Source organism: Gavia stellata, chromosome 9 (assembly GCF_030936135.1).
Source record: "Gavia stellata isolate bGavSte3 chromosome 9, bGavSte3.hap2, whole genome shotgun sequence".
NCBI lineage: Eukaryota > Metazoa > Chordata > Aves > Gaviiformes > Gaviidae > Gavia > Gavia stellata.
The window spans coordinates 3,679,151-3,808,726 of NC_082602.1; the positions used below are offsets into that span (position 1 = coordinate 3,679,151).

The window sequence follows — 129,576 nt, forward strand, 5'->3', positions numbered from 1 at the left end:
AGGCCCAGCTCCCCGCTCGTGAGGGAAGCGAGGTGACGCTTTGCACTGAGACAACGCCAACCTGGGCTCGCAAGCCTGGCGGGGTCCCAGGTATGGCAGCAGGGCCTTTATTTTAAATAGGCTGAGGCAAACACAAAGGAGGGGGACGGCAGGCCAGGACGATGCCTGCAGCCGCACCTCCACCGCCTCAGGCCTGAGGCGCCGGCCATCTTGTGAGGCGGGGGGAACGGCGGGCCTGCCGGCACTGCGCATGCGCCGCGGCGCCTCTTGCCCACACTCCCGTGGAGGGGGAGCAGCAGCCTCGGTAGCGCCAGGGCGCCTGCGCGGCGCACCCCGCCCCTACGCATACGCGGCTCCGCCCCAGGCTCCGCCCCTCCCCGCCCTCTGGCGCCGTGGCCCCTCCCCGGCTTCCGTAGCGAGCTGCTTCCCGGTGAGTGAGGCCCCCGGCGCCCCCCTCTCCCCCCGCGCCCGTTCAGCCGAGCGCCCTTCTCCTCCCGGGCCGCCCCCCTCCCGCTCCCGGGGCGCTCCGGCCCCTCCGAACCTCACCTGGGGGCACGGACGGCTTGGCGCAGGCGGCGCGCGTGATCGCGCTCGCGGTGCATGCTGGGGCGGGCGGGAGCGCGCGGCGCGCGGCCTCTTCCTACTTCCGGCGGCGGTGGGGGGGGGCGGTAACCGTTGGCAACGGCTGCGGCGGCCGTTACCCGCGGGGCCTGAGGCGAGCGGCGGCGGCCTCCGGTGGGGGGGACGTGCGAGGCCGAGGGACGGGAGGGAAATCCGGCTGCCCCGGGGCCTTCCTCAGGGCTTTAAACCTCGCGGCCTGTTAAAGCGTAGGGGCCTGTTCCCGCCGCCTGCCCGCAGCGCCCTGCGGGTTTGCTCGGTGGTGAGGCCCAGCAGGCCTGTTGTGCCTTGGCTGCCGCTCACCCCGCCTCGGCCGCAGGAGCCTGGCCTAATCCTGCACCCGGGCTGCGGCCCCAGCTGCTTTGTATCTCTCTGACACGCACACCGTGGCAGCATCGCTCTTCCTGCGCGCGTGTAGAGCCAAGACCCTTGTCAGGCTTTGCGAGCGTGATGGGCCACAGCTGCACCTGCGTTTTTAAAAGTCCTGTACCAAGAAATTGTGACAGCAGCTCTGCTATTGAAAAAGGAAAAAGCAAGCCTGAGTGGAAACAAAAAAAGCCCTCAACAACAGTGTGTTTTTTCATGGCGTATTCTGTCCTCCTCTGTGCGCAGTTCACATCTACGCTTCTTTCCTTGAACTATAGAAACGCATTCTTAATCAAATGTAAGTTCAGGTGGTTACAGTCATTTCAGAAGGTGGGACTTTAATTGAGGGGAAAAACATTAACTTTCTGAACCTGATGTCACTCCATATAATAAATCCAGTTTAGGATAAATTCATTTTCAAAGGCAAGCTCTTCATTTTTTCCTGTCAGGTTTTGTTGTAGTGGACAGGTAAACCTTCTGACAAAGGCGAATTTTTTGGTGGAGACTTGGTTTTCTGAGTAACATAAATTTCTGTTTTAAAAACACTAAGGCAAACTGAGACATGCAATATTAACTATTTCAGTGAACGTAGAACTTGTAAGTACTGAAGGTGTGAAGTCTCTGACAGGTGACTGCCAGTTCTTTGGATCGCCCTGTTACTTTTACACCATAAAATGTTCTCCACCGCGAAACGTTTTAACTGCACCCTGCGTTTCTAATATCATTTGGAATAATGCAGGGTAGCATAAGACTTTTACCCGTATGCCTCAAACTTACCAGGGTGCTCTGAGGTGGAGGGCAGGAGGTGTAACCACTTACACCAGCCAGCATTAACCCCTCTGAGCACTTTTTTTCCCTTCCACAGCCACCTCCAGAGCAGATCCAGGGAACTGGGTTTGCTTTTGAAAAGCACCTTAGGCCTTTGAGAAACTAGTGGAGGATGACAGGTGTTTTGAGAGACGTCAGTGTTGTAGGGGCTTCCTTGCAAGAGGCTGAGGTCTCTTTGGTCTGCAGCTATGGAAAATAACGAGGTGAAACTGTTCAGAATCCTGAACGGTGTTAAAATGGCACATTGACTGAGGCCGCAGTGAGTTTTAGCTAAAACCTGTGAGTTTCAGGGAGAGCGGTGATCAGTTGCTGACCTTTTATGCAGGAGCATAAAACCTGATGTCTTTGTTTTTGTATTAGGAGGAGGAGCAGGATGGACGTTCTGCGGCCCACCCTGATCAGGATCGGGGGGCGCGTATACAGGAAGAATTTCATTCAAGAGCAGGCCTACCAGCACGAGGAGGAGGAGGATTTCTGTGCAGGTAAAGGGTGCTGTGCGAGCGGTGACTGTGGTGCTATCAGGACGTGCTACAAGTGAAAACATCGACGCTGGGGACCTAGGGAGCTCTTGGTGTTCTCTCTGATGTCTTTATGTGCTCAAGGACCTGCCTGTGCGGTGGAGTGAGGTATCCAAGAGGGAGAGCAATGCTTTGCGTTGGTCCCTGATGATCCCGCTGACCAAAGAGTGGACATAATCCCAGTTACCTGATGTGGGTTTGGGTGACTGTGCTGCTGACTGTCAGTTTGCTTGCTGGCCGTGAAAGATCTCCAGTAAAAGGGGAAAACAAATTAGCTCTGTAGATGTGTTTTCCCCAGGTTCCTGAAGTGCCTTTGTTTTCAGTAGTGTGATTATTTGCAGATACGGCAGGAGTGGAAGCTTCTCGCTAAAGATCCTCTGTCCTTGCGATGTTTGCCCCTTGAAGAATTGGCGTCTTAAAATGTGGCTTTTGAAAGGTGTTACCTATTTCGGGGACAAAATTCTTTCTGTTCTGATGTATTTTACTTTATCTTTCTGCCTGTATGTTTGTTGTAGTCCTGCGTGAGTTGTGGGCACAGAAAAGCTCAGCTGTTATTTCTCAAATTGAAAGGGTTGTGACTGTTGTGTCCTGTTTCTCTCTCCACCCAGCCTTTCAGTGGATTGAACAAAGCTTTAATAAGCTGTTTGCCATCCAAATTTGTCCCTGTATGTGTTGGGGAGGAGATAGAAACCATGGCCTCTTTCTGGAAGTCACGTTCGGTCCTAAGAGGCACCAATGTGAATGGCCCATGGATGAAAGGTGCATCTCTTCCTCCGTGCTGAGGGTGTGAGAATTTCTCTGTGGTCCAAAACACTGTACCTGAACCCTTGCACCAAACCTATCCTCACCTTTTATTTATATTCTTCTTAAATTCCTGCTCGGGTCTCTGAATGGGCTGGTGGCTTCCACCCTGCCAGGAGAAAAGACCATTCGCACTGCGTAGTTGCACAGCTTCCAGCTGAGCGGAAACCTGGGCTGTAACTACTGCCTTCGTACACCTCCCAGCCTGGTGGATTTAGAAGCAGCCATTATGTTTTCCAGAGCTGTTAGTAAGGTGAAATAAAAAGCAGTTAGCTGCAACGGAGAGGAATCTGTTTCTTCCTTTATTTAACCTTAACGGCTGTGAGACTATAGTCCTACATTAAGCGCTGCCAAACTTTACAGAGGTTGTACAAGGTCTGTTGTTTTTTTCTGGAAGGCCCCGGTGACTGTGCAGATGAACCCTGTGATGCCTTTGTGGTGGAAGAGACTGAGAAAGGCTTCCAGTGCAGAGTGGAGGTTCCCAGCCCATTATACAAGTGAGCCTATGTGTTTCTGGTTTATTTGAGTTGCTGCTGGGAAGCGGTTGAGCGCAGAATATTTTTTTTGAGGTCAGGGTAAGCGCCGGATCTCCGAAATGTATTCCATTTTGTGGATGTGGATTTTAGCTTTTGGGAAGGGAAAATTGGCAATGCCTTTTTAGTGCAGTTGTGCCACGCTTGACTCCTAGCCTTCCCTGTGACAGAGACAGCAGGTGGTGCTTTCTTCCTGGCAGGAGGGTTTTTGAGCATCACTTCCCTTGAACATAAAAGCGTCAGGGAGGGTGGAAAAAGGGGAGGAAGAACTGGGGCGAGCAGCCTGGCAGGGGGAGTTTGAGAAAGCTTTGAGAGAAAGCACACACGGCTGGAATTGACTATTGACTCAAATCTGGTGTTTACTGAGAAGCCTGTAGTGTTCAAAGCTTTATCTAGTTATTTTTGACAGTTTTATTGCTTGAATAGTTTTACTGAAATGTAGAGAAGGAAAGGTGTTCTGTTGTGTGTTTTGGATGCTGGCAAATGACTATCTTGAGCAAAGCAAAAAGCAGAAGAGGTGCCCTTGGTTCTTTATCAGCTGGGCTAATGGGAAAAAAAGATAAACCAACTGATGAATAAGCTGTGGCAGGATGTGCTGGGCAGAGCTGTCATGGACCGAATGACTTATTTTAGCTTAAGCCAGTTGTGAGCCACGGCTCAACATCATCCCGTGGTCCTAGGCTGGGGAGTAGCCTCTGTGCTTGGACCAAGTCCTGCGCGCAGAGCTGAATGCATGCATCCCTCTAGCACAGAGATACCGAATCTGGGGGGACGCAGCTGTCTCTGGCGTGGTTAATCTGCTGGCTGGACACACTTGATGGAGAGTGGCCCAGTGACGCTGTGTGAGTGACTCTCTCGTACTTTTATGCCTCCAGGTACATCATTGGGAAGAAAGGGGAAACCAAGAAGAGGCTAGAAACAGAGACTCGAACCTCCATCAGCATTCCCAAGCCTGGAGTGGAAGGAGAAATTGGTGAGCTTTAACATGCATAAAATGGGTGTTCTTGCATTGGCTCTTGCACAGACATGATTTGAGCGGGGAGGTGGCATAAGAGGTGTTTTTCCTTTTAATTCCTGCTTTTGACATGGCACTGACTCACTTTATGGCCTTTGAAAAATCACTTCACTTTTCTCCTGAGTTTATTTAACCTGTCTACAAATCCTTACAAAGCAGTATAATGGGGTTTTTTTGGGGAAAAAAAGAATCTATTTTTAGTCTATGGATAGTCTCACTGAAGTCACTTCTAGGCCTTAAATGACTGGCTTGAGGACTTTGGGCCTGAATGTGTTGGGGTGGTTTTTTGGTTTTGTTGGTTTTTTTTTAGAAAATTAATACCATTTCCATTAATGAGGAGCTGTAACATACATCCAGAAAAAACTGCTACGTTGTATATTTATGCATGAAATAAACTTCAACATCTGCTTTAATATGAGAAGTGTTTTAATGACGTTGCTGCCTTTCTGGTGTTGTCACTTGATCCTGATAGTGAGAGCAGGCTTTCTTGTACCATATGTTCCTTCTCATCACTTACAGTGACTTAAAAAGAAAGGAGGCATTGCTCCTAAGGGCTGGCCTGTGTGGGTTTCTGCCTGAGTGGATATCCAGTGGGCCCCTTACGCACGTTCCGGTGATAATTGGCACAGTGACAGAGCTGTGAGGAGTAAGTGACAGGGGAATCCAGCTGTCATACTGCACAGGAACGTGGCAGTACTTCTCAAGAAGTGGGTCTTGACTTCTTCCTGAGAACCGTGAAGGGCTATGAGGAAGGTTGAGAGGTGTTGAAAACATGTAATAATAGGAAGCCAAGGAAATTTTGCTCCTTGCAGTTCTTTCCTTTCAAGCTCAAGTGTTCTCTGTTTGGTGCCTTGAAGTGCATGCACAAACGATATAGGCCATCTTGATCTTTGATAGATTTTCTTTTCTTTTTCACTTTGACTGCCTTTATGAAAACTTGAAGTAATGCTCTAGAAATCTGAAGAGCCACTGAAGTGATAGACTCTTAGTTACTGTTTTTTAGGCACTCAGAGCTGACTTTCTTGAGAGCAGAGGGATACTTTTGATAGCATCAACCTGTCTTTACAGAGGAAAGCACAGCCGTGTCAGGCATTTTAAGTCAAGCGGGGAGTCTGGTGAGATTTCTTTGTGCACGGTTGGGGGTTTTAATTCCTATCGCTTCTTCAGTGAGCCCGAGGCTAACAGTGGAGAGGTGCTGTTGTGCAGGTTTTTCTAATTCCCTCCTGGCGTTTCCTGGATGAAATATTCTTACCTTCACAACATCTTCCAATATTGATATTTTAATGTGCATGGATAAATATCGTGTAAAATCATGATCCATTCAATTACTCTTTATTTTGCATGGGCATGGGTGTCAGTAGTCTCACTGTAGCTTCACAGAAACCAGACAGGTATTGCTTCGTTTCCTTGTAGTGATTACAGGGCAGCATCGCAGCGGTGTCATCTCTGCCCGAACGCGGATCGATGTTCTCCTGGACAGCTTCCGTAAGAAGCAGCCCTTCACACACTTCCTGTCCTTCGCTCTCAACCAGCCTGCCATCCAGGAGAAGTTCCTGCAGTTCAAGGAGGAAGTGTTGGAGAAATGCTCAAAGGTAAGGATTCACCTGAGAATTAAAATCAAGTGGAAGCCCTTCAGCAGAGTGCCATTTCACTTACTGAGATAGCTTTTTGGTGCTTACCTTGAAGGCCTTATTCTACTCTATTTCCTAGGAATGTATTTTTAACAGGCCTTTTACTTAAGTTGGCAGATCTGCTGTGAATTTGTTGAGTGCCGTTGTGAAATCTTCTGGAAAGTGGAATGACTTACTTAGTAAATTGTTAGTAAAATATTTTGTTCTCCTTAGAGATTTTCCTAGGTGGGAGGATATCTAAGATTCAGAAAAGGGTTGGGGTTCTTTTTTGGTGGGGTTTTTTGTTTTTAATAGGAAAGCCACTAAATAACGTAGTGGACCTTTCTACATTTTATATAATTTCTACAAAACCGTGAAACCAGGTAGGAATTCACAAGTTTGCTGCTGCTTCTATGTCACTTTTCTTTTGGTTACTGACAGTGAAGGAAGATGGGTGTCATTACTGGAGCTGAGTGAGAAGTGACTTGGTAGCACATGCTATCCTGCAAATCTAATCACTTCCCTTCTTCCCCGTGAGACTCTGTGCTGTCAGTCCCTCCTCCTTGCCTTCAGATCTTACACTGAGAGCAGCAGGAAATAGGCATAGGGAAATGAGGAAGAGAATGAGGTGAAAGCTGTGTATTCCCTGGTTTATTTTAGCATGCTTCTAGTTTGACTGAAGTGGTACGTCAGTGCACAGCGTCAGGCTGAGGGAAGGGAATGGTATTATTAAATTGCCATGTCCTCTGTGTGCTGGGAGGACATCTCTAGACAAGAGAGAAGAGTTCCTCTTTGTGGCCTCTGCAGGTTAGATTGCATACACGCAGCAGGTTTTTGTGGGCTGATACTATTACCTTCATGTCCATCGCTTCTGCTTGTGCTTTTCAAAGGGGAAAATATAATCTTGCAGATAGCACAACTGAAGAAGTTTAGCTTCCTATGTCTTCGTGCTGTGGGTGTGAATTATCTCCTATCTGGGGAGACAGGAGTTCTTGCTTAAGTTTTCGTGGTCACTTGCATGTCAATTGTCTCATCTCTAAGAGCAGAACTGAGCTGGCTTTGCAGTCTTGTCTTTCCTGGCAGTTCTGATTTAAGTCCCTCTTCTTCACCCAGCTGCCTATTTCAGTGACATCTTAGGAGTTTTCTATAACTCAGGTTTCCACCTCATGTTAAGTACAACTGAAACTGGCCAATAGATTCAGGGATTAGCAACCAGTACAATGCCATGCGCGCCCTTTCCTCGGGCTAGGAAGAGATCACTGTCTATCCCCATTAGCCAGCAGCAGCTACCTTTATTAAAGCTTACTTTCAGGGAAAGCCCTGAAGACAGGGGAATGGAAACAGCCTGAGAAAGTGTTAGCTGGACAGAGAGTGTTGGACCTCAGGCTGGTGTCAGTGGTGGCCTGACTCTGTTGGTTTCTAGTTCCAGTCCTTGTGGGGGGAAGTTGCAGTTACTGTAACTGTTTACTGTACTGTAAAGTTACTGTAACACCAAAGTTACAGGGAGAGAAGCAGCTCTTCGGGGGGCTGGTAACTTCGGCACGGGGCTCTGGTAGTGGCTGTTCAAGCTGTTGGCCCTGGAATGAGACCACTGCTTTCAGTCTGGTGTTTCTTTTGCCCTTTATCCCTTTCTAACTGGGCTTATGGCTGTTACAGTCCTTTCACTTGATCTCCCTCAACCTGTCAGTCCTTTCAGACATGGCTGGCCCTGCTCTGCTGGAACTCTTGGCATCCTGGACTCCGTTTATCTGATCCTCCTCCTCCTCCCTCTAGCTCTCTGCCAGCAGGTCCTGTGGATCTCTCTTGTCCCTCCCTGTGGACAGCAAACCCAGATCTGCCTGCTGCGCCGGGCAGTAACCTCAGTGTCATCCTGAACGTCTTGCTGAGTTCTGGCTTCCAGGCTGTCTCGGTGTCAGGCAAATCCTTTCAGTGTCACATCTCTATGATGCGGTCTCTTTTATTCATCTTTGCAGCTAATGCTGTCGTCCATGCTCTCATCCTGTGTTTTTATTCCTGCAACACTCTGGCTTCACACAGGACTCGCTTTTTTCCTTGTAGATCACTCATTTTCCTGCCTGCTGCTTTGATTGCATCTCTGCAGCCCTCCATTGGCCCAGCCTCTGCTGGTGATCTTACTTGCTCTCCAGACCCCTCCTGATCTGTCTCGGTCACATTTTTTGTCTCTTGCTCACTCGTAAGTATCAGTTTGCATCCCTGGGTAGGCAAGGCGGTCTGCCATCCACTTAGAAACATTTTCAAAAATGTATCTTGGGGCATTCCCTGGTGTTATCAGTCACATTCAGGAGCTGCCTGGGAACGTCTGCAAACCTTTGCGAGCTCCTTGTCCTAGAAAGCTGCAGGAGCCTGGGCTTGGTCAGAAGAGTGCTGAGACCACTGCTGCCTGGGCTAGTCATGTTAATTTTTCCTCCTCTTGCCTGACTTTCTGTTTCTCCCGCAGTGTTTTTGTTCTGTGTCTGGACAGCACTGAGTCCTGTAAGGCTCTGCTTCATGGTTAGGGATCCTGCAGCATGGGCGTGCACGTGCAAACACATTTCAGCCTAACAGCTCCTTCTGGCTTTTGGTAACCACGGACTTGAACTGTACTCAGAACCAGCACCCAGGCATGAATCCTCCTAATACCAGTAACAGCAATATCTCTGAGAAAGCGTGGCACTCAAGACACAGTGTGCCTATTGCTGCTGCTGAGTCATCAAGGTGCTTTTGGGAATCGGTGGCAGTCGAAGCTGCCCTACAGCAGGACACGTCTACATGGGTGCAGGCAGAAGGTCTGGGGCTGTAGATCCTGCTCTCTGCACTGCGTGGGCACAAGGTGCCCTGGCCTGGGAGCTGCAGCGTCGTGTTAGCACTGCTTTGTGCCTTGTGCCTCTCAGGAGGGCCTGAAACGTTCCTGGTACTGCTTACATCAGCTCCAGAGTTTCCATTTTTGGTTTGAAATGTGGAATTCGGTCAGTGGCAGGTATTTGGGGGTTTGCATATATTAGCCTAGGAATATACAGTGCTTTATTTTTCCGCCCTTCCTTCTCTTGGTATTAGCAAAAGGGTTTCTAGATATATTGCTGCCTATTAGTTCAAGGAGTATATTGCAGCCCCGTATGTCTCTCAATCACTCCGCCAGCCAGTAATGCCACTCTAATACCACTTTATCTCACAGCAGGGTCTGCTAGAAAGCACATCAGTAATGAAAAACAGTAATTCAAAACGGTGCCTCACAGGGCAATAAGAGAGCTTATAGATTTGTCCAAAGCAACAGGATTTCTCAAGATACTTGGAGAAATCTGAATAGGTTTCAGTGACAGAAGCGGTGCGCTTCTCTTCCTGTTGCAATTTGCTGGTGTGAAACATTGCAGAATTAGGTAAACTCCAGTCTTTGAATGAAGCTCGGTAATAACGGTAAGGAAGGGACAGGACCAGGTGTGCGTGTGTGAGGATTTCTTCTGGCCATTGAGCATTTGTGAGTGACTCTATTTCTCTCTGAAGCAGTTACCATGACAACCATTCATTTATATTTTATAGCATAGGGTTATGTTCGTGGGTATATGCTTTCTAACTTTTTTTTTTTCATCTTTAAGACCTTTTTTAAGATGAACCTTGTGTTGAGATACGGAATACTTCAGGTGTCATTCATGCTATTGTATGGTCAGAGCAGCCAGACAGTGAAGCAGGGCCGAGAGGAGACTCTTTTGAGGCTAATTTAATATAAATGTGGGGAGGTGGCTCACCTGGACAGACTCACAACTGATGTGGTGCAGTGGGAGGTCCGGATGACCTTGGAAGTCTCCTCGCACAGTCGTGTAGGTGTCAGAGTGAGGAGGACTGAAACATCTTGTCTGAGTATGCAGGTGGAAAAGGGAAGAGACTTTGCAGTAGTATTGCTGTGAAAAATCACAGTTGGGTCTTTCAGAGCTGTGCAAATGCAGCATTTGCAGTCTTAACAGGCTGCAGATGCAGCACGGAAAAGAAATACGATTGCTGTAATATATGGCAACCTGTAAATATCAAACATTGCTAATGAGATATTATATATCAGAATGGAAGGGACAGAAAATGGGCGGGGTTTTTCAGCCTGCAGCTCTTCAGTCAGTTCTGAGGAAATGCTGTTTTTCTGGCTCACTCCTTTGTTTGTGGATCAGGGTGGGAGAGGGCATATAGCTGGCATGCAGTATCCTGCTATTAAGAAAAAAAACCAAAACCATGAAGCTGTCTGCAAATACTGGAAGCTCTTAAGACAGTAGAGAGGACACAGCCGGGGAGGAAGAGCTAAGGAGTTTGATCCTTTGCCTTGTCACATAGAAGGCCTGCAGTGTGTTGTGGTCTATGGTTTCCCTACTACAGGGTCTTAGATTTGGAGGAGCAATGTGCTTGGGCTTTCCAAAGAGAGGTGAAGACTCCAGATAAAACCCCTTCTGTGTTCCTTCTAAAGGAGGAGAGCAAAGGTAGAAGTCTAAGTAGCAGGAGGGAGGAAAAAGATGAATTTTTAAGGCTGAGTGGAAATGAGTTGTTTTTTTGACCGTGACAAGGCAGTGTCAGGGAGAGGCATAAACTAAAATGGACAGTCATCACATACGGATGGTGTGTAAAGGCGGTATTCTCCCTGCCTCTCAGTACACCCTTAGAGAACCCAAGTGTGAACAGTAAATTTTTAGAGAGACCATAGAGTCTGGTTTATTTGTTTGTATCTGCCAGTGCGTTCCTGTAAATATGCTGCTTTCAGATTCCCCTGTAGAATATGGGGATTCTCTGCTGCGACACCTTGCCTCCCCTAATCTGGTGCTCTGCTGTCATTAGGGCTGGAAGCCACCGCTTGCCACAGGCCACTGTGACTTGTGCTAGGAGGAGTGCCCACCTTCCACTGCACGGGGAGGAAACTGGTGAAAGAGGATCTTGTGGCCGAGAGACACTCGGAGAACATGGCTTAGATCCCAGTGGATCCCTCTGCCCATCTCCCATGCTGAATCTCAGCCCTGCTATTATGGTTGTAGCTTACCTTGGGAGGGTTCCTTAGGTATTTGGAAGATGTCCATAAAGCCCCAGAATCGTTGACAGGATCACGTCTCTTGGCCTCATTCTCCCTGGATGAGAATGTGATTTTTCCTTAGCAGTAGTTATGAACACGTATTTCTAGGCTCTGCATTGCTGTTGTCTGGCCATGCTGGTCAGGTTGCAGAGGGCTCATACCACTGGACAGGGAGGCTTCCTGTGAGGCGACACAGCAGTTGCTGATAGCATGTCATAATCTGGGATTAGAATAAGTGGGTTCAAGCTTTTTTGCATCTCGGCGAGCAGCATCCAGCCATGAAGGGCTGCTGAGACGCCCGCAGAAACGTTGCCTTTCCAGGGAGAGCTACCTCTGACGTAGCATCTATTTTATGTGTGGGAGAAGTGGAATCTGCTGGCCTGTGAAAGAGTAGGGGTGTGAGCAGGGTTTTTAGGAGCTGTCTGAAATACTAGGGAGTAAAGCAGGAAGATTATCTAGGTCTTGGCCTGCTCACTGCTAATCTCCCCAGCAGCGGTAGCGTTGCTTGTGGAGGTGACGTGCCATCACTTTGTCAGCCATCAGCCCACACTCAGGTGTTGCAAAGCTCAGGGGAAAAACGCTGCTTTTGGGGTAGGTTGATGTTTAACAGTACAAATTTTGCTGGGGCAGAAAAGGAGGGTAGGGCTTTCACTTTCTGACCTGTGAACTACTTTCTCGGCACTGTATATCATCTCTGCGCACTGTGGGAGTGACATCGGCTGGTTGTCCATGGCAAGGATAAATCGAACTTTCTCCCGGTTGCTGTTACCCGAGCTATTGTTTTGTGATGGGCCAAATATCCTCTGGCTACGGTTACCATTGGAGAAAAAAGGCTGACAGAGAGAAATCATGTCCTGTCATGCATGTTAACAGCAGTATGAATTAAGGGAAGCCGAAGGGCTTTTACCGCAGAGAGGGGAGGAAGGTGGGGAGAAGTGAGATGGAGCCGTCCCTCTTTCCTCTGCTCCTGATGTGCCTGACGAAGTTAGTCTGTGCTTGTTTCAGGCTGCTGCACAGTGCTGAGGTTTGCAGCCTTCTTTGCCACTACTAGCATGGTACGATTTGGGGTTTCAGTCAGCAATAAAGTAATTAGCAGCGGTGGAAGGTATGTACATGCTCTCTCTCTTCCAGGGACCACTACGCTTTGCCAGCCTGCAGCTGCTGGAGCAAGCCCCCAGCCTGTGTTGCAGGCTGGCTCATCTCTAGTCCAGCCCATAAGCACCGCTGTAAAGAAGAGTATGGATGTTGTCGTTAGACATGAAAAATGCTGAGTGAGATGTGGGGCATTAAACTGTGACGGGCTGAGATACTGCAGTGTTTAAACATCTGAAAGGTTTTATTTCAAACTCTGAAGCGCAGCTAGAAACTTCAAAGCTGTCATTCTCAGTCAGTGGACTTTTTTCAGACAGAGAAAGACTTCAGTGGCCTGGCAAGTGGTGTTGGCTTCTTCTGGAGTTAAAAGTAGAGGTTATTTAATGCACTGATGGGAAATGGCCACTAAGGGGAAATAATTGTTTTAATATGGGTGTGTTAACCATCCTCGAGGTATTTTTATAAATATCCTAGAACAAAAGAGGATGTTTTTTAAAGCTGGCTCTAACCACTGCTCCACCTGGGAACAGTTCTTCCCCAGCAACAACACGTAACTCTTCTTATAAAGGGAATTTAAACTTAATTCATCTCGGCAAACTACAGGGCACATGGGAACAAGAAAAATATAATTATCAGAGCTGGTATTAGCTGTGCTTGTGTTGTGAGGTGCAACCTGTGTTTAGACAGGATTTAGAGACCATTTAGAGCTTCTCGCTACAGCTGGTTCCAGCTTTATTGTACAAAAAATGGACTTAACTCAAGTTTTAAATCTGTGCTGACTTGTGTTGTGTTTGTTGCTGATGGCAGCTGCTGCTTCGACAGCTGTGGAAGCCCCCTCTCGAAACCCTGTACGAGTGAGTGCTGCTGTTCCTGGGTCCTCAGTTAGAGCCTGTCGTAACAAGCTTCCAGGCTGCCGTTCAGCAGTTCCGACGAAAAGGCAGGCAGGGAGCGTGCGTGTGGTGGGGGGCTGCACCTCGCCTGCCAGGCTGAGCTCGCTTCCTTACAAAGCCTGTGAAATTTTGTTACTCGTTTCAACTTCAAGTCACTACCAACCCGACCAGTGATGCAGAGATAGAAGGTTTGATGCCAGTGGCTTGGTACCTGTTCTCTGTAGTATTTATCCCTCTCATGGAGGGGTGCGTGTGTGTGTATGAGATAATACACCTATATGTGATTGATTGACTGATTTGTAGGATCACGGGGTCAGCAGCAGCCTGTTCCAGAACCCTGCAAAGCTTCACCTGACTCTTGGGACGCTGGTACTTCTGAACGAGCAAGAGATCCAGAAGGCGTGTGACCTCCTACAGCGATGCAAAGAGGACTTTGTGGAGTAAGTGATAAAAAAGGGATGTCATCACCAAGGGCATGAGTGGGGGAAAAGCAGCAAGCTGTCTTTGACAAGGGACAGCAAAGAGAAAAGCAGTTCAATAGTCTGTCTTAACTCTTAAGGTTTAGAAAAAGGCTGAAACGTTTCAAATGGGAGCAGTAGAAATCACCAAGCAGTCACAAAGAGTCTAACAGCATCTCGCAGCTCAGCTCAAACCTTCAGCATTCCCTGAAAACCTGCTCTAGTCATTTCTTTTTCTCACATGCGTCCCCATTGTTTTTCTGTGAGCAATTTCTGCTGTTGTCCCCTGCCTGCTGCAGAGGGAGGGACGAGCTCCATTACCTTCACGTGTTGCCTGCAGTGGGCTCTGGCACGCTGCTTCCCTCCTGCCTCAGAACAGATGCTGAGGTGTCCTTGACATGCATTTCTTGATGCAGGGAGCTGTGTGCAGGGAAGCCAGCGCGAGCCGTGTGAGTAATCAGTCTGAAACGTTCAGTGCTGCTCCAGGACTGGGGCTTTCTTGCTGCCTGTTAACACTGAGCTGCAGATGTTAGGGCTTTAACTGTAAATGTGGTTGAATGACACTGTAATTAGCTTATCTGTGTTCGGCTTAGAAATTGGAGACGGCCTGAGGGATTGGTTTACTTATTTATTTCTGCAAAGCCTTTGCACATAGAGCATGGTTCCTTGATCTTTATTTCTTTCTTTCTTTATTTATTTATTGCAAATTAGAAACCCTCTGCCAGCTACTATCTGTGGGAATTAATGCATGGCCAAAATTCATACCCCTGCCTTTAAAATGACAGCTCCAGTTGTTCAGCTGTTGAACAGAAATGCACGTGCATTTCCAGGGGAAGGCTCTGCCCGCAGTATTTGGAAAGTGCCAGCTTCCTCGCAAGTGGATTGAACTGAGGCAGAGAAAATCTTTACCCTCCATTTCCTTTAGTGGAGAGGGAATCAACACTGGAATGTAACCTTTAGGTTATTTCCCCTGACATACCCAAATAAATACACTTTGAAAATTAAGTTAGGCTCCCTTCCACCCACATAAACCTTCATTAGCGTTCATTTACTTTCTAAATGCAGGCAGTGCCATATGAAGGTAGATGTGCCCTTTTTGACCCTTTTTAGACTACGTGGCCTTAAGCGCTCTTGGTGAGATGTGCGCGACAGTGCCCTTGTGCTGTTTTCCTCCCAGTAAACATACTGGAAGGGGAACTCACGCTCTCCTCATTCCACCTGGGAAGCTTTGCCGAGAATCTCAAAGGCGGTCTCTAGGGCAGGCTGAACAGAAGTGAGCAAGGTTAGAGCAAAGTCACACTCACATTGTTAACTCGTGTTTATTACTTCTGCCTGCCCAGACACTCCCTGTACTTTCCACGAGACCTTGGCGTTAAATGAGACAACGGCACTTACTCACAGAGAGCTTTCGCTGCGGCGCCCTGCCTCCCTGTGATGTTCTGGTGGTAAAGGCAAGGAGGCGGCGTGTTTGGAAGCAGATACACTTCACAGTGTGTTTGCAGGTGTGGGAGTGCATATTAGATCCTGCACACATTTTCAGTTTCGCCTTCCTGCAAGAGTAGCTGGAGCTGATTTTAAAACAGTTCTATTTACTTCCAGCATTTGTAAGTGGATGTTGAAATGTACTTAAAACTGCATTCTGTATTGAGTACCTTTCCCAGAGAAAATCAACGAGCTGGAGGCTTCGTGTCACGATCGCTCTCTTCACAGGGAAGGCAGGAGCTTCTCTGGAATGAGAAGTTGTACCATTTTATTGCTGATGGGCTTTCTGAAATGTAAATGGAGATCTCTGCGTTGAGATGGCCTCTGAACACTGACAAGTTGACTTAATGTGTGTCTAAAATACTGAATGTATGAGTTTAAATGTTTTTACGGTATTTCTTGAGGTGACGAGACAATAGTAGCTGTAGCCTTTTGAGCTTTAGAAATTAGGGAGCCTTTTTTGTGTTTGGGTTTTTTCAGTGCAAACAACCTGAAAGATACGAGAAAGAGAACTCTTCCTCAGTGAGTGCACCGCCCCATACGGTCTATATATGGACACTTAAGTCCTGCTTAACCTCAAATTTGTGTTTAACTATAGCAAAAAATGTATTTTATATCATTCCCTTAGTAAAACCAAATATTTAGTGTGTGCATGTGGAGTACTATGCATTGTATTTCAAAAGCAGGTGTGATGTTTTGCTTTTTAACGTAAGGGATTTCTTGCATTTTAGCCAAATTGCTGGAGGCAAACCCCTGACCGTGGAGGTGGCAGGAGTGGAGTACATGAACGATGACCCTGCCATGACGGACGTCCTTTATGCCAAAGTCCATATGAAGGACGGCTCGGACAGGTGAGTTGCCCATGCTCCTTTCTTTCATTCCTCCTCGATGTGCCGCGGCAGCAGCAGTGGCGTGCCAGAGAAACCCTCTGCTGTCTGAGGCAGTCCTTGGGATAGTAGTCAGGAAGATGAAGTCATTCTTGCTTCCTAAACCGGTTAAGGCAGTGATGTGTTTGCTCTTTAAATCAGTCACTGGTGGTGTGGCTGAAAGATGTCATTTGTTTCTGTAGCAGTCTGTCAGATTGAATAATGGTGTCGTGGCTCGTGCGGTGATAAGATGGCCAAGGAGATACTCCTGAGATGACTTAGAAGGCAGGACAACTTGGCCTCTGCTGTCTAGTTCCCAACCTTCGATCTAGATTAATCTGGACAGCTTGGCATATTCTGCAGCACTTAATTATTCTTACAACCCAGTTACACCAGAAGGTCCTCAGAAAAGCATGACTTGGTTACAGAGTTGGTTTTTGTGTCTGTAAGCAGCCTGGAACAGGCGCTGGGTGTGAAATGTCTTCTGAGCTGCTGGTGTGAAATCTCGAAGCTTGGTTGGTGTCAGTGCGTGAGTTTATGCTGTTCACCACTGTGGCTGATGGCTTTAGCTCTACAAATGGTGCTGCCCGGGATGTGGCAGTGTCTGGACCACCTTCCTCCATCTCGTTTTTGACAAGTATATCACCAGTGACAGCACTGTCTTTTCTCTTAGTGCTTCCGGGAGACTGGGAAAATGTAAGAGCTGTTGTACTCAGTGCTGCCAGTTGTGAGATGGGTGTGGATGGGGGTAGGGGAGTATCCAAAAGAGCTTTAGGCTTCTCTCCCTGAGCCTTAGCCTTCTCTTTTTCTGGTGCTGCCCTTTTGCATCTGTTCCCATTGCTAGAGGACAGCAGGAGCTAGCAGGGGAGCACGGAGCAGTGCAGCTGGAGGAGGGAGGCTGTCAGCAGGGACTGGCTTAGGGAAGAAGGGACATGTTCTGGCATCTCCTTTTCCCGAGGGCTAAGGAGACAAGAGCGGGGCCCTGCTTAAAACCACACTTTGGAGGCTGTGTTGAAGTAGGAGATCGGAAGTGGGATAAAGAAATGGGTGAGAAAATGAAAATGTAAGAATTGCTGGGAGGCAGTAGGAATTGAAATCTCTTCCTCTTCTCTGCTCTTCCACTTTGAAGTCTGTCCTACCCCGAAAGAGGTGAGATAAAACAAATGGGGCGGGTGGAGAACCAGGACAAGCTAGGTATCAGTCAGGAGACAGAAGAGAAGAGCAGGGAGAAACAAGGCAGAAGCACTCAGAAAGATGAGACGGAGGCAAACACTGGATGACCCAAATGCCCTTTGGTGGGTTTATTGTAGAAAGCGTCCGAAGTGTCAGCTCTGAGAGCTGAGGTATGCGCCTCTTTTCTCCTGAGTCACTGAGCTCTGGATCATCTCCGAGGTGCAGTGCTTGAGACCCTGCTTGCATCTGAAAATAAGTCTGCGACCTGAAGTGCTGGTAGAGAAATCCTGTAGAGCGTAAGTAGGGCCTAAAGTGAGGCAGTGATGTCTGCCTCCGTCTGGAGACAGCTTGAATTGTTGGTACTAGCACTGTACTCTGCTTCGTATGTCAGCCGTATCCGTTTTGCTGAGAACCCACTTAGGCATAACGCTAGCAGAAAATGCTGATGTGCATTAGGGGTGGCAGAGTGGATTTTGGCAGGAGAGAGAAATGAGGTCTTCAAATCCACCTTGCCTTCAAACGGAAGACAAGCCCCACCCACTCCCCCAAGAAAGGGCTGATGTCTCCTCTGTCCTTCAGAGAGGTCTATTAGCTGACGTTTTGACCAAACCCAGATCTTGTGCTTTGCATGGCACCTGGAGGCTGCCAGACTTCTCTTCCGCAACACCTTTTTTGCTTTTTGCATAGCAGCATGCTCAGTGAGGGCCAAGCGATTTTAAGTTTTTGTCCTTGGCCCGGGCCAGTCCTGCACGCACATGCAAATTAATCCGTCTGGCATTTCTTCCCTAATACAGTTCCTTAATGGTTAGCAAGCATCCAGAAAATATTTAGCTTTGCAGAGGGGAAAGAAGATATTTTTGTGTTGATGGAGAGCAGTGAAAGCTTCTTTTGCTTCCTTTGAGATTCCAGCAGACACAAGTGTTGGACAAACAGTGATTTTAAAGAGGGGACGAACGGTGATCCCTCCAGAAAACTCTGCTTCATTTTCTGGTCTGCTAGACAGATCATTACTGAGCAGCTCCACATACATCTTGCCTGCTAAAACTTGCTGTGCTTTTCTCAGGGAAATGGGGAAAGCAGGTAGAAAGCAGAGTTTCTCAGCTGCAAGGCCAGTACTAGAGGAGACAAGGCCAGTACTAGAGGAGAGCAGCAGCCATGTGGTTTGCTGTGCTGGATCAGACTGCTGCAGCCCACGTTTAAGAGAGGTGTGTGCCTTCCTGTCTCATGCAAGATGTCTTGCTAGCCCTGTGTAGTTCCTGGCATGGCTGAGGGGTGGAGTTCCTTCCTGATCTTTGAATGATCTTGATCAGCTTAAGCTATAAAGCAGGAGATTTGATTTACCCTGACTTAGCTTGCATAACTGTAGACAGAATTAGGGGTTGGCAAGCCCTTCTGCACATATAATGGCTCAGACTGAGAGAGGGATCATGCTCTGATGCCTCCCACATGGCAAATAATTTCCATTGTAATTCATTCTAATTTGTTTTATTTCCTTGATTAACTTTATAACGTAATAAAGCACCATGTTCACTTGAGCTATTCTCCGTTAATTTGTTTTAGTATTGTCTGTAATGATATTCATTTAATCTTTGTCATTGCTAATTTTAAAAATCACTGATGTAAAGCCAAAAAGTGGTAGAAAACCATGACAATTGGTAGTTTGAGAGTCTTGAAATCATCACATGGGGGCTGGCAGCCCGTGAGGGGCAGTACAAAACCAGCGGTGGGGTAGGAGCTGGCATCTGGAGCGTGGCAGCCCCGGGCTCTGGGGCTCAGAGAGGCCACGCTCTGCCTCTCCCGCTGCAGCTGAGATGCCAAAGTGGTGGGACTTGGTGGAGCAGAAAGCTGTCTAATCCCTTGGATGCGGTGAGAGAAACTCAAATTCTTCTGCACAGAGTAATATACTCTTGCCTTGTTCTCAGGGGTGGGAAGCTCTTGTTCTAGCATATCCTTGCTGCTTTTGGTAAGGCTCAGGCACTGCAGAAATTTTGTGGGGGACAGCAGCAGCCTGGAAGTTCCTTCAGCTCTTTAGATGTAAGGATTCGTGAGTGTGCTGCTCTGATCACCTGCCAGCTCCTGCTGCCTATCCTAGGACAGGTCTGCCCGTAGATCCCGGCAGCCACAGCCGCTTCATCCCTGACTGAGGCCAGACAAGAAGGTGGCAGTAAGTCCTTTGATTCTGCTTGCTCAGTAGCTCCAAAGCTGGAGCAGTCACCAGGGTGGGCTGTCTGGGTTTGTGCCTTCCGTCACCATGTCCTGGGCTCTCCCAGAAGTTAAGCCCAATGACTGGGTTGCTTATTTGGGACAGAGAGAGTCTGAGATCTGGCCCACTGCACTGTGCAGGTCGCAGTCCGTGAACCTCTGTTCCAGTAGTCAAGGTGCCTAAGCCTCCCAGGAGGTCTGCAGATTTTAGCATTTGTGAGGAGAGTCACATTGTGTTTCCTGGCAGTAGAAAGACGCACCCTTTGAGTCCCAATAACATCTGTCACTGTGAACAAGCTCTCTGCTATGCTAAATCTGCCCTTCTTCGTGGAATCTTTGCAGCAGAAGTGATCACCAAGGAAGCTTTGCGAAACAGCCAGAACTTTTTGCATTAGAACTGAATCCTGATGGCTCCGTTGGCTTTCCATCAGAGACTAGCTCCCTTTCCCTGTGTGCGTGCAGAGACTTCATTTCACACATGCTGCCCTCCCTGGCTGAAAAGTGAAACGCTGATGATGCAGGGGTTTCTCCTTGGTTTACACTGCTCTGTTCTTTCTCTTTTTGCCTTCCCAGATTGCAGGTGATCGCTGATCAACTGGTGGAGCGGTTTGTGGCCTCTGGCCTGATGCTTAAAGAGTGGGATAGGGTGAAACTGCATGCTACAGTCATGAACACTCTCTTCAGGAAAGATCCAAGTGGTGTGTATCCCTCATCCTTACTGATAAATGCATTTAAAGTAGTACCTCTGAACGGGAAATGCTCTTTTGGCTTTTATGTTTCTTTTTTTAAATTTTGTGATTTTTCTTAACCTCAAAAATACCTACAAGGTTGTGGGGGGATGTCACTAAATAAAACCCAGAAGAAAATGAAAAAGCAATCAGCAGAGCTGGAGAAGGCAGGCATTCTTTGAGCACTTTCTGGATCTTTTCTAAGATTGTTTGTCCTAGCTTCAGAAACAGTATCGCCCAGTACCTCCCTTAAGATCTGGGCCAGAGAGGCATGCGTTCAAGTACCGTGTGAGGTCTTGGGCTCTCTGCTCCCCAACATTAAATTGAAATTTGGTAACAACTTGATGTGCTGTGCTGACCTTCAAACAAGAAGAAAACGTGATCCTCTTTGGTCAAGTCAAGGATTGCCCGTTGGTTTAGGAATGTGATTCCAGTGTCATTCTCGTTAAATCAGATTCAGACGGCTACAAGGCTGAATATGAGCTATTATTGAGTGTATAGTGTCTGCTGTCTTTGCCAAAAAGATTGTCTGCTCTAGCAGTCTGTAGCATCGTTCTTATCGCATTACTTTATAAAGCAGCCTCAGTTGCATTGCGTTTAGGGAGGGGCAGTATATTACAGCCTTGTTCTCCGTGTGCAAACATGCATATGCTCTGGCACTGGTGTGTAGTTTGCAAGCCTTAACAGCGTTGCACTAAAGCTTTTTGTAGCTTTCTCTGGCGCAGTGGCCTCTGTGCAATGCCGACAGGTTATGTCGAGTATTCTCCAGTTACTGCCTCCGTGAGTCTCTGTATGGACAGCGATAACAGCAGATGGTTTGTGTTACGGTTTTCTGGGCACCCAGTGGCAGACTTTGGGGATGACTGCTACTCAAGTCAGATAAGCATACTCAGGCGGCAGAAACATGGAAAAGACGGGGCTTAGGTCTCTCAAATTGAGCCTTGAAAATTGGTGAAAATGTGAGCCCAAAGTGCTGATGTGGCTTTCTGCTAGGGGGAGCACATGGGCAGCTGTGTCTGGCGTTAGGAGTCTATATTCTGAACAACCCCATGAGGCATGTGAGGCATTCAGACACAATGGTGAGAGCTTTACACAGATAGCCATAGAAGTCGCTTTATATTCAACACAGGATTTGAATAGCCTGCTAGGTGTGAGTGGGACTTCATAGCTAATGCTGGAGATGAAAAAGAAATACTGAATATATTCACTGAGTGAGGCAGAGGTCCTGTGGAAGGGACAGATCATGTACTTGGGGATTATATAAAAATGCAGCCATGCTCTGGGGAAATGGATCTAAGATGTAGGCATTTGGCAGTTGCTGTAGGCCTAGGTTGCTATTCTTAATGTCTGTGTGCGTGGCTGTGTGCCCACCCTGCAGAAGTATACACACCACATGTACGTGCTTCCTGGAGCAGGCAGCAGAGGTTTGTATGGGTGCTGTCCGGATCACGCCTGGCATTGTGCTCACGTGCTCAGTCCGGTATTTGGTGCTGTTCCAGGCAATGCAATTGCTCGCAGCGCTGACTTTCACCCTGGCAAGATGTGGGATTAAAATCAGCCAGAGAGAAGCAGGTGTGTTGCACTGAGCCATCAGCCCTACAGAATCACCCAAGCAGTAGCTATGATTTAGGGTCTTTCCTCCACGTAATGTAGGTGATCCTGATACAGGCACCAATTCCTGTCTATTAAGCCTTGTTCTCTTTAAAACCAAAGTGGAAGTGTTCTTGCACTAAGAACTGGGCAAAGATGGTTTACTAGCTGGCAGCTGACTTTGGGGAGGGAAGAGAGTGGGGGGTGAAGTACAGCACACACAGTTCTCCCATCTGAAGCTCATTCTGGTGGTGGCTTTTCTCTTTACAGCTGAAGAGCGAAACAATACAATGACTGGTAAATCATCTTTCAAGGAACGGGAGTCGTTTAATGGCCGAAATATCCTCAAGGTCAGTATGAAACAGTTAGGGAAATCAAGCCAGCTGTGGATATTGTATAGCCAAAAGAGGCTGAAACACCTCTTCAAGACTGCTTTTGTCTTAGGCTTATGGGATCCCCCGAGGGGGGAAATCGGTTTAGAAAATAAACAATCCGGATCACTCATAATTGGGAGCATTACAGTATTTAACAGAAGCGTTCTTAAAGCTGGTGAGGCTCGGATCAGGAGTATGTAGCACGAATGCTAAGTGGGTGTTCGTGTTGTCGTTTACTTTGCTCCTGTTTTACCCTGGAGACTCAGGCTCGTGTCGATTCTCAGCCCACCAGAAAGGAGTACTTTGTTGCTCTTGTTCTACTTACTCATATATATTTATGAAACTGAACCCGACTGCCGTTTCGCTTACTCTTTTCTTCTTTTTTTTAATCCCTGCTATTGATTTGCATGGTTTTGCTCCAGAAAAATAGCAGATAGTGGTAGGGAGTCCCACAAGCCAGGATCTGAGGGGCTTTGGCAGTGATCAGAGGGTAGGAAGCAAGATCCCCCAGACCGTGGAGGTGGCTGAGGCTCAAAGGGGAGCATCCTGCAGCCTCCCAGGCTTTGCCAGCCAGGGTTGAGACTGCAGGCAGCCTCTGCTGCTCATCCAGATGGCAATGTCAGTCTGATGCTGCGGTGCTTGGTCCCTGCAAGTGTCCAGAGAGAAAAGACAAGCACAGAGAAATAGAAATGGAAAACAACACTGGGTTGTAAGCAAATTTGCAATCCTCATTGTGCGAGGGGATTTGTTGCAGGCAGCTATGATAAGAGGGAGACGGGACAATGCATGAATACATTTGGGAACTGATAGAAGATATTCTGGCAACAAAGAGACATGAGAGAGAATGCGGGCTGGGTGGGAGTTGGACAGCCCAGAAGGATTTCAGGGCACCAGAGGAGGGAAAGGGTGCGTTTTATTTGTGTTTACAGTTTTACTGTGTAATGTATTAGGCACTGGATGCGTGGGGATCTGAAGGTAGGCAGTGGAACTGATTAATCTCCTCTGCGCAGAGGACAAACAAAGGGACAAAATTAGGTTAAGCTCTCATTGTCCTCAAACGGTCTGTGCAAGCGGTGTCATGACTCAGCATCGCCACATGTTGAGTGTTCAGTGTGAGACTGCATTATTGCAAAGTGAAGCAGGAAAGCCACAGATGTGGTACCTTTCTTAATGTGATCTGCGAGTTTTGGTTAGCTGCCGGTGTGTGAGAGCTGTCTCCAGAAAGGCAAGGCGGTGTATGTCGGGAGCCCTGAGTGCCTGGAGGGACTCGGCTTTCAAGGCATACACCCACGTTTCTCTTGCATCTGTTAAACTTGTCCTCAGACTTTAGAGAGATGTAAAATCAAACCGTCGGTCTTCCTTAATGCTCCTCATCCAAAAACATTGACGATTGGGAAGGCATTAACGATGCTCCCTCTACTGGTCACACCATTTGTGGACCGCACTGCGGGGACTGAGGATCTGTGGGTCTGGTGGTGTGCGGCACTTAGAAATGCAACTGCCCTACCTCAGGTGGCTACTTCTTATTCTTGCTGCTCTCTGAAATATGAGCCGATGCATTTTTAAAGCTCCTAATTGATTTTGTACCCATGTAGCCAAAAGACCTGCTGGCTGTTTGGACTGTTGATAATTACTTCAAAGCATGTCTTGCCGCAAGAAATGTCATCCTTCTCCCCCACCTCCACTACATTTCCTAACCTGGTCGCTTCGTATTTCCCTTTGGTCTCCCACGTGCCTGCAGCAGAACGCCCGTTGGCATTAATTAATTACATGAGTCATAAATAGCTCCAGGCTTCTTACCAGAGGAGCCCAGCCTCAGCCAGCCACTGATGCATTCTAGCATGACCTTGCAAGGATGCACCAGTTTCCTCCCAGCCCCCTTTTATATACATTATTTATCTTCTGCTCAAGGAGGCTGCCCTCTCGCAAAGTGGCTTCATTAACTTTTGCAATAGGATCTAAACGACAGGCTGTTAATGAATATGGCTGCAGTTAGGCAGGCTGGCTTGCGGGCGTCATCCCCTTGTAGGTAGAGTGATGTGCTGTGCGCGTGTTTCCAAGCGGTGGGACTCTGCGATAGCTGTGTTGGGTGGCAGCGTTCCCACTTGGAAAGCTGACAAATCGTGGCTCCTGGTAGGAGGGCACGAAGTCGGAAAACTCAGGTTTTGTTGCTCTCATTCCCATTGTGCAGCTACGACCGGCGCTGCTGGGCCAAAGGCTTTGCCTAGCGGAGGGCAGGACCTGAGCTGTGAGAGCACAGAGCACGATGGAGACGCCTTGGTTCTTCTGTTCCAGTCTGAGGCTCCCCCCTGGTCAGAGCTGGGGTGTGTGTGTGCAGATGCGCTGGCAGCACATGTTTGCTGATAGCATGCCTGCGTTACCCCAGGCTCCAGCTGGTATTTTGCTTTCAGCAGAACTAATCGGAATTTTATTTAATAATCCTTTGTTCTACCCGTTCTGCAGAGTTAAACATACACTCCTATTTGTGCTAATAAACGGTTGTGCAGGCCGCTACCTTCCCACACTGCTCAGAAAATAGATCCTGTAGGATGAGTTGCGTTTGGGAGTTTAAATTACTTCTGTCTTGAAGAATATCCATGAAGAAGGCTCCCTGGCCTAGCTGGTTCTGAAAGCCCAAGGGAGTGTGTGACCCAAGAGCTGAGTGATTTGTGTCTTGCACAAAAGCGCTAGATGCTTTAGCATCGTGCTTATCTAGTCTAGTCCCAAGAAGCTGAGGATGCTTTATGAACAGCTTCATATGGAGCAATATGTATTTCTTCTAGGGTGGCTAGTGGCTGGCTGATCGACTCCTTTGAACATCTGAGTCACGTACCAAAGTCTTGCTCCAGTCGGGAACAAAGTGGATCATCTCTTGGAGAGCGGCAGCTCCTTCCCTGTGAGAGAAGGGTTGGGCTGGGCGGGCGGCCGGGCCTCGGGGAGAGGCTGGTTTGGCAGCCCCTCTGCCTTGCCTCCTCCTGCGTCTCCAGTGGTGGCTGTGTGCCCTGCGTTGCAGCTGGCCAAGCGGCACAGCCCTGGCACAGAGGTGGCTGGGGCAGCTGCCTGCATCTCTGGAGACGAGGCTTGGCTGCCTCCAGGCTTTTATTTGTTTCGCTTAGTGAAAAAACTAAGGCTGTAGTGAATAAATAAAAATGCAAAGAAATGCAAAGGTACTTCCTGGCCAAAATTTTCTAAAGTAATTTTTAAAGGAAAGGAAGGCTTCCAGTAGGAAGAAACCCACCTGGACTCTGACTGGATTAAAATGGAATGATTTTTGACTTGAGGTCTGAGGAGTAAAAGAGTGAGTGTCCTTTGCCACATTCAAACAAGAGGGAAGCAAATTTTCAGTAGAGAAAAAAAGGAACCCCGCCGCTTAGCACAGATCTGTGCATTAACAGCTTACAAGATTAAACACTGAGGGAACGGCTACTGAGGTACAACAGCGAAAAGCTGCACATCTTACGTCTTGGGGCATTAGGGGAGATTCTAAGCTGGGATGCAAGAGTGGGAACTGGATCAGTTGAGGCAGTGACACATGCCACCATGCCCTGGTCCAGCAGCGGGAGCAGAGCGGCCAGGCCACAGGACTACTCTCGGAAGGCTTCTAAGTTGGACAAGGCATAATTCGATGAGGCTCCTTCTCTTTCGAAGCCTGCATACAGGGTATTAAATTATGGGACCATATCTGCTTTCAGTTGAAGCAGGGGAAAAGTGCGTGTACTGACTGATATATCAGGGCTACTGGAGAGCCGATCATAGCAAACAAATCTGGTAGTGTTCTCTGTTACCATTTTTATCTTGCTGGGTGGGAATAGTGCAGTGGCTGTGGTGTGCAGTAGTTCAGTTTTAGACATTTGATGCAGTGCCATGTAGAGAGATACAATGAAAAAGAAAAATCTTGTCCTGGATAAACCCCCCAACCCCTCAAAATACCCCAAACCCACCAAGCGCTAAAGAGATCAATATCTGCCCCTGTGTAGAGCCACCGGTACCAACTCTGCTTGCAGATGAGGAGTGCTTCTCGTGTTTTGCAGCCATCAGTACCCAGGCCTTTTCTGTGTAACTTTTGTTAGTGAATTTAAGGATACAGAGTCTTTTCCCGGTGTGTTTTTAAGCTGAACTGAAATCAAAGGGCCAAAGAACCTGCGTTAGGTGAGATCAAGACTGCCTGGTGTTCGGAAAGCATAAGAACATCTTGTTATCCTCAGTAAGGTGATGAAGGTATATATCTGAAGTAGGACTGGCAACTGGAACAAGTACCTTAATGGAGGTGGCTGCTTGGAAAGTTTAGAGTTAAAAATACCCAACAAAAATCCACTGGGGTGAGAACAAACTGAATAAGAGATTGTGGTGCAACATCACTGTATCAGAAATAAGCCAGTGCTTGCCTCGCCTCGGTGTTGCAGAAGAATCAAAAGCAGAAATGAAAGGCTGTAATGCCGCTTTGCAGAGGAGAGGATTTTTGCCTTCAGTTCTGATCCTGCCATTATCGAGGGATACTGAAATGATCGAGGGTGCTCAGCAGTGTGCAATTAGAGCAACAGTGGGATGAGAAGATGTGACAGTTGAGCAGATGAGACTGGAGATCAACGTTTGTATGATCTTGGGAAAAAGGGAGATTAAACTGGGGTTGCCATGAAAATGCTTCCCTGCGAATGATATTCTTCAGGAAAAAAAAAGGCTTATTCACATTATTTGCATTTGGTGAAATGTGAATCTGAAGTGGCATTTGAAAAATCAGACTAGACAATAGAGGGAAAATATCTTTGTTGGAGTGTTTGGGCCTTGGAGCAGAGCGATGAGGCGGCGTTGGAGGTATGGAGAGAAGGCTGAGACGCCGCACTGAGGAGAACGCAGTGCAGGAAGTGCAGAAGGTTTGTGCTAACTTGCCCGCGTGTGACAGAGATCTCTTTGGTGACCTTACTATAGAGGAGAGAAACCTCTTCTTTCCAGAGGTGCTTAGTACCTCTCTGACTTAATTTTAGCAGGAACCGTGAGCGCTGGAGGAGGGAGGGTTTGCTGAGAGGGTTATAAAGTTTCTGAATCCCCTCGTCCCTTCAGGACAGGGCTGCCTGCAGTGTGCCATTGGAGAGCAAAGCGGTGTGCTGCTCTGTGCGCCCCGGCACTGCCGCAATCCCCTCCAGCCCAGCAGCTCAGCCATTTTGGAGGTGCTGTGGGTGCCTCTGCCTTTAGAGGTCACGCTGTGGGTGCCTCTGCCTCCCACCCAGTGGGCATCCCGCCTCCTCATTTCCCCGAGACTGCTGTTCTGCCACCAGCCAGCCGAGACAGCATCACCTCTTTGATCTTAAGAGGACAATTTTTCTCGGTGGAGCTGGCAGGGGTTGAATTACAGCGGTGCCTTAATAGAAGACAGGGACCCAGCACATTAAGTGCAAAAAAAAAAAAAGAGAAAGAACACATTAATTAGCAAAAGTAGGCAGATCATCCCAAAGGTGCCGTGACCCTTCTGCCAGATGATTTCCCGGGTCTGTCTGAATTAATTTACTGGCTCCATAGCTGGGCTCCTCCTCTTGGTCATTTGGTGAGTGTAGCGAGTAGGTCACATTGATGTGAGCTCCTTGTCCTAGTATTCCCGGATGCGTCTCAAGCCTCCTGGCATCTCTGCAGCAAAGCCAAAGCCCAGCTCTTAAAAACTGTTGCTGTCTTTGCTATAATAGGCAATGCTAGGAGCCACAGGGATGAGGCTTCTTTGGAGAAATGCAGTGCTTGATTATTAATTTCCTTAAATAAGTTGTACTGTAAATCCCTCATGTTTGAGGCATAGCAGGGTCTGGGAAGTTAGCGGAGCCTTTAATGTGCTGGAGGTTTTTATTCTTGTCTTAAAGATGTGCAAAAATCCGGTAACCTCCAAATGTCCCACTTGTATTTGTTTCTTAGTTTGCAGAATGCCTTTCACCATAGCAACTAGGGTTTGATTTCCTCAAGCGCATGAATTTTCATGGATTTGTGGCAGGGCGGAACGGACCCAAAACCCTGAGCTAAAGCAAAGGTTTTGCAGTACGGCAGTGGCAGGAGCACCACTAGATTTGGCTTGTGAAGAAGGGGGACCCTGGATGGAGAGGTTCTCAGCTGAACAAAGGCCTGCATCTGGCCCCAAATAGTTTTATTTGCCAGAAATCAGGCCTGACAGATTAATTTAGACTGTTGCCGAACATCACCCTCCCCACTGCTGCATCACCCTCTGGCAGCTGAGGTGGCTTTGCTCCAGTTTTATGAAGAGCTGAGGTTTCGCATGGCAGCAGTTAAAGGAGAAGGATTGGCTGCTCCCATGTTTGCAGAGCTCGGCTGGAAACCTCGTACCCTTCCCACCCGTGGAGGTCAGGAGGGTGTTACGGACGGTATGAAGCATGCTCCTCTTAGGTCTGCAGATGAAACCCAGCTGGGGAGAGGCAGGAGTATTGCACGTGTTAGTAGGAGGGAACAGAGCTCCAAATGATCTTGAGAAATCAGATGGAAACAAATGGGCTGCTGCGAACAAGGGCAGGTCCAGAAGGGAGTGGTGGCATTGGTGCAGGACGGAGAACTGCCTCGATACCAGCCGCATGGGGACTGGGGTTTGGGTTATGGGGGACTGCTCCGGAGCACAAGCCAGCCGAGTGCATCTGGGGAAATAAAAGAGGGAGGCAAATGTCTGTAAAGTAAACCTCTGACTACGCTTAGCACTCGGCCCCCAGCTGAAGTACTTGTCCAGTTTTGGGCACCATGGATGGGTGCAAAGAGCCCAGAAAGCAACAATAAAATAATTGGCGGGCTAGAAAATGTCTGTGAGCTGAGACTGAAAGACTTAGAGTTGTTTGGAGGCTAATAAAGGTAAGGAGGAGGACAACACACAGGAAAAACTCTTGAAGCATGTGAAAGCTTTTGCCAGTAGTGGATACTCTATCCTCCATGCTCTGATGGTGGAGCGAGAAATAATGGGCTTAAATTGCAGCAAGAGGTTCAAAGTAGGTGTTAGGAAGATCTTTGTAATGGGAAGGATAATGAAGCACTGCCCTAGAGGAGCAGGAGAAATGGGGGTCTCGGTTCTTTGGAGGGAGCAGAGATGTTAGTCCAGGATCTGCCAGCAATGAGCTCCTCCTGCCTTGGGGAAGGAGAGAATGGTGGACCTGATGACCTCTTTTGGTCATTTCTTCAGCCCGTCGCTTTATGATTACTGCGTGAAATATATGCAAAACACCCATGAGATGGCATTTGCGAACGTACCAAAAGCTTCTTGGCATTTATGTGGCATTTACTTTGGCTCAGTAAAATAAAAATACAAAAAAGAAACCTCCCATCTTGTATGCCTAGGATCTTTCTCCCCAAACTCCGTATGTGCTTCTTGCTCTTACATTGGTGGTACTTTTTCAGGTAGAGACGGTTCTGTTGTTATTGCTTTCCGAGGAACGGCACCGGTGATTTAATCAGAAGGGCTTTTCCTGTGTCATGAGGAGATACCCCTGACTTGCATCCCGTGCTGGGCTCGTGCTAACCCAAAGTGCTCGCTTGTTTGTAATTTCAGGTCTTAGTGGTTCATGCCAAAGCTTGAGGATATAAATGACTCGAGTAGTAGCAAGCAGAAAGCGAACGATAAAGTAGTTAGTGCTTTGCTTATGATACAGATCAGCTGCTCTCCCAAAAGATAGGCCGCTGGGACTTTTATGGCCAGATTTTCTCCCTCGTGAAGTCTGCGTGCTTTATTCTTCCTAAGGGAAATGAGGTGAAAGGGCCTCTGCTGCCACCTTTTAAAACCTGTCAGAGGTTGAAAGAAAACGAGAGGAGAAGGGCTGCTCCTCGCGTTATCCGGGTGGAAGGACTCGATGCTATATTGGTGATGGAGAGACACTCCAGGGCCAGCTGCACGTTTGCAGAACAAAACAAACGATCCGCATGCACCCGCCGAGCTTTGTGGCTGATGCTCGGAGGCCTTGGCGCAGGCAGCGTGCTCGTGGTGATGGCCCAGATGACAACCGCTTTCCCTCTCTGCCCTTCCTAGCCCTCGCTTCCACCCTTGCCATGCAACTCTGCATGATGTCTTAATCCTGTAGCACCTGTGCAGTAATGGAAGGTGTTGGATGCCCAGCCGGCGGTCCTTTAAAAAGCCGTGAAAAGGAAGCAGTTGCTAATTTGGAGAGGAGGTGGGGAATGCCGGGAAGAGCCGCCTCTCTGGATGAGCGCCTGTCTACCTGCTTTTCCTACGCTTCTCGTGCATTATTGCTGGCAAGCGTCCACACGCAATTAAACCTGTGACAGATAATCATTGGTGGAGTGGTGTCCAGAGTGAATAATACAGGAATCAGGTATTTCTTTTTTGGCACCAAACTGTTTCAGACAACATATTTTGAAAGTTGAAAATAGAAGGAAAAAAAATAATCTGTTAATGGTACAAACTCCCCAGGTCTTCACATGTTTACCCAGTTGTGTCTCATCTTCTGGGAGCCACCGGGGGATTTGGTTTGGGGTTTGTATGTCATAGTTTGGGGGAGTTTAGGTCGCAAATGGAAAGGGTTTTGGTGCATTTCTCAGGACCAGGAAGAAGGAGCTCTGCCAGCACGTACTGCAGCCTGGGAACTGGGGCAGCTTCTGCCTTTTCGTGCTGTGGAGGTAACAGCCTTCTGTAGACCATTGGGGTGGTCAAAAGGGAGGTGTTGGTAGCATAAATCAGCAAAGCCGAAATGGGGGGCAGGCAGGCTGGCCCTTGAGGTCCCCCTTTTACCAACAGCTTTCCACTGCTGAACTGTGTTGACGAGTCAGCCTGCCGAGGAGCAACAGAGGCGCAGCTCAGACCTGAGCGGCCCTGACAGGTCTGTGTGGGAGGTCGCAGGAGTGAGGCGCGTTAAGCAGATAGGTGGGATCCCAAGAGCAAGATTGGAGGCTGCGGTTCGTGCAGCAAAGGAGGTTAATCAGAAGAGCTCCGATGGATAGAGTTTGCTGGAGTTCAGTGGACTCTTCTTAGAGTCCATCAGTGTTTCTTGGTGTCACTTCCACATTTCTAAATTTTTTTTTTTTTTTTAATTTTTAATCCATCCATGTTTTTTGCCATCAGTAACTTTTCCTCTATCAATCCTTTTTGCTTAATCCTGGTATCAGCTCTGTAGCACAGCAGTTTGCTGAAGAGTCGGCACCTTCCCTGCTGTAGCTGGCATGGGTACCGCAGTTGTGCTTTAGCCAGATGATTTGGAAGAGCGATTGTTCTCTGCTCTTCTGCAGTGTTTTCTATCTCAAGCTGTGGATGCATTATACAAGGATTAATTCAAATGTATCATCCCTTATGAGATGGAAAAATAGCCTGATGTTTATTTGGGCAAGTCACAGCCCATGGTCTGATCCTGTCTGAGTCCCTCCCCTCCCTTGTAGTATAAGATAGTGCAAGAAGGGTTTGGGTTGTTGGGGTCATGCTCTGCTGCGAGTACCGCCGGGAATATCCAGGGGAGGGTGCGGAGAGTCTGAAAACAAACAGGTTTCACTGCTCCATGTTGAGGCACCTCTTCAGAAACGCCGCTTAATTTTTCTCCATGTTTGTCAGCGGGTGCCTGAGATTTTGTTTGCTTCTTCCCTTCCCCGAAGGGGGTAACAGCACCGTAGCATGCTGATTTCCCACAGAAAGCAACCTCCCGTCCCTCCCGGCTTTCCGAGTTGTTCCTTCATTCACCGCAGCTCCCGATCAGGACACGCCAGGGGTAGCGGCTGCCGCCGGGCGAGCTGGTGACAGTTGTCGCTGCGTGCAGAGCAGATGAAGCTGTAAAGCCTGCGGCTCCTCTGAAGCTTGAGTTTAATCTCCTGGTTTGAGCTCTCTCCACGCTGCTGTCTGCTGCTGGACCTTGATTCCTGGCGCGATCTTGCATCGCCACAGCGCTGGGTTGCCTGTCAAAAGCAATCCTCCTGCAGATGTTCTGCCATGGAGGCAGAGACGAGTGGCGCTCAGCCTGTTCGCATGCCTTCCTGGAAGGGATCTTTTGGTGGATAAACACCTTCAACCCAGGCAAAACAGAGGAGAAGGGATTGTTGGCGTCCTGTCCTTAGCGTGGTCTGCGCAGCAGGAATGACAGTGAGCTCATCTGCAACCGTAGGTTCCCGGAGCTGCGAGCCTCTTCCCGCGTCTCAGAAGTTCTGTGCTCATTCCAGACATGGAAAACGGGACCCCCCCTCAGCCCCTTGCTGAGGGCAGCCGGGTTTCTTAGGCTGATTGGTCACAGGCTAATGACATTACATGCCTCTGCTCGCCCGCAGCGCTGATTCACCCGGGACAGTTTTGTACTGTTAATCTATAATACCCCTACCCTAAGGCACTGCTTTCTGTGGCTGGAGTTCACAACAAAGCGAGCTCCCTGCAGACTGGGGGGGGTATGTCTGTGTGTGTGTGTATGCATTTTATCCTGTGATAATGCTGCTCTTTGGTGGTAGTTTTTAATTGCAAGGCATTGCAATGAATCATTGTTCCCTCGGCATTTCTGAGCACCGAGGTTCTCGGCAGAGCTGCTTGGATTTTTTATTAATTCAGGATGGGTCCTTTTTGGCTGACTACCGTAGACGACGTAAGGCTTTAAAAACTGATCAATAATCCTGATGGCAGCAGGAAAATCCAGGCCAGGTGGCATGAGTGCAAGCCAGAGATTACGTGAAGGAAGTTTTAAATACCTCTTACTCCCTTCCCTTGTCTGGACTTATTTTGTCCTCCTGCTGCCCAGTGCCTCTCCAGGCGAAGCCATTAATATTTCTCATGCTTGTTGAGCCTGTGACAGGTGATTTAAAAGCACCAGTTTGTGTTGGCATCTCCGCTTTTCATAACCGGAGCTGAAATGCATCGCTGCTGTCCTTACGTGGATTAGCGCCGTGATTTATTACTGTTGTTTCCAGGTTTGAACACAAAGGTGCTGTCTCATTCTGGGAGGGTTGTCTGCGGGGAGCGAGCCCCCAAGGATGGCTGCTTGACAAATACCCGCGCTCGGGAGCACAACATCATTTAGACACACGTTTTAACTGCTTCATCGAGAAATCGTCCTCCTTTGCATTTGTTTCTACAGTGCTTCGGTAACACCTACTTTACAGGCTTAGGCAAAAGGGGGGGAAAAATGCGGAAAAGAGGCATCCTGGTTTTCATCTGTTGCTTTGCCTTTGATAAGGAAGTTGTTGTGGTTTGGGGGCTGAAGTTTGTACTAGCATTTTTGGCTCAGGTTTGCAAGGAGCGAGCGGTTTGATGTGTGATTCTTTCTCTCCCAAAACAAGTCTTCAGCCTCTGTCTTCCTTCAGAAAATGACTGTTGGACCCCAAGGGAGCCCTGCTGTGTAATTTGAGGGTAATAGAGGGGAACGGACCTTGGAGGAAGAAGGGTTTCCAACATCTGAAAGGAATTGTCTTAAATGAGAGAAATTGGGGTGTTAGAAATGACAGGCGTGCTGCTGCCTTTTCCTGGCTCAGAATAAGTGACTTTGGGGGACAACTGGAGGAAAGCTTGCTTTCTGGGAGCTACCGCAGGGCTGGTAGCCTTTCGTCTTACCTGTGCGGTTGTGTCCTTGGACCCGGCCCTCCAGAAGAGAGAGGGAGGAGGAGGAGCGCTTGCACACGTGGGCCTATGGTAATTTGCAGGCTGACATGTGAAATATGGGTTATCCAAGGACCAGTACGCTCCCTCTCTCGGGGGCTCGTGGTTTTCGGGGAAGGTGGCACGGCTGCAGTCCCTGCCATCCCCTGCAGATCCTGGGATGCTGCTCCCGGGAGGATGCTGTGCCACGCTCTAGGCATCCGCATCCTCCCTGTGGGAGATGCCGTGTCCTTCTAGGCATCTTCGCTGAGCGGTTTCTGAGCCTTTGGCTGTGGTCTGAAAGGCAGAGCACATCTCTGGCACGTTTGCTTAGAGGTGCTGGGTCTGGGGTTAAAAGTTAACAATGCTCTTTCCTTATTCGGTTCTAATTTAATTTGGGAAGGCAGCAGAGAGACAGAGGGCACGTAGTCTGGTAAGTGCTATTCCCTTGATGGGAGTTAGTAGCTTGCACAGTGTGCATGGTGTTTGACTTCATAAGCTGACCTTTACCTCTACCAGGTTCATTTTCATTTATAATTCTTAAAAAAAAAAAAAAAAAAAAAAAAATCCCAACCCCCAATCTCTTATTTATTCTTCAGGCAACGAGGATGTAAATCCTTCAGCGTGTTTGGATTTATAGAATTACTGCGCTTTTGCTGAGCCTCACGTCCCACTCCAATCAAATGACACGGCTTTCGGGAACCGTGGGGGTGATTGCGTTTTTCCTCCCCCCACCTCCCTCCTAGCTGCTCCTGATCCACACCTCCTCGTGCTCCCTGCAGCCTTTTTGGGGAAAGGTGGGCCCTTGGCACCCGTGAGAAGGGACAGGAGGGGGACTAGGCAAGTCTTAGGGTTATCAGCATTTGCGCATGAAGCATAACAACCTCCAGGTATCTTCTTTCCTGGCCCAGAATAAAAAAAGCTAAAATGCATTTATAGGAGGCATTTCATCAGCTGTGCGACAGGCCTCCTCCGAAACCAGAGCGTTTCCGTGGTGGCTGGGGAGAGGGGGGAGATATAAATATCTTTCTTGGCTCTGCTTGGCTTCTCCTCAAGATAAATAGAAGTGAAAGTCAAAAGTAAGAGGCTTGGCCTTCTGAAATCTCTTCCCAAGTCCCCGGGGACGTGAGCGCAGGATGCTTTTGTGACAGGAAGCCAGCTCCCGGGGTTTCGGGGGTCTCAGAGGATGGTGTTTGAGGGGACTCCCTCCCCACAGCCCGAGGCAGATCTCGGCCGTACGGTGGCTCGGCTGTGATCCCCACGCCTGGCATCCGGTGGCTTCTGTCGTGGGAAGCCTCAGGGAGCAAAGAAGCATCAGTGAGAAGCCGGCTTGAAATGAGAGCAGAAAAAAATGTCTGTGGTTGTCCTCTAAATCTTGTAGCATGTTTACTCTCAGAAAGTACAGCTACATTACCAAAAATCAATAGTTCTAGCAGCGTTTTCCCTGGGAAACACACACATGCTCAGACACACGAGAGGTGGTAGGTCTTAAAAAAGCCAAGGGAATACAAAGTGCTTTGGTACAAGGGTTTTGCTTCACTTTTAGCAGTGTACAAATGGAAGGCCCTTGACCTGGGCAGTGTCTTCTGGGACTTTCTGATTGTCTTTCTGGTCCGATGTGCCTGAGGCTGTGCGAGGCAAGAGAAGCTGGGGGGAGGGTTTGTCTCATTAACTAATTTTTGCTTTGAAGTACATGTGTTTTGTAAGAAAAACAGGTTATGGTGTGCAGAGATAATATAAACAAATATTTAAAAGACTCTTCCTTCGGCTGTTTTGTGTAAAGGTTTGACTTCCAGGGCTGCTGGTGGGACCGGCACATCCCAGCGTTTTGTTTGTTTTCTTCATGTTTGCAAAGACTTCATTCTACAGAAATAAATGCATCTCCTCCCCCTTCTCTTTTAAAAAAATCCTTTTCAAATCCTAGTATCTCCTTGCTTACCAGCGCACCTACTGCTAGGAATGGAGAGAAATGATTTCCATTTTTCCTGGGTGGAGAGTGCTCTGTGGAGGAAAGGGGTGTCAATATGAATGACCATTTTGACGGAGATGGGTGTTGCGGTTTGGGGTGAGTGGGCACGCTGGCAGCAAGCACTGCAGCAGGCCCTGGAGAGCTGGCAATTGTCTTTCCTCCTCAGATCAGCCAAAACAAAAAGAGAAAGGAGACCAACCCCTTTTTACTACCATCTCTTATTAATGAGTCATTTTATCCTAAGTCCTCTAACATGAACTACGCAGGCTTTTGGGAACACAATTAATCTTTAATTGTATAAATCTTTAATTGTATAAAATGGAGTTTGTATGGCTGTAGTCATTTCTCTTCTCTCTTTCCCTCCTCCCCCTGTTTGAGACGCTCCCTTAGCACAACTTCTTTGGAAGCGCGGCACATGGAGCCGCACACACAGTGTCCCTTGCAGCCAGGCTGCTGCGGTGGGGCCTCTTGCTGGGACAGGGACCTACGTGACCCCCATGGCGGGGCGCCTGGCTCCTGCCGAGTACGCGCTCGGAAGAACTGGCAGCAAGTTGCGGCTTAATATGGGTCTGAGTGATTAGCAGCGAATTACTTCGGGCCCTGTACAAAGTAAATCCTTGTGCTGGGGTCTTAAGGGACAAGCGTCCCCCCAAAGGCAGGACGAGCTGCAGGGAGGTGCAGGTGAGCCAGAGGCTGCCCACCGCCTCTCCTAGGCAGGCACGTTGTGACTAAATGGCCTGGCGCAGAGAAACCCAGTTTTTCGCGGCGTTTGTGCTAACCCAGATGCTTTTTGCAGATGCAGCTTGAGTTGAGGATCGACTGGCTGTGCTGCCATGCAGGCAGGTCTGGGGAGGAGGAGGTGGACCCTGGCAGGTGGGCTGCAGGCAGCAAGAACTCTGCAGCATGTCTGACTGCAGCTGCAGCCGTTTCAAACCGAAGCGGGGGCTTAGCAATCGCTGAGAGCTGGCTCGGCACGCATAAATACCCCTTCTCTTCAGAGATGCCCTTCTGACTGTCGTGTGTTGATGGGGAACTGCTGGCCTCGGCCAAATCCTGAGTGGAGAGTTGTCTGAGTGAGCTGGCAGTCTGGAGCAGGGGCTGGGTTCATCACGGTGCCTGGCGTCTGGTCTGCTGCCCACGCACCTCCGTGGTGCTCCTGGGCCGAAGCCCTGCTCGCTCTGCCCTGGAGATGGGCAGGGAATCACTTTCCCTAAGGCAGTTTTCCTTTGTGGAGGAGTGACAGCGAAACCAGGAATTGTCCTGAAAGCAACCTAGCAGGTCCCCTTGCAAAAAGGGGTATTTGCAAAGTAGAACACCCTTGGGAGAACCAACAAAAGAGCAATCCTGCCCAAATCAGTGCCAGGCAGAGCCAAATGCCTTTTTGGAGGAGGAGACGTGCAGCCTTTCAGATGCTAACTAGGCATTTGGGGTTTTGATCATTCTCTGTATGGAGGAATTGATGCACCATTGGCTCTAGAAGGCCATGTTGTAATTAATGCATCGGCTTTGGCTTTCGCTGGCTGTTAGCGTTTGCGCCTTCTGTAATGGCAGGAAGGGGTGTGCGACTGTCTTGAGCCACTGCCTGCAGGGACAGATAGGAAATTCAATAGGAGGCAGATGGAATGGACATTTCGGAGATCTCCGCAGTGGGGAGATGTCACTGCTCAGGCCCTCAGTGACTCACAGTGCTCCCGTGAAGCGGAGTTTTGAAATTAGCATCTCCACTGAAGAGCTTTTCCTAAGACACGGCTGATGTTTCCAGGTAGAGCAATTTCCTGCATCTTAACGGAACAGGAGGAGCACTTTACGCTTGGACACGATGCCTTTCCAGCAATATTGCTGAACTTCCCTGTAAGAAATTCTGATGCCATTTTTTTGGTCTGCCTCATAGATTGGATTAATCAGCAGAGACACGCCCTCCGGGTCCCAGAGTTGGCTTGCTTTCATTGATTTGCACTCAAGTCTTTGCTGAACAAAGAAGGATTTGTTGAACAAAGCGGGGTCAGTGCTGGGATGAAGAGCCTTGCGCCTCTAGCCTACTAGTTTGAATTAGGACTGAGCCGTAACTGTAAGTCGTACGTCTTGTGGCCTCGATTGGTAAAAATGTCCTGGCCTCGATCCTGGCTCCGGCGGAGCCTGCGACCTCAAGGGCCACCCTGAGGTGGTGGCCTTTAGGGCGGTGAACAGTCTCCGCAAGCTCCCTAAATGAGACACAGTCAGAAAGCAAGGTGGGGAAGGTTTGAGCAACTGTGCTGTAGATAAAAAGAGGTGTTCGTTTCATAGCGTTTGCTTTAAAGGCTAAGTGCAGTCTCTAGGGGGAAAAATAATTTCAAGAATAGTTTCATTAAAGGCCAAACAAATCTATGAGTAGAGGCTTTTTGCAGGGCCGGCTCCTGCGAGAGATCTGCGGACCAGCGGCAGGCTGAATTTCTCTAGGTGCCCCTCAAATGGTTTTTCTCCTCTCTTTCAGCTCTTCGAGAACTTCTACTTCGGAGAGGTGCAGCTGGACTCAGTGCGTCTTTCCCAGAGGTTCTCCACAGACGCCTCTGGCTACTACGCGACGTCTGGGCAGCTGACCTTCTCCTGAAGCAGCAACGCAGCTGCCGCAGAGGGTCCGCTCGTTGGTGAAATGTGTTTTTACAGGACACGAATTTTGAACAGGAACCCGGTAACGGCAGGCGGGGATGCCTCGGGACTCCTCAAAAGCACATTGCAGCTGGGAACCACGGCATTTCCCGCAGCTTTTCCTACCCGTATTGCCTGTTCTCCCTTCCGGGGGGGACTGGAATCCTTCCACCTCTTTTCCCTATTGGTAACTGAAATGTCGCAGAGTTGCCTGTTTGATATCTGTTGCCTGTTTGTTTTCCAAGAAAACAACTAGAAAAACTGGTGCAGGTGGCTTCTGGGGAATCACCGATGTTTAAGAGTGGCTTTATTTCAGAAGAAGGAAGTTTGTTCTTAAAAAAAGTATTTAAAACCCAGGAGAGCTCCCCGGAGCATGATTTAATGATATTGAGGTCAGGCATTGCTTGGATCTCCAGCAGCGTGCCTGTGTGATGTATATCTCCAAATAAATTAATTCCCTTCAAAAGCAAAGTGTTTATCTCCTGTTGCATTGATAGTTTCTGTAATTAAACTTCCAGCTCACAACTATGTTAGTAAAAAAGCATTTATGGTAAGAGCTCTTTCCGGTGACCGTTCCGGAGCGTGTCAAAAAACATACGCCTTGTAGGTGGGTTCTCCGTTAAAAGAAGAGCAAAACTCTTTGATACCATTGTGAATCTTTCAGCGATCTGAAGACGACTGCTTTTTCTTGTAAATCTCCCTGTTCGTTAAGAATAGCAACACAGGCTTTCAGCTTGCCCGAGGATGAACGCTTTGAAAAATGGAAGACGCTGGTGTTCGGTTGTTTTGCAACAAACTGGCGGTGGCGGCAGCTGCTGCTGCCCGTTCCTAGTTGCTGCCGTGAATGTGGAATTGCGCTGTCATCGAGGCAGGGACAGGGTTGCTCCAGCAGCACCCGCTTGTACTGTTAATCGTTTTTAAGAGGTTTTCATCCCGTTTCCTCCCTCCTGAGGTGAGCTGGTTGTGTGGCCGTGCTCTGACTGCATGCGCAAACAGCGGTGGGAGGCGGTCAGGATTCGGGGTGGCTTTCCTTTTTTCCCTGAATGCGTTACCACTTGTATTTCCAAGACCAAATTGCCCATCTCTGCTTGCAAGCCCGCCTGCCAGGAAATCAAATCATCTGTGGTTTTGCCGGTTGCCCTTTACCCTGGAGTCTGCGCTTGTACCCAATCACAACCGTTGGGCTTTTTGTCTCTGCTTTTCCTTGCAGCCGAATGCCTTTGTGCTCGCCAAGCGGAGGAGGAAGGGCCGCCTTTGAAACCGTTTGCTCGGCAAGCAGAGCTCCGGCGCGCTCGCTAGCAGCCCCACGCAGGGAGGTGCTGAGAGCACTTAACACCGGTTGCGGTCATCTTTCCACCAGCCTGAAGAGGTACTTGGCAAATCTCATCAGCCGCCCAAAGAACAGACCTGGGAGCTGCTCGCACAGCCGCCAGCCGTGCCGCCTGCCGCAGGAAGGGGAGATGCACCTCGGAAAGCTTCTGTCTGCTGGGTTTTTAACAACTCTCACCAAGAAGCTGAGCGCTACGGGACATGGGGTGCTCTTTGCACTCTAGTTTTCCCTGATAGGGCATTGGTGGCATTTCTATTGCGCCTACTTTCCTCTGTCGTCGCCTAATACTGGCGATTCTGCGTTCTTCTTCTTCACTGAGGTGGACTTACAGTCTTCCCAACTCCCTAACGCAGGAATAGCTTTGACCTTGCAAACAGCATCTCGGCGTGGAGGCAAACATGGCATTTTTACAAAGAAGATCTGAGGATACTCCTCCACTTCCCGTTAATGTAGACACGATTTAATGACAATTATTTCTGTGACCGTTTGGAAGTTGGTTGAATTTCGGCGGTAAGCGGCTTATCCCGCTGCTCTAGCCTGGCACGGCTAAATTCGTTTCACACCTCCGTCCCTGGGCAGAATTAAGGGTTCTGGTCTGTTCCTCTCATGCACGGAGTCGTAGGTTAGGCTGTGATCCAGCAAACCGTTGTGCGTGTACTTAAATTTACGCCTGGCTTGATCCCCTTGTATAACGTTAAGCACGCGCGTGAGTGTGGTGGAGTGGCAGCTTCGCTTCACCGGTAGCGCTTTTGAAACGAAAACGCTTATTATGTAAATGAGAGGGGCAGAGTTGGGTGTTGTATCCCCTTACCCTTACACAAGGGAGCTAGTCACGGAAAGAAAACACACCTTCTGCTTTTCGGGGGGGTCAGGGCCAGAAGAAAATGTACCGCGATGGATTTACGAAGGGTTTTTTTTTCCCTTTTCTATCATTATTCATAAATATAATTAGAACAGTTTCGTATTGAGCACGATAAAACTGTATTGTGCATGGTCCTGCACCGATGAATTCAAGTCCCGTTAAACCAGGCAGTGTTACAGGTGTGCCAGATACAACCTAATACTTTAGAACTTGCCTAAAACTTGTTAAAACTGAAATCTGCGGCTCTGCTTCTTTCCCCCATCTAGGCTGCGTTGGAGGCTGGCCGCCCCGCTTGCAGATCCCCGCGTCCTTATTGCCCAGAGGAAGAAGAAAGTTGTTTTCTGCCGTCGTTTGGCTCGTCAGCAAGCCTCGCTGGAGCCCGGCTCGGGAGCGCGGCTCAATGTTAACCGTAAAGTTGAAAATAACACCGTTTTTTTTAAACGCGGCGCCTGGAAGCTGCATTTCCGATTGCGGCGGCCTCGCTTAGGGTCAGCATCGCTGCTTCAGGGACAGCGCGTGCACCTGTGGAAGGAAATGCAGCGCTGTGTTTTTCTCTCCATCCCGAGCGTCCTCGCGGGGAGAAGAAAAGCCGTGTGTGTGTGTGTGTGCTGGGAGCTCCCCGGCTGCAGCTGCGAAGGAGCAGCGGGGGCGCGGAGCCCCGCGCCCCCGCTGCTCCTTCGCAGCTGCAGCCGGGGTTGAGTTGTCACTGTCCTTCCTTGCCAACGGCTCTGTGCCCACCCTGCCCGCCTGCCTTCTCCCGGCCGAGAGGAGAGGAAAAACCCAAAAGCAGTGGATGAAAACCGCCTGCCCCGCTCTGCTCCTTGGCCTCCCTCGGGGCAGGGGTTGGGCATCTTCCCCGGAGCCCCAAAATGCTGTTTTGGGGTGGCCGAGGGATGGGGACCGCAGGGTGGGCGTCGCAGGGGGTAGTGGTTGGAGGGTGGGGGATGCAGGGTGGGGACATGGCAGGGACAGAGGATGGAGGATGGGGATAGGGATATGGGATAGGGATTTGGTGGGGATGGAGGGTGAGGGCTGCAGGGTGGGGACACGGCAGGGGTGGGGACACTGCAGGGACAGGGATTGTAGGATGGAGCACAGCAAGGGCAGGGGATGCAGGATCAGGGGACAGGGGACATGGGATGGAGAATGCAGGATGGGGACAGGGCAGGGACTGGGGATGCAGGATGGGGACAGGGTAGGGACTGGGGATGCAGGATGGGGACAGGGTAGGGACTGGGGATGTCGGATGGGGAATTCAGGATGGGGACAGGGCAGGGACAGGGGACATGGGATGGGGAATGCAGGATGGGGACAGGGGAGGGACCAGGGATGCAGGATGGGGACAGGGCAGGGACCGGGGATGCAGGATGGGGACAGAGCAGGGACAGGGGACATGGGATGGGGAATACAGGATGGGGACAGGGGAGGGACAGGGGACATGGGATGGGGAATACAGGATGGGGACAGGGGAGGGACCGGGGATGCAGGATGGGGACAGGGGAGGGACTGGGGATGTCGGATGGGGAATGCAGGATGGGGACAGGGCAGGGACCGGGGATTCAGGATGGGGACAGGGCAGGGACGGGGGATGCAGGATGGGGACAGGGCAGGGACAGGGGACATGGGATGGGGAATACAGGATGGGGACAGGGGAGGGACCGGGGATGCAGAATGGGGACAGGGGAGGGACTGGGGATGTTGGATGGGGAATTCAGGATGGGGACAGGGCAGGGACTGGGGATTCAGGATGGGGACAGGGCAGGGACCGGGAATTCAGGATGGGGACAGGGCAGGGGCCGGGGATGCAGGATGGGGACAGGGCAGGGGCTGGGGACATGGGATGGGGACATAGGGACTGGGAACGTGGGACGACGGAAGTGGGATGGGGATGCGGCGGGGATGGGGGGTGCGGGACGGGGACATGGTAGAGAGCAGGGATGCGGGATGAGGGGTGCAGGGTGGGGGTGTGGCAGGGACAGGGGGTGCGGGATGCGGGGTGAGGACGTGGTGGGGACCAGGGATGCGGGATGGGGACAGGGCAGGGACGGGGGATGCAGGATGGGGACAGGGGAGGGAGCGGTGCTGCGGCCGTGCCGTGCCGTGCCGTGCCGTGCCGTGCCGTGCCGTGCCGTGCCGTGCCGTGCCGGCGGCTCCCCCGCCCCGGTGCCGGCGCGCAGGTGCGGCGGGCGCGGCGGAGGCCCCGCCCCGGCCCTCCCGCCGGTGCCGCCCGGTGCCGCCCCGCGGCCGCACTCGCCGCCGGCGCCTCCCCGCGCGCACCGCACCGCACCGCACCGCTCCGCTCCCGCCGCGCCGCCCGCTCCCCCCGGCGCTGCGGCAGCATGCGGGGCTGCGGCGGGCGCCGCGCCCTGCTGGCCCTGCTGGCCCTGCTCCTGCCCGCCGCCGCCGCCGGGCCCGGGCCCGCCGCCGGCCCCGCCACCGGCCCCGGCCCCGCCGCGGCGGGGGAGAGCCCCGGCAATTTCATGGAGGACGAGCAGTGGCTCTCCTCCATCTCCCAGTACGGCGGCAGGATCAAGCACTGGAACCGCTTCCGAGACGTGAGTCCGCGCCGGCGGCGGGGGGGCACGGGGGGGGGTGGGGGCAGACGGGACGCGCCGCCGGGCACCGGGAGCCCCCTCCCCGCCCTCCCCGCCCCGCCGCTGCGGCTGCCGCAGCACGGCCCGGCCCCGGCCCCACCGCAGGCGGCCGGGGATGCTCGGCGCTGCCCGCATCCCGCTGCCCGCATCCCGCTGCCCGCATCCCGCATCCCGCCCGCCGCGGCCGTGGGCGGCTGCCGGTACCCGGGGGATGCTCCCCAACGCCCGGGCGCCCGGTGCCACCGTGCCCAGCGCCGGGGCTGGCGCGGCTGATGCCACGGCCAGGGCTTGACGCCGAAGCCAACCTCGCCGGGGCCCTGGGGGTGCTGTCCCCCGCGCCCCCTCCCCAGGCAGCACGCCGGGGCCCGGGCGGAGGCACGGGCAGGCCCTGCCCGCCCGTTGCGGGCGGCGGGGAGGGCTCCGCCGTGGCCTCGGCCCCTCGGGGACAGCCCCGCGCGGGTCGCGGCACGGGCGTCCTCCCGCACTCCCGCCCCCCCGGGCCCCGCGGGGTGCCGCAGCCGGGGCCGGCCCTGGCTCGGGGCGGGGGGGGGCCCCCGGGGACGGGGCGGGGGTGCGGGGCTGCCGGCGCGGTGAGCTGGCGCATTCGGCCGGGGACCCAAACCCCCCTCGCTTTTACGCAGCCCTTCCTAACAACGGCCCTCGGCAGCACCCGCTTCCAGCCCTTAATTTCACGGGGCGGTCGGGGCTTTTTTCCGGGGCTCCTTTCACACCCCTACCCCCCACCTTACCCCCGGCTCGTGTCCTCCGGGGTGGGTGCACGGCGCTGCACCCCCGGCCCGGCCTGGCCGGGGGGACCTGCGGCAGCCCAGCGGGGAGGGGGCACCCACCGAGCCGCCCCCCTGCCCGAGCCGGTCCCTCCGGTCTTTGTTCAAAGGCGCTCGGGTTCACCTTGGCAGCAAGGATGCGCCGCCGGGAGATGTGCCCCACCACAGGCAGGGCGGGGGGCACCGCTGCCCCCCCCAAATAAACCGGTTAGGGAGACAGAGGGTGGGCGAGGGTGCGAAGGACGGGGCAAACGCCTCCCCGGAGACCCCCGCCAGCACCGTACCCGGCTGGCCAACCCCACCGCCGGGCACCTGCGGCCTCGGCCGGCTGCGGATGCTCAAGGGGGAAGCACGTGTGAACGTGCCCCCGCCACTCTGGGCACCCCCCGGAGGGGTTCGGGGCCGGGAGCCCCCCATCCCTGGGTGCTGGCGGCACCCCGCTAGCAGCACACGAGGAGCCCGCCCGGCTGTGCCACCACCACCAGAGCTGCCAGGCCGGGGGGGCTGCGGCCCTGCCGGCGGTTCACGCGGATTAATAAGCAAATCCCGTGGATTTGTGGGGTTTTCGGCCCAGCGGCACTGGTGGGGGGAGCGTGACCCACCGTGCGGCAGGGAGGAGGCCGGTGGCCGTGCCGAAAGCCACACGCCGCAGGGAGCTGCCGGCCGCCGCAGTGTTACTAATCACGGCACGGGAACGCGGGCTATCGATTGCGGTGCGAACGTCGCCACGCCGGAGCGAGAGACATCCCCTCCGGAGCTGCCTCCCGTGACTCTGCTTCGAGCTGCCATCCAAAACCCTCCCCGGGGCGGCAGCGATGCTCCTGCCTTGTTCTCGCCAAACCCACCCCAGAGCATCCCACGGGGCGAGCGATGCCGCCTGCCGGGAGGGTTTGCGTCCCCATCGCTCCCCCCACCCCCGGGATGCTTTTGGGGCCCCAGGGGAGCAGCTCTGCCTCCCCAGGCAGCGACATCCATCTTAACCCCCTCCCTCCGGCCTCGCTGTTGAAAAACCGGGGCGGCAGCACGAGGACCGTCACCCCCACGAGGATCCTGGCGGGGCCTCCCAGGGGCTTCCTCACCCCCATCCCTATTTCCAGCCCCCCATCCCTCCCTGCCTTTCCCAGCTTGCCGAGGGGTGACGGGGAAAGGTTTTATCCTGCGTAAAGGCTCTCCAGGAATACAGCTGTAGAGCCAGAGGTGGGGGGCATCTTGGCGGTGGGCACTGGTGGCATCTGGGGGCTGGTGATGGGAGTGTTGGGCGGCTCAGCAGGTTGGGGTGCCCAACTGGCACAGGGTGCCCGTCCCCGTGGGCTGGGGCCGGGAGCAGGGGGTTTCGGGCTGCCCCGAGGCTGACCGCAGACGCGCTCACTCTCTCTTCCTCTCTTTTTCGGTGTCGGCCGGGCCATCTCGCCGCGGCGCTGCCAGGAGGTGGAGGTGAGCGTCGAGGGGCTGCCGGTGCTGCCTCGCCCTGGCAGCACCCCGCTTTGGGGGGAGGCTGCTCCCCACCCCTGCTTGCTCCCCTCCCGGCGTGGGGGGGTCCGGGGTGGGGGGTGTGTGTGGGGTGCACATGTGTGCAGGGGGAGCCTCTCCGGGCCGGTGGCCCCGGCTGGGATGGTGGCACGCCTGGCCCAGTGTCACCTCTCCCACCGCCTGCGCTCATCCAGGCTCTCCCCCCTTTGCAGGACGACTACATCAAGAGCTGGGAGGACAACCAGCCGGGGGATGAAGGTACCGCAGCGATGGGTTTGGGATGGGGCACAGAGGGCTCAGTGACAGCCGGCACGGAGTGGGGGACACTTTTTGCCCGCACCCCCCCCTCCCCAGGCTTTTCCCTTCCGGCTGAGAGCAGCGGTTGGGGCCGGTGCGTGCCGGGAAGCGGCAGCTGGTGCTGAGGCGGCCGCCCAGCTGCAGCCTGAATGGCGCTTTGTGCCGGGCTGGCCGGCGGCCAGCGCTGCCGGGGCTCCCCCGGGGGGGTCCCCGCCTGCCCCCCGCCTGCCCCGGCCCCTCTCTGCCCCCCCAGCCCTGGACACCACCAAGGACCCCTGCCAGAAGGTGAAGTGCAGCCGGCACAAGGTGTGCGTGGCGCAGGGCTACCAGCGCGCCATGTGCATCAGCCGCAAGAAGCTGGAGCACAGGTAGGAGGGCGGCGGGGCCGGGGCCGAGCTGGTGGTGGGGGGCCAAGCTGGGGGCTCAGCACCGTCCCCCCCGCCCCGCGCCTCTCGCCCTGCGCAGGATCAAGCCGCTGGGCACCAAGGGGCACGGGGGCTGCAAGCCCTGCCACACCGCCCCACTCGCCGCCGTCTGCGGCTCCGACGGCCACACCTACAGCTCAGCGGTAAGGACGGTGGCACCTCACCATGGGGAGAGGGACACCGGGCTGTGTCCCCCCCACCTGCCAACATCCCGCTGCCGCCCCACAGTGCAAGCTGGAGCAGCAGGCGTGCCTGGCCAGCAAGCAGCTGACGGTGCGGTGCGAGGGGCAGTGCCCCTGCCCGACCCCGCACGGTCCCACCGGTGACAGCAAGCAAGGTGGGTGGGATGGGGGGCACCGGGGGGGGCATCTCCAAGCCCTGCCTGACCTGACGCCACCCTCCTGGACCCCCCCACAGAGCCGTGCACCGGGCAGGACCTGGCCGATCTGGGTGACCGCCTGCGCGACTGGTTCCAGCTCCTGCGGGAGAACGCCAAGCAGAACGGCTCCGGTGGCCTCCCCGCCAGCCCCGCCACCGGTATGTGTCCCTGCCGCGTGGGGAGGGGGACACGGTGTGCTCGCCCTGGTTTGGGGGGGGGCCGGGCAGCCACGGGCCGCATCCTGCCTCGCAGCGCTGGAGAGGAGCGTGGCGGCCAGCTGCAAGGAGGCGGTGGGGTGGATGTTCGCCCGGCTGGACACGAGCGGGGATCTCTTCCTGGAGACGGCCGAGCTGGCCGCCATCAACCTGGACAAGTACGAGGTGTGCATCCGCGCCTTCTTCAACTCCTGCGACACCTCCAAGGACGGCCGCGTCTCCGCGCCCGAGTGGTGCTTCTGCTTCTGGAGGGAAAGTGCGTCGCGCCGGGGCGGGGGGGGCGCGTGCTTTTGGGGGGGTTGGTGCTGTGGGGATGGGGGTTGTACACTGTGGGGTCGGGGGGATGCACAGCGCAGGGTTGGAGGGAATGCATGCCATGGGGTCACGGGGCATCCGTGCTGTGGGGTTTGGTTGGGGGGGGATGCTTGCCATGGGAGGATGTACACTGGGGGGTCTGGGGGGACACAAATCATGGGGCGGGTGGGGGGGGGGCGATGCATGCCATGGGATGTACACCATGGGGTTGGGGGGGATGCACACCTTGCAGGGGCTGCATGCCATGGGATTTGGGGGGATGCACACTGCAGGGTCATGGGGAACACATTCTGTGGGATTTGGGGGGGCTGCAAACTGCGGGGGGGGGCAGGGGGTGTGCACACTGTGGGGTCAGGAGGACGCACACTACGGGTTGGGGGATGCACGCCGGGGGGGGGGCAGACATGCTGCAGCAATGGGGGGGACGCATGCCATGGGCTCAGGGGACACCCGCCATGGGGGGGGCTGTGTGCCCACCCTAAGAGCGGTGTGTGGGGGTGCTGCAGAGCCGCCCTGTCTCAGGGAGCTGGAGAAGATCCAGATCCAAGAAGCAGCCAAAAAAAAGCCGGGTGAGTGGGGGGTCCCGGGGCCCCTGTCCCCCGGCAGAGCCCTGCACGGCCGCGCTGGGGAGGGACGGGGATGAGGACGGGGAGCTCCGCGGGGGGCTCTGGCACTGCACGTGTTTGGGGGGGGCGGGGGGGTCATCGCTTCCCCGCAGGCACCTTCATCCCCAGCTGCGATGAGGACGGGTACTACCGGCGGGCGCAGTGTGAGCCGGGCGGCGGGGAGTGCTGGTGCGTGGACCAGCACGGCGTCGAGCTGACGGGCACCCGTGGCCGTGGCAGCCCTGACTGCGGTGAGCGCCGGTGGGGAGCCCCCCGCCCGGGAAGGGGGCCGCAGCCCCAGGACCCGGTCGTGAGCCTCTGCCCCTCGCCCCCCGCAGAGGAGGCGGCGGGGTTTTCGGGTGACTTCGGGAGCAGCGTGGGCTGGGAGGACGAGGAGGAGAAGGAACCGGAGGAGGCAGGCGAGGAAGGCGAGGAAGAGGAGGGCGAAGCAGGCGAGGGTGACGACGGCGGCTACATCTGGTAGAGGAGCAGGAGAGCTCGGCGGGTGGCACGGCCGGGTGGCAGCCCCCCAGCTGGGGGTCCCTGTGACCCTCCCCACCGCCAGCGTGGCATGGGGTGGGTGCATACCCCCCGGCCCTGCACGGGACGGGGCGTCAGGGTGCTCGCCTGGGGAGGGGGAGAGTGGGGCAGGGGGCCACGCTTGTGCGAATTCGAGCTTTTTTTTTTTTTTTGGGGTAGAGCCTTGTAGGCCTAGTGTGCTGCTGTGTGGTCTTCAACTGGGCAAACGGCGCTAATAAAAGAGGGAAAAAAAGGAAAAAAAACCACCAACCCATAAAACCCCCATAGATAAGCTGCCCCCCCCACCCCACATCCCCTCCCCTCCCGTGCTGTGCTTGTGCGGCCGCCCCGGCCCCGGCGTTGTGTAGCGGCTGTGAAATAAATACCCCGTGCTGTGTCAAATGCTCGCCCGCCCTTTCCTCCCCTCCGACACCCCCCCATCCCCACCTGCACCCGTCGGCCCTATGGGGGTGTGTGGGGGGGGGCATCCCCCCCATGGGGTCATTCCCACAGTGGGGGACAGGGATGCTGGTGGTGCACTGCTGCTACTGCCCCGGGTAGGGTGGGGGGGGGTAGAGGTGTGGGGTGCCCCCTCCCCCCAGTGCCCCTGAGTTTGGTCCCCACACTTGGCTGACATGGGGCTGGAGGTGACACATCCCCCCATCGCCATAGGTCCCAGCTCCAAGAAGGTCCTGGAGACCGCCCCCCCCACCCTGTGCTTCCCCCCCATAGTGACCCAGAGCACCCCTCTTGCCCCATGACCCACCCCAGCCCTTGACAAGGATCCCCCCCCCCCCCAGTCAGTGTGCAGTTGCCTCCCATGTGCGGGCTCACCCCCAAACCAGCTTCCAGACACCCCCATACCTCGGGCCGGGGGGGTGAACCACAGCGCCTCCTGCCCAGGGAGGGGCTGGCGCCCACCACCCACGTCCCACGCACGCAGGGAAGGGTGCACCCACCACCCACTCACCCCCCCCAGCCGCTCGGCACCACAGGACACCACGGCCTCAACTCACAGCATTTAAGGCTCCGGGGGGAAAACAAAACCAAAACAACCCCCCAACCCACCCCCCAGTTTGGGGGTGCCAGCAGCTGGCAAAGGCACTGCACCGCGTTCCGCCCCCACCACCCCAGGACGCCCACCCTCCGCCGGCCCCGTGGGGTCCAGGTGCTCGGCTCCCCCCCTGGGGTCAGAGCTTGCTGGGGGGCCCCTGCGGGGGTCCCGGCTGCCGCTGGAGCCTCCATGCTGCCCGCACCTCCTCGCTCGCCTGGTTGAGCGTGGCGAAGGCCTTGGGGTCGCCGGTGCGACGGTAGCGCGCGATGGGGGGCTGCAGGACGGTGATGGGGACGCAGAAGTTGAGGTGGGGGTAGGTGGCCCCCGCGCCGGTGTCCCGCGTGTTGCTGGCCACAATCCCTGGCAGGGAGAGGAGCGGTGCCCCCGTCACCCCGGGGACACCCATGGGACCCCCCCCCACCCGCGGGGAAGCCCCTAGCTTACCCAGGAGGCGTCCGCTGCGGGAGGAGACGAGGGGGCCACCGCTGGAGCCCCCGTGGACGGCACAGGTGGTCTGCAGCATGACGGGGCGCCCGGCCACCGCCACCACGGCCGAGAGGATCCCCGCCGTCACCGAGGGGCCGCACGCCCGCCCCAGCGCCCCGAAGCCCACCACGCTCACCTCCTCTCCTGGGGTGGGGGGGAGGCGGGAGGTCGGTTCTGGGGGGGGGGGTGAGACCCCACCCCCCAGCGCCCCACATGTCCGTGTCCCCCCCGGCTTCTTACCTGGGAGGAAGGTGTCCGCCAGGCGCGGGGGGACGAAACCCGGCACGCTCTCCTCCAGCTCCACCACCGCCACGTCGAAGGGGGACGACTCCTCGGTGGCGAACACCACGTGCCCCCCGAGGACGGTGGCAGCCCTAAGGACACGGCACACGAGATGTCATGGCGGGGGGACACAGGGTGGGGGGACAAGCTGGGGAACACGAGGTGAAGAGACAAGCTGGGGAACACGCGGCTGCACTCACCCGGGGCTGGGCGCCGGGGTCACACGGAGCGGGACACCCGCCTCCACCACGTGCCGGCAGGTGAGGAGCAGCCGTGGGGCCAGCAGCACCCCCGAGCCCCACGCCGCCCCACACTCCACCAACGCCACCCACGCCAGCGGGTCCTGCCCGCCTCCCGCCCGCGCCGCGCCCGGCGGCACCGGCGGCACCGCGACCCCGGCTTCGTCCAGGACGCCGGCGCTGCTGCGCAGGATGGCGGCGAGGGAGCAGAGCAGGGTGAGCCCGACCCACTCGGCGCCCTTCCAGCAGAAGGAGGCGGCGATGACGGCCACCAAGCGGGGCCCGGCGGGCGAGGGCAGGAAGGCGCCGCCGCCCTCGGTGCCGGGCAGGCAGCGCGCGTCGGTCAGGATGAGGGCGTTCTCCTCCCCGGCCAGGTTGCTCACCACCCCTCTGCTCAGGGTGTTGAGGAAGAGGTCGGGGCAGAGGGCGCCGAAGGGGGAGCCGCAGGCCAGCAGCCCCTCGCCCTTGCGCAGGCAGCCGGCCTCCGCCCGGGCCGTCCAGCCGCCGCCGGGGCGGTCGAGGCCGGGCACCCGCAGCCAGGCGAACCAGTGCAGGGCCGCCGCCTCGTCCCCCGCCGCCTCCCCGCCGAAGCGCCACGGCTCCGCCGGGCCGAAGGCCCGCGCCAGAGCCCGCCGGAAGGCCCCGCAGGGCACCAGGGCCAGGAGCCGGGCCTCGTGCCGCCGCGGCGCCGCCGGGGCCTCGAGGCCGGGGGCCGGGGGCTGCAGCACGAGGAGGCGCGGGCGGGGCCGGAGGGCGTCGGGCGGCAGGGCGCGGGGCCGCGCCCAGGCGGCGGGGCCGTCGGGCAGGAAGGGGGCGAAGACGGCGGCCTGGCACAGCACCAGCCCGGGGCTGCGGCTCAGCACCACCCCGCTGCAGCTGCAGGGGCCGGCGGCCGCCGCCTCGGGGCCGTCGGGCGGGCCGCAGGCGCTGACCACGCAGCAGGCCTGCTCCTCCGCCATGGCGGCGGCCGCGGGGCGGGCCGCGGGCAGCGCCGGGGCGGTGCAACGCAACGCAACGCAACGCAACGCAACGGAAGGCGGCGCAGCGCACCCCGCTGCCCGGCGCGGCGCCCCCTCCCGCCCCGCCCCTCTCGCCTATTGGCTGCGGCGGGGCCTCGCGCCTTCTCCCCATTGGCGGCGGGGCGGGGCGCGCGACGTGGCGGTGCGGGCACACCCCGCCCCGCCGCCCCCGGCGCCCGGTGCGGGAGAGGAGGGCGCCGCGCCCCCCCCCCCCCCCGCGCCCGGACACAGAGCGGGTGTTGCGGCCCTTCTCCTCCCCCCGTGCCCGGCAGCAGCGTCTGCCCTGCGGCCTCGCCCGGAGGAGCACCGGAGCTGCCGCCTCTCCGGGACAAGAGGCAGCGGGACGCGGAGCAGACCCCCTCTCCCGGCGCTAAACCTCCCGCAAGCACCGGGAGCGAGCGGGAGGCGGGAGCTAAGCCACCCCCCCACGGCCCCCTGCCCGCCGCCAGCTCCGCCGCCTCACCGGCCGGGAGGCGGGCACGCCGGCCCTCCTGCCTCAGCTTCCCCCGCAGCACCCCTCCGCCTTCCCGCAGGGAAAGGCTCACCGGGTCGGTGCCACAGGAGAGGCGCGAGGACGGTTTGCCGCACGCTCCGTTTCGGCACGGGCTCCGCTCAGCCCGAGGCGCGGATTCATCCCCGGGTGTGCACGGCCCCGCCGAAGCCTCACTGTGAACACTTACCGCTTCTCCGGGGAGGGGCCGAAGGCGGTTTCACGCCTGTGCCGAGCGCGTACATCCACGTCCAGCGCCCGTCGCTACCAGCCAGGGAGGCGGCTGCCCCCAGGAAGAAGCATCATCGACGGTTGAGTTCGCTCTCCCCGCTCGCGCTTGGGGTTTGGGCCACGCCAGGCACGTGTGCTCGACGGCCGAAGGGCAGCGCAGCCAACGCCAGGTTCGACTGAGGATCGCCACCCCTTCGGAGGAGAAAGACATGTTTTTATTGAACTGAAAACAAGCGCTAGACAGTAGTGAAACGTCAGACAAAAAATCCGTCGAGTATAAAAGAAACTGGTTTAGTCTACATTAATAACCTCACAATACGCAAACGTCAAACGCTTCCATGCTACAACCACCAAAACAGCTCCGTGGTTCTCGCTGTGACAGCGCAGCGAGAGGATTCGATATCCCCGACCGAGGGCCTGGCTGCGGGGGAACCGGGGCGGCCCGTCCCACCGGGAGCAAGCGCCGGGGCACCACCTCCAAACGCCCGCGACAGGCGCGCTCGCGGGCGCTCCTCTCCAGCTACGAAAATCCCCGTAAACTATGGAAGCGCGGGTTGCACACGTCAGTCCTGACGGCACCCTCTTCGTCGTCGGTCAGCGTGACGCAGCAGCACAGCCACCCTACAGCTCGGTTAAGCCCAAATGCTATGTTTATTGAGGACTTCTAATATCGTGATACCTTGGTTCAGTAATTTGCAAAATACCTAAATATCGTTAAATATATTTTTTAAAAACCCCTAACCAGACCGTGGACTAAACAAGATGAACGTTAAACTAAAAAGTTAGAAGGGACACCGTTTACATTAACACTTTCTTTAAAAAATATAATTGCTTTTTCTTTTCCTTTTTTTTTTTTTTCCTAAGTCAATTAGCCACAGTGGTGAGACGTGCTCTCTTTTTCAGCTGTTACAGTGCAGCGTGCGGAGTTTTACTTCCCAGATCACACCAGCCCCGCTGTAACCGAACTGAAAGGGACAACTTGCACCCGCGTGCCGGACGGTGCCGTCTCCCCGTCACGTGGAAAAGAGTTGTGTCACCACTGTGCGATAGGGCGGCCGAAAACCAGGAGTCTCTTGGTCAACGCCAGTACGCGGTTGGAAAGCCTTCCATGTTCTAATAGAAAAGTCCATAGGAAGCTGCGAACAGGATCAGTCCGGAGGAGTAAAACTCTTTATGTCCGTCCAAGTTATCAGTCAATGTACTGCGATAGCCAACGGAAACCTTCGCCATAGCCTTGCCTCTTCAGCACGCTGCACATGAACACCTCCATGGGGCGCGCGTTCAGGTCTTTCAGTGGCACGTTTCCCTGGGGAAATCCAAAGGGAAGTCAGAGTCGCACCCCTGCCGCCCTCAGGGAAGCAGCAACAGAGTCACCGCCGTCTAGGGAAACATCTAAACGTCTAGGGAAACCCCTCCTGGCCCAGGGAATCTCCCCTCTCTGCTGCACGCCGGCCCCTTCGCCAGAGGGACATGCCCACAGGACTTGGGAGAACGGGCGTTAGGAACGCCGGAGCAAACCATTTTCCAGGCATGGTCTGATGCGCCGGCGGTACTCGGCAGTGCGATGCAAGAAGCAATCGCCGCTGCCTGGGTAAGCTGGCGCCAAGAGTAGTCTTGCAGTGTTTCACTACCGTCACCCAGCATTTCCAATCAATTCTCTCTAACCGTACTGTTTTTAAACGCTGAGAAAACGGTTAGATGAGTAACTGGACAGAAATGCAGAGCAACGACACCAGAAGAGCCAGACAACGTGTTAAAATAGCAGCTCAACACCTAATTCCCCAATTCTTGTAGAGGTACCATGTTTTGCACAATTCTGGCAGTCTCAAAACATGCCCGAAGGCGTTGTTGTTACTATTATTATTAAAGATTCAGCTTGGGCAATATTGTGAACAAATGCACAGTAACACCTCAGTTAGCTTCCAGACAGAGCCTCATTCTCCAAGGAGAAGCCCTCCCTGGCATGCGGATGATCCAAGATTTAGATGCCTCCCTACCTTTCCTGTGGTCTGTCCGTAGAGCCCAAAGATCTCCCGCAGTTTCTCCTCACTGATGGCCTCCGGTCTGTCGATTTTGTTACCCAAGATAAGGATTGGCACGTTGGATATTGTTTCGTCTGTCATTAGCGCCTGTGTGCAAGACGGAGCGGTTAAGCAGAGGTAGAAAAAACAGTTGTAATTTGAAGAAAAACTTTTTGTTTCAGCTCTGTGACCAACAAGGGCTATTTTTTGGTGCTACAGTGCACTCGTGGAAGAGAGTCTCTCCAGAAAGGTTTCTCCGAAGAAGCTCCTTTCAAAACCCACGGGCCGTTTCAAAACTTCTTCAAAGGATACTCAAGAGCCTACAGCCGACCCACCGTAAGGGCATCCAGGCTTCTCCAGCTCTGGGGGAGTATACTTATAAATCCATACCGATCCGGCCTCTGCATAAAATAACGTGCAAATTCCTGTAAGCACACGCTTTGGACACCGCATCGCTGGTGTAAAAGGTGCACTGGAAGTGCAAATCCAAAGCACGAGACTCTCAAAATGCGCTGTGCACGAGTTCCAGCCCAAAAACGCATCGCTAGTGTAAAAGGTGCACTGGAAGTGCAAATCCAAAGCACGAGACTCTCAAAATACGCTGTGCACGAGTTCCAGCCCAAAAAAGCAGAGTATTGTTTATAATTTAGCTATTCAGAGGCCTTGGGGAAGGAGAGGAAAAAAAAGTATATTTACATTAAGCTCAACTTTGGATTCCATAAGACGCGAGTGATCTGCGCAGTCCACCAGGAAGACGATCCCGTTGATGGCTGGCAGGTAGTTCTTCCAGACCCGGCGAGCTGGAACACAGAAGCGACAAAAACCGCCCCGTGAAACCGCTACCTGAAGCTACGGGGAAACTACACCCAAAAGCGGGAGCCACCCTCTTGATTTCCTCAAGGCAGCATCAGACCTTCTGGTGAAGTAAGCCTCGGCAACCAAGGCTGCCCTTTTAGCCAGGGTGTCCTTCTTCCAATATTTAAAAAAGAAAAAAAAGAAAAGGCAGAAAACCTTTTCTTAGAACTTCTAGAAAGTCTAACACTAAGAATTCAGCAATTATTCAAAAGAATAAGCCTACGACATTCAAGTTTTCCACGGCTAAAAGTATTGCAGGCAGCAGAGCATGAACTGGCAGCGTTTTTTTCCAAACTGCCAGAACTAAGCAGAAGTACTGAACCACTGAAACAACTAGAGCCGGGAAGTTATTTCCACAGATTGCTCCAGAAATAATTTCAGGCAACAAATAATTAGGTACTGCCAATTGCTGTCACTTTTTGGTAGATTTTTCTTAAGGTTGACCTCATTTGCTGTCTCCCACTCGGCAACTTCACTTTTACCTTGCTCGTGTCCGCCCAGATCAAAAGTCGTAAAGGTCATTCCAGCAATCGTCAGCTCCTCTGATGCTGAAAAGTAAAAATATGGGCTGTGTTTCAGGAAAAGAAAGCAGCTGTCACGGCCAGAATTTCTTGGGGACTCATGTTAACATCACACACACTCCTCGCAGAAGACAGCCTGTAGAATTAAGGAATTCCCTGCATTTCCTGTAGAACGCAGTCACTGAAACGGAGCTGTTTCACAAAATGACGAGCTGGAGAAAATAATTTCTCCTACCTCCCCGCTTCGGCACGTGCTTATTGATCTGCAATTATTACACTTTTCATTAGAAACCCACTCCCTCCCCGAGAGAGGCATGTCTTATTAATCGAAGCACGCCAGTTCTCGGGCTCTCCATTTTATATTTGAGAGGAAAACGCGCTTCAGCTCAGGCAACCAACGTGCAGCTGCAACCTCAGATGCAGGTTTAAGAGTCTTAAATTTTTGTCGCCCCAAGGCAGCGCTATCACCCAGGCATCTTTCAACACCGCTTCTCCAAAATTATAGCGGAAAAACCTCACCAGGAGGCAGGGGGGGCTGAGTCGCTGGCAGACTTACTGGGATGTAGCGTCGGGACATGCTGACCCAGCCTGTCGTCTTTGAGCATGTGCAGCAGAGTGGTTTTGCCTGCGTTATCCAAGCCCAAGAACACAAGTTTTCCAGACTTCTTGTACAAACCTGGAAGGAAAACAAACAAGCAAGAAAAACTCCAGCAGGCTTATCTCGGCAGGCGAGCAGAAACGCTGCGACGCTGGCTGCTGTTTATGTAGGAAACCCTCTCCCAGAGCTATGCTGCCACCTGTGCATTTACAGTAGTGCCCGCACGGTCACAGAACAGCGGGGAAAAAACAGTACAGCTTGAACTGGCTTTTACCAAGGCAGCGCAAGGTAACGTCTACAACAACGGACGTTTTCTAAGCTCCTATTTCTATAGTAACGTATTCTTTTCTCAGATACATCCTAGCAGAAGAGCGTGGAGCGAAGTATTACTTATGTGCAATGGGTTATGGATCAATCTGCCTCCCCAAAGGGGTATTTAAATGTGAAAACGGAATAAACCCATAAAAGATAGCAGCGAGTTGTTGAAGAAAAAGCGCAACGCATGAAACAACACATCATTTTCTTTAGATAAACTGATTTTTTTCCACTTTCCTTAGCTTTCCAACAGGACTTCTCCACATCCCTCCCTACCCCTCGCGAGGCCCTCCGGACAGAGAACACCCCGTCCTCCAGCAACACCTCCGCTGGAATACACGACTCTGGCAGGAGGAGCTTCGCCATCGCCCACGCCTCAGTAAAGGGCTGCTCGAGCGGCGGCGAGGCAGCCAGCCGAGCTGCGCAGGTCACCCTAGATGGGGTGACGTTTTGGCCAGCGCCTCCGCAAAGAGCCTTCAACCCGGATCGCGCTGGGGGCGTTAGTCAGCGGCCAGCAGCTCCCCCAGGCACGCCATGGTGCTGTAGGAAGTGATCATTTGAGGAGAAGCAAGCCAGCTGGCTGCAGCAGCGAGAAATCAGGGTGAGTGCTGGCAGAGCTCGTGAGCTCGGATACCAGGAGGAGGAGGACGGGGTTCCCTCCCTGGCTAGGTAGCACATCTGCCCAGGGCAGGGCGCTGGGCTAAACGGGCCCTTGGCATCAGCCCAGCTGCTCCTGCGCTTCTAAACAGCAAAAGAAAGATTGAGTGGGAGCCAAACACCTCCAAAACATTCTCAAAGTTTCTCCCCCCTAGCGTAAAAAACCCTTTATTGATTTGCAGCTTTCTTGCCAGACTCTACGCTAGTCAGAGCTATTGCATGCTCCAAAAGAGACGCGCTTTAATTGCTAACTTTTAAGCCATCTCGGCAACTGGCACAAGCCAAACTGACCTAAGGGCAGCTGCCGCAGCCCGAGCGGAGCTGTTCAAGAGCTAACGTTACGCCGCATTACCTAGAAACTGCAGCACGCTGCTGAAGCCGTTGTAGATCCATTCGAAAATGAAAGACATCGCTGAAGATTAATCGCCTGCGGGGACAAAGCCGAAACCAGAGCTACAAGCCTCAGCCCCTGACGGAAGCCGGCTGCATGCCCCCCGCCCCCGCGGGATGCTGCCACTCCGGGGCAGGTCCCGCTCCCCGCCCTCCCGGCCGGCACACCGAGCGCAGGCAGGCAGGAGGAGAGGCCTTTGGCCGGGAGGTGACTAATCCCCCCCGGGCGAGCTCCCCGGGCCGCCGGCAGAGGAGGCGCCGGCCGCCGGACCACCCGGCGCAGCGACGCCCCGCCGTCACCTCAGCGGCGCGCTCCCCGCTCCCGGGGCCGCGGCGGGGGGCGGTGAGGGGGGACGGGGGGGACGAGGGGAGGCGGCCCCGGCGGCGGCCTCAAGGGCGGGCGGCGCGGCCTAGCCCCCGCCCCGCCCCCACCCTGCCTGCGTGTCACCCCCCGCCGCCGCCCCGCCCGGCCCCCGCCGCCCCGCTCGCCCCCAGCTGCCCCCGGGGCCCGGCCGGCCCCCTCCGCCGCTCACCCCCGGCTGCCCCCGGGCCGCCGCGCCACCGATTCCCCTCCTCGGCAGCCGCCAGCTCCCCGCCGGAAATACGTCCCTCCGCGCGCCCCGCCCACTTCCGGCCCGGCGGCTTCGCCGCGCTGGCTCCCCACGTCGGCCGTGCGTCTGACGCCAGGCCCGCGCGCCGCGGGTCCGAGGCCGCCCCCCAGCGGAGCCACCACCCCGCTCCGGGAGGACCCGGGTTCGAGGCCGCCCCCGGGCCGTCCGCTCGCCCCGAGTCCCCTCTTCGAGGGACGTGATACTGCGCCACCCGGTAAATCCTCCCCCAAACCAACCCTGCGCCCTCACAACCCCCAGCACAGACCCGTCTAAGGGCCGCTGTTCTCCCCTTGGCTGCAGGGCTCCATCGCGGGGGGGAAAGGAGGAGGAGCCCCGCCGAGTCCCGTTTCAGTAGTTTTTATTTATAGCATCCATACACGTACCAGGCGAGCGATCTTCTGTCGCGATTTACAAAGTACACTGTACGACCACGCACAAGCAGGGTGTTTTGATTTTATAAATTACGTCTTCTAGCCTCCACCAGACCTCGATGCAGCAGACACGTCACGGCTAGGTATGCAATTCTAATGGGCAAAGTTGCAGGTAAGGTCTTCCCGTTGACACTGAAGCTAATTTTCTGGTCTATTCCTGCATGTGGCGACTCCTCAGGGGGAAGGACACGGCTCTTTCACCACCCATCCTCAGGCCTTAGTTCTTCTGGTAGTAGAACCACTTGTCAACTGTGCGGGGCAGAAAAAAGCAGCATGGGTTAGTCTTCTGGTAGCCACCCACTTATTAGTCACAGGGCACTGCCCGCGGCACCTCCAGCGCAGGGGGTTTCCTCCCTCTACTGTCAACCCCACCGCCACGCGCCCAGCGGGTTTTTGTGTAGCCCTCTTTACGTGTATTTGTTTTCCTTAAGTCACCCTCACTTAGTCTACGCATGACTCGGTTCAGGCGAGGACAGCAAGCCGGAGCCAGCTCGGCTGGCTCAGGGAGCTGAAGTCATTTCACCTCCAGCTCCCGCGCCCGCACGGAAGCCATCAATTTCTTTGCAGGGTTATTATCCATGAAGAGATCGGAAACGACACAGCCTAGCTCCTCTTTCTGCCACAGAGCTGCGGGTTCTCAACGCTGCCATTAGCTCGCACTCGCCCTCGGGGTCTCGTCCCTGCTACAGCAACGTCCAGACTGGGCGTGCAAGGTGCCCACAGCTAGAGCCGTACCTAGCTATCAGTTAAGCCCCTCATTTTCCTACTGATAATTCCTTGAGGAAGCCTCCGCTCCGCATCGGAACATAAATGTGGGTTGTGAGACTTACCTTCGGCTGGGATCGGGTTGGCAGCTTTACACGGTGGTGCCTGAAACAAGAAGTGTGTAAGCAGACAGCAACTGCTGGCAGAGGTTGACCTTACGCCTGAAGCTCACTAGACATCGGCACAGTTTAGGATCTAAGCAGTGTAAATTGGTCTGCGGCAGCCAGGGCTGGTCAGCTGTGAGGGAATAAATGAGCTCACGTGCGGCCTGAGTCCTGTCATCCCCACAGCCTCCTCATTCCATACGTGTCCCACATGCCGGAGGTGCTTTGCTCTAAGCACAGGCTGCAGTGCCATCTGCTTCCCACCACAAGCACTCACTGCTCCAGCCTCTATACAGTTGCGGGCAGCTTGCTTTTTTTTCTTTTTTTAAAATCTACAATGCGATGGGGGAATAGAAGTATAAAGGACTCTCGAAAAACTTCTCTGAAGAGCTTTCACCTGATGTTTAGCAATCAAAGACAGACAAGGGTCCCTAGCTGGCGAGACATCCTCCACGAGGATTACACTTTCAAAAACTTGTAAAATAATTGGGATACTACCAGAGGATACAAGCCCTTTTCAAACCAACGACGATAACAGAAGGCTATGGAGAGACTCCGGTTTCCAGTCACATTTCCATACACTGAGGCAACATTTGCATTTTGATTTTCCTGTCCCATTCCTCTAACCCCTTTCCAGTTGCCAACAACAGCACTTCACAAGCCTAGGGAGACTAAATCCTGAAACTGTAGGGCTACTACACTGGGAATGCCAAGCTTCTCACTGCAAAGGGTGCCAGGCTCTCAGAAATCAGACTTTCTCTTCTCAAGGGGTGACCTGCGCTGTGAAGCTCTTGGAAGGCCAAGTATTTAAACCCTCTCTGAACAGCTGACAGCCAAGTTACGTTCAGAGGTTTAGCTCTTCACGCAAACTCTGTTTTGGATTCCATCTCCCAGATGACTAAGGGCAAGGAGAAGCCTCTGGAGCAACGTCTGGCTTGCTCCGCATCCATCCTATTTAACCAGAAACAGGTGCTGCGTTCAGTCATCCAAAAAAAATTCCGAGCACACAATGCGCTATTTACACAGCGAGGACAGTTTACGGTGCCACACAAATCGTATCGTTTTGCCCGACACCGATGTCAGGGGTTGGACGCTCAAAATTTGTACTTACTGCATCCACAGTAGCTTTTGCACACTCTTGACTACAGCAGAAAGGGCTGTCAGACACCGTCAGGTTTGTGCTAGAAGAGAAAGGTCGCTTGTGAGAACGCGAAAGCCAAGTCTCTCCCCCAAGAGTATTAAAGAATGGAACATTAAAAATCATTGTTATAGCTGCCAAGTTGAAGGGGAAGGCCTGCAGAGACAGCCAGCAGCTATCAGAAAGCATGGCACCGCTCAGGAAAGGAAGTTCCAGGGTTATTTGCTTAGGGGAAAGGAACACAGGCAGTACCACAAGTATTAACCTACCAGTTGATCTCCCCTCCGTCAGTTTTCTTTGCTATTAAAGCTTTCCAGTGTTCATGAGTGCTTTTGATGACGTTCACCGCAAAATCCTGAAGTTGAAGATGAGAACAAACATCACGTTATGTGTAAGCACCAGGCCATTTTCTCCCGACTATCGGTTACGTGGAATGAGAGGCCAGTATTTATAGGCTGATTTTAGATAGTTTGTGACTCTGGAAGGGACTCAAAGAGACCTCTTCCATTACTACGCCTTTCAGGAACAACAGCAACCTCCCAGCGCCCAGCAGCTGAACAAGGGGGATTTTATAATACCAATTGTTTTACTTTCGAGATGGGAGGATACGCCAAGGTCATCTAGCGAGCCCGAAGCCAAAAGAAACTGAACACAGATATTCTAGTCTTGGGCCAGCGCTATATTATAAAAGCGCCTCCACCCCGCTGTTCCTCCCACTCAGTTTGTCTTCGGCAGCTCGTTGATTGTGACCTATCTGCAAGCTTTCTTCCACTCCAGGCAAATCATTCAACTGCTGTGTAGATCAACAGGAAGAGACACGCACCTAATCTAGCTTAGCAACTATTTAAAAATGAACCTGCTTCCAAGCATATCACAGCTTTTTTCCTTAAAAAAAAAAAAAGTAGTATATGCTCAAGCATTAACCTGTCAGCTGGAGAAGGAAGCACACACAATTCTTTGTTAGCATGAACACCAGCAATAAATATCCTGGTTTGATACCACACAGAGCCAAATAAAACACTGCAGGAAGACGTGTGAGATTCTTTGTCCCTGCTTTCAGCCTTGGCCTTGATTCTGGTTTCACCCATCCTGTGGGGCAGTGAGATGTCCCAGCCCACCCAACCTAGTGCCATGCTAGAGTCGAAGGGGACAAGCCCACTCCCACGTGACTTCCGTTTTTCCCCCCTTACCCCTTCCTTCCCTTCCCACACCAGGCTTTGCAGGCCCTCCCCTTCTCTGCACCCGCTCTGGAGCTCTGGGAGTTGAGTCACCTCACTAACCCACTCATGGCACAAGGACTGGCGGGAAGAAGGATGCGGAAGCAGGATCTCTCCCGTTCAGGCGCAGTTAAGTTATCTGACCCAACCCAGAGAAGAGGCAGAGGAATAACGCTGCCAAGGCAAAGCCTTACTCAAAGGGCGTGAGGGAACACTTTACGCCTGGAGGAAGAAGCATTTTTAACTCCCGAGTAGTCAACTTGCAACAGGCTGCAGTGGAACAAAGCCAGTGAGCAGGGCAGGCAAAGCCTGATGTCAAGCACCCTTTGCTCCAGAGCAGGAGCAAATAAACCTGGCGTTTTGCATCCCGGTTCTGACATGGAGGCTCCTAGCCCTGAAGTGATCCCACATGAACGTCACCTAGAAGAAAAACTGATAATATCCAACAGCAGCCAGGTGATAACCCTACGCTTTTTCTCCTAGCATTCGTGCAAGCACCGGGCTGGAAACAAGCAGAATGATAGGCTGGAAAAACAGCAGGAAGAATGAAGTCAGCTATCAGCAGCCCCATAGAAACCCATTCTCCCAGCGACTACTCATTTGTATCCCCATGCACCTTGAGCTCAGGTTTTGGACAGCGTGCCTTTGCACGCTCACAGCAATGAAGAAAGGCGATCCTACCTTGTCTTTAAATTCACCATTAAAAGCAAACTGGTTTTCTGGCTTTCCATCAGGTACTTTGTATCTTCTGAACCAGTCCACTGTAGCTTCTAAGTATCCAGGTTTCATCCTTCTGACATCATTGATATCTAGCCACAGAGAAAAAGGTTTGTTAGCCAGATCTAGAAGTTACTTAGCTACTACCCTGCTCTTCTGAGCTGCCCCTCTTTCAGGCCCTCCTCAAGTAGCCTTAGCAACGTTTCAGACAGGTTACAGTAAAGACACAGAGCAGATAGCTGCAGAGGAAAGTTAGTGTTTCATCTTCACAGCATATCCTGATTGCCCCCAGGAGCATGGACACATTTAAACAGCTTTGATTGGAGACTTACTGGACAACCCCTTTCCTTCCACTCAGAGGACGGGCTGTACAGCCACCCTCTTCTTTGAGATGCCAGGCCATGCAGCGGACTGAATTTGGGATAAACAGCAGTAAAATGTTTTGCTATAGGATTGATAACATCCTATTCTGCTGTCCTTCCAGTATCACATCTGATGAATAGTGTGGCATGGAAGGAGCAAGCCCATGCCCTGACTTGAAAGCTTCCTGCAGGCTCTCAAAGGAGAAAGGGAAGTATTAAGCCTGCTCTTCCCTCCTGTTACTTACCATTATAGTTGTCTGCTTCAGGGTCTTCAACATTGATAGCAATTATCTTCCAGTCTGTCTCTCCCTCATCAATCAGTGCCAGCGTGCCCAGCACCTTCACTTTGATGACTTCTCCTCGAGAGCAGACCTGCAAGGACAAAGACCTTGTTGTCTGTACTGCTGCATCCAAGGAATGCACAACAGGAGACTGTGCAAGCTGTGAGAGTTCGGCAAGCAGGCAGGTACCATGAAATTAGCTATTGCTTATCAGCGGTTCATAAGCCTTGGCTCGCAAGGCTCGCGCTGTAAGATCTCATCAACAATCTCCAGAGGCAGCAGAGGGAAACATCACATTATTAAGGTAGAGGAGGTAGGAACTGAATAATGTCTCTGGATAATTGACTTCGGAGATATTAATTACACACTTCAAAAGACAGTCACCCTTCAGAATGCATTACCTTGCTTCCAATTTCGCACACATCAATTGGATCGTTATCTCCACAGCAGCCAGTATTTTCATCTTTGTGACCTGGGTCTTCCCAAGTCTGAAAAAAAAAACAAAACAAAACAAAAAAAACCCCTAAACAAGCAAAAAACCCACACCTGAATAAGAACTCTCAGGTTTCAAGAGGAAGCAAAAAGCAGGTTTATTTCAGGCATGCAGTTGCCTTGAAGATACAGACGATGGCCCACTTCACATTTGCTTTCAGGTCTAGTGGTTGGCCTACTACTTCATTTGTGCCTGCAAACACAGTTTGAATCTAAGTGAAAAGGTCTTATCTTGCCAAGGGTAAGCTCTCCCTCCCACTGACAAACCTTTTTTCAACTATTTTCCAGACTTCCTCCTCCGTCCCACAGCTGCATAAAGGTGAAGTTCACATCTATAAAGAACACTCATCGATTTGGCTGCCTGCCTGTTCCTCTTCCTATTAATTTCTTAACAGAAGTTTCCTGAACTCCAGATAGCAGTCCAACAGAGATGGAAGAAAGACAGGGTGTATTGTTTCCTTTTAATTAAACAACTAAAGACACGCTGTTACGCTAGAGCAGTGACAAGAATGCGGCATCCCACACCCTGTGCTACCCAGTGTCCTAGTGCATCTCACCTAAAGCGATGACTAAGTCAAAAGACAGGACTCCAGAAGGCATTTGAGCTATGCCTCCAAAAATAATAGCTGCTTAAAACGCTTGTCTGATCAGGAGCGAAAGGACACTGTGCCCACTAGCATCATAAGGAGCATCTACCTCCAAGGCGGTTGAGATATAAAAAGAAGGAATGCTCTTCCCAAATCTGCATGCCAGGACACGACTAGTATAGTCAAGACCTTGTAACGCATCCAGAGCATTCAGGAAGATGTACCGAAACCTGGGCGGTGCTGAAGGACTCTTGACAATCGCTATGGCACTTCTCTACAAGGAAGTGTTAAGTTCGGTTCCTTGCCCTTGATGCATAAACATCTTTGATCCACTAACACATGACTGAGCAAAGGCTTCAAAAGCCTTAATTCTGTACAAAGAAACTGGCTCCAGAATCCATCCGAGTAGAAAAGAAAACAATTCAACTTTGAAACACCGTCTTAAGCCACTTTGAGAAAACACTCAACATGCATTGCTATCAAGACCAGACTTACAAAATTCAGTTTGTTCCCTGTGACCTGTCACTGACAATTTATTTCTCTAAAGGAAACTCAAATCTTAGAGAACATCAGAGGCCAACAGCTTTGCTCAAAGTTCCTCTTTGCCTAGCAGTCACCAGCCAGTTAAGAGCATGTGTCCAGGTGTCACCACCTGACAGTCCCCCCCTGCCAGCTGTTTCAGAGAAAGCGTGTCTGTGCAGCTGTGGATGTCTGCCTCACACAGCCTCTGGGACTTCTGAGTGCCTTTCTCAGATCCAGCACTGAGAACAGGGCATCTACTACCATCCAACAGGTCAATCCGTTAGTCTAGCTGTGTGTTTTAGACCCTGAAGAGTAAGAGGGGCAGAAACGGGAAAGATACAGTCTTCAAATCTATTCAGATTTTCATTGTTCACATCCAAAGTCTAAAACAATGAGCTAATTCACTGCAACAAGACTCTTCTGTAAAGATTCAGCCTAAGGGCCATACACCAAGATCCTGTACCATATTAGCTTACAACTTTAGCTCTTTATGCTTCACTGGGCAGGAACTGAGGGTACTGCATTGCCAGATGCCCAGTTCCTTGTGGAGTGACAGCTTTCTTCATCCAAAGACAAGGACCTGCCAGCTACTGTCCAACCAAACTGCCGAGTGGCCAGGGAGAGGAGCGACACAGCAGGGACCTCACTAGCAGCGGCTGCTCCCCACCAAATTAGCTACAAGCCTACTTCTTGAGATTTCTACTTAAAAGTACCCCTGCTTTCTTGACAGGTTCTCTTAATTAGCAAGATTACATACACAGCTGCAAATGCTGTGTTCCAGATGAGGCTCTCAGCTGACCTTTTGCTCATTAATACAGCGGTAGTCAGAGACACACACAGGCATCCTCCCTCCTCCCCACCAGAAAGGATGAGCCACCAGGACAAGTTACAGTACCTGTGGGATAGCACCGTAATTCCAGATGTAACCCTTATGGGGAAACACATTAGCTACGTAGCGCAGTTTTCCTTTCTTCACATCTTGCTTAATTGGGTTTAAGGGATCCTTTGTTGCAATCTGAAAGAAAAATTACATAATTCTCACTACTTTGCTCTCTAAGAAAACCTTTTTTGTTTTTTTTAAATGAAGCTGGCTGCTAACTGACCAGCCAAGAGACCAGGAGCTGACACTGAAGCCAACAGCAGATATTGGACAACTCCATTTCCTGTTGCATTGTCATCTCCTGGGATATAGTTTTCGGCAGACTTACAAACGTCAGAACCACATGGGGTTGAGAGCCATAAGATGCTGCTTTAATCAGAAGGCACAGAAGAATACTAAGTTATTCCAGCTTCTGCAAGTCTCAGCCTCCATACTAGACCTCTAGCATTAAGCAAGTATTTACACGAGAAGTTAGAAACCACTCTGATTCAGGAGGTGGAATCAAGGAGGAGAGAATCAGCAAAGCCAAAGATTAATAACTACTCAGCTCAAGCATTTAAGCTAGGAACTATAATATAGTTACCTCCATCTTAGCGTTTGTCCATCGAGGTACTTCCACAACCATGTTGAACACATTCTGAAGAAAGCGAAATATCAGTGAATGGGAAGGAATCTCAAGATCACACTTCAAACTAGGCAACAGGTAAGTAAGTATGAAAACCAGCCAGTTCACATGAAAACCGTAACTTTTTTTCTGTTTTTTCCAGGGCCAGTTTTGACACAGTTGATAGAAGTCCCCTAGCCCAGTCAGTCACATGTCATCACTCAAAGCTGAAACCCATGAAAGACCCCAGCAAAAGCCAGACTGAGGTTATCCACGCATTCTCCATCAGTTGGCACCTATGAACGTCTCCACCATGTTCCTAGGTTATGGACCAGCAGGTTTAAATGAATCGAAGACAGGGGCATACAAACTATCCTGGGCATAGCAAAGCGAGGTTTTAGACATATTTATTAAATACAAAGTGCTTAATACTACAGCAAGAGCCACCCTGGCAATTTAGAAGAGACGAGGCTTACAGGAGTAAGCCATCTATTTAGCCATGTGGGTACCCACGCACTATTCTGAACAACTGAGAACGTCACTCCCAAATATTCTAGTCTGTCTTGAAGCAGGGAGAGGTGCCCGAGCTTCCCCCCTCCAAGCTGACAGACCTTGTGAGCAGCACGGTGCAAGGATAAAGATGTGGGGGAGAAACACAGAACCACATCTTGCAGTATCTAGTTTACAGGCGACGCTTGAAAACACCTCCTGTTGACTCCAGCTGGGCTGAGAGGGCTCTTGAGAGTTCAATGCCAGAGTCTCCTCTTCAAGAAAACAAGCTTTTCCACGCTTGAACCTTAACACTTGCTGTTTGAAGAGATTATGGCTTTTAACAGAAAGTCAAACCTTGCTCCCTAGCATCGACAAGGTTTCTAATGCCCAGGTTAAGCAGTATTAGCATTGCAAAATCCCTCACACCTGTATTGCGCCATAATTAGATTGCTATCGTGCTGTTACATCATTGACTTTGCCCAGACCCTTCCCTAACAGAAGATTATTACATCCCCTTAATTGCAGGGGGTCACTGCTCATTTGCAATTTAAAAGTAAAAAGGTCTATACTATTTTTATTTATAAGTAACTCGAGGAAAGGAATGAGGCAATTGGAACTGGGTAGGGAGGATGTTTTGGCTTTGCAGGCAAGGAAAGACGACTTGGGGGTGCATCTTTGTTAGGCTCGCAGTTTCCCCACCATCCAGCTGACAGATCTGCCTTGGTCTAAGACACCCAGTGAGTAGCCCAAGGTCATTCCTTTGCAATGCCAAGACACACAGGTACAGATAAGGTCAGTACGTCTCAGCCCTAGACTGAAAAAACCACCCTGCAATCCTCTCAGTGTCTTAGAGGTCTAAGGATAAAGATCAAGGAGCCCAGACAGAGTAAGACAGCCTTCTGCTCCAGGCTGGGCTCCCTACCAAAGCTGGTAACGAACCCACTACGTAACAAGTAAAATCTCTGTGGAGAGGCACTCCAGCAACAGAAGGATGTCTAATGTGATCAGCACTATTGTGTAACTTCAGGGACTGTGACCTTCAGTGATACTTGCTTCTCTTAATGACTTGGCACAGCAATGCTGGCAAGCAGCACCAAGTGCCTGAAGGCACACCAGTAGTCCAGTTTCCCTTGTTAATCATTACCAGTCCGTGGAAACCTCCTCACCCCTGTACTCACTCCCCTGCTCTTTCCTCCCCTGTTCTGCGAGCGTCTGCAAAGCGTAGCATTATCTGGATTTTTCTTGACCAAGTTACCTTCCAGACACCTGCTTTTGAAAACTGCTTTCCCAGTCAGCCACAGAAACTGCTTCGCCCCTGTCCTTGATGATTACAATCTGTCTTTTCCCTTCTGAGCAGGCAAAGGCCACCTCAGACTTCCCAGAGCGTATTCTGACAACACCCATGCCCCAAAGCTAAATCAGCTACTTTTTAGAGGTTCATCTCTCAATCCTCCATACTCTTTTCCTTTCCCATAACCATTCTCTACCTCCAAATTACACCTCTCTATCACGAAGATTTAGAACAGTTCATCGACTACGTTTCTCAAGCTGCGCAGCTTTTTAGTATGTGTTAAAAGAAGAAACAAGCTGCAAAGCTTAGGAATACAGTCAGAGAGCCTGAGTTACCAGTGAAAAAAAGTATTCAGTGAAAACTGAGGCACAGCTGTTTTTGTTTCCTAGAGCTGGGGCATTTTAGACAGTGATTCAGAACAGCCTAATTTGACTAACCGCTGGAAAGATGTAAAAGCCCTGCATCACTGCATGTGGCAGCTTCCCCAGCTGCACTTTTGGTGAGGCAAGAGGTCCCCAGGAGCTGCTACAGCAAGAATTTAACATCCTCACCTCCTGCTCAGCAGCCAATTATACTACAGGCGTAAAATGGCCTTACAGCAGCCAAAACCCGAGCCTGAGATATCATGCAGCATGAGCATATACCTCTGTATGACTGGATGTAGGTATTTAGCTAAACGGAAAGCTGCTTCTTTTAACCCAGAACGCTTTCATGTGACCGCATGGGCAAGTTCAAGACAACCACTCGTATCTCAGACACAAATATGAGCATGAGATCATCCATTCTCTTCTACTGCGTTGCTCTACCCGAGGCCGAGACTACGCGAAAAGGGCACCCATTCTTTGCAAGATCTGGTGATGCTTCCATTAGGGTGCTCCTGCCGAGAAGCAGCATAAGGAACTGGGAGCATCCCTCAGGTATTCCAGGCCTGCAGGACCACGCTCCCTGAGAAGCACTGACAAAATACTCACCCACAGAGCCCAGAGCTCCAGCGGCTGCTCTTGTCACCGGCCTCAAGCCAACGAGGCCACACCAGCCACCTGGCTCGGAGGTCCTTTGCTCCCCCCAGGGCAGCCGGCCCCTCTCCCCTCTTACCTTGCCGGCATCCGCGTAGATGGGGATATCGTGGAAGGGGGAGATGTAGCGCCCGGCGGCGTCCTCTGCAAAGCAAGGGGGGGGGGAGTGAGGCCCGGCCTGAGGGGACACCCCGCCAGGCCCGGCCTGAGGGGAGGCCTCAGGTGAGGGGCGGGGAGAGGCGCACCTCAGGCCGCCGGGGCTTCCCCAGCGTCTCCAGAGGAGCTCGACCCCCCAACCCCAGACCGGGAGGATGAGGGGAAGAAGGAGGAGGAAGGCGATAGGCACTCACTGAAGAAGAGCCGGTACTCCAGGCTGTGAGGCGCGGCGCGCTCCTCCACGCTGTAACCGGCCATCGTGCCGCGCGTAGCCGGCCGGCTGCCGCACTGCGCAGGCGCGCCGCGACGCGCCACGCCCCCCCGGCCGACGGGTTGTGCACTGCGCAGGCGCTAAACTCACTCCGCCGGCCCCGCCCCGCGGCCGCGCATCTTCCCCCCCCCACCCGCCACGCCACGCTACGCGTGGCGTGGCGGGGGGGGGGGAAGATGCGCGGCCGCGGGGCGGGCAGCGCAGCACGGTGTTGGGTAGCCTGGCATGGGATGGCCCGGCGTGGTGTGGCCCAGCACGGCCACAGCAGCATGGCGTGGCTTGGCCCAGCATGGCCACAGCAGCATGGCGTGGCTTGGCCCAGCATGGCGTGGCCCACTATGGCCACAGCAGCATGGCGTGGCATGTCCCAGCACGGCGTGACATGGCCCAGCACGGCCGCAGCAGCATGGCATAGCCCAGCACGGCGTGGCCCAGCATGACTGCAGCAGCGTGGCGTGGCTTGGACCAGCATGGCGTGGCCCAGCATGGCCACAGCAGCATGGCGTGGCTTGGCCCAGCATGGCGTGGCCCAGCATGACTGCAGCAGCGTGGCGTGGCTTGGCCCAGCATGGTATGGCCCAGCATGGCCACAGCAGCATGGCGTGGTGTGGCCCACCATGGCGTGGCCCAGCATGGCCACAGCAGCATGGCGTGGCTTGGCCCAATGTGACGTGGCGTGGCCCAGCACGGCCACAGCAGTATGGCGTGGCTTGGCCCAGCATGGCGTGGCCCAGCATGACTGCAGCAGCATGGCGTGGCTTGGCCCAGCATGGTATGGCCCAGCATGGCCACAGCAGCATGGCGTGGTGTGGCCCAGCATGGCGTGGCCCAGCATGGCCACAGCAGCATGGCGTGGCTTGGCCCAGTGTGACGTGGCGTGGCCCAGCACGGCCACAGCAGCATGGCGTGGCTTGGCCCAGCATGACGTGGCCCAGCATGGCCACAGCAGCACGGCATGGCTTGGCCCAGCGTGACATGGCGTGGCCCAGCACAGCCACAGCAGCATGGCGTGGCTTGGCCCAGCATGGCGTGGCCCGGCGTGGCTTGGCCCAGCACAACATGGCCCAGCATGGCCACAGCAGCATGGCATGGCTTGGCCCAGTGTGACATGGCGTGGCCCAGCATGGCCACAGCAGCATGGTGTGGCTTGGCCCAGCACGGCGTGGCGTGGCCCAGCACGGCCACAATAGCGTGGCGTGGTTGAGCACAGCATGGTGCGGTCCAGCAAAGGACCGCATGGTTTTCCGTGGCGTGGCCAAGCGTGGCACGGGACAGCCCATTCGCACACGTTCTCCCCCGCTGCTCCCCGTGCTCCCCAGCCCCGTGCCCTGGCCGGGGGGTTCTGTCAGGGCATGGAGGCCCATGGTGCCAGCGGGCTCGGCTGGCGGCCCCACCACTGCCCCTCATCCGGGATGGCACTGCTGGGGGAAGCGGAGGAGCCAAGGCAGGGACGTGACTTCAGCAGGACACGCTTTTATTTTGGTGACTCACAGCCCACGACGTGGCAAATCCCCGTTCCCCGCCCCGCAAGCCCTTGGTCCAGAGGTGCTCGGTGGCCACGGCTGCTCAGCCGTCCCAGGCAGGGACGCCGGTGCGGCGCGGTGCCAACGGCCCTGATTCAGAGGCGGGCGGCGAGTTGCTGGCCCGTGCCTGAGCGAAGACGCGGTTGCGGGTGCCGAAGAGGATCCCGCGGCTGTGGCTCCTGGAGGCGTACGGCCCGCGGTGGCGATGGTGGTGGGGCGAGCAGAAGGGGGCTCTGAAGGCCTCCTGGAAGCCTCGTCGGAAGTTCTCGTTGAAGTAGCCGTAGATGATGGGGTTGGCACTGCTGTTGAAGAAGGCCAACCAGTGGGCGAAGGGGAAGACGTAGACAGTGACCAGGTGGAGCTGGCCCTCGCTCAATCGCCCATAGTCCGTCAGCAGCATCAGCGTCCAGAGGGGCAGCCAGGAGAGGGTGAAGAAGAGGGCGACGATGATGAGCATGTTGATGACCTTGGCCTTCCTCCGGGAGACCCTCCTCCCCTCTGGCTCCCCTTGGCCACGGTCAGGTGCCGCCGACTTGAAGAGCTTGAAGGCGATGCGGGCGTACATGACGACGATGAGGGCGAGGGGCGCCACGTAGATGTGGGAGAAGAGGACGGTGGTGTAGATCCTCCTCATCCCCGTCTCGGGCCAGGCCTCCCAACAGGAGTAGAGGGGGTAGGAGTTGTTGTAGGTGTCCACCATGAAGTGGTGCTCCTCTCTGGTGACGGTCAGGGTGATGGCGGCAGGGCACATGATGAGCAGGGCCAGCACCCAGATGATGGCAATGGTCACCAGGGCTTTCCTCAGTGTCAGCTTCTGCCGGAAGGGGTGGACGATGCAGCGAAACCTGCGGGAGGGCAGACGGTGGTGGCTTTGGGCAGCTGGTGGGACGTCCCTGGGGAAGGAGGGCGGCCAGGACCCGAGGGTGGGAGGGGAGGGTAAGATGGGTTGCTCTTTACATATGGCTTTTGGTGGGAGAGATAGGTTGGGATCTCTCCAGCTTTGGTGTTTTCAGCCCGAGGTGGGCAAGGACACCTTGCTGGGATGCCGCATGGACAGCTTTGTGGTCCTCCTGGAGAGCTGGGACACCCTCCTGACATCCCCAGGATCTTTCCCATGATGGAAACCGCATGGGATACCCGAACACGCTGAGGGTGCTTGGTCCCCCTGTCCCCACATCCCCGCACTAACGTACCTCTCCACGGCGATGGCCACCAGCGTGAAAACTGAGGCAGAGACGGACATGCCTTGCACCAGGCCGCTCATTTTGCACATGGCGTTGTCAAAGGGCCAACCTGCGAGGGGACACCACGGAGTTTGTAGGTGCCTTTGGCTCAGCCGGGTCCATCGGCAGCTCCGTCTAGATATCCCCATCCACCATGTCGTTGTTAGGGGATGCCAAATCCTGCTCCTAAGGGGGGGGCTGCGTTTTTGGCTCATACAGAGATGGCCTTTAGCAATACAGAAGCTTGGAGAAAAAACCCAAAATTGGTAAAAAAGGTGCATATTACACTCAAGGAGCACGGTGGTTGTCATTTCTCCTACCCCTACGTAGGGCTCTAGCTGTTATCACGGGGATTGACCTTGGGATTCTTGATCGGAAGGGCTTTCGTCTTGTTTCTTAACCCCCACTAAGGCATTGGCAATAAATAAATAGCACCACATAATAAATAAATACAGACTCTGCCCTGTGCCCCGGCTACTGCTTCGGCTAAACTCCACCAACCATGCCAATGCCACGCTTTATCTTTGGAAAGGTCAACGGGCAGAGCTGAGCCAGCGCGGGGAGATCGATGCAAGAAGAGGAGGGGTTTTTTCAGTGCTGCTTGATGGAGAACAGCTGGACTTTAAGTAAATATGTAAAGGTAGTGTTAAGGTCATACTTACTTTGCCAAAACATGTCCAAAACCTAAAAAAACCCCCAACTTTTCCCCCTAAAATAGTAGGTCTAAATGAAATGATACCTTTCATCAGATATGGTTGAGTGGCCACCACCTGCCCTCCTCATCCTCAGCAAAAAAAAGCACCCACGGGCAGGAGATTTGGGGGCGGCCTCATGTGTGGGGAGCAGAAGGTGGGTGATGTTCCCCACCAATTTCTCTCCCCCCCCCGGCCCCGCTCACCCGTGATGAGGTTGTCCACCAAGGTAGTGGGCATGCAGAAGATGCCCACCAGCAGGTCGCTGATGGCCAGGTTGAGGATGAACATGTTGGTGACCGTCCGCATCTGGCGGTTCTTCACCACGATGAAGCACACCAGGAAGTTGCCGATCATGCACATGAGGAAGATGAAGGTGTAGGCCAGGATGAACATGGCGGCCACGGGGGAGGAGTGCTGGTAGTACGCCGAGAAGGTGTAGTTCTCCCTCAGGAGGTGGCTCTCGCTTGTGGTGGAGTTGGGCCAGCTGCCGTTGGAAGGGCCTGGGGAAGGGAAGGCAGGAAAATGAAGCTGGAAGAGGATAAAGCGATTATTTCCTTCATTTCTTAATGCCCTCGGAGGTGAGTTTTCATATTTATACCAGTGCCCAGCCTGGCCGGGACGTGTCCTGCTGGGATCATCTCAGTGCCCCAACAAGTGTCCTCCTCGTTGGGTTACGCAGCCCAAGGTACCGCAGCACCTCGTCTGAATTATTATTTTATATCATTATTATTTTATACCATTATTATTTTATATCATTATTTTGACAAGGAGTTAAAGCAGCCCAGAAGACATCCTGTTCTCATGGGATTTTTTTTAGGGATGATGCAAGGAAGAGAAATGCATGTCCTGACACCGCAATGCTCCGGCTGCGCGGGAGCTGTACCCATGCGATCGGTCCCCAGCACAGCCAGCCTGGCAGCATCCCCGCTCCCGGGTGTCTGCCGCTGCTTCTCCTTGAGCTTCCGAGATTTGCAATTTGAGATTTCCTAAAATCCGCAGTAGCAGAGGGAGACGGGCTGGGGAAGAGGAGACCCTGCCCTCTCCTTACATATAAAGTGATAATTATACATAATTATGATGACTGTCTGGGACCCTGAGAGCTTCTGGTGGAGGTGGGGGGAGGGCATTTTGTTGCTACAGATTTAACGGGGGGAGCAGGTCCCTGCAGCACCCACCCTCGGGTTTCCCCAGCTTTACTCAGGCAGGGACACGGGAGGATGCTGAGCGCAGGCAGGAGCTGCCTGCAGCGGTGATGTGACTTACTCCAGGCAAACCCAGGCTGCAATTTTAAGGCTGAAAAAGGCATATTTTTGCTTTAAGGCTCAGCCTAACCACCTGCAGGTCAGCCCCGCTCTGCAAAAGCACTGCAAAGCCGCTGCATGGTGGGCGGCCGTACCACCCCACCATCCCCGTGCCGATGCTGGTGCTCAGCTCGCCAGCCAAGACGCTTTTCCCAGCGGATGGGACCACTCGCTTCGCCGAGGCTCCGGCACGCAGGGAGGCCCTGCCTGGCCTCTATACCCCTGTCCTGGGTGCAGGATTCAGCCCACACATTTCCAGCGGGGCTTCAGAAAGATGCTGGTGGGGTTTGCAGCAGCGGCACGGGAGAAGGAGCATCTTGGAGAGGCAAGGAAGCAGGCAGGGCTGCTGGGGCAAGGTGCATCAGGTGCACCCGCACGAACCGGTTTCGTTAGCAGAAGCGATAGCGAAGACTGTAATGAGATTGCCCGAAACCTGCGATATTAAGCCCAAAACTTTGCCGGACTTCATCTCTTTGGGCTGCAATGTCTTGCAGCATTAGCGGGAGGTGGGTATCCTATGGATGAGGAATCACAGGCGGTTTCAAAAGCGAGGTGGAAGACGAGGAAAGGAAAATAAGGGGCTGCCAAGCGCCCGGGTCGGTGCCGGATGGATGGAGGCGTCCTCCGTTCATCTCGGATGGGGTGACAAGGGGCCGGGGGGGCCATGGGCCACCCGCCTCCCTGCCTGGCCGTGGGAAAGCGCCGCAGGGAAAGGCTGGGCTGATGGAATAGGAGAGGGGCTGGACACCTTTTTTCGGGATAAAATAAAATAAATCAGGGCTTGGTACTCACCTCCGCCAGCCCTGCCCGGCTCCGGGGGCTGCATCGCTGGTATGCGGGCGGGGGGGGTGTCTGCAGCCTGGGGGGGGGGTGTTGTCCCCGACCCTCCCCCGGTCTCCCCACCCGGGGCTGAGCCCCGGTGCCGGTACCGAGCCCCGGTTGCGGCTGCTCGCCGGCTGCAGCGGAGGAAGGAGGGGGGGGGGACGGGACCGCGGGGGGGGTGCAGCCTCCCATCACCATGGATACCGGGGTACCCACACGCAAGCCCCAGCCCTGAGGCAGCGCGGGGGGGGCAGCCCAGGGGAGAGCCGGAGAGGTTTGGTCCCTGGGGAGGGTCGGGCTCTGTGTCCCCCTCGCCCCCCCCTCGCCCCCCAAGCTGATGCTGGCACTTGGTGCCTCTCCCCGCCCCGGCTGATGGCCGGTGTCCCCAGCAGCGCTCCTGCCCATCCCGGGGCGGGGGAAACACGCTGGGAGCCCCAAAAGGAGAGGGAGGAGGACCCCGGTCCTCCACCCCGTGTAAATCACCCACGGGGTGGGGAAAAGCAGCACGGTCCTTCGGGGTGCTGGTCCTGCCCCAAAGCTGCTCCGCTCAACCCCGGCTCCTCCATCACTGCCAACATCAACAAACCCCCTTTCACCACGGTCTTTTACCAAAGTTTGGCTTTGGCACGTCTAGAAATCAAGTATTTCCAGGATTAACCATTCCTGGCTGGCCCCAGCCATCCCCCAGCACTGGGAAGCAGTTGTCCCTTAAAAACACGACCGAGCAAACACGGGAGATGTTTAAACAAGGCATTTTGAGATAAGGGCTGCCATTTCTCCCAGGAGTTCTTTCACAGGCAGCCAGCTGCCAAGGGACACCAGCGTGCCTACCAGTGGCCCCGCTGCCACCAAGAAGCCACCCTCCCTGGTCCATATCCTGAGCCCCACAGCCCATTTCTTCCTTGGAAAGAAAGCGGCACAACTTGAAGACCCACACCGGATCCAGGAGGTGGGCGCATGCTTCTGGGGACACCCATGGGTGAGCAGTGTGTGGGGACCTTCGGGCACTGGGTCGCTTTGGTTTCCACGGTGAAAAACCATGGGGGAAAAAAAAAAAAAACATTTCCCTGGGAAAATTCGGAGACATACTGCTCAGGTCTGGGCAGAATCCAGCCAGAGGCATCAGCCCGAGCTGCAGCAAGCACCTGCGGGGATGCACAAAGAGGCTTCTTTAAAGGGGAAGACAACTGATAACTCCAATTTAGCAAATAAAAAACCCCCACACTTAACAGGAAAACATTTAATCAGGCATTTGGCACTTTGCCATATCAGCAATTCAAGGGGGAACCCCTTACAGCCGCAGGGATGTCCCCCACCGTCCTCGCCGTGGACCAGGGCGGCAGATGCTACCTACCACCGGCCAGGTGGGAGGGATGCGACCGAGCATCCAACTCCCCCCAGTTTTACCCAAACCTCGCACATCCCGGCTCCGCTTCCTCGCCAAGCGCTGGCAAAACACAAAGCAGGAGATTCCCTGGCTTAGGAGCTGGCGTCGCCATCCCTTCGCTGAGAGCCCCGCTGCTTGCTTTTTATTAAGGAAAAAAAAGAAGGACTGGCTGCCTCGCTGCGGGTTTGGGACAGAAATAGCGGCGTAGCAGGGACTGACCTAAACCAAACCACTCTTGCAGGCAGTCACCCCTCTGAAGAGCTCGCCCCGGCACCTCGAGACCCTCTCAGGCTTTGGGAATGGGTTTTTCTGGTGACAGCAGCAGGTCGAAGGGGACGAGGGGCCGGACCAGCAGCCGCACCTCGGGGCCGACGGGGTTCGCCCGTAGGTTGAGGCTCCGCAGCGATGCCATGGAGGCCAGCTTCTCTGCCGGCACCTCTGCAAAAGAGAGCACCGAGGAGTGAGCATCCATCCCGGCATCGGCTGCTGCGGCATTCGGAGCAGCAGAGGGGATGAAAGCCGGGGTTCGATGGGCAGCCCGGAGCAAACCCTGCTCCCGTCGGTCTCCAGGCTTTTATCAAAACAGAAACATAACAAAAGATTAAATTATACCACTACTCAAGAAAATGGCTTGGCAAGGTACAAACACCATGATATTAAATGTGGACACTGCCCTCCAGTTCTCCCAGTCATAAAAAAAACCCTGCTGGGGTGCTAAACTGGTATTCAAAGACTTATTCCCTGATTTTATTCCCAGTGTTGTAATGCCCAGGAGCCCTCGCCAGGCTGATGGGAGAGCCCGTGCTCTTCACCCTTGTTGGACAGGCTGCAAAATGGCTCTCGGCCATCACCACCCTCCTATTTTGCAATTTCCATGAATTCAGGTGTTTTTCTTTAGAAAGGGTTTTCTAAAGGAAACCCTTTTAACATGGGGGAAAAAAAAAAGGTGCCTTAAACTGCAGGTCTCTGGGTGGTCCCCATGTGAATCCACTGAGGGCGGAGGAATGAGACTGATACAAAAAGCTAACCATTAAGATGTTAGATTTAGCTTTTCATCATAAATCACAATATTGTGGGCTTGAAAAGCCCACCTGCCTGAGTTTCCCCAAGAATGATTTCTTTTTAATTTGGCCACCAAAATGACAAGAGCCTTTTAGATCCCCAGCTCTGATTTCTTCTCCCAATACTTGGAGCAGAATTGCGGTGTTGTAATTATAGCTGAGCGGGTGATGATACGATTTTTAGACCATGAAACTTATTTTACGCTGGAAAAAGACTCAAACACCTTGATGGCTTTTTTTTTCTCCTTCTTGTCCAGAGAGCAATGTTATTTTCTGTAATAAACATATTTCTGAGCAGTGTACCTCTCTCATCATGCTAAGCGTCACATGGATTTTTTTATACTCTTCTTTACAGTGGATTTGTTCACCATCGCTCCCCTGTATCATTTTGCATTTTTTTCCCCCTTGATGCACAAAAATATATTTTTTTTAATAGCTCTTCCTGTTTAATGATCCTCTAAAGTTATGCAGAGTGATAAACCCCCACTTTGCTTAAATTTAGTGACTTAAGGAAAGTATTGTAGGGAGCACGCCTTGCGCAGGGTGGGAACAGCCCAGCTCTGCAACTTATTTCAAGGTAAGGAACGGTGACTCACGCCCGGCATGAAGCAACAGGCAGGGCAGGCAGTGCAGCCTATAGCTATACGGCCGTGCGTGGGAACCGCAAACTCCTCTATAAGCAACCCGAAGCACCACTTGCCGGCTCCCCGATGGATAAGGCACTTGCGTTTGAGCCTGAATTATTCATGTTGGCTTCACCAGTTAAGCAAGAAAAGGGGAAGAAAAAAGGCTTTTCCATAATTAAGGCAAACAGTAATTTTCTCAGATCAGAATATGATCATAAGCAAGTGAAAAAGCCAGCTCCTTCAGATGAAAGGGCTGCCGAAGCGTTGAGAATCATCTAAGGAGATGGGTATGAAAAGGCTGCCGAGGCATGCGAGGAGCTGGGCGATGAACACCAACAGCCCCAAAGGTCTCTCAGCCTCGTACGGCTACAAATTGAAGGTGGAAGGACCCTGCTCAGATAGCAGAGCCACCTCCCGGGCAGGTTTCAACATTAGCCGCATTCTTTGCTGGCCACCAGCTCCTGCCAGCCTCCTCCAAACCTGCTGATGGAAACTCACTGGCTGGCTCCTCTGCGGCTATTAACAAAGATGCATTTTCCATACCATTAACCCAAATTGAGAATGGCTTTTTTTGATGCTCAGGAGGAGAAAAATCAGCCACAGTTGCCACCAGCAGCAACCTGCCCAGCTTTGCGAGTCGTCTGCAGCATCGCCCTTGCTGTCTCAAAAGCTTCTATGTTAACCCATTAATCAAGGAATAAGGGAAAGAGCCGCTGAAGCTTCAGGCACCAAAAAAGCACAGAACTTGGGAGCTGAAAATGCTAATTTGCTATCACTCTAATTAGCAGAGGAGGAGTTAAAAGCATTGACATTAATATATACATAATTACACTGCAGGGTTAAGAGCTTGTTGAGATGAAAAGGGCAGTTCATGGCACTAAGTGTCTCCTTTCAGAGCCCACAGACTCCAGGCAGACATTAATTAATCTCCTTTTACTTCTGTTTCCCTTTGGCTGGAAAACATTGCCTACCATCTCCAGTTCAGTATGTCCTAGTAGGTGACTCAGCCCTCTTCCAGCACGTCCTTTTAATCTGGTCTGCAGCCCTGCTATCAGCTCCTTCAGCATCACTAAGAGGAGGACAGGCAGGACTAGGAATGGCACATGACTGCTGCAGCAGCACCAAAAACCAGCCCATCCACAACCTTCCTGCTGCTGGAGCAAGCCCCAGTCCTTCCCCAGGCTCCAGCTCCCATCTATCATCTGTAGAAGATGGTTCTGTTGCCCACCAGTCTTTTATCTGGAGTAGGGTCCTCAGCTCGTTATTGGGCTAAGTGGTGCAGCCTGGCTCCCGAATTATAAAAGGCAGCAAAATGCAGCTTTTGCACTACTGGGGTAGTTGCTTCTGTGCTGTAGGGGTGTAGGTACTGCTGCTGAAGAGCAGCACCTGGATGAACTTTCAGATGCCTCAAGAGTTTCTCCAAGGATGGAGTAAGTGATTGCTCCCCTATACTCAGTGCTGCTGAGGCTATATGTCAAATACTGTGTTCAGTTTTGTGTTCCTCCCTACAAGAAGGACATCGAGGTGCTGGAGCGTGTCCAGAGAAGGATGACGAAGCTGGTGAGGGGTCTGGAGCACAAGTCTGATGAGGAGGGGCTGAGGGAACTGGGGTTGTTCAGTCTGGAGAAGAGGAGGCTGAGGGGAGACCTCATTGCTCTCTACAATTACCTGAAAGGGGGTTGTGGTGAGGTGGGTGTTGGTCTCTTCTCCCAAGTGATGAGTGATAGAATGAGGGGAAATGGCCTCAAGTTGCACCAGGGGAGGTTCAGGCTGGATATCAGGAAAAATTTCTTTCCTGAGAGAGCGGTGAAGCACTGGAAGAGGCTGCCCAGGGAGGTGGTGGAGTCACCATCCCTGGAGGTGTTCAAGGAACGTGTGGATGTGGCACTGCGGGATGTGGTTTAGTGGGCATGGGGGGGTTGGGTTGATGGTTGGACTTGATGATCTTACAGGTCTTTTCCAACTGTAGTGATTCTGTAACTGCTCCCCATGAGACCCTGCTGCCAAAACAGGGTCCTTGGCCAGCTGCAGTGGGTGAGTTGTATATGCATGCAGAGGGGAAAAGAGAAGATGTTGTCTCCTATAGACTGGCCTAAGATCTCCTGGAGTGAAATGAGTGTGAAGGGCTCAACTCCTACTTGGTCATTAAGGAAAAACAAAATTTGCACCAGTTAAATTCAAGCTGATGGGCTCTCCTTAACTCTCCTTCCCCTATTGTGCCAGGCTAGTGTGGGAGGAAAAGGTATGTATAAATACAAGCTCATAAATAGTATATAAAACTATTAGCACATAAAAATGCATATATATACATATATGGAAACTGATGTGCAGATAATTGGCACCGAGGCTCATCCCAGAGCCTGGCTGCAAGCTCCCAGCGCGCTGTGCCTGTGAAGAGCGGGGAGCTCGGTCCTTGGGCAAGCTCAGCGCTGAGCAAACTCAGCCTTGAGGGCAACCCAGGAGATTCCACCGTGGTCCTGGAAAGTGAAACTGGGGATGAGATGCTTTACTTTGGATGTGAAGGACCTGAGCTGCTGCAGCTCTTGGGGTGCTCTGCTCCCTGGGAGGCCATTGTGGGACTGAGCCCAGGAGGTATTGGGGAAGGTATTGGGAGTGATGCAATTACCCAAACTTTTGTTTCCTTGGCAAAAATTGGCTGCGACGTCCCTGGGTTTCTAATCTCTACCTCTTCCCTTTCCAGAAAATGCATAAAATAGGTTAATCCTACCCATTTCTGCAGCCAAACAGCATTGTGCTCGTTTCAAAGATACATCCCTGAAACATTTTAGCTTGAAATTGTTAATCTCTACCCTGTCATTATTCTTCCTAAGTCTGATAACAGCAGCTGAGGGGAGCCTGGAGGGAGAGGACCAAGCCTGGCAGCTGGGTTATCTAGCTGCCTTCTCCCCCAAGATTAATCCAGCTGGGTACAACCCTTGATGCATCTGTTCCTCCCTGCATTTAAGCAGGGAAAAATGCAACAAAGCGCTGTATTCCCTTCCTGCAGCAGCCTGCTTGCACAAAATGCGAAGGAAATACGAAGTTTGGAGACTTCAGCTCCTGCATCAAGTCTGAAGTTGGCCAATTAAGCTCAAAAAGTGATGGAGGGACCTAAGAGTGAGACGCTCTCTCCGAATGGCAGGAGAGGAAAAAAGGGGTGAGGAAAACCCATGTCTTTTGCTGGCTCTCGTGGAAGCAGTATTTAAGGTTTTGTGTTTCTATAGGCATGGCCAGGGAGCAGCTGATGCTGTTAATAAAACTTGTGTTGCAGGGAGCAGCTTTCCCAGCAGCAGCTGAAGCCATCCTAGATAAAACAGCAAAATTGAGCAGACTCAATATTCGCCTCCCTGGGGATCTGTGTGGGCTGTGGGATGCTCCAGCCTGGGCTCTTTGGAAGATTGCTCCTAAATAAATCCCCTTTTATCTCTGTGCAACAGCTGCCCCTTTTGCCCAGCGTTCGGGGACTCCAAAGGCTTCAGCTTTGCGCATGATTTTCCTCTGACTGCAGGGTCGGGGATGAGCGGCTCTTACCAGCCCTTTAATTTCACTTTTTTTTAGGGGATTTTATAGCGTTATGGCTCCTATTCGCTCTGGGAAATGTTCAGGTGGGCTTGTGCCCTTGCTTTGTGAGGCAGCAAACATTTTTTGCTGGCAGCAAAGATCTCAGCCCAGCATCCTTGGGGCTGGGTTCTGCAGTCAGGTCTATTTTTTAATTAAATCTGGTGATTTTGAGCTGCAGCTGGAGTTACCTTTGAGAGCTGTATCCCAGCGTGGTGAAGAGGGTGGCTTGAATGGGGCTTGATTTCCCCCTACGCCTGCAACAGCTTCATCCCGGGAGGCAGCGCAAGTGTTAGCACAAGCGAGTGGCTAACGAGGCTCTGTCTATTTAGCATCTCCCTCGCCAAATCCATGCTCCTTTTGCTGGATCACTAAGCCATCCCTCGGCCCGACTGCATCCGCAGGAGATGGTGGACCACGAGCAAAGCTTCAAGCCAGCATCCCTCCCTGCTCAGGGATGTGAATCGGCATCAGCGCTGGGAAGTGCCGTTGTCCCAGAGGGATGCTCATCCTCACCTCCAGCGGGAAAAGGTTCTTCTCACCTGTGATCTCGTTCTCTTCCAGGTTGATGGTCTCCAGGGTGGCGACGGTGGCCAGGGGCTCGGGGAAACGCCGAAACCTGTTGCGGGAGAGGTTGATGGCCCGGAGGTGCAGCAGGGAGGTGACCTCCTCGGGCAGGCGGTGCAGGTAGTTGCCTGCCAGGTTGAGCTCTGCAGTTCGGGGAAGAGAGGAGAGAGGTGGTGGGATGCGGGGGGGAAAGATGGGAAAATAATTAATGCATGGCTTCATTTACAGCCTCTGTCTCCCGTGGGCTGCCAGGTCCAGCAATGGGATTCCAACTCCAAAAATGGGTGGTTTTTTGCTCATCTCCATGGTTTGCTGTCATACTTTAGCCTGCTGTGACTACCCCTTTTAGAACGATATGTTTCCTGGCTTCCCCAGGCTTTCCTAATGAAACCCGTGCAGCATTTTGCAAGCGGGGGCTGTAGAAATAAGCAATATTTCTTAATGAAGTCGGTGCAATTCCCTCCCCAATGGACATTTGTCATGGCTTAAGTCTAGTTTTCTATCTTCACGTGCCTGAACCCCTTCTGAGGTATAAATAGAATGGTGGAAGAAATGTATCTGTATGTGAAAAACATCTATTCTACGGAGTTTAGCCCTCTGTGATGCTTCCCCCCCCCCCCCTAAGAAATGGGCTGCAGGAGCAGCACCTCCTACATGGAAGACCATTAGCCATGGGAACAGGAACCCAAAGCCCGCTGTCCCAGCGCCCTTCTCCAGTGACACAGGGCTTTCTGCTCTATAAATACCCACGCAAGCTGCCCTGCCCCTGCTAATACCTCATATTTATAGGTCCTGCCTTATTCAGGATGGTGCAAGGCTGTCCCCAGCCCCGGGGCATCTCTCCCCTGCAACAGCCCTGCTGAGGCCTGGCACATTCATCACCAGAATGATTTGTTCACTAGTGGAGTGAAACCCGTGCTGGGAAATGAGACCACCTTCTTTTTTTTTTCCCTCCCCTCAGGGCTTGCCATGCTGTCTAGAAAATGAAAATTGATTTCCTTTGCTTGATGTGTTTCTTTTCTCCAGCCTAGGGGAGTTTTCATGGATGATGCTCCAGCTCCTGCACAACACGGGAGGCCTCCCCAGCCACCCACCACAGTGGCACTTGTGCACTACATTGTATGAGCAAAATATTTGCTTATAAAAGCTGCCAGAGCCCCAGGCGCTGCTGCAGGCAGGCAAAGCCCCGGTGCAGACCCCAGCGTTCAAAACCACGGATGCTCTGGATGCTTTAGTGTCTTTTAGCAGATTAGCTTCTGGCTGCTTTCGCTGGGCTCCGCAGGGACGTGTCCCCGTGGCACCAGCCACACACTGACTGTCCCCATCTCCTGCAGCGAGTGGAGGAGCAAGCAACTATCACTGCTGTCTTGCGACAGGGGCTAATTAGCCGGCAGCAAGCCAGCATGCCTTCTGCAGCCTGAAATTTCGGGATGTGGTTTAATGGGTAAGGTGGTGTTGGGTTGATGGTTGGACTTGATGGTCTTACAGGTCTTTTCCAACCTTAGTGATTCTGTGAAATGCCCCAGCTCTGCCATGCACCATTATACCCAGACTGCCTTTCCTGTCCTCTTTCAGCCCCATCCTCGGAGGGAGATGGAGGATGATGAGAGACCTCACTGCAGCCTGGTCACTGCTGAGAGTGGCTGGAGGTGGCATGGCATGAGTTTGGGAGGGTGGGTGAGAGCAAAACCGGTGCCCTCTTCCTGCAAGGGCTCAAAGGGTAAAGAAAAACGGATTTTGGGGGGAGCTGAACTAGTGCTTGGAATGAGGTGTGAGTGCAGAGGAGGAAAAACTGCAGTGGGGAGACTCTCCGGTGCTGTGCTCCCTCTGCAGCAGCCCGGGGGGGCTCTTTGCCGGGTCCCGGGGGCTTGGAAGTGGCTGTTGTGAAGCAGTGGGGCTGTCTCTTACCTCTCAACTGGCTGAAGGTGGTGACAAATCGGCTGGTGAGGGACTTCAGCTCGTTGTTGGCCAGGGAGATGTGGTGGATCCCCTCGGTGACGCTCCTCATGGCTTTGTAGATGCCGACGGGGAAGGTCATCAGCTTGCAGTTGGCCAGATCTGCCCCGGAGAGATCCGGGCACCTTATAATGCACCCCAGCTGGCACCAAGCAATGCTTGCCATCTTGTCTTCTACCCCTTAATGCTTGAGTTGCTGCCCATGGATGCTGAAATGTCCCCTGCCATACTCCTCTCTGTTGCAGCGATCTTTGCGATCACCTCCCTGAGCACCCATAGTTTGTTCCCATCAGCAATGCTAAGGGTGTTCAACCCCAAACCGTGTCGCATTTACCTCTCTGCTGCAAACCCTCAGCCAGCCTGTCCATGTCAAATAAATAACTTTGCAACTTCAGCAATCCCTCTCCCCTATGTCCTTAACCCCCCGGGGAAGGTCGAGCATCCCAGGGATGCCCCCTCCACTGCTGATGGTGATGGGCTTTCCCTGGGGGTCCTCCTGGCTGGATTTCTCATGGCAAGCAGTGGGAAGGGGAAAAGGATTTGGCTGCGCTTCTCACCTCTTGGTGTTTTTGTTTTGCTCTGACCTGTTTCCCTTTCCCCTCCTGGGGACGTACCAGGGGATGGGATCCCTGCATCCCAGCCCTGTGATGCTCAGCCCCGGCTCTGCTGCCTGTCCCCTCCCCAAAGCCGTGGCGGGGGCTGCACGAGCTCCGTCTTCCCCCGCTTATCGTCTTGCTGGGAGAGGCTGAGCGATGAAGCTCTGACTCTCAGCGTACACTGGTTTATACCCCAGGGCTGGGAATCCAGCACGAATAAAAATGAGCGGCTCTCTTTTGATGAGCTGCGCCTGGGTCTCGGATATTAGCTGCAAACGGGGAAACTGCAGAAAACCACAAATCTGGCGAGGCGGGGAGAGGTCTGGCTCCTGCCTTTGCTTGTAAGGAAGGACTTTATCCCTGGGGCACGTCCCATGGGATTATGTGCCATCGCTGGGAACCCACTCAAACTTTGGGGAGGGCTGAGCGCCCTTTTGGGGGACCCTTTCCCTTCCCTGGGGGTGCAGGAGCCTTGGGCACGGCACCCAGAGGGGGACTGACAGCTTTTTTTAGACCGTGGCTGCAAATAATAGTCCTGCTCTCGGACACCCGATCCTTCTCCTGGCCCCGAGCGGGAGCGGAGCCGGAGCGCCAGGCTTACCCAGGGAATCTGTTTTGTTCTCCACTGTGTCGTTCACCTTCCTGGCCACCCGGGCCACCGCCTCACCCATCCTCTTCTGCATGCGGGCGCCCGGTCCCGCCGGGGACGTGCTTTGGCCGGGGGGATCCACGGCTGGAGGGAGAAACCAGCCGCTCCGGCCTCTCGGGAGAGGGATGCTAAAAATAACCAGCGGGATCAGCGTTCCCAGGGGAGGGAGGGAGGGAGGCTGTGCTGAGGCTGGCGTGGCCCTCAGGGTATGAGATTCCCAGCTTTCCAGGGTGGTATGTGTAGGATATGGGGATGCATCCCCTTTCCTGGTTTGTGATATAGGGATGCACCCCCTTTCCCGGTGGTCTGGGGCTGGCGTGGCTCTCGGGGCACAGGATTCCCAACTTTCCGGGTCGGTACTTTGGGATATGGGGATGCACCCCCTTTCCCGGTGACCTGGAGCATGGTGTAGCCCTTGGGGTGTGGGAATCCCAACTTTTTGTGTTGGTGTATTTGGGATATGGAGGTGCACTCCTTTCCACGATGACTTTGATTGGCTCGGCCCCTTTCCCGGTGGCTTTGATCAGCTCGGCTCAGCCAAAACGTTTGGGCAGAAGGAGCCCTGGACACGACGACCCGCCTGCAGGCGAGGTCCCGGCGAAAGACGGGACACCCCCATCCCCCACCCCCCCAAAAAACCCCGCTCTTCCCACGCCGGGAGTCGAACCCGGGCCGCCTGGGTGAAAGCCAGGAATCCTCACCGCTAGACCACGTGGGAGGGCGCGGGCAGCGCCGCCCGCCCCCGCGCCTGCCCCCTGCTGGCGGCGGGCGGCGCGCGGTTGCGCGGCGGCAGCAGCGGCCGAGGGCGGGGGGGGGCGGGCGATGGGAGGCGGCGGCGACGGGGGGGGGGCGGCGCCCGCTCCGCGCCGCCTCCGCGGGGACAATAGCGCGGGGCCATGTCGTCCGCCGGCGGCCGCCAGCCCAGCCAGAGCCGGGCCATCCCCACCCGCACCGTGGCCCTCAGCGACGCGGCGCAGCTCCCCCCGGACTACTGCACCACCCCCGGCGGCACCCTCTTCTCCACCACCCCGGGAGGTGAGCGCCGGGGCGGACGGGGCCTGCGGGGCGGCGGCCGCGGGGCCGCGCCGGGGGAGCGCTGCCGCCGCCCGCCCGCCTCTCCCGCCGCCGCCTGTCGCGCCTATCGCGCCCGTATCGCGCCCGTATCGCCTCTCTGCGTCGCCTCTCTATAGCGCCCTGCCGTCGGTGGTCCTTAAAGCGAGCGCTCTGCCTGTTCCGGGGCGTAGCGGCGGGCGCAGAGGGTCCCGGCGGGGCGGGAGCTGGCCCCCGGTACGGGGCGGCCCCGCTGGGGCGCGGGCATCGGGGGCTCGACGCCCGGCAGCGAGGGGTGGGGGGGCTCTGCCCCGTCCCGCCTTGACACCCCCGGGGCCGGAGCATCCCTCGTCCCCGGGCGGGGGGGAGAGGGACGGAGGGGGTGTTTCGGGGTGCCGCATCCCTCGGCGTCCCCAGGATGCGTTCCCACCCCTGCCGTGAGTTTGCCAGGCCTCTGCGCCGGGGCGGCGGCGGCGAGCGCCCGGGGGGGCAGCTGGTACCCAGGTGCCGCCGAGGGTGTTTGTCCAGCGCCGAATTATCACCCGCCGTGCCCAGATAAGAGCGGGCAGAGCGGCGGTGGCGGCACGCAACCCCCCCTGCCCTCCCCGCCTATCCTTGGGCTGCGGCGGAGGTCCTTGGCCAGGGCACCTGTCCCACCCACCGGGAGACTCCTTCTGCCAGGCCGGATCCCCGCCACCCTCCTCTCGTGTCCGCCCCCCAGGCACCCGGATCATCTACGACCGCAAGTTCCTGCTGGACCGCCGCAACTCCCCCATGGCCCAGACCCCGCCTTGTCACCTCCCCAATATTCCCGGCGTCACCAGCCCCGGCTCGGCCGGCGAGGAGCCCAAAGCGGACGCCAACAGCCTGAACCACCAGGAGGGGAAGCCATCCATGGGTAAGGGGCCCCCCGGGGTGGGGTTGGCGGGATTGGGGGGGGCGTCCCCGCCCCTAACACTTCTCCCCTTGCCTCTCGCCAGGGGACGACGCTCAGTTCGAGATGGATATCTGAGCGGGAACCACGGAGAGGCAGCAACTCCCCAGACCTGTGCACACCCCATTCGGCTTAGCAGGATCCCTCCCGGCGAGGCGGAGGCGGTAGCGGTCCCCGCCAGCGTCCCCCTCCCCGCCCGCCTCCCCCGACCCCTCTTTCCGGGGAGCGCGGTCCTGGCTTCACCCCCTTTACGGGTGACCGGGCCCAGCATCTGCCGGACGGAGCATCCCTTCCGGATCCGGCCCTATTCCTCCTCCTCATCCCACCAGCAGCCTGATTTCGACCGGGCTTCTTTTTAAAACATCCCTTTGCCTCTTCTGCCGCCTCATGCTCTCCCCCCAAAAAAACCCCAAACCCTCCCGTTACCCCAAACCCCCCGTTACCGGCAGCTTGGCGGTCCGGAGCTGCGTCGCCCTCTTTGCCCCTTCTCCCGGAAAATTTGGGCAGCCTCTCGGGAAGAGGGGGAAAGAGTCGCTCTAAAAACCCAGCGCCCACTTGCACCCCGGGGCGGGGTTTTTTTTTGGTTCCCCCGGGACCGGCTGGCATTCGGTGGGGGACAACGTTGGCAGCCTGTTCCCTTCGGTGCTCCGGGGGTCTGAGTTAGTCCCCGACGGTGTCGGGCAGCGCACCCGCATCTCTCTCCTACCCGGATTTCTTCCGTCTCGGTCCTTCGACGGGGGGCTGCGTCCCCGACCCGCCAGCCAGGACTCGGAGCGGTGTAGCCATATGTTACACAAAACCCCCCTTGCTTTTAGTTTTTTGGTACTAAAAAGGGGCACTTTACTGGCAACGCTTCTTTTTTTCGGGCTGGGAAAGTGCTTTCAAGTGCTTTATTTTTTTTTTTTTAACCCCCCCTTTTTAAAATGTGAATAATACAGAAGCGAAATCCCTCGGTGCCGTTGGATGTCTCAGGAATAGCTGGGCGCCCGGGGAGGGGAACGCGGGGTGAGATGCCGCAGGGATGCGACGCTGCGGCCGGGAGCATCGCAGCCGCACCCGGGGTGCTCCGGTTGCAGGGTGCCGGCGTCGGTGCCATCCTCCGCTTGCTTTTTGCGCCGGGGCTTCCCTCGGCCGGCTCGTGCTGCCGCCGATAAAGGGTTTCCCCGTTAAACTGCCCGCCTGCGGCGGCTTTGCCGGCCTGGCACATCGTGGCCATCCTGCCTGTGCCCGGCATCTTGAAACCCCCCCGGCGTTGGGATTATTTTTTTTTTTTCTCCTCTCTTGGTGCGACTCTCGCCTCGAAGAGCAATGTTTGGTGAGGGCGTGCGTGGTAGGGGACGCCGCGGCCGTGCCGTGTTGTGCCCCCCGAGCCCGCCGGTCCCCCCCCATTATTTTTTTTTACTACCTGTTGGGAGCCGTCAACAGCTTCGCAACCTTCTCAAGTGCCATTTTATCAGCCCCCACCTGAGTGCCTGCTCCATCCATCCTCCCTCCCTCGCCGGGGTCCCCCCTCCCCGGTACCCAGCCCCGGGGACCCGCTGCCTGCCGGGGCGGTGGCTCCGCGCGCCGGGGACGGGTACTCCCCGCCCCGGCATCCCTGCCGCAGGCTTTGTGCACTTTCCGTCCGGTAATTTATTTCTCTCGGTGTGTTTGGCGCGGGTCGGCGCGGCGGCTGGTTGCGAGCTCCCATCTTCCACCCGCTTTTCTCGCAGGGGGGGTGGGGGTGCCGCTCGTTTTGGGGGGGGAAAGGCAAAAAACAAAAAAAAAAAACCACAAAACCAAGGGAATGGGATGCCTCTCCCATCCTTTTCCCTTGCACGGGTAGCGCGCGGTGGGATGCGATGTAAACTTGTAGCCGGCCGTCGTAGGCGCACGAGTGAGTGAGTGCAAGTAGAAATATGTATATGCGTGTGGGTGGGTGGTGATAAGACACACACAAATATATATATTATATATAAATAAATATATTTTCCTTAAAGCGAAGATCCTAGGAGGTCTGTTAGGTCCTCAGATCGAGGGAGCGGCAGGGGCAGGGGGCGAGGACATCCTTGGCGGAGCGGGGACGGCCGCCGCGGATGCAGGGACCCGGCGCCCTCGGCACAGCCACTCGTTTCGGGAAACCTGCTCTCCAAGCCAAAAAAAAAAAAAAAAAAAAAAAAAAATATCCGAGGACAACTTGACTTACGGACAGGAGCCGGAGGGAAACCACTTTTTTTTCTAAACGCCCCCTTTCCCGACCTCCTTTCGTCTCTGTTCCCCATCCCAGCGACTTTCTCCCGGTTCTTTTTCGTAACCGGGCTCGGGGCTGAAGAGCAGGGAGGGAGTGCCCGGCCTCGCCGGGGCAGCTCCTCTGCTAGTCAGGGTATAGATTTGGGTTTTGGTTTTTTTTTTACCGTCTCTTCAAGCAGGTGTTTGGGAGGAGAAAAGCTCTCGTCAGTGGTTGCTGTTACAGTGAGATCAATAAAGATCTTGGTTCTATTAAACCGAGGTGCTGGAGGTTTCTTCTGACCGTGACTTGGGGTGCGGGATGCGGATTTTCCCTTCCCTACGGAGCAAACGCCGCCTGGGCTTCGCCCCCCTCGCGGGTCAACCTTCCTTCCTTTATATTTTAGCTTTTTTTTTTTTCCCCCCCTCCCAAATTCTTTAGGTGAGTTGCTTTCCACATTTCCAATCTGGAAAAAAGCGGATCCGGGCCAAGGATGGTAAATCAGGAGCGACCCCCCCGTCTCTCGCCGGCCGTAACTCGGCGTTACAAAGAGCAGGGGATGGTCCAACCCAGAACCAACAGCCAGGGGTTAAGGGGGGGGACTCGACTGCAAAATTTCCTGTCCAGAAAAATCTGATTTTTACCATAGAAGGGTCTCCCGCGTACAAAATCGCTGCAAACCGGTCATTCCTCCTGCGCCACCAGGTGCAAAACCCTATACGGACCTGGGCGTCAAACTAGAGGTGCCGGAGAAACACGTTGCGACGCGTCCAAGCCAGCCTCCGAGCGTGCAGATAAACCCCTGCGCTTAAGCCGAGCTTAAACTGCAACACCCCAGCGATTTCCCACGTTCTGCTAAATGCACGTTTGCACCAGCCCAGGGGAGCGCCCCACGCCCCGGTGACCCCTTCCAGCCGAAAAGAGCGTCCGCCAGCGCCCGTCCCCGCCACGCGAGCGCTGGGCAAGCTCCCCGAAGGTCAGCCGCGCCGCTAAAGCCGTCGCGTAACGCCGAGTTTTGGGTGCCGGGGGCTGGAAAGCTGTCACGAAGCCGAAGCTGCCTTCCCAATTGGCGCTGGCCGAAGGGGAGCAGGTGAGTGCGAGCGTCGGGGTACACCCACCCTCCTCCTTGAGGGCCCCGATGGACCTTAACAGCGCCCAGCAGCCTCACCTGGGGTCCCCCCCCGTGCCCAGGAGCGCGTCGGAGCCCAGCCCTGGCCTGGCTGCGTCCCCCAGCGCGTGCCGTGGCCTCGGCTTGTCCCATCTCCGCTGCTTCCGGAGGGACCCAGCCCAGGATCGTGCCCTTGCAGGGGGCTGTGCTGGTGCAGGTGTGTTGCCACAACCTCCCCTGGTCCAGGACAATTGTCACTTTAATAATAGATATCTCTATTTTTAAGTTTTAAACCAAGAAGCGGCAAAGTCAGCCTTTTTTTTATACATATATGTATAGTGACTTCAGGATGCGGACCCCCACGTGCGAAATACCGCGGCAGCGCGCCGCATTCCCAAACCGCCCGCGCCCGCTCGGGTCCCACGGGTGAAGGCGGGAGGGTGACGCCAAAGGTGCCACGGATCGGGGTTTTGGGGTGGGGGGGTCCTTGTGCACCCCGGCTTGGCCGCAACCGGTGTGGTCCTGCCCGTGGATGCGGGCGCATATTGCAGCGGCTCCGCCGGGAGCCCGGGGAAGGGCTGTCACGTTGCGCCATTACCCGGGTTATTATTAAATTATTATTGTTATTACATTATTTTTATTACTTGCGCTCGTCTCCAGCCTGATCCTGAGTAAAAAAAGTGGGATGTAGGAGGAGGTGCCGGTGCACGGCTGCTCCCTCCTGCAGTTTCTCCCCAAAATTCTGGCTCCGGGGGTCGTTTCTTACCTGAAGTCTCTATTAAGGGGGTGCCGAAAGCTTGTCGGGGCACCAAAATCTGAAGGAAAGCTTGGAAACAGGCGGCAAGGCTTTTTAAAAAAAAAAAAATACGAAAGAAAATAAAAATAAGACATTTTTCCTTCCACCACTGAACGGGAGCGGTGGGTCGTGGGCTGTTCTTCTTTCATTCTAAAATATTATCGGATTTTGAAGCATGTGGACGGCGGGGAGGAGCGAGATGAAAAAAATGCTGACGAGGCATTTGGGAGCTCCCCTCTCCTGGCTTTGGCTTTGCCCAGGCGATGCCAAGCTTAGGGGAGCGGCAACTGTTTTCCTCCTGAAATTTTCGGGTGCTTTTGAAAGATTTTTAATGGTGGCTTCCAAAGCCCCCGCGACGAGGCGCGGGCACGTGGGGAGCCCCGGCTTTTGGTGCGCTCCTTAGGGCGGGGGGAGTCTCTAGATGCTCATTCGGGAGGTAAAAATGGAGAATTAAAAAAAAATAAATATTAAAATCAATAAAATTTCAATCTAGGAGCGACGCTCTTAATTGATAGCGAGCTGTAAAGGGACTAAGCCAGGGTAGTTTCGCATGCGGCGGGGTGAATGAAACCTCGCTCGGATTTATAGCTCTCCATCTCAGTTTTAAACCGGAGCAGTCGCCGTCTGCGCGTGCGACCGCCCTGTGGCGTTCGGCCGTAAAATTCAGCAGAGCGGCTCAGGAAAGGGTATTTTGGCCGAGCCCAGGGCCGGGAGCCTGGCTAGTATCTAGGCTCCCGATTAACAAACTTTCCAGCCCTGCTTTCCAGCCGTTACCATTTTCGGCCTGTCTCCGGGCTCCGTTTACATTCCTGGCCCTCCTTCCCAGCGCCGGTGAACGCGTTAACGCCGTTTTTCTCTTTTTTCCTTCGGTCTCTTGGTGTCCTGGAAACATTTATTTGGCGGTGCCTGCCGCAGCAGCGCCGGCGGCCGTGGATGGTGCCGGGTGCGAGCAAGGCTGTAGCGCCGGGGCGTTTTGGGGGGGTCTCTGAGGGAGGTGGGGCTGGGGTCCTCCTAGATGGGGCTCTCTGAGGGCTGAGAGCTCAACCCAAATGAAACGGGGGAAGGCAGCTGGGAGCTGGAGGAATTGGGTTTTTACAGATTCGCTAAAATAGCGTCTTTCCGCGGCAGCGGAGTAAGCGCGATCGATGCCCGTTGGCAACGAGGGAAGCCTGAAGTCATCTCAGGGCTCGACTCGGTGCTGTGATGGAAACCAGCAGGAGATGAGCAGACCCCGCCGGTACCGGCAGAGCCGGCGCAGGAACCCACCACGGTGCCCGGACGGGCAGGCTGCTGCAACCAGCTGTGTTTGGGGCTGGGAAAGGGACGCGAGGGATCCAGCTCCGCTTAGGGCAGCCGCTTCCCACCCTACTCCCTCCCTCCTCTTCCATTTCTGGGAAGGAAAAGGGCGTTTTGGCTTTGAGAGGTGCTGCCTAAACTGCTGTTGTCCTTCTGAACCTGGGCGGGGTGGTGGCATCTGCCGGTCCCCTGTCTGTCCCCAGGGGGTGACAGCAGGAGGGGATGTGAAGGATCAGTGTGGCTGGGGGTGCTGTGTGCTGGGGGGCCCTCAGGGATGGGTGCTGTGGCTGGGGGGTGCTGTGTGCTGGGGGTCCTCCCAGGGATGGGTGCTGTGGCTGGGGGGTGCTGTGTGCTGAGGGTCCCCTCAGGGATGGGTGCTATGGCTGGTGGGTGCTGTGGCTGGGGTCCCCTCAGGGATGGGTGCTGTGGCTGCTGTGTGCTGGGGGTCCTCTCAGGGATGGGTGCTATGGCTGGGGGGTGCTGTGTGCTGAGGGTCCCCGAGGAGATGGGTGCTGTGTGCTGGGGGTCCCTGGGGGGATGGGTGCTGTGGCTGGGGGGTGCTGCGGCTGGGGTCCCCTCAGGGATGGGTGCTATGGCTGGTGGGTGCTGTGTGCTGGGGGTCCCCTCAGGGATGGGTGCTATGGCTGGTGGGTGCTGTGTGCTGAGGGTCCCCTCAGGGATGGGTGCTGTGGCTGGGGGTGCTGTGTGCTGGGGGTCCCCGGGGGGATGGGTGCTGTGGCTGGTGGGTGCTGTGGCTGGGGTTCCCTCAGGGATGGGTGCTGTGGCTGCTGTGTGCTGGGGGTCCTCTCAGGGATGGGTGCTGTGGCTGGGGGGTGCTGTGTGCTGAGGGTCCCTGAGGAGATGGGTGCTATGGCTGGTGGGTGCTGTGGCTGGGGGTCCCCTCAGGGATGGGTGCTGTGGCTGGGGACTGTAATGTGCGATGGGGCCCCTGAGGAGTGTGGGTGCTCCGTCCCGGGGGGTCCCCTCAGGGATGGGTGCTGTGGCTGGGGGTCCCTGAGGGAGTGGGTGCTGTGGCTGGGGTTCCCCGAGGGGATGGTGCTGTGGCTGGGGGGTGCTGCGTGCCGAGGAGGTGCCCCCCGGGACGGGTGCCGTGGCTGGGGGCTGTAATGTGCGATGGGGCCCCTGAGGAGTGTGGGTGCTCCGTCCCGGGGGGTCCCCGAGGGGATGGGTGCTGTGAGCGGGGGACGCTGCATGCCAGGGGGTCCCTGGGGGGGGGCGGTGCTGTGGCCGGGGGGGGTCCCCGCGGTGCTGGGGGGTGCAGCGTGCCGGGGCACCACGGCGGGGCGGGCCCGGGGCGGGGGGCGGGGGGGGGCGGTATGTCCCGGTCCGGGGGGCGGTGCTCGGCGGCCGGTGGGCGCGTCCCGGGGCCGCCCCTCCTCCGGCTCCGCCTGCGCCCCCGCCCCCTCCCCCGCCGAGGCTCCGGCGGTCGGGGCGGCCGCGGGGCTGCGCTCCCGCCACCGCGCTCCCGCCGCCCCCATGGGGCGCCCGACGGCGCGGCCATCCCGGCGCGGGAGCTGAGCCCGGAGCCGCCGCCAGGTACCGCACCCCGCCCCCCCCGCCCCGGGACCGGGACCGGGACCGGGACCGGGCATCCCCCCCTCGTCCCCTCCCCGGGCGGGGGGGGGGTCGCTTCCCCACCGGCTGCCTGGGGAGGGGGGGAAGGCGGAGGGGGCAGGCTCAGCCGTGGGGTACCGGCTGCGAGTCGGGCGGCCCCTCGGGGGGTGCCCCCCTCCGCCTCCCGGCGCCACCCCGGGGGGGGGGGGGGGGGTGTTGCTGCCCACCCATCGCGGGGGGGGGGGCAGGTGCCGCTGCTGGGTGCAGCCTTCCCCCCGCGGGGCCGGGGCCCTTGTTGGGCCGGGGTCCCCCGGCCCCAGCACCCGTGCGAGGGGGGGAAGCTGTCTGCTGCCCCGGGAGCACGAACCCCCCCGGTGTGGGCATGAGGTGCCCAAACCCCGGCGAGGAGGGGTTCTCCGCAGCCGAGGCCGTGCTCCCCACCTCCAGAAAACAGATGGATAAGTAGTTTTGAGGCCCAGCATCCGCCCCGCCGCCTCCTCCCGGCTCTTGTGCCTTTGCAGTCCCGTTCCCTGTTTAAAAGGAGCTTTTCTCTCCCTGGAAGGCAGCCCCGCAGGAGGCTGACCCCGACGGGGAGCCCGGCGTGGCCGTCTGCCGGTGCCCGCTGCGGCCGGAGCGCCCCGAAGTGAGTTTTGGGGTTTGCATCTCTTGTCTGCTTCCCTTACACCCCCAAAAGGCGCCCGGGGAGCAGGCTCTGAGCCGGGGAAGCTGCGGGATGGCTCCCTGCTGGAGGATGAAGACGGAGGAGGAAGAGGAGTGGATGTAACCGCGGTCCCTTCCCTGCTCGGGGAGCATCCCGGTCTGGGGTTTGGCTCCGCAGCCTCCCATTTGGGGAGCGCAGGAGGAGCAGGAAACCTGGGATCGCTCAGCGATGGCTTTCCCACTGGCACGTACGTGCGGGGTATGTCGCGGAGCCCGGTGGGCTCCCGTCCCTGCGTAGGACGGGGTCACCCTCGCGGCTGTGTCGCCCGGGCAGAGCCGGGACGCGGAGGGTGTCCTAGGAGAAAAGGCTGCCTGCTCTCGCTGAGCCCAGCCTCTGTAGCTGTCGGGGCTGAAAACTTCCAGAAACTGCGTCCAGGCTGCGTTTCCTATGGCTGCCGGACTTTTCCGCACCGCTTCCTCTACCCTTTCCCCGGCGCATCGCTCCTCTTAGCGCCGGGGCTGGGGGGGGGGGTGAACACCACCTCTTCTCCCCGCAGCGCTCCGGACCGTGGCACTCGTGACATCCCGAGCTTGTTACCCCATCCCCAGATGGGGGGGACAGCAGGTTTTGGGGTGGCTGGGCTGGGAGCGGGCAGGCGTGCAGGCAGTGGTGGTGGGACATTTCCTTCCTGGAAGGCAGGAAGTGATTCTGTCTTTGCACGAATGACACGGAGCCTAAAAATAACCGGCAGGTCTCTGTTGTGAGCAAATACCCCCCTGGGATTTGCTTGATTTCGCTTGATTTAAGAGACCGGGGTCGGGGCGGGGGGAGAAGAGAGCCTGGGACCGCGTGCCAAACCACCGAGCGTGCAAAGGCGGGCGCGACGGCGGGCGCGGGCGCGCATAAGGTGCCGCTTGTGTTGCGAAAAGGTGCGGTCTGCAGCAGCCCGCCTTTGAAAAGCGGCCCCCTGTAAATGGAGCCGTCCCGTTGCTCCGCCAGCCTTCCCCGTCGGGGAGGGGAGCCGGTGGTTAGCTATGAATAGCACAAAATCATAGCCCTCGCCTTCCCGAAACGCCCTGGCCGGGCTTCTCGTGGCGCTGAGCCTCCCGGGCTTGGGAGCGGGGTGCTGCGACGTGGGTGCCGCGACGTGGGTGCCACCCCGGGGTCCCCACCCTGGGGGACACCCCCCCCTCTCCGCCCCGCTGCTGGCCAGCGCGGGGTCACGCCGCAAAACCTTTTCCACCAAGGCGGTGGAAAATAGCGCGGGGTGAAAAATTTGGCGGAGCGGGGTGAAAAATTTGGCCGAGTGGGTTTGGGCGTGGGGCCGTGGCGCTTCCTGGTGAGTCGGGGAGTCTTTGGTGTCGCAGGAAAGCTCCTCCGCGGGATGGCCGTCTCTTTGGAGATGCCCCCGGCCTTTATCTCCATCCTTTAGGGCTTTTATTTCTTTGCGCTATTGAAAGGAAACTCTTCAGTATGCATGCTCGCAGACCTTGAAACCGCTGGCAGCGGGCTGACAGCACAACCGGCCGCGCCGGCGCTTGCAAATTAGGGCTTTGTTCCTCTTCCCGTTGACGCTGGTTGATAAAACCCCTCGCTTAAACATCAGGCAGCCCGAGCATCGCCTGCATGCCCGGGAGCCGCCTCTCGCCCCTTGGCCCCGCCAAGCAGCACCCCAGGGACCGGCGTGATGTGTGAGGGGACTTGGGGGGGTCTTATAAAGGGCCGTAAAGGGGTTTTTTGGAGGGGAGAGGGTGCGTGCGGTAGCCGCTCATCCAAAGGGCGTCCTGCATCTGGGCTGCTGTTAAAGGTGGGCTCTGTGCAAAGTCGGGGCGGCTCAGCCAAAAAAGCCGTGTCCCGCTGCCGAGGAGACGTTTATATCTGAATTCCCCCCGTGCATCGCCCGGGCTTTGCTTAGCAAGGAAGGTTTGACGCTGCTGATTCACAATTCACCGTAAACCAGGTTTGGGAGCAAGGGCTCCCCCCCCGCTGGGGACCAGCACCCTCCCATCAGCGGCCGCCTCCGTGGTGGGGTGCAGAGTCGCACCCATGTTTCTGGAGCGATGTGCCTGGACGCCTTCTTTTTCTCCCCCTCCCCGACTCCCCGCCTCAAACAGCTTTCCCGGATTTCGGGATAAGGACCGAGTCGCTAAAGGCGGGTTGGTCACGCGGAGGCTGGGGATGCGGCGCTCGGTTTTCCGCCAAGCGGCAGGAGCGCGTCAGGGAGGGGGTGTGAAACGCCGGGTCCTCGTTATCCCGACGCTCCTGCTTGGATTTGGGGGGAGGGCGTCCTACTGATGCTTTCCCCTCCTCCCTGGCAGATGCCGGCGGTGGAGCACAGGGCGCGCGGGGGATCGGCAGCACCGATCTCGGCCTGATTGAGAAATACCTCTGTACTTTCTAGGAAACGCTGCTTATTTAGTTATATTTTTGGCTGTCGGCGCTGGCTCTCCGAGGAGCCCGTGAGAATGGAACGCGGTTGCTTTTGCTTGTTTAAAAATAATAATAAAACAATCAAGGCTTGTAAAAGCAGAGCTGGCCGCTGCAAAGTTGCCTTTCCAGAGCCTTTTCCAGAGCCTTTTCCTCCCCATTGCAAAGCGTTTTTGGGTCGGTTTAAGGCATTTTGGGTCGCGTTGCTTGCTTGCCTTATTTCACCCCTGCAGCTCGGTGATGCGAGCGACGCATTTCAAAGAAACTGTGGCTTAATACGTTACTTCTCACCTTTTCTTTTTGGTTTATGTTTTTTTTTTTTAATAAGCCAAGCTGCTTCCTTCCGGCATCACCTGGAACGAGAGCCCGGTTCCCACGCAGCCTCTGCTCCGGGATATCTCCCGACACATGTGAGCTCCCCCAGCAAAGGGCTTGCTGTTTGTGTGTTATTTTATTTTCCCTGGGTTTTTTTGAAAAAGAGGGTTAAAGAGCACGCCGGGGCGGGGGGCTCGGCTCCAGCCTTTCCTCCGGGGCTCCGTGATGCCCCTCCGGCTTCCTGCCAGCCGCCGTGGTGTTTCCTGCCTCCCCGCTTGGGTCAGCGGTGCTGGGTGCTCCCCAGTCCCTCGCGGATGCATCCGTGCCGGCTCGGTGCCGAAAAGCTGCCAGGGCTGGCCCCGCGGTCAGGGGAGGGATGGATGCCTTAAGAGGATGCTGCAATTGCTGCTGCTTCCCAAAGGGCTTTGCACTTTATTTAAAAAAAAAAAACCCTATAAAATAACCTGAGGATGCACGGAGGGAGATTTATTTGATTTATTTCCTGCTGACAATGAGGCAGCCGGGCAAGCGCACGCTTCCTCCTCATCGTGGCGGCCGGGGCAGATGCATCCTGCAGCTGCAGCCCGGCCACCCCCCGCTATATTTAGTCCATTGTTTGCTCCGGCTTTGAGTCCTCGCCAGGTCCCTGGCCGCGGGAATAACCCCCGTGCCGGGCGGCGGGGGGAGAGGAGCAGCTTGGGAAGGTGGGGGGGCTGAGGACTGTACATCGTCGTGACTTAGGTGGGAGAGGCCGCGGAGCCCGTGCGCCGTCTCTTGGGATGCTCAAGCAGCATCCCGGCACCGTCTGCGGCTCCTCCGGCGTTCCCCATCCACCCCGGGCTCGGCGGGGCTGGACATCCTGGGCGAGGGTCTAGAGGGGAAGGATCTATACATTCCCCACCTGTAGGCTCCGGTTTCTCGTTAGGCAGCGAGAATAATTAACCGGTGGCCGGTGGAGCTTTGAATTTAGGCAAAACACCTGGAGAAGAACAGTGCCGGTCTGTTCAGGTGGGAGGTGCCCTTGCAGGGCGTCAGTCCTTTTTGCGGCTGGGGAGAAAATGAGCTCTTTGTTAACGAGCCGCAGGGATGATTTGTCTCCGGCTTGGCTTTTAGGTCCCTGGTATTAAGGCGGTGAGCGCCAGCGAGGGGATGAGCGGGCTGGGTGAGTATTCTTGGGGTTCGTTCCTGCGACCCTCGCCCTGGGGAGAAGATGCAGGCAGGAGGCAAGGATGCTGCGCAGGGGGTTTTGTCGCTGCATCCTCTCTCTCCTAGAAGGAAAACCCCTCAATACGGCGTCGCGCAAGGGAAGGGATGCTCGAAACCGGCTCGCCCCGGCCGATGGCTAACACTGTCATAAAATCCACGCGGATTGCGTTTGAGCCTCCCAACTTCTCACAGGGGCATGAAAACAGAGCAAAGCCCCGCCAGCTTGGCTGGTTTTTTGGGAATAACTCAGATCTTAACATTCCGGGCTGAGATGTCGGATGCAGCGTGGGGTTCTTTTAAATACAGGTAAAATAATAAAACTGGTTTTTGTTTTTTTTTTTTTTTTTAATGAGTAAGTCGCCTGCCTGAGCACCTGCTTAGTGTTCGCTGACAGTGTTCAACTATCGGGGGGAAAAACCCTGATATTTGGGCTCATCCGGAGCCCTTTGGTGGCCCGGTCCCTCCCAGGCTGGTCCCTGGGCTCCTGCCCGCCTTGGCTCGCCTGCGACAGCAGCTCCGTTGCATCTCTTCTCGTCGCAGCCACCGGCGATCATGCGGAGAGTTTTCAGGCAAGGCCGTTTTATCCCGTTTCCTGGGATAGGGTTTTGCTTCCCCACCCATCCCGTTTTGCGTCCTAACTTGCAGGTTGGGCACCGGGAGGGTGTAAGCCCTCCCGCTCCCATCGGATGCAGCAGTACCGGTAAATAGCTGCTCCCGTACGGATAACACCAGCGCTTCCCTCTTCCCCGTGGCTTGTTAGAGCAGTTCCCATGGCGGCCCAGAGTGCCCATTTTGGGTTATTTTGGTACTTTTCTAGAAGATGCGCGCTTTTGTCCGCCCAGCCGAGGAGTGTGGGGAGAAGAAGTTGGAATGTGATTTCCTCTCTCCATTCATTTTGTGGTTTGGAAGACCATTTCCACATCTGCCCGGCGTCTTTTATGTCTGTTATTTGATGGTGTGGTTTGTCGGGCAAAAAAAAAAATACCCCCGAGGGGATTTATGGCGAAGGTGGGTGACTGCGGCGGGGGGAGAAGGACGAAGGAAATACAGAAGCTGCCTGCGTCTGCCCGCAAGTTGAGGGGTGAGTCTCCATCCCCCGGCACAGGGATGCTGGAGCAAACCCAGATGGGTCGGTACGGCTCATCGGGCTGCGCCGGCTGCTTTTGAAAAGACGCGCCGATTCTGAGCAAAATAAGGAGGGAAAAAAAAAAAAGCATCTTGGCTGAATGCCCCCCTCCTGCTTGCTGGCTGAGCTCTCCGAAGCCGTGAGTGCCTGCCCTGAAACACTTGAAACCTCCCTAAATATATATATATATATATTCTTTTTTTTTGCTTTATTTTTGCCCCAATGGTGTTTATGTGAACGAAAAGCATAAGGGGACTTGGAGAAATGGCACTGGCCTGAAACTGGGTGCTTTTTTTGTCCCCTTCGCTCGCGTGTAAAAGAAACCAGACTGCCTAATGGTGCAGAAAATTCATGGTAGAGCAACAAGTTTTCTGCGGAGCAGGGAAGAAGAAAAGATGGGGAGGAGGGGAAAATCTGTGCCGGGGCACGGCCGTCTCGAAATAGCGCATTTTCCGGAGGCTTTTCCCCGCCTTGAAGCATTTGCAGCTGCTGGGGGCATCGCATTCCCTGGGATTGCAGTAAGGGACTGATCCTCTGCTGCTTGCAAGGCAGCAGAAGCGGCTGCAAAAGCGTTCGTAGGGCTGGGTTCAAGCCACCCCTGGTTTCCCAGCGCCGTGCATCGCCACCGAGCAGGTACCGTCCCCCTTCGGATGCTGAGCAGGTACCGTCCCCCTTCGGATGCTGCCGGGGTTATTCCCCGTGCAGCACCAGTACAAAGGAGGTTTTATTGGGGACTGTCTCGGTAGGGGTGGGCAGAGCTGAGATTTGGTTTTTTTCCAGGCTACCCCCTTGCCATCTCTCGCTTCTTTTGCTTACCAGGATCCGGCCCTGGCTGGTGCGGACAGTCGGCGCATTGTCCTGGACCGGTGGAGTGTGGCAGGATGCTCCCGGCCGCCGCCAGCCCCCCCCCGCCCCGGGCTGGCCCTTTTGCTTTTATCCTTGTTTAGGGATGAGCTCCCTGGGGATGGGAGGGGGTCTGCTTTCGGGGTCCCCCACCTGCCCTGCGGGAGAGGGTGCTTCTCCAATATGGGAATAACTGGCTGCTTTCAAGGCAACTTTCGGATTTGCTCATTAATAGCTGGAGGAAATCCCTCGTCCCGCTGCCCGGAGGCTCCGGTGCGACGGAGGGGGTTTCTCGGCACCGCAGGATTATTTATTTCTGTGCGGTGGTGGGGGGGCACCTTTCCTCCTTGCTGCCTCCCACAACTTCTGAGACTGCGAAATCACGTGCGGGCGCTTCACAAAACTGCCCCCCCCCCCCCAGCCCCGGCTCCTCCTCTGCTTGCACGTGCATCGACATGCGTGTGTGCACGCACACACGTGCACAGCCTGGACCTCCCCGAGCCCTGCTCGCTGCTCCAGGCACGCTGGTAGCTCCTAAATCCCGAATGACTAAATTTAGGAGGGACCCCGGAGTGGTTTACGGGCACTGGGAAAGCGGAGGATGAGGCTAAGGCTTGTGCCGCTGCGTCCCTCTGCAGTGTCATCTGCTGACTCAGCGGGATTTTGGGGGCTGGATCCAGCGTTTTCCCTTCTCAGCCCCACTTTCGGCTGCTCTGGGTCTGGACCCTTCCTGCTGGAAGGAGCCGCATGGCAGGGAGGCAGAAAGCCCTTTGCCTGGATTAGCGTTTCTTCCCAAACGGGCCTCTCCTCGCCCGCTGTCGGCGGAGTGGGGGGGGTGCCCTGCGCCTGCCCGGGATTTTCCCTTCCTAAAACGGGAGCGCCTGAAAAAAAATATTCCTCCTCCTCCCTCTCTTGTTTTCCCCACCGTCGCTGCCGCCTCCCTGTCCCGGCACAGCCGCCCGCGGATTATGGGTACGACCGCCAGCGCGGCGCAGCAGGCAGTCTCGGCATCCCCCCTGGAGAGCGGGGCGCCGGGCGACGGCAGCATGGAGGACCAGCGCTCCCTCAGCATCCACTCCTTCCAGACCCTGGGGCTCCACAACAGCAAGGCCAAGTCCATCATCACCAACAAAGTGGCGCCCGTGGTCATCACGTAAGTCCTCGGCAGCCTCTTGCATCCCCTGGCTGCCGTCTCCGGACCTCTGTTCTTCCACACCGTCTTCCCTAAATAGTGGGTTTGGTTTTTTTTTCATCTTTACCGATGCCGTTATTTTTTTTCCCTTTGTCCCCCGCACGTGGCTTTTGCAGGTACAACTGCAGGGAGGAGTTTCAGATCCACGATGACCTGCTGAAGGCCAACTACACGGTGGGACGCATTTCCGAGGCCACGCTGGAACACTACCTCGTGCAGGTGAGCATCGCCGCCACCCCGTGCCAAAGCCGTTTCAGCCTGAGGTTTGGGGACCTCGGGGTTTTTGGGGGCTGATTTTGAAGATCACCAAGAAAAAGCCGCTTTTCTTCCCAGCCTGCTTGCTCAAATCCGCTTATTCCCTACCTTCTCCCTGCCCATCTTGTTTTGCAGGGGAAATATTTCATGGTCAGGGATGTATACGGCAAATTAGACGTCTTGAACACTACCGGCAGCTGCGGCGCTCCCAATTTCCGACAAGCCAAAGGAGGTTACGCCGTGTTCGGCATGGGGCAACCCAGCCTCAACGGCTTCAAGCTCGTCCTGCAGAAGCTGCAGAGAGAGGGCCACAAGGTTGGTGGGAGGGTGGAAATCGGGGTGGGAAAAGGCCGGAGAGCTTTTGGGCAACCTCTCTTCCCTCTTCGCAGGAGTGCGTCTTCTTCTGCGTCCGCGAGGAACCCGTGGTCTTCCTGCGGCTGGAGGGGGACTTCGTGTCCTACACCCCCCGGGGCAAGGAGAACCTGCACGAGAACCTGCAGCGCCTGCAGCGGGGGCTGCGGGCGGAGGGCTTGGAGTTGGCCATCCGCAAGGAGGTGAGGTGGGACGGGAGGCGGGGGGGTCGTCACCCCAGCGATAACGGGGTTTGTGCATCCCCCCCGGCTCAAAGATGAGCGGAGGGGTCGTCGGAGGTGGTGGGTTTTGACGGTGGTCCCCGTCTCCACTAGATCCACGACTTTGCACAGCTGAGCGAAAGCGTCTACTACGTCTACGACGACATCGAGCGCTTGCGGGATGAGCCCCATGCCGTGCGGGTGCAGTGTGAGGAGGACATCCAGGTGACGGAGGAGGTCTACCGCAGACCCATCTTCCTCCTGCCCTCCTACAGGTGCTGCCCTTCCTCCTCCTCCTCCTCCTCCTCCTCACACGTGGTCGGTGGCTTTGCTGTTGCAAGCTGGGCTGCTGCTCCTCTTGATGCCCTCTTAAGCCATGTGTCCTCCACCGCGGTGGGGACGAAGCACCCGCCACGGCCCCCTCCTCCTAACGAGGGCTGTCCCCATGCCCGGCAGGTACCACCGGCTGCCCCTGCCCGCTGAGGGAGCCCCTTTGGAGGAGCAGTTCGACGCTTTCATCCGCTTCCTCAGGGTGAGCCGAGGAAAAGCACCCGGTCCGTGGGGCCACGTCGGCTTGGGATTTGCTCCTGTGCCTGAGCAAGCATGCCGCCGCGGGGAGCGTGACTCCCTGAGAGCATCTCCTCCTGCTTTTGGGTTGATGCTGCTTGTTAGAGGATGCCTGCACCCACGGTTGCATCCCATTCCCATTGCTGTAGACCCTGCTGGAGAAGTCCGTGTTGTCCAGCTGCCTGTCCCTACCCCTGGCTGGAGGTGACCATCCCTCGCCACCATCCCTGTGCAGGTGGCTCTTCCCTAAATGGGTTTGGGAGAAAGGATCTGGATTTGGTGCGAAGGCTTTCGATGACAGAGCTTCTTTTTTTTTTTTTTTTTTTAGCCTGGGAAATCTCCGAGGCTTGGGGACTGGTGGTGGGAACATGTCCGCTGGGGTGGACAGGCCAACTTCTGATGGTGGCTGGGGAGGGCACGGGGCCGGGGGACGCAGCAGGTGGGCTGCCCGTTGCGGTCTCCTGGTCCATCCACCCCATCCCCTGAGCAAGGGGGAGATGCCACCCACCCCTCCGCGCCCGGGCAAGGCCGTCACCTCCACCCTGCCCGTTGTGGTGGCAGACCTGGCTCCCCTGGACGTCCCTGCGGACCCCATCCCTCTGTCCCTCCCTCCTAGGAGAGCCCCAGCCTGCTGCTGCGGGACCCCGGCAGACCCCCGCCGGCGCTGCTCTTCGGCTGCCAGACCGGCGTGGGCAGGACCAACTTGGCCATGGCCATGGGCACGCTCGTCCTCCACCACCACCGAGGAGCCGCCCAGAAGCCCGAGTAAGCGGGGCAGCCCCCAGGGCCAGGGCGGGGGGGGACGCCCGTGCCCCCGGGGCCGGTTTGATCTCCCTCTTCTCCCACCCCAGCCTCCCCCACCCGCCTAAAACATCTCCCAGGGACAGGCTTCGGGTCATCCAGACCTTCATCGAGATGGTCCCCAAAGGCCAGCAGATAGTCGAGGAGGTAAGGGGGTGCCGGTGACACCCCCGGTGGGGTGGGTGGGAGGCGGTGAGGTCAGTCCCCCCGCACCCGGGGCTCGCTGAGCCGCTCTCCGCTTTCTCCTCACAAGGTGGACGGTGCCGTCGCCTCCTGCTCGGAGATGCACGACATGAAGGAAGCCATCTACGAGTACAAGAAGAAGCTGGAAGGGATTGGGGAGGACTATCAGATCCAGGTACGTTAATTAGAGGGGCGCTCGGATGCAAGGCGCCTGTGCGGGGTAATTTATCGAGCTGTTTTTGCGCGGGGATGAGAAGAATGTAAATTCTGGAAATCCGAAGCTTCCTGTGAGCTGGAAATTTCCCAGGGACGTGAAAGCTGGAAGGTTGTGGAGCTTCGCTTTTTTTTTTTTTTCTTCCAATTGTTTAAGAGCCATAAAATGGAGCAGGCAGGGATTTGGGGGGAAAGCTGGCTGTTTTGGGCTTCTCCGCTGCTTCTGGTAGATGACCTTGGGGGCAAATAATATCCCATGCCCTGGTTTCGTCAGCTCTAAAATTGGAAAATCCATACAAGCCTAGCTGCTGAAAGTCCTTGGGAGTTGGGAGGGATCGTTGCTTAGAGGTTTTCCTGCAAATATAGTCACTCAAGGTCAAGCTTTTCTATCCGTAGATTATTTTATTTTTCCCCCTCATTGTTTTGAAAAGCCATCAGGGTGGTTTTCCACGCTGGAAAGCCGTCGTCTCCCCTGTCCGACCGCGGCTCTCCTCGCCGGGTGATGGGTGGATGGAGGGAGAACGCTCAGATGGAAACGCCGCCCCGATCCCAGCCTGCTCGGAGATTAATTTTCCCATTTAACGCGCTGAATGCGGAGTGGAAGTGCCAGGGCCGGTTGTAAAGGGCAATCTAAAAAACAGGCGCTGGGCGGCCAAAGCGAATAGGCTGGAGCAGAAAAGCGCTCTGAAAATGATTAAGTGGGGAAAGAAAACATTTACTGGCGCTTTTTTGGTGGTTGGTGCCAAACCCCAAATTTTACCCCCTTTTTAGGGTGGATTTGGGTATGTTCAGTGTGATGGCACATACTCTCTTGTATAGCGGGGGAAGCTTGGGCACGGGGCGGGGGATTTTCCCTGCTGCCTCGAAGCCTTTCCCCGACTCTTCCCCGCTGAGGAAGGCTGCTCTATGTCATCCTCGACGCCGGGGAAACAAACGGCCGGGGGACTGCCGTAAATTAGCCACGAGGAGTGTTTATTTGAAGGCTGCATGGAGCGAGAGCAGGTTTAAACAATGGCGAGGGGCCAGGAAAATGTGCTGGGGGGGAGGATGAGGAGGGGAGAGGGGCTGATGCTCGGCCATCGAAAAACTAGCCTGGGCTTGGTAGGGCTGGAGGGGCTGCAGGTGGTACTGGGGGGCTTTGCCGGGTGAGCCGGCGGAGCCCCGCTTGGTTTTGGGGAGAGGAAGGGCTCTTCTGGGCCCGGCGGAACGATCTCACTCTGGACTGTGGGTTTCTGCCCTGTGTTGGGGGTAAAAGCGGAGATGTAAGTCCTCCCGCGATGGTGATGCAGGGGTAGGTGCGTCCTGGCGTGGGATGCTGAGCCGCGGCCGGACCCCTGCGGTACCCGGCTCTTCACAGCTGAAACGCGAGCGGATCATCCCCCTTTTCATCAAAAGCCTATTTAGGGGGAATATTAAGAGATTCACCTCGGGTGAGAGCGCAGGGCTGGTTTTTATTGCAGGAACCCAAGCGCTCATGGAGAAATGCCGCTCTGCCGGCGGTGTCGCCGGCAAACCCGGCCCGGCTCCATCCTCGCAGGTTTTGTTTTGAGCTTCCAGAGCAAAGCCCGGGCCAGATTTCTCTTGCGAAGAACAAGTAAATATTCACGAGTCAACCACGTAATGTCAGAGGTGTGCAAGCCCGCTCGCCCAGCCCACCCCCGTGCATATACCACCCCATCTTATAGGATTTTCCACCGTATCCCGGGCAGGGCATCCCGACGGGCTCCCCAGGGATGCTCGCGGACCCCGTGCTGGGTGCTCCTTTGCCGGTGCCGGCATTGCGGGTTCATTTGGGATGCTCGGATGCGCAAACCTTGGCAGCGTGGGGGTGGTTTCCGAATGACGGAAAATCCCGAGGGTTTGAGCTTGTGTCCCCGGGAGGAGGGAGGTGTGCTGGGGCAAGCGCCTGGTTTGGGGAGGTAGTGATGAAGGTGATGAGGAGGAGAGCTTGCTTGAAGCCGGCTACAGAGGCATCGTGATGCTTCTGGGGATGACGGGAGAGAGGAGACACTTGGAAATGAAGGATATTACAGGGCGCGTGGCTTACGTCTCTAATTAATAAGCTCGTCTTGCTCTTACTTAAGTTTGTCTAGCATCACCCTTCATTTTGGGGTCTGCCACCCCCCATGAGATGCTGACCCTGGAGTGGGTCCTGGGGTCCCGCTGGGCTCTGAAGGCAGATGGGGGGGTCCCCAAGAGGTCCCTGACCATTCCTCGCCTTACCCGGAGCGTGGGGCTGGGAGGTGACGTCTCCGGCAGGTTCCCTGCAGCCCTTCCCACGGCATCGCTGGCACGGGGACCTCTCTCCTCAGGGATGCCGCCGCCCGAGCATCTCGGAAGGCCACGGAGGTGGCTGGCGTGGGGGCAGGACCTTGCGTTAACCAGCCCCCTCCTCTTGGCTCTCCCGTTAGCATCTGGACAGTGTATCTCCCTGGGACAGCAACGCCCCTTGGGTCCCGTTGGAAGCGCTCCCGGTGTGTCCTTGGGCTAAAGGGAAGGTTTTGTTTCAGCCGAAATGCAAATTTATGTCTTTAAGCATCATTTAATGTGGAAAACTTGAAATGCTTCATTTAAAGAAACAAAAAAAAAAAAGGGCATCAGAAACTATTCCAGATTGGGTTTTATAGTTTCCCCCCGCCCTTCTCGTTTGAAAGCGGTTTCTTTCCCAACAAACAGCTTGGTGAAGTTAGCGTGAATGTGCAAAAAATCCTTCTGAGCAGCTTAAGTGGCATTTCTGTCCTCTTTCCCTCAAAATCTGCCGCGTAAAAAAAAAAAATACGTCTCAGGCTTGTTTGCTACTTGCTTGTCTCTCTCCTAAGCCAGCCACAACTGAGCAGGTTCAGTGCTTTTTCCCCAGGCTCCCTCTGCTTGGGGCTGCGGGATGGGTCGGCGTTGGGCATCACGAATCCCACCTGCCTTTGCTTTCAGGGGAGCAGCACCAAAGAGTATTTCCTCCAGAGGACTTTGCAGAGCCTCGAACGCTATTTCTACTTGATTGCTTTCAACTACTACCTTCACGAGCAGGTAAAAAAACCTAAAAACCCACCCACCAACCCCAAAGAAACCACCCACCAACCCCAAAGAAACCACCCACCAACCCCAAAGAACCACCCACCAACCCCAAAGAACCACCCACCAACCCCAAGAAACCACCCACCAACCCCAAAGAAACCACCCACCAACCCCAAAGAAACCACCCACCAACCCCAAAGAAACCACCCACCAACCCCAAAGAAACCACCCACCAACCCAAAAAACCCCTCCTTTGCTCTTTTTTTTTGGCTTCCCTGTGCAGTGGGAGGGAAGGGGGTCTCCATCTCTGAGTTTTTCCCAAGCAAATGTAGTTTTTTTCCGATGGGGTTGTGGGTTGCGTCCGGGCAGGGGGTGTGAGCCCAGGCTGACGGCGCGTCCCCCCCCTCCCGGCCCCCCGCCGGCAGTACCCCCTGGGCTTTGCCCTCAGCTTCAGCAGGTGGATGTGCCGGCACCCCGAGCTCTACCGGCTGCAGGCGGAGATGAACTCATCGGAGCTCACTGTCACCGGGGATATCGTCACCAAGGGGACACGAGTGCTGGTGAGTGCCCATCCTGGATGTAGGGATGGGGCTGGTGGCTCCTCATCGTCCTCTGGGAATGGCACCTTCCTGGGATGCCTGCCCTCCAAGAGGTTTGGTGGGGTGGGAGAAGCGAGGGGCTTCCCTCTTGTAGGGCAGATGCTGAGTCTTGGGGTCTCTAAGTCCGTGTTGAGGTCTCCAGCTCCATGCTGGGTCTCAGGTCCATGTCCTGCCTGCATCCTTGGCAAGGATGGGCATGTGGCCAGAGACTCCCCCGTGCTCACGGACGTGTCTCGCCCTGCAGACGAGGTGCTGGAGCACCCCATAACATGAGCCTGAGCTGCAAGCCTTGCTGCAGCTTCACCCTTCTCGGTGCTCCTGGGTGGCTGTGGCAGGGGGAAGGAGGCCAGAGCTGTTGGTGGCTTGCTGCTGCTTTGGCGTGGTGCTGCTGCTTTGGCGTGGTGCTGCTGCTAGAAGAGCATCTCCCACCTTTGAAATGCAGCCATGCGGCTTTGAGCCCCAGCTTGCTGGGGTTGGAAGGGTTTGGGGACTTCTCCTGAGCGGGGACCATGGGTGAGAGGTGGTGGTGTGCCAGCAACCCCCCCTGCAAACCCGTGGGGAGGAGCTGCAATGCCGGGGGGACACCCTTTGCCCGGGCTTTGCTCCGCTGCAGGTGGCGGACGAGCGCTTCTGCCCGGACGTGCTGAGTACCGCCAAGGAGATGAGCGTGGCCAACTTCCGACGGGTGCCCAAGATGCCCGTCTATGGGACGGCGCAGCCCAGCTCCAAGGTGAGGCCCACGCACCCTGCAACGGGCAGGGTCGCCCGCAACGGGCTCCCAGCCCTCCCCATCACCCTTGCTGCCCCTTCCCCTAGACCCTGGGGAGCGTCCTGCGGTACCTGACGGACGCCAAGAGGAAGCACGCCCGCATCGTCTGGATCAACCTCCGGGAAGAAGCCGTCCTGGAAGGGAACGAGCAGATCTATACGCTGCGGGAGCCCGGGCACCTGGAGGAGCTGATCCCCGTGCCCGCCACCTCGCCCCAGCAGCTGGAGGTGAGCTCTTCCTGCCGGGGGGTGCGGGGGGCAGCGGGGGTCCTGCCTGTCCATCAAGGGCTGATCTCCCCCTCCCAGGAGCCCTCGTGGGCGATGTCTGCAGGCGTTGATAGTCCCTCACCCCCTGGAGCTGCCTGTTTTGGTGTTTTTCTTTTGGCAATGATGGTCATATTGGGTGCCGCACTTGGCTTGTGCCTTCCGTGTCTGCCGGAGGCTGGGGACAGCCCAGCTGATGCGAAACCAGGTGGTTGACCCGCTCTTTATCGTACTGCGAAAATCAAGGAGTCCTCCTGGCTTCACTGTCACTGCGTAAGAGTTTGCAAAGGCAGAGCAAAGTGGAGATCCTCCCCTGAAGAATTTATAGCACAGCTTGAAAGCGAGGGTAAAAGGCACCCGGGGAAAGGCGAGCCGATGTTCCCAGCTGGGTTTCCGGAGGAGATGGAGGAGCTTGGCTGCCAGCAGCAGCGCGGCTGCGCAGAGGAGCTGCCCGGGGTGGTGGGAGATGATGCTCCTGAGGCTCCCATCAAGCACGGTGGGGACTGTGGTCCTGGGCTGAAGCGGTGGCCAGGACTCGGTGTGGGGTTTTGAGCTGGCTGCGGGGTGTTTAAGAGGGATGTCGGCCTGCATCTAAAAAATATAATTAAAATCCTGAAAAAACTAAGAGGAGCGGGTCTTATGGTAAGGGTTTCTCCATCCTCTGCAGAAACTAGAGGCTACCCTGAAGGGCGACCTGCTGAAGTGCCAGAAGTGGCTGGAGGTCTACCTGGAGACGGAGAAGCAGATGAAGATGTTCAAGAGCTGCCTGACCACGCAGGAGATATTCAGCCAGCAGAAGAATGCCTGCCAGGGGCTGACCTACCGCCGCATCCCCATCCCCGACTTCTGCGCTCCCAAGGAGCAGGTACCCCGGGGATGGGAGGGTGCCGCCTCCTTCCCGAGCCGTCCCCACTGCCGCAGGGCCAATGTCACTTGGGTGCTCGGTGCCACTTGGCACAAGGGAGCAAAGCTGTGGTGGCATGCCCCGGGCTGGGTGTGGGGTGCTTGCAGCCCCCTGCCTTCGCTGGGGCAGGGAGGGTCCCCGGGAGACTCTGCGTGGAGACCCTGGGTGCTTTCAGCAAGCCAGGGATGAAGGGGAGCTGCTGGGCTAGATCTGGCAGCAAGGAGCTGGGAATTTTAACCTGGAAGCCGTGGGAGAGGGGGGGATCCCAGAGTGGGGAAGGCAGGTGGGCAGCCCGTGCTGACCCGTGGTGGGCTGCACCCACAAAAACCCACCGGCTTCGCCCCCGGCAGGACTTTGACCGGCTACTGGAGGCGATGAAGAGTGCCCTGGCCGAGGACTCGCGGGCAGCCTTCGTGTTCAACTGCTCCAGCGGCCGGGGCAGGACCACCACGGCCATGGTCATCGCTGTCCTCACCCTTTGGCACTTCAACGTGGGTACCGGGGTCTGCAGCTCCCCCCCGGAGCGGGGGCTGCCGGGGAAGCTCAGCACAGCCCGCAGCAGCTGTGGCACGATGGGAGAGCTAAAAGGAGCGTGGGGTGGGCTGCGGGGGGTGGATGCTGGTTCGTTGGCCTCTTGCTGTGCCTAGCCCCCAACGAGCTCAAGGAGAAGTGTGGGTGCATCCCTGGTGAGCCTTTATCCCGTTCCTGAGAGCTCCCACCCCTGGACGAAGGGTTAAGTTCAGGAGAGACATCGGACCCCCTTGCAGCGCGGATGGGCATAAAAGTTTGGGCTTCTCTGTTCGTGCAGAGGAGAGGTGGAGGATGCCTGGGGTCCTGGTGGGTTGAGTTTGGGGTCTGCATTTCTGCTCAGCTTGTTGGGCAGCCCCTAACGCACGGTCCTCTGACTGCTCCAGGGCATCCCCGAGATGAGCGAGGAGGAAATCGTGAGCGTGCCTGACGCCAAGTACACCAAAGGGGAGTTCGAGGTGGGTCCTTGGGCCTGACTCCGTTTCAGCATCCCCCACTGAACCCACTCCTTGCTACCTTAGCCACAGCGGCTTGTTTGGAGGGGCCGGGTCCTCTCCCGGGCAGGGATGGAGCAGGTTGAGGTGAGGAGGCACCCGGTGAAACCCCTGCCGCTTCTGCCCATGCTCCAGGTGGTGATGAAGGTGGTCCAGCTCCTGCCCGATGGTCACCGGATGAAGAAGGAGGTGGACATGGCCCTGGACACTGTCAGCGAGACCATGACGCCCATGCACTACCACCTCCGAGAAATCATCATCTGCACCTACCGGCAGGTGAGCGGCACCTGCGTGTCCTCTTCCCATCGGCACGGGTCCCTTGCACCCGGTCCCAGAGGGTGCAGCCGGGCTCCGGGACCAGCCCTGCTGAAGCTGGGTGGTTTGCTGAGCTTGAAGCTTTCTGGCATGTCACCAGAGAGGTGCCAAGGCTCTTTTGGTCATGGTCATCTGGGGCCGTCTTGCATCCTGTGCCGTCCCGCATCCCACCTGTCTGGTGCCATCCTGTATCCCAGCCAGCATCCCGACCAGCATCCTGCCTGTCTGGTGCCATCCCACATCCTGCCTAGCATCCCACCTACCTGGCACAGTCCCGCGTCCTGCAGCATCCCGCATGCCACCCAGCATCCTGCCTGTCTGGTGCCATCTCACATCCCACCCAGCATCCTACCACCCTGCATTCCACCCCATCCTGCATCCCACCCAGCATCCCCCCCCATCTGGTGCCATCCCGCATCCCACCCAGCATCCTGCCCATCTGGCACCATCCTGCTATCCCACCCAGCATCCTGCCATCCTGCATCCCACCCAGCGTACCCCCGTCTGGTGCCATCCCACATCCCACCCAGCATCCTGCTCATCTGGCACCATCCTGCATTCCACCCAGCATCCCACCACCCTGCATTCCGCCACATCCCACATCCTACCCAGCATTCCCCCCATCTGGTGCCATCCCGCATCCCACCCAGCATCCTGCTCGACTGGCACTGTCCTGCATCCCACCCCATCTCCTGCATCCCACCCAGCATCTCCCCTGTCGTTGTCACGCATCCCACCCAGCATCCTGCTCACCTGGCACCACCCTGCATCCCACCCAGCATCCCGCCCGTCTGTTGTTGTCCCGCATCCCACCCTGCATCCTGCTCACCTGGCACCGTCCAGCATCCCACCCCATCCCGCATCCCACCCAGCATCCTGCCCGTCTGGCACCGTCCCGCATCCCACCCAGCATCCTGCCATCCTGCATCCCACCCAGCATCCCCCATCCTGCCTCCCACACAGCATCCCGCCTGTCTAGTGTGGTCCTGCATCCCACCCAGCATGCTGCTCACCTGGCAGTGTCCTGCATCCCACCCCATCCCGCATCCCACCCAGCATCCCCCCCTCTGTTGTTGTCATGCATCCCACCCAGCATCCTGCTCACCTGGCACTGTCCCACATCCCACCCCATTCCACATCCCACCCAGCATCCCGCCCGTCTGGCACTGCCCCGCATCTCACCCAGCATCCCGCCCGTCTGGTGTGGTCCTGCATCCCACCCTGCATCCCGCTCATCTGGCACCGTCCAGCATCCCGCCACCCCGCATCCCGCCACCCCGCATCCCACCCCGCATCCTGCCACCCCTCATCCCATCCCACCCCGCATCCCGACCGTCCAGCGGCGCGCAGCCGGCAGAGGGCAGGGCTGGTCCATCCCGCTTCGCTCCCAGCCCCGAAGGCTCCTCCGGCTCCTCCGAGCTCGGGAGGGCACCCACCCACCCTTGGGAGGGCACCCACCCTTGGGAGGGCACCCACCCGTGCCCACGCAGGAGGCGTCCCGTGGCCAGCCAAGCCCACGGACTGCAGCCCGGTTTTAGGTGGGAGCTTCTGTGCAGCTGATGAAGGGGAGAAAGGATAATTTTGTTTAGATTTTTGGGGGTTTTATTTTGTTTTTAAGCTGTGCAACTATTTCATGGGGCTTCGGAAGGGCTGAGCTCGGGGCTCGGCATCATCCCCACCCGGGCTGGATCGACCCACGTCCCCGACAGCGATGATCTTGCCCGCAGCTGCCATCGACCCCTGTTTTCAATTAGTGGCTGTGAACGATTAACCGGGGGAAGAAAACACAAAGCATTTAATCACCCCATACCATCCGTATCTCCCCGGGTTTATGGGTTCCTCCGTGTTTTTTTGGGGCTGGGAGAGAAAACCTCGGCTCTGTGGGCTGAGCCGCTGGGGACTGGATATTTGCAGCAATAGCTCCTGTGAAATTATTGAGGATAAGTAATTTTATTTCATTTTTTTTCCCCGCCTTTATGCATTATGGGGAGGTGGCCACGTGGCCGGTGGGAAGTCTCACCTACTTTATTGTGTGCTTTGCTGCTGCGGAGCGAAAAATTCTGCCGTGCTAAATGAGCGGCTGCCCGCTTCTGGATTTAATTATGCTCGCCGGTGACCCCGCGTGATCCCCCGCCTTGCTGCTGGCTCCCGCTCTCCCTGTCTCTAGGCTCAGCCTTGGGGGGGTCCCGGGAGGAAGATCCCAGCGGAGCAGCATCGCCGGGCTGCTCCCGGTGTGGTGGTGGTTTTGTTTTCCGAAGACAATTCCCGCGACCTCCTTGCCTCTCTTCCCGGCGCTTGGCCGTCGGGACCAGCACGTGGGTGTTCCTGGGCCGTATCCTGTTTCCGGGCCGGCCGCATCCAGCTCGCCTTGGCAGCCCTGTGGGAAAGCGAGATAAGGAGGGAATCATCCGCTTCCCCTGCACCCTTTGCCCTAGGAGGAGCCTTTCGTTGCCGCCGGCGTTTTGCATTTCCCTCTCGGCTGCTCCATCCATCCCCTTGGATTTGGCTGGGCTGGAGGGATGCACGTGCAAACGCTTTAATTTTTATTGATACTTTTTTTCCCCGCAATGATGGGCAGCTTGAAGAAGAGAATTACGGGAATTGTATCGTCTAGGCATTGCCATAATGGACTTTTCATTAAGCCCTGCTTAGTGATAGGATAATAAAATGATACGTAATAGGGCAATGTGATAAAAATTAAATAGGATAATATGCTAAAAATAAATAAGGTAATGTAATAAAATGTTACATAATAGGGCAATACGATAAAAATTAAATAGGATAATATGCTAAAAATAAATAGGATAATGTAATAAAATGATACATAATAGGACAATATGGTAAAAATTAAATAGGATGATATGCTAAAAATAAATAGGATAATGTAATAAAATGATACATAATAGGACAATACAATAAAAATTAAGTAGGATAATATGCTAAAAATAAATAAGGTAATGTAATAAAATGTTACATAATAGGGCAATACGATAAAAATTAAATAGGATAATATGCTAAAAATAGAGACGATCATGTAATAAAATGATACGTAATAGGGCAATACGATAAAAATTAAATAGGATAATATGCTAAAAATAAATAGGGTCATGTAATAAAATGATACGTAATAGGGCAATACAATAAAAATTAAATAGGATAATATGCTAAAAATAAGTAGGATCATGTAATAAAATGACACATAATAGGGCAATATAATAAAAAATAAATAGGATAATATAATAAAAGGATAAATAATAGGATAATATAATAAAAAAGAAATAGGATAATAGAATAACATGATCAATAATGGGATAATAGGATCTGCTCTCTGCAAATACTGGCACGTAGGTGTGGAGGAGACACCTTTTCCGAGGGCAGCACCGCTTGCCTGGTGCCGCCACGAGCAGGGCTGCAAACGGCTTGAAGAAACCCCGATTTTTCCGAAGCCCACGGGTGGGAATGTTTGCATGCCGTGGCAGCGAGCGGCCGGGGAGGGCCCTAGAGAAAGCGGAGCGGGCTCATCCCTGCGGCGGGTGGATTGGCGCTGACACCAGAGCGAGGAATTGCTGCCCTTTTGGGATGGTCTGTGGGGTATGCAGTGGGATTGACTATGGGATTGGGGCTCTTGGGCTGCTGTTTATTCCTTGTTTATTAATTCCTGGAAGGGCATTGCTGCAGGGCTTATCTGTTAAAATAACAGCTATAATAATAATAAATTATTTTATATAATAATAATATATAAAATAATATATAATAGATATACAATTATATAATATATAATAATATATAAAAATTTATATATAAAATATAAATATATAAAAATATATATAAAAATATATAAAATATATAAAAATAAATAAATAAATATATATAAAGGATGCGCTTCTTTTTATCCCCAAAATGGTCCTCCCTCCTCGGCTGCAGGCTGGGCTGGGCTCCTCGGGGGGGATAACGGGGTGGGAGGGCTGACGTGTAGTGGTATATATGGCTTTTCCCTGGCACGAGAGATCCCCGTGGGTCCTCCACCCCCCCAAACTTCTCCGGTGGGCTGGAGAGCAGGACCCTGGGTGAGGACTGGGTGCAGGAGCTGCCCCTCGGCCGCTCTCCCGAAGCGGGTACCGCCTCAGCCGGTTTCTTGCTCCTTCCCAGGGGAAGTCAGGCAAGGACGAGAAGGAGACGCGGACGCTGCGGCTGAGGAGCCTGCAGTACCTGGAACGCTACATCTACCTGATCCTCTTCAACGCCTACCTGCATCTGGAGAAGAAGGACTCCTGGCAGCGGCCCTTCAGCCTCTGGATGCGCCAGGTGAGGCTTTCCCTGCCTGCGCCGCCAGCGGGACCGCGCTCCACCTCGGATTTACAGGGCGCTGGGAAGCCCCCTTTCTATTTCATATAGGATTTTTTCCAACGGTTGTCCAGCACATCGCGTCCGGTTCCTTCGCTCCGGCCGAGCTCCCGTCTCACCATGCTGGTGGCTCTCCGGGAAAGCCAGGCAGGTTGCTGGAGACGGCCAGCATCCCACCGCGGGGATGGGGTGCTCCCCCCCATCCCAAACCTGCCCTTTTTTTGAGTTTTCCAGGGTTTTGTGTTGATCTGCCAGTTGCGGCGGCAGCACCCAGAGGTGGGGGGCCACCAGCCAACCCCCCCCGAGCCCCTCTGCCTGGCTTGGTTACCTTGGCTGGCTCTCCTTGCCCCCAAACCCACCTCTAGTCTCTTCACAGCGTATGAAAAATACAGTATCCCGGCCAAACGGGGTGGGGGGGGTGAAAGGAAGGAATAATTAAAAGCAGCCCCGCTCTGCCCTGCCCGGCCGACGCGGGTGGCGCAGGGGATGGGGATGCCGGCACCGGGCGTCCGAGAGTCGTGAGGCTGCTGATAAAATGGAATAGGGAGTTGGTGAGACACCCCAAATTCTCCGTATTTCCTGCTTTTCATTATTTTCAATTATTTTGATCACGACGCAGAGGTTAGTTTTTCTCCCCCCGGGTTTGGGTGGTGCGAAGGGGGCAGCACCCGCCTTTGGGGAGGGGGGCAAAACCCAAATCCTCGTCCCTTCGCTCACCGCCGCCAGCGCCGCTAATTCGTATGGGTGTGTTCGATCCGCCGGGCGGGAGACAAAAGCGGCGGCTGCCAGCTCCGCTCACCGTGCCCCCACATCCCATCTCGCTGGAAGGGACCCCGGCCAGGAAGGCGGGGGGGACGCAGCCGGTGCCCACCCCGGCGCAGCGTCCTGGTTGTGCCGGTGTTTGCGTTGCCCGGTGGTTGGCGCATCTTCAATGCGGCATCTTTAATGCTTGAGTTTACATCTGCCCCCCCGGGTCCACCCCCCCCGTTCGCTGGAGGGGGGGAAATCCCCCCAACCTGCGGATAAAAGGAGCCTTTGGCCCCCAAAGCGCCCCTTCCCCCTGCGTAATCTCTGCGTTTTTAGCAAAAACAAGGCGCCATTGTAGCTTTTTGGCGGACGGGTGCCAAAGCCAACAGCCCCCTGCCACGGCTGACCCCGGCAGCGAGGAAGCGGCTGACGAAACGTATAAAGCGCGGCGGGAGGAAAGCTGGGGGGGGTACCTGGGTGGGGGGAGATGCTGGGGACTTCCCTCCTGGCTCATCTTCACCCTGGGAGGTGGCAAAAGCATCCCGAGGATGCCGGGGGAGTCCAATCTCTCTTCTCCCTCTGTTTTTTTAGGTGGCGGCGGTGGCCGGGGTCTACGAGGTCCTGAACCAGTTGGGCTTCCCCGAGCTGGAGAGCCTGGAGGGCGAGGGCGAGCCCCTGGGCACGCTGCGGGGCCGCTGGCGGGCGCAGGGGAGCACCTCCCGCCCCTTCCGCGGGGACTTCGCGTAGGGTCGGGGTCGGGGTGCGCGGGGGACCCCCGCTGCTTTCTCCTGGGGCGGGGGGAGAGGAAAAAAAAAAAAGACTGTTTTCCCAAAAATTGGGGGTGTGGGGAGGGAGGGGTGAGCCCCGAAACTGCCTTAGGAGGGGGGAATTTCTGGGCTTCTTTTGGACGCAATAAAAATATTGTAAATTAAAAAGCACGCCTTTTAGGCAGGCGCGTAATTGCGAGGGGGGTGGGATTTGAAAAGCGGCTCTGAAATGCCGGGATGCCGTCGCCTGAATTTGGTGGGTGCCGGGAGTCGTGCCAGATTTTTCAAGACCATCCTCACTTTCTCCCTAAATCAGTGCAGCATACACAAATATATATCTACACAAATATATATACGCACACAAATATACACAAATATATATATACACAAATATATATACACATATATATACACAAATATATATACACACATATGTACACAAATATATATATACACATATGTACACAAATATGTATATACACAAATATATATACACACAAATATATATTTATTTATATGCACACATATGCGTGTATATATGCATAGATACCCAAATATACATACACACATGCATATATCTATGCATATATATACATAAATATATATACACACACAGAGATATATATTTATGGTTCTATGTGTGCATATATATACGTATATCTGGAGCCATAACCACTTGTAGCCTGGATGAGGACCCGCAGAGCTCCCGGTTGCTGCAGACCTGGGTATTTTTAAGATTTGGGCATCTTTGTTGGTTCTTCCCAACTTTTTCCGTCACGGATGCGGCTGGGGGAAAGGCAGGCATGGCACTGGGTTTGGGGGTCCCCGCTGTCCCCCCCACCCCAGAGCTGTCTTTTCAGTGCCAAGGTGATGCTGGGGGGGGTTAGCTGCTCAGCAAAGAGTAGAGTTAAAAGGATAATTAATGTAGGGATTTATTTATGTATTTTAAGGAAAGGAGAAAGGGAAGAGTGAAAAATAATCAAAATAAGATGCTGCCGGTGGCGGGAGACGCAGGCAGCAGAAATTCGAACGTGGAGGGTGGAATGAGAAATATCATCTTTAAATAGCACGGGATGCTTTTTGTTTTAAACATCGGGACGGTTCCTGCTGCGGCTGTGAGAGCCCCGGTTCCCACGGGGTCCCTCCTTCTTTTTGACTTAACCACGCATTTTGCTTTTACTTTTTTTTGTTGTTTTAACGCAGAAATACCTGCTCGAATATTTTGTCCCTCGCCGGGTGTTTCAGTGTTTGGATAATTTGCTGCTGAGGCAATAGGACAGTTGACTTAGCGATGTGCAAGAGGCTGTCGGTGCTATTTTTTTCCCCTCTTCTTTCTCTTTTTAACGGAGCACGTGCTCTTCGTCTTCGCGGTACAGTACATCTCCGTTTATTCTACCTTACGAAAGGAACTACCTGTGGGCTCCTTGGCTTTCAGCCAGGCTGCAGACCCTCCTCCTGCCCCCCCAGCAGCAACCCTTGGAAGTCCTGTCTAATAGCCCTGACTTAATTAGGCAGGGATTTTAATTAGGAAATTTTAATTTAGGAAATCCCAGCCCCTTTAATCATGGTAACGAAGGCTGGAGCTTTGCATCACCTGGACCCAGGGGTGGGGGGGGGCTTCTTTCCGCTTTCCCACCTTCCGAACAAGCGATTTCCAACGCGGGGCAAAAGCAATTGCCCGGAAAAAAAAAAAGGCCTCGGGGATGGGAACGTGTTTGAACATGGAAAATCAGCCCCGCTGTGTTTATTTCTTCTTTTCCCTAGCTCCCTCTCCCAGATCATAAGTTAAAGGCAGCTCTGAAGGGTTTTTTTGGGGAGGCTGTTTCAGCTGAAGGTCTCATTGCAAGGCAGGGAGGAGCTCGGGGGGGTCCCAAGGTGGGGGGAATCGCTGGGAGACGGGGCCCAGCATCCTCAAAGGATGAAACAGCGGCTCCGGGGAACAGATCGGCAATTCTGAAAGTGGTCAGCCCGAGACAAGGCAAACAGGGGGATATCGAGCATATATTATATATATATAGACTATAGAATAATTCTAGAATGTGTGTTCTATATTAATATATATGCTATATATACTATATCGTATATAGCATACATTATATATTATTATATATACTATATTGTATATCGTATACAAGGTATATTATATATATAGTGTATATATTGTATATATATTATATATAGACGATAGAATAATTCTAGAATGTGTGTTCTAAATTAACATATATACTATATATACTATATCGTATATAGTATACGTTATATATTATTATGTATACTATATTGTATATCGTATACAAGGTATATTATATTTATAGTGTATATATTGTATATATATTATATATAGACTCTAGAATAATTCTAGAATGTGTGTTCTATATTAATATATATACTGTATATACTATATCGTATATAGTATACGTTATATATTATTCTATATACTATATTGTATATCGTATACAAGGTATATTATATCTATAGTGTATATATTGTCTATATATTATATACATTGACTATAGAATAATTCTAGAATGTGTGTTCTATATTAATATATATACTATATCGTATATAGTATACATTATATATTATTCTATATGCTATATTGTATATCGTATACAAGGTATATTATATCTATAGTGTATATATTGTATATTAATATATTATAAATATTATCTAGATTTTATTGTATAATAATTGTTGTACATAATATAGAATAAACATTCTAGAATTATTCTGTATAATGTATAATAGATCTATATAATAATACATATATATAATAGCTATTCTAGAGAACATCTAGAATATAAATACAAAGATATATTTAAAAAGCAGTTATTAGTAAGGTGCTGACCTCCAGCCTCACTGCAGTATATTCCCTGCCAGAAGCAGCATTTCAACCCAGGGAGACATCAGCAAGGGGGTCTGCAGATGGAAATTCTCACAAAGCAGAAACTCAAAGGGTGTTTTTGTGTTAAAAAAAAAAAAAAAAAAGGCTATTTTCCATCGGCGGGGTCTGCTAGCCGACCTTTTCACTGGCAATCGCTTAACGTGAGGCTCAGGGAGCGAAACAAGCCTTTATTTGTTTCACCTCTATATTTATTTCACCTCTTTATTACTCCTGACTCCTGTTTATCCCGTTTATTCAGAGCCGGCTTTGCTCGGCCAAGGAAAGCCCACGGAAGGAGCGCTCGTTGGTTGATTTCATTGATTTTCATGAAAACTGCTTTTCTGCAGGTTTCTGACCCTCGGTTAACTGCGTTACGCTCCTATTTCTCTGCTCTCCCCATCTTCTTGTTCAGGACTCTGAGCGCGGGAATACAGCCCAGGGGATCCCAGGTTATTTTGGGGCAGGTAAGTAAATATTTCAATCCCATCCAGCAGTCCTAAAGGATTGATTTCGGAGCAGGAAACGCGGATCCCTGGCCAGATTTCTGCGAGACCGTCCCGATGGTATAGCATCCATCCGTATAGCAGATGGTATAACACCTCCGTGTTCATCCCGGGTCTGCATCCCGTTTTCCCAGGGGGACGCAGGGCATCCCTCTGGCTCTGGGTACCGTTGCCTATTTTTTGGGCTTTGTTTCATTCACAAACCTTTTTTCCCAAACCTGCCAGCTTCTGGGAAAATGGGAAAACAGCCATGGGAGCCACGCCAGCTTTAGGGATGCGATGCCCGGGCTGCCTAAGGATGCGGAGCCGGGCTCCGTGGGCTCCGCGTTAACGGCGAGGCAAGGGGAGAAGCCACCACCCGCGCCCCAAAATCCCCCGGCGTCCTGCCATTGCACCCGTGGTTGTGTGCACAGGCTGGGGTGGGTCATGGAAACTCCTAACGCTGCGTTAAAAAAATAAAACACCGCCCCCCCTTATTCTGCCTCTGGAAAAAGTGTTTGGCGGCATCGAAAATGTGGCAACAGCCCTGATGGAACTTGAAAGAGGTGAGATGTGGGGCTGGGGTATTTTGAAAAGGGGAGCGTAGCTGCCTTAATAAATAGTGCTAGCGAGCCTTTTGCTTGAGCCAGAAAAAAAATATATATTTTATATAAATTTTTTTCTTTTATATATATATATATATATATAGGTGTAGGAGTGAATTTAAAGGCTGCCATGCCAACGGAGCCTTGCCCACGTGCAGCAGGCTGGACCGCATCATTTTCCCAGAGAAATCAGGGCGCTGCAGCCCTGTCCGAGCCTCCCTCCCTGCAGGTCCACCTGGGACCCACCTTACACCCCTCCCCGGGAGCTGGCACCCAAAGCTGGGGGCACCAGCAGCCCCCCCCCCCCCCCCCAAATTTCTGCCTGCGGAGCAGCACAGCCCGTGTTTCTCCCCACGCCGCTCGGGAAGCCTCGAGCACAGAGCGAAGGAGAGACGCTCGCTCCTGCATGCCAAAACACTCTGGATTATCATCAAAGAGGATTTTTTGGCCAGTTTGGGAGTCCGGCTCCATTGTCGTAAAAGTAGTGAGTGATTTTATTATTATTATTTTTTTTTTTCCCCCTTCCTTCTGGCTGCAGCCTGGGGGTAACGTGGCACCGGCAGCTTTCGTAGCTGTGCTCTGCTACTGGTAACGAGATTATTTTTTTAAATGGATAAGCTTGTACTTATTAATTCTTCGACCCGCCTTCTTGTCCCCAAGGGTTTGGTGTACGCTGCCGTACCGTTTCCAGGTTTTCATCTGCAGTAGATGTGCTGCACATGTCCTTCTTTCTCGTAGGAAAGGTCACGAATAAGAGTATAATTAAAAAAACCAACTATATAGAATGAGACGTGATGAACCTGTACCCATTGGCAGTGCTAAATGGTATTCACCGGCCGTACAGGGATAAAGGCTGTCTTCTAAATCCCTATTAAGATGTATTTTAATATAAAATACCTGTGACACTCCCCCTGAATACGACAGCTTGTGGGACCCCCTCGGTTCTGTTAAGCTTATCGATAGATGATTTTTTTTTTACTCAAAAATACGCCCAAATACGGCTCTTCCTGGCCAGATTCTCCTTTTCTACAGCTTTCCATCAGACCCTGGCAAAGGGACCCCCCTCTTTGGGCTTATGAGTGGTAAAAGACGTGGGGCTCCTCTTACCTCAGCCAGGGTTGGGTTTTTTTCCCCCCCCTCCTCTTCTGGGTGAGTAGAAATCCTTGGAAGCTGAAATCCACGTGCCTTTATGGTTTTTCATACATCCAAAGGGGAAAATACGCCGAGGAGCCAATATTCCACTGGCGCGTGGGACCGCAGGGGGAAACCTGCCGCAACCTCAGCTAAATCACTGCAGTGCTCTCAGGGGCTTCAGGGCTGTGGGTTTTAGATAAAAACCCCCTTTTTGCCTATTTTCTCCGCCCAGCTGGGGCAGCTCCGCTTAATATAAAACATCAGCCGTACCCCAGTCCCACGGATGTCAGCGGTTCACGTATCGACTCGGGAGTGTTCCCTAACCCGCAGTGAAAAGAAAGTGGGGTTTGGGGTTGGGGGAGGATAGAATTTCTATTTACTGAAGCAGGGGTGGGTGCGTGGGAAGAGGCTGAGCGCAGGGGAGCTGTCAGCGGGTCGGGGCAGAAGTGATGCTGGGGAGGCATGTGCTGACATGAAGGGTCTTAAAATTATTATTATTATTATTATTAATAATAATAATAATACCAATAATAATAATACCAATAATAACAATAATAGCAGCAGCAACAACAACAACAACAACAATAATAATAATAATAATAATAATAATTCTTCCCATGTTTTTCTTTCTACGATGTACTTCTCCAGCAGAACCCCCCGACAAAACCATTCGCCCTCTGCAAAGAGAGCGCATCTGTGTTTCATTTTAGAGCTGAAGAATAGTAATTAAGATGCTTTTGCGGTGCCAGGGCTTGGAAAACTAAAAATAAAAGCCATCCAGGCGCAATACCAGACCTCCGAGCGCCACAAACTTTCCTTTCCCCCCGCCCTTGTTCTCGCCCCCCCCCCCATCAGACCCCCGAGCACGGCGCGTTTCGGGGCCAAGCCCCCCCCCGTCGTTTCGGGGAGCGGCAGGGCTGGGGTGCGCTGCGGAGGCAGGAATAAATCGTGGGCTGAAAGGGGATGGTGCGGAGAAGGGGGATTTTGGGCTAAAACCAGAGGAACAAGGCAAACGCCGTCCTGCGCGGAGGGGAAAGCATCCCTGCAGGCAGCAAGGGGAGGTTTTCTGAAGCCTCCGAAATTGGGGGCATCATGCAAAGCATCAGGGCTGGCCCTTTTCTTGCAGCAAAGCGTGTACAAACTGCCGTCCCCCAGGCTTGAAATGACTTTCCTCTTCTCTTTCTCACGTTTGTCCTGTGAATATTGCAAGGAGAAAAAAAAAAAAGCTGGTTTATCTTTTTTTTTTCCTGGTCCCCCGCCACCTCAGGGTGCTTCTGGCCCCACGCAAATGAAAAATTAATTTTCCCAGCTCACACTGAAGGCACTGAAAGAGGAGATGGGGCTCAATGAGATTCACTCGGAAGCGCTCACCGGCTGGCAAGGGTCGTGCCGGAATGATAACCGTCAGCCGAGGGGATGAGCGAGGCCCCGGGGGATTGGGAAATGCTCGGCGGTGAGCTTGAAGGGGCAAAAAAAAAGAATAGATTTGGGTTTTACACTCCAGTAAGCTTAATTTTAGCAGGAGGATGATTAAAAATTAATAAGATGGTCAATGTGTAGAGAGGGGAAGACACATCCGGAGGGAGGCTGGGCAAGGCTAACCTAGTTCGGGTTGAGCCTCAACGGGAAAAATATCGCTGTAAATAAAGGGAAAGGCTGGGATGCCGAGGGAGCGGGCAGGGATGGATGTCTCCCACCAGCCAGCCCCGTGGCGTGGGTGCATATTTCGGCAGGGAGAGTTCGTCTCCCCAGAGACGAGGCGATGCTGGTGGGATGCGGGCGATGCTGGGGTCAGCCTCCTGCTCGCCCCGGGTGGTCCGAGCCGCGGCCGCTGGCGGGCACAGGGAGGCTTTAACAGCCGTCTGGGTCCCAAGGATACGGCGTGTATATTTCTCTTGGATGCTGCAGCTATCAAGAGGCTTTAAGCCTCTATGTAGGCACTGTGTTTTTGGGAAGGAGCGGTTAAATAGGCTTCCGCCCATCACGGCGGGGAGCCCCTCACCAAGGCGTCTGGGCTGGCCGGGCAGCTGGCTTATTTCAACTGAGGTGGTGCCGAACGCCTGAACTCCTCTGCTGTCTCGCTGACCCGGAGTTCAACATCTGCTGCAGCCGGGCTCCGCGTTGCATTGCAATTGGAGAACAAGGGTTTTGGGGGCTGATTTTTTTTCTTCCCCGTCGGCAGGACCCAGCTGCGCTGGCGGAGCTTTCTCCGCAGACCTTGCAGCGCGGTTCCTAGAAGGAGAGCAACTTTTTCCCTCCTCTTTTCCAAGCCTTCGCCGCTGACGGTAGGGGCTGGAAGCCGTCCAAGGCTGTTGGTATAAATCTCGCTGACCTTGTTTCACCATCCCTTAACTTGCAGTTCGGCATCTCCCATCAGCCCGGGCTGGCGTCGACTTCCACTTTCCGGCTCGTTTATTCCTTTTTCAGCTCTACGGTTTCGTTTCCCAAGCTTGCCCAAGGTTTTTTTGGGTTTTTTTTCCCAACCTTTTCCCAAGGTTTGTCCCTGTGAGGCTGCCAAGGCAAATGTCTTGCAGGAATTTGGAGACGGAGCCGTAATCAAGCGCTCCGCAAGAAGACGCGCTTTCGCGATGAGCCTGAGCCCGGCTCGCGGGAGGAGCGATGCTCGGGGGCGCAGCGCCATGTGGTTAGGTGGGAATAGCAGGAGATGCTTCCCCTCGGATCGGGGTGGGTGCAGGGCTCTGATCCCAGCAAACGTTGCCCGGCTGCTGTCAGGAGGACGCGTGCCCCGGTAGGGTTTGGGCTCCATCCCCATCTTGGCGCAGGGTGTGCATCCGCATGGGAATTTGTCGCTCTCCGGAGGGTTCTTGCTGTCGTCCTCCATGCGTTATCCCCGTCTTCCTGCGATAACTTGATGTCGTCTTTGCTGGCCAGCTGCTTCCCAGGGTCATTGACCGCAGGGGAGCGGCCTCGTGCCACGTGCTCGTGGGATGATGGCCTCACGGAGGAAGCAAAGAGGCCGGCAGCCTTCGGAGACGTGGGTGACAGGAAGAGGGTAGGACCTTGCAGCACAGGAGTTCGCTGCGGTTTCCCATCCCAGCTGGCCCAGCCGCTCTGGAGACCTGGCTCTCCCTCCTGGGTCTTGGAAAAGGGCGTGACTCCTCCCAAAAATCCACAGCATCACGTCCTACTTGCTTCCTTGGTGCTAAATCCGTACGAAGAACTTGATTTTCCACCTGCAGCCGAGTCTCACCTGCAAAAATTGCGATGACGCCAGCGCGTTTGGGGCATCGTGGAAGAACATCGCCAGTCGCTGCCATTGCCGCTCGGGAGAATCCATCAGCTTCGGCGTCTTAGCAGGAGGAGTTTGCTGCCTCGGACGCGTATATTTGCATTGATATTCTCCCCGAGCGAAGCTTGCGGCTCTGAGTTCACGCACGGGTGTTACGGGTGCTTGCGTGCACGGAGCCCAGGGGTGTGCGAGGCAGACGGGCATGGCTTTGCTTTTGCGCTTCTGGAGGAAAAGCCCAGAAGCCTTTAAGTCGTATCCCCGGCCCTTTGTGGAGGATTAGGACGGCTAATTGGATTTTATTCAGGGTGCGCGGCGAGCTCGGCATCACAGCTAGGGAAAGGGCTGGCCTGAATAGGGAGAGGTCAGAGGAGATCAGAGAAGGCTGTGGAGGGGCACGGCAGCTCTCGTCGCGTAGGGAAAGGGCTGTAGGAAAGGCAAGAAAATGCAAGTAGACGGCACAAAAATTCCTGGGCGTGAGCAGCTGCAAGAAACATTTGGATAAAACGAGAGGAAAAACTTTCCAAGATAAGAAAAGCAAGACATGGCAAAGAAAATGTCCTGGGGGCTTGTGGAGGCTCCCTCCATCTTTGGAGGTCTTAAAGTGCGGATTAGGGAGAAGATCTGCCAGGAATGATCCCGCCTCGGGGCAGCCGGAGACCAGATGACGTGCCTGTCAGCTCTCTGCCTCCAAAAGCAGGGTTTGCGCTTCTCCTCCTCTTCTCCTGGATGAGCACAGCATCTTTGGGACTCTCCTTGGTGGTCTTCTAGCAGCATGCCTAAAAATCCGCCCCCCCGGAAAGAGCTGAGACGCTGGAAAAGGGATGTCTTTCCCCGCTTCAGCTGGCGGGGGCTTTAGGGAGGGAGGGGAAGATGCTCAGGGGGCTTTTCTCCCCCAAGAGCGAGGCTCCCCTTCCACCACCGGCGCCGCAGCCGTCACTATTTTCTGGTTTAATCTCATGGCGGCTCTGCGTTTCTGAGGGATGAGGTCATGCTCGCTCACCCACCGTCTGCTGCTGCTTTTGCGTCGGTCCCTCTAGTTTGGGGAGGGGGGGGTGGGGGGGATGCGCTCCCTGCAGAGGCTCTGGGTCCCTGGATGGTGGGCTTTTGGATGTCTCCCTAACCGCCAAGCATCGCCACCGGTCTTTGCCCTGTGCCGTGCACGGATGTGCGCGGCACCCGGGATGGGCATAGGCATCGGGTAAAAACCCCAGCTGTCCCCCCGCCCATCTTATCTGCGCCTGGGGCGCTAGTCCATCTCTCCTGGGATGCTAGTCCATCTCTCACGGGATGCTATTCCATCTCCCCCGGGATGCTAGTCCGTCTCTCCCGGGATGCTAGTCCATCTCTCACGGGATGCTAGTCCATCTCCCCCGGGATGCTAGTCCATCTCCCCCGGGATGCTAGTCCATCTCTCCCGGGATGCTAGCACATCTCTCACGGGATGCTAGTCCATCTCCCCCAGGATGCTAGTCCATCTCTCACGGGATGCTAGTCCATCTCCCCCAGGATGCTAGTCCATCTCTCACGGGATGCTAGTCCGTCTCTCCCGGGATGCTAGTCCATCTCTCCCGGGATGCTAGTCCATCTCCCCCAGGATGCTAGTCCATCTCCCCCGGGATGCTAGTCCGTCTCTCCCGGGATGCTAGTCCATCTCTCACGGGATGCTAGTCCATCTCCCCCAGGATGCTAGTCCATCTCCCCCGGGATGCTAGTCCATCTCCCCTGGGATGCTAATCCATCTCTCACAGGATGCTAGTCCATCTACCTCGGGATGCTAGTCCGTCTCTCCTGCGATGCTAATCCATCTCTCTTGGGGCTCCTGCTTGCTTCTTGCAGCTGGTTTTAAAAACACAAACCAAACCAACCGGCCGGAGAAATGGGTTTTTCCTTCTTCTTTAATTTTTTTTTAATCCCACTTTTACCACTTCTTGCCAGAAATCAGCCCATCGTGAGGCTTTAAATCTCTGGGAAGAAGAAATGCGGTGACTGGTGGCTGGAAATACAGCCCTCGCTTCTCACACCAGTTGATCCTGAGCTCCTGGCTCCTAAACTCATGATAGTAGGGGGAGAAAATCCAGTTTAGGTAATTGGTGGAGATTGCTATGATTTTATTAGACCTAATGCCCTCCCCTCCAGGAGGCTTGCACAGCTGAGCAAAACAACGAGTGCCCATAAACCACAAAAAAATAGACCCAATTAAGTATTGGGTTTTTAAAGAAATCCTTCCAGCCTGGTGCGATGGTTTTCCGAGCCCTCAAATTCAGGATGAATTGCACTTAGGGGCCAATAGCCGCATCTACTGCCGGTGGGGAAGGCCCTCCCCGCGTGGAGGTTTGGGCTCCGGCTCCGAGCGGTGCCCGGCCGGGATGGGCAGAGCTTGGTCGCGCCGCATCTCTCCAGGATGGGCAGAGCTTGGGTCAAATAAAAATCAGGTTTCAGGAATACTCGCTGGAGTCTCCTGGAGGGAGAACAATCCGGTTTGGGGTTTTAAAAGCAGCAACTGTTGGCAGCTTTCTTCTCTGGATGCTGGAAGGAAAAACTGCTCCTCCCCGGACCTAGAGGTCACCTAATAAATGGGAAAGTCCCCGAAAAGATGTCCCTGGCAGATGGCAAGGCTGAAGAGAGGAGCGCCTGTTGAATCAGAAAGCAGAATTACCAAGTGTGTTATCGATGGAGGAAACGGGGGCTTGAGATAAAATAGCATTTGAGGAGGGGAAAACAGGAAAAGGCTCCATTTGAACTCAAAAACGGAAAGGAAAAGGTTAAGCCTAAAGTCAAGGAGAAGGGTCGGGGCAGAGGTAAAGGCCGGGAGGGGAAAGGGGAAGTTGGAGACAAAGAGGAGAATAGGGGGGCCGAAGCAACGGGGAAGGACGCAGGAGGGAAAGGACAAGCGGGGAAGGAAAGAGAAGGACTAAACGGGGGGCAGAGGGGCCGGGGGTCGCTGCAGGGGTTGCTTCTCCTCCGCTGCCGCTGAAACAGGGTGTGTGGGGGCTTTTGGGGGGCAAGCGGGAATGCGTTGGCGGGGAAAAGGAGCTGGGATGTCTGGGTACCCGCCATGCCGCCTTGGCCAAGTCCCGTCTGGGCCGTGCGGGGACGCGCGGGGTCTCCTCCACGCGGCTTCTGCCCCGCTTGGGGCCGTGCTACCACGGGGTCGCTGTCTCTCCTCTCCCTTACTAAAAAGCTAAATTGCTGCAGATCTTGATTCAGCTTTCCTAGCAAGAAACATCCCATAGTTGCCTTGCTTTTTTACTCTTCCCACCCTCTCTTTATGCTGGAAATCGGGAGGAAGAAGGCTGGAAAGAAGAGCGACTTTTTGTTTTTAGATGACGGTGTATTGGCAGAGATAACACAAAAATCCGGTTGCGGTGGTTGGTCATTGCAGTATTTCAGGCAGGTGAGACCAACAGGTAGGGCTGATGCCACCGCTAAGGGTGACAAATTAATATCTCAGCATCCCGGAGCTCCTGAGATCCACTGAAGGGTCTTGTTCTCGCCACGCGTAGCAGCTTATAGGGTCGGTGCCCTATACCATTTCTTTACGACCTTTAGAAGGTCCGCACGTGGGGGGAATTGCATGTCGGGCCACGGCCATCATCGTTTAGCCAGATCTACGCTGCCGAGGCCAACGGTTTGGGGACGTTGGGGAGGTGTTAATGGTCTCGAGAGACGGGATGAGTTCATGGCTCTTGCGGATGAGGAAATAGTTTCTGCCTCTGCAAAAAAGTAATTAAATGATGTTTTGTGGAGCTGTTCTTCACAAATAAAGTATGTGCAATATTATATGTTTTGTCACATTCTGTTTAGTCATAATAAGGGCTTTAATGCTGTAACGGGTGCATATCTGCCTAAATCACCTGAAACGCTTGCAGCACAAATTCTTTCTGCTATCTTTCATGCAAAGAATCTCTTACATAGCACTTCCTGCATTTAATTATACATAGCACTTCTTGCGTTTAATTATACATTGCACTGTGCAACAGAAGCGTGCGAAGATTTAATTCGGGAAA

At 54.6% G+C, this 129,576-nt stretch overlaps 9 protein-coding genes and 1 non-coding gene across 13 annotated transcripts; 4 read left to right on the forward strand and 6 right to left on the reverse strand.

Moving 5' to 3' along the window:
• Nucleotides 1-406: 406 nt before the first annotated feature.
• Nucleotides 407-38,747, forward strand: ASCC1 (activating signal cointegrator 1 complex subunit 1). Its single transcript, XM_059820912.1, has 10 exons — nt 407-430; nt 2,173-2,294; nt 3,529-3,628; nt 4,540-4,637; nt 6,093-6,271; nt 13,610-13,746; nt 15,978-16,097; nt 20,061-20,185; nt 22,076-22,155; nt 38,137-38,747. The coding sequence occupies exons 2-10, from the start codon at nt 2,186-2,188 to the stop codon at nt 38,251-38,253; spliced, it is 1,065 nt and encodes a 354-aa protein (XP_059676895.1). The 5' UTR covers nt 407-430; nt 2,173-2,185; the 3' UTR covers nt 38,254-38,747.
• A 4,075-nt stretch (nt 38,748-42,822) lies between these two features.
• Nucleotides 42,823-48,052, forward strand: SPOCK2 (SPARC (osteonectin), cwcv and kazal like domains proteoglycan 2). The gene is made up of 11 exons (XM_059821308.1): nt 42,823-43,038; nt 45,288-45,296; nt 45,545-45,590; nt 45,883-45,997; nt 46,095-46,197; nt 46,283-46,391; nt 46,472-46,591; nt 46,686-46,904; nt 47,470-47,532; nt 47,682-47,819; nt 47,907-48,052. The coding sequence occupies exons 1-11, from the start codon at nt 42,823-42,825 to the stop codon at nt 48,050-48,052; spliced, it is 1,284 nt and encodes a 427-aa protein (XP_059677291.1).
• A 1,225-nt stretch (nt 48,053-49,277) lies between these two features.
• On the reverse strand, nt 49,278-51,107 carry TYSND1 (trypsin like peroxisomal matrix peptidase 1). The gene is made up of 4 exons (XM_059821305.1): nt 50,110-51,107; nt 49,868-50,001; nt 49,586-49,771; nt 49,278-49,501 (listed from the first exon to the last, which is right to left on the reverse strand). Exons 1-4 carry the CDS (start codon nt 51,105-51,107, stop codon nt 49,278-49,280), a joined length of 1,542 nt encoding a protein of 513 aa, XP_059677288.1.
• Nucleotides 51,108-52,142: 1,035 nt separating this feature from the next.
• Nucleotides 52,143-57,827, reverse strand: SAR1A (secretion associated Ras related GTPase 1A). Of its 2 annotated transcripts, XM_059821189.1 has the most exons (7): nt 57,779-57,827; nt 57,208-57,282; nt 55,842-55,961; nt 55,247-55,312; nt 54,606-54,709; nt 53,886-54,017; nt 52,143-53,194 (listed from the first exon to the last, which is right to left on the reverse strand). In XM_059821189.1, exons 2-7 carry the CDS (start codon nt 57,263-57,265, stop codon nt 53,078-53,080), a joined length of 597 nt encoding a protein of 198 aa, XP_059677172.1. In that variant the 5' UTR covers nt 57,266-57,282; nt 57,779-57,827; the 3' UTR covers nt 52,143-53,077. The 2 variants fall into 2 exon arrangements, with proteins under 2 accessions (XP_059677172.1, XP_059677173.1); XM_059821190.1 differs by lacking the exon at nt 57,779-57,827 and having other exon boundaries at nt 57,208-57,320.
• Nucleotides 57,828-58,197: 370 nt separating this feature from the next.
• PPA1 (inorganic pyrophosphatase 1) lies at nt 58,198-69,179 on the reverse strand. Its single transcript, XM_059821201.1, has 11 exons — nt 69,106-69,179; nt 68,835-68,899; nt 65,936-65,989; nt 65,368-65,487; nt 63,273-63,359; nt 62,836-62,962; nt 62,193-62,320; nt 60,564-60,649; nt 60,268-60,337; nt 59,118-59,157; nt 58,198-58,536 (listed from the first exon to the last, which is right to left on the reverse strand). Exons 1-11 carry the CDS (start codon nt 69,167-69,169, stop codon nt 58,505-58,507), a joined length of 873 nt encoding a protein of 290 aa, XP_059677184.1. The 5' UTR covers nt 69,170-69,179; the 3' UTR covers nt 58,198-58,504.
• Nucleotides 69,180-70,748: 1,569 nt separating this feature from the next.
• On the reverse strand, nt 70,749-74,750 carry NPFFR1 (neuropeptide FF receptor 1). The gene is made up of 4 exons (XM_059821436.1): nt 74,717-74,750; nt 72,827-73,123; nt 71,899-71,998; nt 70,749-71,550 (listed from the first exon to the last, which is right to left on the reverse strand). Exons 1-4 carry the CDS (start codon nt 74,748-74,750, stop codon nt 70,749-70,751), a joined length of 1,233 nt encoding a protein of 410 aa, XP_059677419.1.
• A 1,300-nt stretch (nt 74,751-76,050) lies between these two features.
• Nucleotides 76,051-85,266, reverse strand: LRRC20 (leucine rich repeat containing 20). Of its 3 annotated transcripts, XM_059821401.1 has the most exons (4): nt 85,099-85,266; nt 83,854-84,003; nt 81,921-82,088; nt 76,051-76,571 (listed from the first exon to the last, which is right to left on the reverse strand). In XM_059821401.1, exons 1-4 carry the CDS (start codon nt 85,178-85,180, stop codon nt 76,420-76,422), a joined length of 552 nt encoding a protein of 183 aa, XP_059677384.1. In that variant the 5' UTR covers nt 85,181-85,266; the 3' UTR covers nt 76,051-76,419. The 3 variants fall into 3 exon arrangements, with proteins under 3 accessions (XP_059677384.1, XP_059677382.1, XP_059677383.1); XM_059821399.1 differs by lacking the exon at nt 83,854-84,003 and having other exon boundaries at nt 85,099-85,185; XM_059821400.1 differs by lacking the exon at nt 81,921-82,088 and having other exon boundaries at nt 85,099-85,185.
• Nucleotides 85,267-85,792: 526 nt separating this feature from the next.
• TRNAE-UUC (transfer RNA glutamic acid (anticodon UUC)) lies at nt 85,793-85,864 on the reverse strand. Its single transcript has one exon. It is a non-coding gene; the product is annotated as a tRNA-Glu (tRNA).
• A 178-nt stretch (nt 85,865-86,042) lies between these two features.
• Nucleotides 86,043-88,671, forward strand: EIF4EBP2 (eukaryotic translation initiation factor 4E binding protein 2). Its single transcript, XM_059821266.1, has 3 exons — nt 86,043-86,181; nt 86,918-87,094; nt 87,177-88,671. The coding sequence occupies exons 1-3, from the start codon at nt 86,043-86,045 to the stop codon at nt 87,206-87,208; spliced, it is 348 nt and encodes a 115-aa protein (XP_059677249.1). The 3' UTR covers nt 87,209-88,671.
• Nucleotides 88,672-101,657: 12,986 nt separating this feature from the next.
• On the forward strand, nt 101,658-117,194 carry PALD1 (phosphatase domain containing paladin 1). Its single transcript, XM_059821110.1, has 19 exons — nt 101,658-101,842; nt 101,998-102,100; nt 102,272-102,451; nt 102,526-102,690; nt 102,823-102,983; nt 103,165-103,240; nt 103,892-104,040; nt 104,127-104,223; nt 104,330-104,434; nt 107,401-107,496; nt 107,910-108,044; nt 108,697-108,813; nt 108,900-109,079; nt 109,783-109,980; nt 110,370-110,510; nt 110,934-111,005; nt 111,177-111,317; nt 115,506-115,661; nt 117,039-117,194. Exons 1-19 carry the CDS (start codon nt 101,658-101,660, stop codon nt 117,192-117,194), a joined length of 2,613 nt encoding a protein of 870 aa, XP_059677093.1.
• Nucleotides 117,195-129,576: the final 12,382 nt, after the last annotated feature.

Excerpts from the sequence above, each read along its gene's own strand:
- ASCC1 (XM_059820912.1), top strand. The coding sequence starts at position 2,186 with ATGGACGTTCTGCGGCCCACCCTGATCAGGATCGGGGGGCGCGTATAC. Across the intron at positions 4,638-6,092 it reads TGGAGTGGAAGGAGAAATTG|TGATTACAGGGCAGCATCGC; the intron begins GTGAGCTTTAAC and ends GTTTCCTTGTAG. Across the intron at positions 16,098-20,060 it reads ATGAAGGACGGCTCGGACAG|ATTGCAGGTGATCGCTGATC; the intron begins GTGAGTTGCCCA and ends TTGCCTTCCCAG.
- SPOCK2 (XM_059821308.1), top strand. The coding sequence starts at position 42,823 with ATGCGGGGCTGCGGCGGGCGCCGCGCCCTGCTGGCCCTGCTGGCCCTG. Across the intron at positions 45,998-46,094 it reads CGCAAGAAGCTGGAGCACAG|GATCAAGCCGCTGGGCACCA; the intron begins GTAGGAGGGCGG and ends CGCCCTGCGCAG. Across the intron at positions 47,533-47,681 it reads AGCAGCCAAAAAAAAGCCGG|GCACCTTCATCCCCAGCTGC; the intron begins GTGAGTGGGGGG and ends GCTTCCCCGCAG.
- TYSND1 (XM_059821305.1), bottom strand. The coding sequence starts at position 51,107 with ATGGCGGAGGAGCAGGCCTGCTGCGTGGTCAGCGCCTGCGGCCCGCCC. Across the intron at positions 50,002-50,109 it reads ACCCCGGCGCCCAGCCCCGG|GGCTGCCACCGTCCTCGGGG; the intron begins GTGAGTGCAGCC and ends CCGTGTCCTTAG. Across the intron at positions 49,772-49,867 it reads GGCGGACACCTTCCTCCCAG|GAGAGGAGGTGAGCGTGGTG; the intron begins GTAAGAAGCCGG and ends CCCCCACCCCAG.
- SAR1A (XM_059821189.1), bottom strand. The coding sequence starts at position 57,265 with ATGTCTTTCATTTTCGAATGGATCTACAACGGCTTCAGCAGCGTGCTG. Across the intron at positions 55,962-57,207 it reads CAGCGTGCTGCAGTTTCTAG|GTTTGTACAAGAAGTCTGGA; the intron begins GTAATGCGGCGT and ends TTTTCCTTCCAG. Across the intron at positions 54,018-54,605 it reads AATCCAAAGTTGAGCTTAAT|GCGCTAATGACAGACGAAAC; the intron begins GTAAATATACTT and ends TCTTGCACACAG.
- PPA1 (XM_059821201.1), bottom strand. The coding sequence starts at position 69,169 with ATGGCCGGTTACAGCGTGGAGGAGCGCGCCGCGCCTCACAGCCTGGAG. Across the intron at positions 60,338-60,563 it reads GACGGAGGGGAGATCAACTG|CACAAACCTGACGGTGTCTG; the intron begins GTAGGTTAATAC and ends TTTCTCTTCTAG. Across the intron at positions 59,158-60,267 it reads CAAAAGCTACTGTGGATGCA|GCACCACCGTGTAAAGCTGC; the intron begins GTAAGTACAAAT and ends TTCTTGTTTCAG.
- NPFFR1 (XM_059821436.1), bottom strand. The coding sequence starts at position 74,750 with ATGCAGCCCCCGGAGCCGGGCAGGGCTGGCGGAG. Across the intron at positions 73,124-74,716 it reads GCCGGGCAGGGCTGGCGGAG|GCCCTTCCAACGGCAGCTGG; the intron begins GTGAGTACCAAG and ends TCCCTTCCCCAG. Across the intron at positions 71,551-71,898 it reads GTGGCCATCGCCGTGGAGAG|GTTTCGCTGCATCGTCCACC; the intron begins GTACGTTAGTGC and ends GCCCTCCCGCAG.
- LRRC20 (XM_059821401.1), bottom strand. The coding sequence starts at position 85,180 with ATGCAGAAGAGGATGGGTGAGGCGGTGGCCCGGGTGGCCAGGAAGGTG. Across the intron at positions 82,089-83,853 it reads CACCTTCAGCCAGTTGAGAG|AGCTCAACCTGGCAGGCAAC; the intron begins GTAAGAGACAGC and ends CCCGAACTGCAG. Across the intron at positions 76,572-81,920 it reads GGAAGAGAACGAGATCACAG|AGGTGCCGGCAGAGAAGCTG; the intron begins GTGAGAAGAACC and ends TCTCTTTTGCAG.
- EIF4EBP2 (XM_059821266.1), top strand. The coding sequence starts at position 86,043 with ATGTCGTCCGCCGGCGGCCGCCAGCCCAGCCAGAGCCGGGCCATCCCC. Across the intron at positions 86,182-86,917 it reads CTTCTCCACCACCCCGGGAG|GCACCCGGATCATCTACGAC; the intron begins GTGAGCGCCGGG and ends TCCGCCCCCCAG. Across the intron at positions 87,095-87,176 it reads GGAGGGGAAGCCATCCATGG|GGGACGACGCTCAGTTCGAG; the intron begins GTAAGGGGCCCC and ends GCCTCTCGCCAG.
- PALD1 (XM_059821110.1), top strand. The coding sequence starts at position 101,658 with ATGGGTACGACCGCCAGCGCGGCGCAGCAGGCAGTCTCGGCATCCCCC. Across the intron at positions 102,691-102,822 it reads AGTTGGCCATCCGCAAGGAG|ATCCACGACTTTGCACAGCT; the intron begins GTGAGGTGGGAC and ends CGTCTCCACTAG. Across the intron at positions 111,318-115,505 it reads TCATCTGCACCTACCGGCAG|GGGAAGTCAGGCAAGGACGA; the intron begins GTGAGCGGCACC and ends GCTCCTTCCCAG.